The following is a 122,500-nucleotide window of genomic DNA, read 5'->3' on the forward strand; positions in this document are numbered from 1 at the left end:
CTGGGTAAGAATAATGAAAATAGAGATTACATGATCATGCCATTTTTGAGCATGTCACACAGGAGAAGGATCTGGGGTGTTTGTAGATATGGGAGGTGGGGAGGGGGGGGGATAAGCAGACAGGACAGTACCAGGCAGCTATAGCTAAAGCAAATCAAGTTTTAGGTTGTATTCCTAGGGGATACATTTATCCATTAAAAAAACACACACACACACACACACACACACACACACACACACACACACACACACACACACACACACACACACACACACACACACACACACACACACACACACACACACACAAGCATTTAAAGGCCATTTTCCCCGCTAAAGTGGGGGTTAGCCTTGCGGGCCCCATGACAATCTTCTGCACTTTACCCTATTTTCTGGATGTCCCCTTCTTAATCCCCTTGCCCACATTTCCTCTTCCACCACATTTAGCCAAGTTTTTCTCGGTCTTCCCCGTCCTCTACTTCCGACGACACTCATTTCCAACACTCCTCTCACCCAGTCACTTTCATCCTTCCTCAACACATGACCCAACCATCTCAACCTGTTTCTCTTCACAACCTCCATCACAGACTCTATTCCCATCATCTTCTGCAAGTAATCATTTGTCTTCCTCTCTCTCAACGATACTCCACACATCCACCGAACCATTCGCATTTCCACCCTTTCCAGCCTTTGTTGCTGCTCCCTGTTCAGTACCCATGTCTCACTCCCATAAATCATCGTACTCCTCACACATGTAGCAGACACCTTTCCCTTCAGCTTCAACGACACTCCCCTCTTCGTCAGCACGCCACTCAGTTCCCGAAACTTCTTCCATGCACATCTCACTCTAGCAACCGTCGAAGAGTCTGATCCACCTTCTCCATTCAGCATGTCTCCGAGATAGCAAAATGTTTTCACCCCTTCCAGCTTCACACCATCTCCAAGATCCAACTCAACAATTCCTTCATCTGCTGCTCCCTCCATGCACACCTTACACTTGAATGTAGCTGCCACACTGGTTAATGACCCTCTCACCCCACTACATTTTCGATGAACCCATTCAGCACACATTGTACACTGAATGGAGTTCACTCCGACACCCTTCATTATCCATTAAATGAGGTAGTGTTTATATTGTATTGTCTAGAATATTGTGCACAGTTTTGGTTACCACATCTGAAGCCAGAGCTACCACACAGAGTACATGCAGCATAGGACTACTATATGTGTTCCAGACCTAGCTTGACTCAGCTATGAGGAATGGATGAAGAAGACTTGACTTTGTACATGGGAAAGGAGGTGATGTGATAAAAGATGTGTACAAGATAGATAGGTGCAGTGGAGTTTTTTTTTTATTTTTTTTATTTTTTTATTTTAGCAGAACGCACCAGGGGCCATTGCTTGAGGGTAAAGACAATGAGAGGACAGTTTTTAGGTTGGGCTTTTTTCACTGGGGAGTGGTTAATGCATAGAATGGTCTCCCCAGAAAGATAGTGACAGTGGAGGGGATTGATAAGTTAGAATTGGATAGGGACTTGGATGCATCGGAGATAGAGGAGTATGGGGATATTTTCAGGACTTGTAAGTAGCTTGTGTGTGGATGGGTGATGATATTGGTGGTGGTGCAACACAGGCATGATGGGCTGAACGGCCTCCTCCTGCAAACATTTTTTGTGTGCACTGTATATCCTTCATCAAATGATGGGGTTCTGTGAAGAGTAACACAAATTAGACAAACCAGTTGATGACATTGAAGAACCCAAAGAATGAGAATGTTTCCAAAATCACATTGACAAGTGAAAGTCAAAAGATTCAATGAAGCAAAATAAAGAGCCAGGAGCAGGGAAAGAAAGGGGGGAGTGGAGCAGGGGCAGGGAACCTTCAGCAAATGGAAATTTTAATTTGTTCTCAGAGTATATCAGAAACAGATCTAGAACGACACTCGGTAGAGCGCATACCTCCGCCATGCTGACTAGTTTACATTTTGTAACCCACTGATCTGAATCCGGACCTTTACCAAAATCTAAAAGGCTTGTTCTTGTCACCTAACCAACTCATCCACATAGTATTGTTATAACTAGTCTACAATTTTTTGAGATAGTGTGCTATACATAGTTTTTGGCACTATCTCGAAATGGTGAAGAATCACTTGAAACATTCTAGTATCCAGATCTTCACCAAAATCTAACCAATTCTTCCTTGTCACACACCCAAGCTGTCCACCAAGTTTCGTCTGAACCAGTCCACAACTTTTTGAGATATTCTGCAACTAACAGATCACGGGGTGAAAACATAGCCTCTGTCCACCTTTAGTGACATCTGGAAGAATTACCCCAAAGTACAGAAATATTTCTTAATTTCAAGAAAGTGGACAACAAATTAAATTTTTTTAAACATTGACCACCCTGAGTGGTTAAATTCTGACCCCAGTCGAGGCATCCCAAATATATGATGTGCTGCTTCCTTGCTTTCCACTTAGCATTTAAAAGGAAAGAGCATGAATACTTCAGTCTTTCGAATGCAGCACAAGGCTGTGGGGTAGCATGTGGAAAATTTGGAATTTGTTCAGGGTGCTGGTGATAACTCACCTACTCTTTGCGATTAAGGACACCATGGGATATTTAACATCCTCCAAATAATACTGGCAGACGGGACGCCCAGTTTAACGCCCATCCAAGGGATTACACACACACACACACACACACACACACACACACACACACACACACACACACACACACACACACACACACACACACACACACACACACACACACACACACACACACACACACACACACACACACACACACACACACACACACACACACACACACACACACACACACACACACACACACACACACACACACACACGCGCGCGCACGCACACGAATCACGCTGCTTGTGAAACACCGGGATGACAGTTTATAGCTGGGTTGGGATTCAAACACGTTAAACAGCTTGGAGGTGAATGTGTGTCCTGGGAGGTCATCATGACAGCTCTGGAGCACAGATAAAGCCCAAGGGTTTGGCATTCCCTAAAAAGGGGGTTGTGTTGGGGGGGGGGGCAAAAAAACAATATATTGAAAATAAGGTAGCAACACTTGAGAAGTAAACTCAAACGGAAAAAAGATGGAAATAATAAATAATTAATTTTCTATACCTGGGTCGAGATGGCTGATGAGAGAACAGTCACATAACAGAGAAACAAGAAAAAGAGCATTAATGAGACATCATTAGAATTGCCACTTTATAACTGCTGGCAGTGATGACCGGGTACCAAGACATCCCACTTTGATGCACCCTGCTTTGATCGGACACCTGACCCTGACCCTGACCCATGACGTTTTGTTATTATTAAATTGAATTTAGAATGGGATTAAAATATATTCAATTCAAATCAAATGGAAGACCAAATCGGTACAGCCCTGTAATGAAGTCATCAGAAGGAACCCAAACAAGCAAAAAGCAAATATGAAGTGATCAGGAGGAACCTGGATAGGATTCACATTTAAGCTGCTACTCCTCTACCCTCAAGTACAGCTGAACTTTACTCAAAGAAAATTAAATAAATCTGGCTGCGAGACCATGTATCCGATCAAGTTGAAATTTAAAACGTTTATTCCCCATCATAACTCGATTATAAATGTGAAGTTTCACGTTGATTGATTAAGCGGTTCCAGAGAAAACATTATTTAACATTTTCTTCAATCCAATATGGCTGCCAAACCATGTGACCTATCAATTATTCCTCAATAAAATTATACACCCATGGCTTGGGGAACTTTGTGTGAAGTTTCCCCTCAATCTGCCCAGCCTTTCTGGAGAATAAGATTTTTTTTTATAGGTTTTAGGGTAAATCCAATATGGCTGCTAAATCATGTGACCTATGACATCATATGTGTGAACCTTTTGTTCCTCATGCATAGGCAATCACGTGCAAAGTTTCACCTCGATCTGTTCAGCCACTTCAGAAAAGAAGATTTTTGAAGATTTTTTTCACAATATGGCTGCTGAATCACGTGACCGATGATGTCATAAAAAATTTTATCTGGACCATTTTATCCCTAGATGACCCTCAAATATTTTCATACTAATCAGATGTAGCATTCAACATATGCAATTATGACATTATAATGAAGGCACCTGTGACATAAAAAAAAATCACACATTCCTCATGAGGAGTACTTGCTATGTGCCAAGTTTCAATTTTTTCCTTGGTGCGGTGTCAGAGATGGAGATCCAAAGTTTTTTCCAACATGGCTGCCACACCACGTGACCTTTGACATCAATTATGATTAAAATATTCTACATGAGTCGTCGCACCTATGGTGAAAATTTCGTCTCAATCCGACAAGTGGTTGCGGAGAAAAACACGAAAGTTCTGTGCGGACAAAGACAGACAGACAGACAACCGGACAAACAAACTGACCCAAACACAATACCTTCCCCTTCAGCGAAGGTAATAAGAAGATTCAAATAAAGATGTTTTTCGAATGGTAAATACAGTTTCCATATTGAAGAGTCGGCAAATAGAATAGCCTCAAGGTATGCACACTAACCTCTAAGCTATCTAGTCTGGGTTAGAATCCGGACTCAGCAATAAACTGTCATGTCGGTGTTTCACAGGCAGGGTAATTCATCATCGTGTGTGCTGTTTTTTGGATGGACATTTAACTGGACGGCCCATCTGCCGGCATTAGTTGGTGGATGTAAAAGATCACACAGTGTCCTTCTTGTGGTTTGGTGAGCTAAGTCAAACATCAGGCCTGGCCAGCTGGTTCTTGAAACACTTGGGCCAAATACTTTCCTCAGCTGACCCCATGAGGAGGTGGGAATATGGCCGTTCAAGGAAGAAGTGCTCAGCAAACTCGAGAGAGAGAGAGAGAGAGAGAGAAGGGTGTTAGGAATAATTTAAAAACGCTTAATGGAGAAATGATATAATAAGGGGAAAGACTGGAGTAAGAGATATAACGGAAAATAAGAAATGGCTGAAATGTCAACGGCTGGGAAGGCAATGTGATATAATAATGGAATGGACATGTCATGTAATGATAGAAGTGATATAAAGGATTGATATATTGGTTATGCAATGTGGAGAGAAGCCATCTGATGGATAATAAGAACAGAATGGACACTTCGAGATGGAAAACGAAACGAAGGCCAAGGAAGAAATGGAGAGAAGAGAGATGCCAGACAACCTCCTAGACTGTCCCAAACAATAGACCCAAGACAAGAAAAGTGTGGAACAATCACACTGAAGCTTTCATTCTGCTGTGGAAGAAAAGCTGTGAGATGATGATGATGATGAAAAAATAATCTGGTCTTGCAATGCATCCCACTGAAGATCGAGCATGACCGTCTCCATGATGGTGATGATCTTTGATGAACTGCAGGCAAGGTGTTGAAGGGCAGAGATGATTGTGGGTTTGGTAACTCGAGGCCAGGCAGCAGAGGGTGAGCAGGTGATTTCATTGTGACATAATCGTCAAGGATGATTTTAGGTGAGGGGGTGACCCAGTCAGCCTGACTCGTGTTGACAGGGTGCAGGATTTTATGACATTTCCTGACATAGCCAGCTCTTCACTCGTGGGTAGAGCTCCTTATAGTCATACAGCGCCTTTAAGAAGCCCTGGGCATATTCATCACCTTTACCTTCCATAATGACCAAGCACTTCCGAATTCTCGCAGATGTGCTACCGTGACAGACTTCCTGGTACTCCAGCCTCGAAAGTAGTTCCTTGGCCACGAGACTGTCGAACAGAGTCTCTGGATCATGTAGTACAGCATCCACGATATTCACTCGATTCTTCTTAAGGTACTGCACCGCCATGTTGCTGCTGTAACGAACAATTGCTCAGTGTTAGGGTCATGGCAAAACGATACCTGTACCGTAATATATATATATATATATATATATATATATATATATATATATATATATATATATACATACATACATACATACATACATACATACATACATACATACATACATACATACATACATACATACATACATACATCTTCTTCCGGCTGCTCCCGTTAGGGGTCGCCACAGCGGATCATCTGTTATGACCCACATAATGATTTGGCACAGGTTTTACGCCGGATGCCCTTCCTGACGTAACCCTGGTCGCCTCTTACGGCACAGGGATAGGGTACACCTATTTTAACCGGAGCATACATCGGGCCCAGTACACGGGTACTCACTTCGCCGACCTCGGAAGGATGACAGGCTGAGTCAACCTCCTGGTGTGTATTAATTCAAGCAGCCAACAGGGCTTGAACTCAGGACCTTTTGGATCCCAAGCCGCTACCCTAACCACTACGCCAACACCAGGCTATAAAATACATACATACATACATACATACATGTGTCACACTGTTAGTCTCAGCCCGAAGGGAATGCGAGACTATTGCAATGCCCCTGTGTGTATCTACGTCCATATGTTTTTGCTTTAAAAATGTTTTCTCTGCAACCGCTTGTCCGATCGATGCAAAAACTTTAAACATTGGAGGGACTCCCCATGGAGAATATTTTATTACCAACTCTGACGTCATAAGACACCGTATGGCAGCCATATTGGATTAAAGGGGGAAAAAATTGGACATGATTTTCTCCGAAACCGCTCAACGAAAAAAATTGAAACTTGGAATATGCCATCAACTCCCCATGGGATATATCAAGTGCTAACGATGACGTCATCAGTGAAGTATTCCAGCCCTAATTGGATGAATTGAAATCCTTATCCGAAAAATCTGAAACTTCATATAGTATCTGATATTTGACCCGATGTGAGTGAAGAATTAAATTTATGACGTCATAACCCATGCCAAGAAACTATGTGACTTAATAGTGTGCATTGATGATACGGCTATATGGGCTATAATAGCAGTGTGTTCAAGTAATGGTATTTTTGTTTAGAATGAACGTGAGACAAGAATATGTGAGTGCTGTTGTAGTGATTGGAGCATGCAAAGTGTGCAATCAACAAAAAATAATTAAGGGACATGTAATTATAGAGTTGGATTGGCAGGATGATCTCGAGGAACGAACACTCGCCTCTAAGTTCTCTAGCCTGGGTTCGAATCCCAACCCGGTGCTAAACTGTCATCCCGGTGTTTCACTGGTAGTGCGATTCATCAACGCACGTGCCGACCCTCGGATGGACGTTAATCTGGCGTCTCGTCAGCTGACGTTAGTTTGTGGACGTTAAAGATCCCACGGTGTCTTTCGTGAAGAGTAGGTGAGCTATCGCCGACGCTCTGAACAACTTACAAATTCCTGCACGAACTCGCATCACATCAGGGTACAGGAGGGTAGTGTAGTCAGTCCTGTGTCACATCATCCCGGTCGACACATCTGGGTTGTATTCCAACTTAACGACTGCAGTGCACAAATGCCAACTACTGCTGGGAAGTGCAACTATCGGAGATGCCTATTCCCGGTAGTTGTGCGGTTGTTCCTCCCAACGCCAAATCTTGCACGGCCTTCTCTGCCACCCAGATCCATCAGGGTGTCGATGTACCCGCAGCGAAAGCCTCTTTGTTGCATCGTATCGACTTCGGTATTACATAAGATGTTTGTCGATGTAATTTACATCGACAAACATCTTATGAGATTTGTCACATGAAACGCTGTGCGGTTCAGATGGGAACACCAAATAGCCAAGAAATCGAAACCTCTTCAGGTGGTTAATGTTACAGTTAATGAAGTAGAACAAGAGTTTGACATTCATTCAATCGACGTGAACGATTAAAATGGCAAAAAAATAAAGACAAGATGGCAATTCGAGCTAAAAGGTCATGGACACACCTGTAAGACACCTGTCAATTGTCCTGTGCTCGGCGTCCCGGGCGATGCACCGTGCACAGTGTACTCACTATACAGTGTACAAGGAAGAAACTTTCCGGAGTTTCTGAAACTCAAAACTTCCTCTCGGTAGGACAATTGGCAGGTATAAATAGGAGGAAATGACCTTTGAACTCGAGACGCCGAATTGCTGCCTAATATTTACGAGTTCGTGTTGAGTTTTTCTATTGTAATCACTCACGTAGAATTATGATTGTCAAACTTTTATTTGACTTAACTGCACTTCCTGCACTCCACGCACACTACTTCCTCGTTTTACCTTTTGACAGGTGGGTAGGTCCTATAGATGACATCACCACTCTATCAAAGACATTATTTCAGTCATTTAACAGCTGGGTATAAGCCGCGAACATCGTCACGACCCCGGTCTCCAAGACCATTTGCTTCATTAAACCTTCCCCAATGCTCCTTTAGCTTGGGGGAAGGCTTCTTGCTGTTGTAGGGTTTGTTTCTACAATTGGTGTCCCTAATTTTTAATAGTACTCCTAGGAGTACTAAACCACCATGTAGAAATGTTTTTTTTTTTCTTCGTTCACTCTCAACACTCCATTAGAACGATCAGAATGAAATTGCCCTCGAGATCGCTGAGAGCAAGGTGCATTTATGCTTAATTTACATCATACCCTTCCAGGTTAAAGGTCAATTGGTCTTCCACACCGAGGAGTACGAAACCACCATTTAGGTTTTTCTCCCTTTTTTCTGCCAATGGCCGAACGAAGTTGCATCTCAGAGCCGGCTGAGTCTGTCAGAATAAAAATTTGCATCAATAATGGGAATAAAAACGATGCGTGGTTGACAATATTTTGTCCTTGACCTAATTTTAAGGTCATGACCCAATTATAGCCATTTTAACATTTTTCACTATCACTCAACTAATGCTTGATCAGAACTAAATTGCTCTCCCAAGATAGCTGAAAGCAAGGTGCATTTACACTTCAATTTACACCATATCCCTCCAGGTTAAAGGTCAATTGGTCTTGCATCCCTTCAGAGTACTAAACCACCATTTAGGTTTTTCTCCCATTTTTTTTCTGCCTATGGCCGAAGCTGCATCTCGGAGCTGGCTGGAACTGTTGGAGTGAAATTTTGCATCAATAATGGGAATAAAAACGATGTGGGATTGACAATTTTTGTCTTTGACCTAATTTTAATGTCATGACCCAATAGTACATTTCAACATATCGGCTATTTCAGCCACAGCCATAACTCAACAAGCTTGATCAGAATGAAATTGCCCGACCAAGATAGCTGAGAGCAAGGTGCATTTACACTTAAATTTACACCATACCCCTCTGGGTTTAAGGAGTGTATCAGAACTCTCTATGTAGGGATGGCGCAGGAAAAAACATGTCGGCACCACCTGCTATATACAAAACTAAAGTTGGAGTATCTTTTCCGTAAAGTCGCTGAGACTACATCTAATAATCATCCTCAGACGACGTATCTCCGAGCTGCCTCTCTTAATGGCAATGACTGGTGCTACTTGGTGCAGCATCCTATGCTATCGCTTGTTCGTTTGTACAATTCATTCTACAGTTAAATACACGACATGGCCAAAAGTATGCAGACACCCCTTCTATGGATTCGACTATTTCAGCCACACCTATTGCTGACAGGTGTATAAATCAAGCACACAGCCATGCAATCTCCACAGACAAACACTGGCATTGGAATGGACCGTGCTGAAGAGCTCAGTGACTTTCAACGTGGTACCGTCATAGGATACCACCTTTCCAACAAATCAGTTCATCAAATTTCTGCCTTGCTAGAGCTGCCCCGGTCAACTGTAAGTGCTGTTATTGTGAAGTGGAAACGTCTCGGTGCAACGACATCTCAGCCGCGAAGTGGTAGGTCAAACAAGCTTACTGAATGGGACCGCCGAGTGCTGAAACGCGTAGCGCAGAAAAATCGTCTGTCGTCCATTGCAACACTCACTTCAGAGTTCCAAACTCCCTCTGTAAGCAACGTCAGCACAATGACTGTTCGTCGAGAGCTTCATGAAATGGGTTTCCATGGCCGAGCAGCTGCACACAAGATCACCATGTGCAATGCCAAGCGTCGGCTGGAGTGGTGTAAAGCTCACCGCCATTGGACTCCGGAGCACTGGAAACACGTTATCTGGAGTGATGAATCATGCTTCACCATCTAGCAGCCCGACAGATGGATGTGGGTTTGGCGGATGCCAGATGAACGTTACCTGCCTGAATGCATAGCACCAACTGTAAAGTTTGGTGGAGGAGGAATAATGGTCTGGGGCTGTTTTTCATGGTTCGGGCTAGGCCCCTCGGTTCCAGTGAAGGGAAATCTTAACACTACAGAATACAATGACAATCTAGATGATTCTGTGCTTCCAACTTTGTGGCAACAGTTTGGGGAAGGCCCTTTCCTGTTTCAGCATGACAATACCCTCGTGCACAAAGCGAGGTCCATACAGAAATGATTTGTCGAGATCGGGGTGGAAGAACTTGACTGGCCTGCACAGAGCCCTGACCTGAACCCCATCGACCACCTTTGGGATGAATTGGAATGCCGACTGCGAGTCTGACCTAATTGCCCAACATCACTCATGCTCTTGTGGCTGAATGGAAGCAAATCCCCACAGCAATGTTCCAACATCAAATGGAAAGCCTTCCCAGAAGAGTGGAGGCTGTTATAGCTAAGCAGCAAAGGGGAGACCAACTCCATATTAGTACCCATGATTTTGGAATGATATGTTGGATGAGCAGGTCTCCACATACTTTTGGCAATGTAGTGTATTTACAGATATTCTGAAATAGGAAGGCAACAGAGGGGCGGGTGGGACTATGACTGCCAATCAGCCTGATGAGGGTGGGGGCACTAGACATTTGCCCAAGGGCCAATCAGACCTATATGCGGTGGTTAATGGTGGAATATTATCAGGGATTTGTGTCCATAAAGTAAATATTATGAAAACATGTACTGGAAAGAATGTGTATGTCTATCTCTAAAGTACGTACTAATAATACACATGCATGAACTATCAGGGATGCCTCTTCATGATGGTTGTACCCCCCCAAACGGAAGTCGGGGGACCAAATCTTCTCCCCTGCTCGGATTCATCAGGGAAGCAGGGTCACCATCATAGCACCAATCTGTCCCCGTGAACCAGCCCATTCCCTCCAACCACCCCTCTTCATCCCCCCTGCTGCCCCCTCCACCACAACATCTTTGATGTGAGGAATCTCTGGTTCACTCTCAGGATGTTGATCAACTGTTTCTGTGCTGCTGCACTGTTCATGCAAGGCATACACAGGGAAAATCGACAGCAACAACACACACGTAGAGTATTTCTATAAAGTACTTACTATTTAGAATGTTAGATCATCCATAAAGTATGTGCAGTATCAATACAATGAGAGCACATCTAAAAGGATTGCACAACATTTATAAATTAGTAGTACTACATAGTGAACTAGAAGGGCACTCGCTAAAGCACATACCTCTTCCAAGCAATGCCTGATCTTGTAGAACATATCAGGCCCAATCAATATTTTGAAATATCATGCTATATATCGTGTTTGGCCCTATCTCTCGATGGTGAAGAATAAAAAAAAATTCTCGTCTCCAGATTAGGATCTTCACCAAAATTGAATCAATTCGTCATTGTCACACATCCAACCTGTCCACCAAGTTTTGGCCAAATCCATAAACAACGTTTTGCGATATCCTGCTCACAGACAAACAGACAGTGGGGCAGATAGACAGGGGTAAAAACATAACCTCCATCCACCTTTGGTTACAATACAGACAAGTCACCTTCAGTGACCTGCACACAAAGAAAGAAGGATGTTGTGCTAAGCACGATGCTTATGAAATCGATAAAACAAATTTGACCTTTAAAATGATTGTTGGTTGAATTCAATGACCAAATATGCAAATCCTCTTCAAATTTCAAGTTCATCGGATGAAAATTGCGGATTTTAGAAATCTCACCTACGCCATTGACCTTTGGCCTATGTTGACCTTTTGGCCAATGTTGAACTCAAAAATAATTGGTGGTTGAATTCAATAAACAAATATGAAACTCCTCTTCAAATTTCTAATCAATCGGATAAAAATTTAGGATTTTATAAATTCCACAAATCTGTTGACCTTTGGCCTATGTTGACCTTTTGACCTCAAAAACAATAGGCTTCGTGCTTATGATGAACTCTGCCATGTGTTGAAATTCCATGAAGATTGGTTTAAAATTGTGACCTGTAAGCAATTGACATACAAACAGATAGATAGACAGATGGACAGACAGACTAACTTACAAGACCAACCAATATACTTGAAAAATCTTTGATTTTCACAAGTAACAAACAGAGAGACAGGGATGAAAACATAACCTCCTACCTTCAGTGGCGAAGGTAATAAAGGCTCTCTTGTCACATACTCTTGGTAAAACACTTTAGAACCAGAAATTCCTGTTACATCAATTTAATCACTTAATTAGCTTCAGCAAAGATTGTACTCCACTTCAAATTCCCCTTCTGCACCCACAACTTTCCACCTGAAAGTGGGGGAGGGACTGCTCATGTTTAATGCAAGACAAATCAGCCACTTATGTCTTGCATGGTGAAGCTGCATAATACGCAAAGAACAACAGTGTGTCTGCCACTCTGATTATTGTTCCTGCTAATGCAAACCAAGAAAACAGAAGGCACATGCGACCGGCGGAGAAATTAACTTACGATTGGAGATCGGGGTCATGTTCCACACGTTAATTTCTCCGATTTAAAATCAAGGATGGCTTCGCCGTTGAAGTCATGGGAACTCACTCCTATGGAGAAGGGGCCCAATTGCATGAACATGAGTAGGGTGAATACACTGATTCTGGCTCACTTTTCCCCATGTAAGTGAATAGGGGATTTTCAGCGATTCATATTTTTTCCCTAAAAAGTGAACCCCTTTTTATCCCAAGGCATATTTATTTGTCTCCCCTTTTAACCTAGGGACACTCTTTTCAAATAACCAATGCAATAAGATAAAGATTTGCTTAAGTAGTAAAGTGGTAATGTGATTTGTTGAAGGTGATTCTGAAGAAATGTCTGAAACATGTAAGCCTTGGGACACTCTTTTTCAAATAACCAATGCATATTGTTTAGCTCACTCATAGAACCTAGAAAGATTTCTTCATTCTCAAATTCCTTCAAGAGTTAAATTTTCTTTGCACAATAATCTCCATCTAAAATATTTAAAAATAAAACATTTGAATCTTTATATTTTTGAAGATACCCCTTTTGTGCCATTACGAAATGATAAACTTCTCTTAATGCTCTTGTTTGACCACCTCCTGAGCCACATATCATTTTGAGATTATAGTAAATTGTTTTTTCATTGTTCAATTGATAACCATCAAAGTTTTCAGTCCATTCAAGGATATTATTTTTTTTTCTTTACATCCTCCAACTTACTAGTTTTCAAATTGATTCGCTTATTTGTTTTATTTACCTTTGTTTTAGTTATTTTTTCAATAAGACTTATTTGATATTTTTCACATTCATTATGTTTTCCATTTACATACCAAGACTGAGATTTTCTCCACTCTTTAGTTTGATTAATACTTGGTTTGACCATTTATATATTGTGAAAAAACACGGCGGAAGCCCTTAAAAACCCAAACCCATCTTCCCATTGTTAAAACACAATCTATTCTATACACTCTATCATACAATATCCAGATGGAACACAATCTATTCCATTATCTAAAATAAATCTCTTATCATCAAAGGCTCCAAATGCCTTTTTATTTACTTCTTCACTATATATCTTATGTTTATAACTTCTTATTGTATTCATTTTCCTATATTCTTCTTTCTTATTCATCAAACAATTATAATAATTTCTCAAAGTTATTGATTTCTTTATTACATATTTCTTTATTCCCTTTAACCTCTTATCAATCTTATCACCATACTTATAAGCATATGCCTTTGCTCTCAATCCAACAAACTCACTCATTACTTTTCCACCCAACTCATCCTTAAACTTACCAATAACCTTTTCATTCTTTTTGGAAAATAACTCACTCTTCTTACTAAAATGACTTGTATCATATACTCCAATATTTTTCTTCATATCTATATAAACATCATCAGTTTTTATATCGAGGATAAAACTATCAGTGTTCATATACAACAATGAAACATTTTCACCATACTCTTTCTTTAAGCCATTGTACAAATAATCATACATCAATATCTTTGATAAATCAAGAACTGCTGTTCCAATATAAATTGGTTTATCCATTAAAATACTTTCCATTTACATATGAATAGCAGAAAAGTTCTCTGAAAAAACCTCTTCTCTCTTAAAACTTGGTTTATTTATCAATCAAGAAGCTTCTTTCCAAGATGTTCCAAATCTAATGTTTTGCCTGTTTCTAACATTCTCCATTGTCATTCCAAAGACAGCATTATTCATCAATTTATAGAATTCCCCTTCAAATTTTACTTTTGTATTTGTTCTCATATTTCTATTGAATTTAATATACTTTTTCATCCAAGGACTTTGTTCAAATTTTAAAACTCTATGAATTTTAGCTACTCTCAATCCTTTTCTCAAAAACTGTTTCAAGCTTTTCTGATGCAAAACATATCCCTCTTTATCATAGAATGTTGTTAATAACTTTTCTGTTGATTTGCCTTTTATATTAAAACTTTTATGATAATCACTTTACCATTCTTTCTTTGGGGTTTCTTTCTCACATGCAAAATGAAGGTCTTTATGATTATTATGAAGATCACTCGGGTACCTCAAATCAACTTCAAAATAATTACCTTCTTCTTCCTCATTCAATTCCTCTTGAGAAGAAATAACAATATTCATCAAAGCGTTTTCATAATCCTTTTCTTCCACCCACTCTAATTTACCATAAGGCAGTGATTGAGACATTGCCCATCCATACAAATTATTAGCATCAAAATACATCAAATAATTACTATCTTTTTCACTATCATAATTTGGAAGATATTTATTATTTGCTTTAGCACATCTTTTTAAACATACTTGTGATATTCCACCTCTCTTCGACTTCTCAATCATCAAAAGCATATCGACATCGCTGATTAAATCTATATCTTGTTTTGTCATTTTCAACAATGCACTCCAAGCTAAACCAGGAGCTGTGAAATAGTGGACAGGATCTAATCCATAGCAATTTATATTACGACAGAGTGATCTAAAAGCTTCAAACACATCAGCTAACAATAAAACATCTGTTTTTAGATACAAATCATGATATTCTCCAAGGTTCTTTATCTTAAATATTTTCCAAATTTCTTGTGCGTGTTTATATTCCTTATCACTTATCTCTTTCTCATAAAGGTTATTATAGAAACTTTCTTTTGAAGGAAGTTGTGTTTCTTTAAATCTCATAAATGAATCCATATAATCATAAGGATAAATTCCCTTACTTGTAAGAATTTTCTCTTTACTTTGAATTTTATTCCTTGTTTGAATTTCCTCTCGAGTTAGAATTTCCTTTTTAATTATAATTTCATCTTTAATCAGAATTTCCTCTATAGTTAGAATTTCATTCATTGTTTGAATTTTCTTTATAATTAGAATTTCTTCATTAATTTCCTCATTAATTAATATTTCCTCTTAACTTTAAATTCTCCCTTTAATCTGAATTTCCTCTTTAGTTCGAATTTCGTCTTTTGGAAAGAATGAATTAAGATTTGGAAAAGACCTTGTGGAGCTTAGATTTGATGCGAGGTAGGATCGTGGTGTTCCCATAAACTTGTAAGAATCTAGAAACCTAATACGAGTTAAAGGTTTTGTGAATATCATTTTTGGAAATGAAATATACTTTTGACTTGTGTTTGTTATCGCAGAAATATTCCCTGGTGTTTTTGAAAGTTCATTTATAAATATATGTGTATCATAGTTGGCGCTGTTGTGAAGAAAGACTGGAATAAAAGAAGGAAATTTATAATTAAGATTACAACAGGAATGAGCGGGACCTCTATATTTACCAGTAAGATTACAATGATCCCTAACTTTAGACTCCTCAATTTCCTCCTCATAAATATGACACATATTATTCTTTCTAAATTCTAATTTTTCTTCTTCGGTTAATTTCATCGGTTCATTTGTTTCTTTCATTAATTTAGTTCGTCTTATACAATCCTTTTCTAATCGTTTTACAAACGCTTGTGAAGCTTTTTTTCCACTATAATGTTCAAGTTTATTATACTTTTCTCCAAAAGATGATTTGATATAATAACAGAAACCACAAGGAATATGTTTTTGATATTTATTTGAATGTGATTTTTTTGGATTAGGAGAAGCAGTATTTATCTTTTTGAGGATGCATTCAAAATCAGCATATATCACAAATGGGTGCATGATAGATTTATTATAATCTTCAAAAGAAATCTTTTCACCAGGTTTAGGCATTTTAATTACAGCTGATTTATGATTACTACAATATTTTGAATGTTGCTCTAATCATTCTTTTGTATGAAATGAATTAAGACATCGCTTACAAGGATATATTTTGTTTGCTGTTCTGAATACCTGAGAAGATATTAATGTTGATAAATTATTGATTTATGTATAATGTGAATTCTTTCCAACACTAAAATATAAAAGATCAATGTGTGTTTCTTCATTTTTATAGTTGTTTGAAATTTTTAATATTTGAACTTTGTTTGTATCCGTTAATCCATATACATTAATAGAAAGATTATTCTTTTTCTCAAATTTAGGAATATCTGTTAGTGGCATTGGGAATTTAAAATCTTTAATGTCCAAGGTATTCTCATATTTCATAAATTGTTTTACTCTTTCTGAATTACAATTTGGTGGATGTAAGTGAGCAAGAACAGACCAGAGAAAACATTTATCATTGTTCTTAATATTAACAACTGCCTTCATTAGTTTTATTTCTTTTGGTAATTCAATATCAGAAAGCTTTAAGAGGGTTTGATTTTAGAATGTGTATATCTAAAAAGATGATTTTTTAAAAATATTAAATCTACTTCCTAACACATTTTATCAACATCCTCCTCTTGTCTTGATATTTCTTCATAAACCCCACTATTCAAAAAATCTTGAAATGATGTTATAAAATGAAGATCTGTTCTCATATAAGGAGTTTGTTCTTCATCTTGTCTTTTCATATTCATTTTTAATCCCATATAAAACTTTTAAGTTTTCATTTCTTTTAATTTTTTTTTATAACTTTTTCAACATCAGGTTTCACTATTTCAATTGATTCAGCTATTGATGATGGACCGGGTTCTCCAAATTGAAAAATCCTTATTTTTATATGCCCTTTAAATGCCCCATCAGTGTTTTCAATATAATAGTCTCCCTTTAATTTAAACTCATTTTTCTTGTGTTTTTGTGATTGAAGGTGATTCTTATAACTACTCTTCAAAACATCCTTTGAGCAGATATCACAATGTTTTCTTTCCAACTCAAGAGGAGACATTTGATGAAATAGAATAAATGTATGTTTGTTGGTTTGAAGGTGTTTTTTATAATATTTATATTCATGATTACAAACATCGCAGTATGTTGTATTCACCATATTGATATAATAAAACTTTGCTTAAACTAAAATTTTCTTGATAAAAATTTCGTTTCATTTATAGGTGAATCTGTGCTTAAAACCATTTTATCCTCCAACTTTTTTCACTTAATAAATACAATGTTTCAAGACACAAAAGACAAGTTTCAATCAATCTCTTCATTTGTAAAAGATACTGAGAAATATGTCAAGGATGTAAAATTGATCAAAGATAAATATAACAACTATTGGATAAAAACAATTATGGTGGATAAGATGAGTTCTTCAATTTCCTTCAGTGGAAGGGCTTTTATTTTACCTGGAAGAACATCAATTAAAGTATCTCTAACAAAAGTTTCTCCTCTCCTTCTGGTAATGTATTTAAAACTAGAAAAAGCAATGAAACAAGAAAAAGTATCAAAAAATAAAAACCTTATGGATGAAGCTTAAGAAAGAAAAGATAAGACCATCTGCAATATGCAAGGACATATTTGTATTTTTTTCAACAACCCTAAATATGTAAATCCTGACGAAATAAAGGATGTTAATATATCAGGTGAAATGACATTTCGTTCAATAGTAGTTAAGTATCATTTTAAAATTACCTTTAATATAAAAAATGTTGTCGTTGAATCTGGTGATGAAAAAAGTATCGAGATATCGATGGTAATATTATTAAATATTGAGTCAATATGCAACTGAAAGTATAGATGAATTTCAGTTTAAGTAAAGTTTTCCTTCATAAATATGCGAGACTTCCCTGATTCTCCATATGACAAATTTGAGAATTGTTCTGCGTCTGAAAGATAGGGATTAAACCCAGAGTCAAAAGCCTATAAACAATGTATATTCTGTGATTATCTTCTAATTAATGATGATAAAAAAATATAAAAAGAAAAATAATTCTTTTAGATTTACACCTAAAATGAATTACTTTACAAGATTGATTAGAGAAATGAATGTAAAGTATGAGGGTGATAACACACCTTTCCTTACAAGGGAAGAAACTGAACGTATTCGAGAAATGTTCAAAGGATTGTTGTTATATATTATTCATGGATGTGATTTTCAGGAAAATATCAACACAAGATATTGCATAAATAAAATAATGGATTATCTTGAAATTAAACCTGAACTTAGGATAAAATATAGAGTTTCTAAAAAAGCCAACAATAAATTATATAACCTGTTTTCCAAATATATAAATGAATGATTTTTTTACCCATTTGGGAAAATAAAATAAAATTTAACAATCATAAAAATCTTCCAAATTCATTAAGATATCTCATAGATGGTTCAAGTGGATGTGGAAAAACCTTCTTACTTTTGAAGATGCTCCCGACTCCCAACTTTTTAGATTATGATAATTCAATAATTTTCACAAAGTCAAGTTTTCAACCAGAGTATCAACTACTCTCACAAGGTTTTAATGCTGGTCTTCAAAAAGAGGATATAATCGGTTTATTTAAACTTCAAAAAAACCTAAATGATTATAACATTGAAGATATAATTCAACTATTTTGTGATACACAGAGATGTAAAAAGCAATCAAAACGGATAACTTGTATTCTTAGTGATAATACGGATGATATACCGTCTCCCCAAGATTTGGATAAATTAAAAAAGAACCTCGTTATCTTTGATGATTGTGTTAATGAGAGAAACCAAATGGTAATGGACAGCTACTACACAAGAGGGAGACATTCTTCTTGTAATTGTATTTATCTTCGTCAATCATACTTTCAACTTCCTCGTCGTTCCATCAGAAACATTGTGAATACTTTTATTTTATTCAAGTTAAATTCAATAGATATAAACAATTTTTGGAGAGACAATTGTTCTACATTATGCAGTAAAAAAGAATTTGCGGATTACATGAAGCACGCGCCTGAAAAATATAAATATATTGTTGTGAAACAAGATGAGATATTAAATGATGTTTTCCAATAAATAAATGGATGCGAAAGAAAGAGCAAGAAGATTTAAGGTTTATCAAGAGTTGGTTTCAAAAGTTGTAAAACAACAGGAAGACATATAGAAGAAACGCAGACAGAAACTAACGGGTGAAGAAGCATTTGAAAGAAAACAAGAGAAATTTTTTGAACCACTTTTAAAGACTTCGAAAGAAAAAATTGTAGATGTTTCTACAGTTCCCACGGTAGAATATACTCCTAAAAAACTTCAAATGTTAAAAGATTTTGATCAAATGACGGAGGAAGAATTAGAGCAATTCGGGGAATTAGAATATGATGATGAAGGATTATTTCAACAACTGGAAGAGATTAATCACCCCCTGCTTACATTGTGAATGCTCTTCAAAACAATGAATATTCAGAGGAATCAAAAACCAAAGCAGGACTCATTCCAACAGAACAACCAGCAATATTTCATCTTGTTCAAGAAAAGGTATTGATATTTAATGATGAATTAAGGTTCTTGAGGTCTGCTCAACCCCCTGTTGAACTAACCCCCAGATTAATGTTTCTTCTCACAAAAGATGGAAGACAAGCTTCAACTGTGAGGAATGAATCAAAGTATTTTGATAAACCATTGGATATGAAAAATAATGATGATAGAGTATATATTGATCTGCTGAACTCTGTTGATTATAGCATTAGTCTTTCTGGTAAACGTAGCAAGAATGAGAAGGAGAAACACATTATTCAGGCTTTAAGTATCCTTAGTTCAGGTATTAGTTTTCTTCCAAATGACCCATCGCAATTAGTGTATAGACTGTTATTGTTGTTAGGTCGTAAGAAGGCTGGAAATAACAATTGTTTCAATGAAGCATCAGTCATTTTAGACCAGTTGATGAACATGAAAATAATTAATAAATCTCAATATAAAGACATTTTATCTCATATTAAATAAGATGAGAAGCACAATGCATAGTTTTAATTTCACAACAAGCGACCACACATCTTCATTCCCATACACACTACAACTTGACCCAACAAAAGAATATGAAGCATCTTTATTGTCCATGGAAACTTAGAATACCTTATTTAATATAACTGATAAAAATGACAAGTTTAGTTATAATCCCGGAAGTGGATACAAAACGATAACAGTCTCACCCGGAGCATATGAGATTTCTTTAATATCTTCCGAAATTGCTCGTCTTATGAAAGAACAGGGTGATGAACCAAAAATATTGTTATAGACATTCAAAAACATACTTCAAAGTCAACAATTAAACTTAAAAATAACTACAAGGTTGAGTTCACAATTGATAATTGATTTTGGAGAGTTATTGGGTTTCTCCTCAAAAAAGATTGAAACTCATGGGATGTTTTACAGTGATAATGTCATTCAAATATCCTCAGGAATAAATTCGGTATTAATTCACTGTGATTTGATTGATGGTGCTTATAATGATGGAATAAAAACAAATACAATATTTTCATTCAGCGCATACTCAACCCCAATTGGTTATAAATTCTATATGGAACACAAAAATTTGGTTTATTTCCCTGTGTCAGGAAAAAATATACACAGAGTAAATTTTAGGACAACCGACCAAGATAATCGTCTGACTTCTTTTAATGGAGAACTTATATCCATCAGAATTCACCTACGTGAAGTTTACCAAAAAATAAATACAAAAAATAAATAAAAAATCTGCCGTACCATCTGTCATCCCTCAGACCGGCAAGCAGCAGCTTCTTCGCTCACTGCAGATCTGGATAAAATCACAAACTGGTCCAACACGTGGAACATGTCTTTCGATTTAATAGTTAGGTAACGAACAATGGAGACATCCCTCCCCCTCTTCTGCAAAGAGGAAGAACCCTGCCAGCCCGTGACTCATGATGTCAACAACTCCCTCCCACCCGTGGTTGAGCGGGGGGGGGGGTGGATCACGAGGGCATGAGTCACGCGGGGCGTGTAGGAGGGGGAGAGGGCGGAGAAGGATAAGAGGAGATCTTTTTCTTTTGTTCGAGGGTCAAGTTGGAAGGGCAGAGTTGGGTTAGTTAACTTTTTGCTTCGGCAGAGGTTAATCGTTCAGCAGACCTTCGGGTCATGTTTGGCTTGGGTTAGGGTTGAGGCCTTCGGAAGCTTTTTGCTTCGGCTGGCTCAGTGAGCTTCAGCTGAGGCCTGGCTCGGGAGGAGGCTTTTTGGAGGCTCTTTTCTTTGACGGTTCCGTGAGCTTCGGCTTCTGCTTGGCTCGGGAGAGCTTTTTGCTTCAAGCTTCCCTGTTTGGAAGGAAGTTAAGCCGTCGCTCGGCTCGAGCTGCGAGTGGTGGCTTCTTCTTCTTCTTGGTTCGTGGAGCTCTTTGTTCTCCATTTTGGTTCCCGGCTTGGTGCGACTCATCGATCTCTTCATGGAAGTTGTTCCTTGGGGAAGCGATGCATCGACGGGAAGGTTCGGTGCCTCATTTCACCAGCGCGGGAGGTGTTTCCTCGGGGAAGTGACGCATCGACGGGAAGGATTGGCACCTCATCTCACCAGCACATGTTGAGAATTGCGGGAGGATTTGCGGGAGCTCGGGAAGGATCGCGGCTCGGCGATTGGATCCAGCTCTCTCTCGCTGGAGCTCGCGTCTGAACAACTTGAAGACCACATGAGGTTGGAGGTTCGAGATAGGCTCTGGGTTTCAGCTCACCTGTCCTCCGAGCTGGAGCTCATTATTAAAGGCCTCTGCCACCATTTCTTGGGTGTGTGTGTGCGTACGTGTGTCCGTGGGCCCGTCTAATAAGTAGGAACTGCTGTTAAGTGCAAGCGACTGTACATAATAAGTAGACGGTTGTAGTTCTTTTGTCATGCTTTTGTTGCTTGTATAATTGCATACGTGTTTTGCCTTGTTTAATTGCATACGTGCTTTATTATAATAAATGTCCTTGTGTGAATGTAAACCTGTTCGTTGTGTCCATTCCCTCATTGAACTGCCCCATCTTGCACTCGGAATATAGTTGGTTTTTAAAATAGCCGATAAATAGAATCAGGTCCGGCGAGGTCTGGCTATGATACCGCTCAGTTATCCCCGAACGGAATGGACCGCTTAAGCGGTTCGTGTCCAAGCAGGCCTTCGCCGAGGTATGGTCCCTCAGTAGGTTACCCGTGCGGGTACTTAGGTATATCGATATTCGGCGATTGACCCTATTTCATGCGGGTAGAATACGGACTGGGCCATGGTGGGATTAAAAACCCACCCGTGACTGGTTTCTGGCGTTGATCCAGAAAGTCATGACTGGATTGTCCGTTCGGTAGGCGAAACGACTGCTATTGGTTAGACGCGGTCGTTCGCATGCCGCCGGGTGGGAAATCTACAACAATATTATCAGGGGGTTGATTAATCTCTTCTATTTGTTGAAATAATCCTTCATCATCATATTCTAATTCTACTATATGCTCTAATTCTTCCTCTGTCATTTGACTGAAGTCTTTTAACATTTGAAGTTTTTTTAGGAGTATATTCTATTGTGGGAACTGTGGAAACATCTACAATTTTTCTTGGGAAGTTTTTAAAAGTGGTAGAAAAATTTCTCTTGTTTTCTTTCAAATGCTTCTTCGCCCGTTAGTTTATGTCTGTGTTTCTTCTTTATGTCTTACAACTTTTGAAACCAACTCTTGATGTTCCTTAAATCTTCTTGCTCTTTCTTTCGCATCCATTTTTTTTAATTGGAAAATATCATTTAATGAATTGTAAAGGTCAACAGGGAGATTTTCCTTTTCTTAATCATTAAAGTAGATGTGTTCAAATAAATCCTTTTCTTTAAATATTTCATCAAATTCTTTATTAACATCAATATGAGTTGTAATTTCTTCTTCACTAATACTTGTATCTCTGCTTTTCATTCGTCTGCATTGAGTTTCTTCATCAACATCAAAACTGAATGATAAAATATTAACCCCATTACCACTCAGATGTTTAATAATTTGTCTCATTCCTTCTGGATTAGTTTCTATATCCCAAGACCACCAGATTTTAGTTTATTTAACTCACTCTTACAATGTGAATATTTTGTTGTACCAAGAGAAACCTCCTCAAATATTTGACCTTCATTCCTCAATCGCATATGTTCCTCCACTGAAATATAGTGATAATCTTTACCTTTTACTTCTCCAGGTCTTATTGCTCTCGTTGTTGTTGATACAATGCATATCACAGGGTGTTTTTTAAAGTAAATTTACAATATTCTCATTTGTACTACACAAGAACCTTGATTGATGAAAGTTTTTTCCAGAAGCAGATTTACCCACAAGATTTATAATAATAGTTGTCATTTATATATGTCATTGTTTATAAAACAAAAAATATATCCCTTAATATCTCATCTTGTTTCACAATAAGATATTTATATTTTTCAGTCGTGTGCTTCATGTAATCCCCAAATTCCTTTTTACTACATAATGTAGAACATTTATCTCTGCAAAAATTGTTTATATCTATTGAATTTAACTTGAATAAAATAAAAGTATTAGCATTGTTTCTGATGGAATGACGAGGAAGTTTAAAGTATGATTGACTAAGATAAATACAATTACAAGAAGAATGTCTCCCTCTTGTGTCGTAGCTGTCCATTACCGTTTGGTTTCTCTCATTAACACAATCATCAAAGATAACGAGGTTCTTTTTTGATTTATCCAAATATTGGGGAGAAGGTTTATCATCCGTATTATCACTAAGAATACAAGTTATCAGTTTTGATTTCTTTTTATATCTCTGCATATCACAAATACTTGTATTGTATCTTCAATGTTATAATCATTTAGATTGTTTGGAAGTTTAAATAAACTGATTGTATCTTCTTTTTGAAGACCAGCATTAAAACCTTGTGAGAGTCGTTGATACTCAGGTTGAAAACTCGAATTTGTGAAAATTATTAAATTATCATAATCTAAAAAGTTGGGAGTCAGGAGCATCTTTAAAAGCAAGCAGGTTTTTCCACATCCGCTTGAACCAACTATGAGACATCTTAATGAATTTGGAAGATTTTTATGATTGTTAAATTTTATCTTATTTTCCCAAATGGGTAAAAAATCATTCATTACAGCTAAAATACTTTATCGTACATCGTGCACTTATTGTGGACTGCACAAAAAAAATCAATACCTCTGAAACTGGACCTCCGAGTGACCTGGTTTTTTTTGTGCCCAAGGAGAATGTCTGACAGCATCATATAAAAAAATAATATCTTTAGCGAATAGATAAATGGAATTACCAGGGCTGCCATTTGTTAGAGTCTCTTTGGAAACATGCCTGAAATTTCACAAGGCGGGTTTCTGGGCGCAAACTAAGAGGGCTGTGATAATCATATTTATTGTGCTAAATTGATTGATAGCATGTACATGAATATCGGCTCGTCGCGTCGGCCAGCTTTCCATCGAGAGCGAGCAGCCATGTCGCCTACCGGCTTGTATTTTTTATTATCATTAATTAGAAGATAATCACAGAATATACATTGTTTATAGGCTTTTGACTCTGTGTTTAATCCCACTCTATCACATGCAGGACAATTCTCAAATTTGTCATATGGAGAATCAGGGAATTCAAGAGGCTCAAAATCAAGTAAACGATTCATATTTATAAAGTAAAACTTCACTGAAATTAAAATTCATCTTCGGTACTTTCAGAATCACCGATAAAACTACTTTCATAACTATCGTTTGAACACAAACTCTCGGTATCATAACTATTGTTTGAATGCAAACTCTCAGTATCATAACTGTCATCACTCTCATAATCTTCAAAATCTTCAGTTGAATAAGGGCTCATATTTAATTAGTAGAAAAAAACATTACCATCTATATCTATATACTTTTTTTCATTAACAGATTCAACTACTACATTTTTAATATTGAAGGTAATTTTAAAATGATCCTGAACTACTATTGAACGAAATGTCATTTCACCTGATCTATTAACATCCTTTATTTCATCAGGATTTACATCTTTAGGGTTGTTGAAAAAAATCCAAATTTCTCCTTGCATATTATTATTACAGATGGTCTTATCTTTTCTTTCTTGAGCTTCATCCATGAGGTTTTTCTTTTTTAATAGTTTTTCTTGTTTCATTGCTTTTTCTAGTTTTGAATATATTGCCAGAAGGAGAGGAGAAACTTTTGTTTGAGATACTTTAATTGATGTTCTTCCAGATATACTAAAAGCCCTTCCACTGAAGGAAATTGAAGAACTCGTATTATTTACCATAATTGTTTTTATCCAATAATTGTTATATTTATCTTTATTCAATTTTACATCCTCGACATATTTCTCAGTATCTTTTGCAAATGAAGAGATTGATTGAAACTTGTCTTTTGTGTCTTGATACATTGTATTTATTAAGTGAAAAAAGTTGGAGAATTAATTGGTTCTAAGCACAGATTCACCTCTAAATGAAACGAAATTTTCATCAAGAAAATTTTAGTTTTAGTAAAGTTTTATTATATAAATATGGTGAATACAACGTACTGCGATGTTTGTAATCATGAATATAAATATTATAAAAAAACACCTTCAAATCAACAAACACACATTCAATCCCTTCAGACAAATATCTCCACTTGACCCAGAAACAAAACATTGTGATAGATGTGATAATGATATTCTTTAAAAAAAACAAAAAAAAAAAACAAACCTTCAATCTCGCAAACACAAGAACAATGAAGAAAGGGAGGGCACCACTAAATTCTCCACTGAAAACACTGATGAAGCATTTAAAGGACATATAAAAATATGATTGTTTCGCTTTCAAGACCCTGGACGATCTTCAATCATTGAAGCTGTTGATATGGTTAAACAAAGTATTGAAACTATATTAAAAAACACATTAAGTGAAATGAAAACTTTTAAGTTTTATATGGGAGTTGTTGGGGAAAATATTCCTTTTTTGACAAATGGCCCTTGCCTCAGTCTGACTCGGTCAAACTGGTTGCTTTTTTTACTCTCTACTCTTTTATTTAATTGTTGAGACCTAAGACCTACTTATAATCTTGTCTTTCTTTGCCACTTTGGACATTTGTTGAATTCTTTGCCAGTCAAGGTGAGCGGTCTGATAAAACTGTACTTTCGCCTATATGCTATCAAAAACCCTCTCCACTCCCAAAATGTGTATATATATATATATATGTATATATATGAGGGAGAGGTTCATTGAGGTGTGTGTACGAGGGTGTGAAGTGTACGGTGGATAGAATTAGAAATAAATTGTTCTCAAAGGAAAGGACTTGTCTGTGGACATTGGTTATCGGTGTCTGTGATTTTATAACAGGATTTTAAAACCGAATCGGCTAGACGTTTAAGCCCTGCGAGTTAAATAAGATTCCACAACAAGGAAAGAATCCCACAACGATCACTACGAGGTTGGGAGAAAGAAATCCACATTAGTTTGGTGCCCTGACTCGGATCGCTGGATTCAAAGTCCAGAGTGCTTACCATTACACCATGGGACCAAGTCGACGTGGAGATTCGTACAAGATTTGAGGGCAGTGAATGACACGGTGATTCCAGCTTATCCTGTAATTGCAAATCCAACTACCATTCCAGCAAGCATCCCAATTACTACTACCTATTTTAGTGTCGTGGAACTATGTTCAGCTTTTTTCAGTATACCGATAGCCCAAGAAGCACAATTTCTTTTTGCGTTCACATATAAGGGAAGGCAATACACTTGGACTGTGTTACCTCAAGGGTATTGTGAAAGTCCGACATTGTTCTCTCGAGCTCTGAAAGACGACTTGGATGATGTAGTTTTTCCCTGTGGATCCACACTGATTCAATATGTTGACCACCTGCTGATCTGTTCACCGTCGAAAGACACATGCGAGCGAGATACGTTGACACTGTTGGGAGCTTTAGCCAGAAAAGGTCAAAAAGCATCGAGAGCCAAATTGCAGTTTTGCCAAGAAGAGGTGAAATATTTGGGGCATTTTTTGAAGGGAGATACAAGACTCATCTCCCCTGAACGTATAGCTGCAATATTATAACTGCCCAAGCCAACTACTGCTAAACAGATGAGGTCTTTCCTCGGAACGACTGGCTATTGCAGGCAGTGGATACCAGATTATGCAGCCTTAGTGCACCCCCTGCTGGAAATTGGTTCGGCGAATGTGCCAGGTCCACTGGCGTGAACACAAAATGTAGACAAGGCTTTTGTAATGTTAAAGCAGGCTCTTTCATCTGCTCCTGCTCTTGGTATACCAGACTATGAAAAACCCTTTTATTTGTATGCAAGTGAGAGTAGGGGGTTTGCACAGTCGGTGCTGACACAGAAGCACGGAAATAAATTACGGCCTGTTGCATATTACATTACTAAATTGGATCTGGTTGCTCAAGGATTCCCATATTGTCTAAAGGCAGTAGCAGCCGCTTCGCTCACAGTGCAGGCGACAGAAGCACTCGTTGCGGGAAACACTTTGATTCTCATGGTTCCGCATGCAGTCACAGCTGTACTGTTAAAAATAAAAACACAGCATTTGTCGGCTTCAAGAGCAACGACATACGAACTCTCACTCACAGCACCCACGAACATTATGATTAGAAGATGTGCACCGCTGAACCCTGCTAGTTTGCTGCCAGGAGAACAAGATGGTGATCCTCACAATTGTGAGGAGATAATCGTACGCATGTGTCTCCCACGTCCTGATTTGAGAGACACCAATCCAAAATTCTGAATTGATTTTATATGTCGACAGTTCATCATCACGCACACCTGATGGATTCCTATTAACAGGCTACGCCGTTTGCTCTGATCACGAAGTAATCGAAGGCGGGAGATTGGCTAAGAGCTGCTCCACGCAGCAAGCAGAATTGTTTGCCCTCACTCGTGCATGCCATTTAGCCAAAGGCCAAATAGTGACAATTTACACTGACTCCGGCTATGCCTTTGGTGCTGTGCACGAATTTGGAGCCCTCTGGTGTGAAAGGGGTTTTATAACATCATCAGGTGCACGGGTGAAGAATGGAGCATGGATTGCGAATCTGCTGGAAGCGATACTTCTGCCTCACCAAATTGCAGTGGTTAAATGTGACGCCCACACCGGAGGATCTGATGACGTCTCATGGGGAAATGCAAGAGCAGATATAGCTGCAAAATCTGCTGCCAACACCGGAGCTCTTTTGATATCACAATGTGTATTGAGACAAGGGGTGATGCCGACCATTGACAATGTAAATACTTTGCAGACAGCTATTAGTGCTAAAGAACGACATTTGTGGATATTGGCTGGATGTGAATTTGAAAATGAATCCAAATTATGGAGATCATCTGATGGTCATGTGGTGGCACCAAAAGCTCTGTTACCCTGGCTGGCACGATTGGCACATGGGGCCGGGCATACCAGCAAGGGGGGCATGAGTGCTTCAATTGGGAAACAGTGGTTTACCCCAGGGTTTAGTCCAATTGCAGAACAGTATTGTAGGACCTGTCACATTTGCCAAAAACATAACCCAGTAAGGGGGTGCAGATGGCCCCAGGGGGTCATCCATTTCCATTCGGACCTTCTGTTCATATCCAGGTGGATTTTGTTCAGTTACCAAAATGCTGTGGCTTTGAATTTGCTTTAGTCATCGTCGATTTGTTCACCAAGTGGGTTGAAGCTTACCCTTGTAGGAAAGCAGATGCCATTACTGTGGTAAAACTGTTGATGAAGGATTTCATCTGTAGGTTTGGAATACCTTGTAGGATCTCCAATGACCAAGGTACTCATTTTGCAGCCGAAGTGATGAAAGAATTGTGTCGGCTATTGCAAATAAAACAACATTTTGACTGCTCGTTCCGTCCGCAATCTGCGGGGGCAGTAGAGAGGCAGATGGGATTTCTAAAGAATAAACTGGCCAAGATTTGTGAACAAACTGGATTAAAATGGCCAGATGCTCTGCCAATTGCTCTCATGACTATGAGATCTACCGCGAATTGGAAAACTGGCTTATCTCCACATGAGATTCTGATGGGAAGACCAATGAGATTACCGAACTCACCTCCTTTGACTATAAAAGACATGAAAAAGTGCAGCAAATGGAAGACACGTTGCTTACGTTCTGTGTCTCTCTGAATCATGCAGTAAGGACTTTTTATGCACAGGTGAAACAAGCTCTGCCAGAACTAGCCACGTCTGATCATCACAACTTCAAACCAGGAGACTGTTTATGTGAAGATTTACAAAAGGAAGAACTCTCTTCAAGCACATTGGTGTGGGCCGTTTCTTGGCACATACAGCTGTGAAGTGTAAAGGAAGAGCAACATGGGTCCATGCTACACACTGCAAACTGGCACACGGCCAAAAAGAACCCGAGGAGAACATTGCTTCCTGATAACTTTAATGATTCTTTCCATTGCAGGATTATTTGTACTCCTAAATGCAAGTTGTACAATGTGTACTTGGTCTGCTAAGCCAATAAGTACCGTCTGTGATCAACATTATTTGCATGTTCTTTGGAGATGGGCCTGTCAGACTGCCCACCAAACTAAGCCAATAAGTATGGCATTCAGAGACCGAAGAAGCTTAACGAGCAGAGTGGGTTCACCTCATGGAATAACCACTTATCTGGCCCTTTCTCTTAAACACGCAAAGGCTTTTAATAAAACCAATTGCTGGGTTTGTACTTATATACCTCATTCAGCAGTTACTGGAATACCTCTGTTGGCAATACCATTCAATATAAGTGAGTGGTGTGGATACTGTGCAAAATAAAATAACTGGGATAAACAAGATAATAACCTTGACAACCACATCGTTACCAATGGAAATGGAAATTGCCTCCGACAACGAAATTTCAGTAACTGGTTTTGGCCAAATTTTAATTTAAGTAAAATGCCTCCACATTTTATGGTTGAACGGGCGACAGAAAAACCCGAACTATGCTTGGTACAAGAGGCATGGGGAGAAAGAAGATTAGGGAATTCTGAATGCAGTAATTATGTTTTTGAAAATCACACGATGGGACCACAAGTCACTTTAAATAATACCTATTTCGTGTGTGGAAATCGAGCCTACCCATGGCTTCCAGTTGATTGAAGTGGATCTTGTTTCTTGTCATTAATTTTGCCGCATATGCGCCTGCTATCTAAGTCACCTTTTGAGCATTTGAAACGGGGTAAACGGAGTTTCACGTCAACTGAATTGTTTTTCATGATTCTAATCCTTCACTATGGAGTAGGACAAACGTCTGTGGGATTGGCAGAGTTAGCTGCTTCGCTTGGATCATTGGCAAATAAAACTGCTCTCGGCATGGTTGATATCAACTCGGAGGTCGTCGCCCTGCACGCAGTTTCAATGCAAAACCGGGTTGCGCTCGACCTCATCCTCGCGGCTCAAGGAGGAACTTGTGCTGTAATTAACTCTGAGTGTTATACTTATATCCCTGATAACTCGGAGAAAATCACAAACATAGCTGACAAGATTAAGCAAGAAGGAGCTAAGTTTCACAATTATTTTATGAAAGATGGGCTTTATTCCTGGTTTGAAGGGATTTTTGGAGGCTGGGGAACTACCCTATTGCACTGGATTTCCGTTGGGTTATTGTGGATGATCATTGTAGTGGTGCTTGTTAGATTTGCAACAATTACCCTGCGGCATTGATTGTTTCTTGTCTAAAGAGGAATACTGCTAAAAAGGTGATGGTGGCCCAAGCACCACCCTCCTATTTAGGTTTTGAAATTGAGTCCTACGACTCTTATGAGATAGAACCTGAACTTGGAAATCCATAAGTCAACGCAATGAATGTGTTCAATATTCACGGGAATTGTCATTCCACTTTTGCCCATCTGCTCTGTCCCCGAAATAGGTTGTTGAAAATCAGCCGTACAGCCCAATGGGTAGCCTTATCTTCTATTGGCCTACGGGCCTACTGGAACCTCAACCAGGTCCAAAGCTGCACAACCACATAAAGCCACCTGGCTTGCGGGACAGGAAAGGCTTAGGGACTGAGCTCTACGATGTGAGCGAGCGGGATGTGACTACCCAAGAAGATGAGCACACTCAAACGCAAGAGAAAATGTATTTCCAAGTGACAGAATCGTTAAATTTAAGTTGTGTTGCCTTTTTAGGCAACAAGGGGGGAGTGTTGGGGAAAATATTCCTTTTTTGACAAATGGCCCTTGCCTCAGTCTGACTAGGTCAAAGTGGTTGTTTTTTTTTACTCTCTATTGTTTCTTTTATTTAATTGTTGAGACCTAAGACCTACTGATAATCTTGTCTTTCTTTGCCACTTTGGACATTTCTTTAATTCTTTGCCAGTCAAGGTGACCAGTCTGATAAAACTGTACTTTCACCTATATGCTATCAAAACCCCTCTCCACTCTCAAAATGTAAAAAAAATATATATACATATATATATATATATATATATATATATATATATATATATATATATATATATATATATATATATATATATATATATATATATATATGAGGGACAGATTCTTTGAGGTGTGTGTACGAGGGTGTGAAGTGTACGGTGGATAGAATTAAAAATAAATTGTTCTCAAAGGAAAGGACTTGGCTCTAGACATTGGTTATCGGTGTCTTTGCTTTTATAACAGGATTTTAAAACCGAATCAGCTCGACGTTTAAACCCTGCGAGTTAAATAAGATTCCACAACAAGGCAAGAATCCTACAATGATCACTATGAGGTTGTGAGAAAGAAATCCACATCAGAGTAAAATTGAAAATGGTAAGACAAGACGATGAAACTACTCCCTATATGAGGACAAACCTCCACTTTATCTCATCATTTCAAGATTTTGTAAGATGTGATGTTTACGATGATCTCCAGAGACAAAAACAAGATGTTGATAACACTGTAGTAGGTCGTGGATTTACAATCACAAAAATAATCTTTTTAGTTATACACACCTTAAAATCAGATCCTCTTCAAGCTTCTTCTTATATTGATTTACCAAAAGAGATAAAACTTAAGAAAGCGGTTGTTAATATTCAAAACAAAGATAATAAATATTTTCTATGGTCTGTTCTTGCTCATTTATATCCTCCACAATGGAATCCTGAAAGGGTTAAACATTATAAGAAATACGAGAATACATTAAATGTTAAAGATTTAAAGTTTCCAATGTCATTGAGAGATATTCCTAAATTTGAGAAAATGAATAATCTATCTGTTAATGTATATGGATTAATGGATACAAACAAAGTTCAGATATTAAAATTTTCAAACAACTATAAAAATGATGAAACACACATTGACCTTCTCTACTTTACTTCAGAGGAAAAAAATCACATTATGCTTTCATCAAAATTTTCTCAAGATTAACCAATTCACAAATATATAAGAGAAAATGTAAAACGTATCCTTCGAAGACACATCTCAACTCCTTTCACACAAAAGAACGATTAAATCAACATTCGAAATATTGTAGTAATCATAAATCAACCGTAATCAATTTACCAAAAGCAGGTTCAAACATATCATTCAAAGATTTTAACAAATCTATAAAACATCCGTTTGTGATATATGCTGATTTTGAAAGTATCCTTGAAAAGATAGATGCTATTTCTCCAAATCCAAATAAATCATACACAAATAAATATCAAAAACATACTCCTTGTGGTTTCTGTTATTATATAAAATCAGCTGCTGGTCATGAATACAAGTTGGAACTTTACAGAGGAGAAGATGCCTCAGTGGAGCTTGTAATATGATTGGAAAAAGATTGTATTCGACGAAGAGAAAAATGATTAACTTAAATAAAAAAATAAGAGAAAACCTATAAAGCAATGTCATTAAAAAAGGAAGAGAAAAAGGAATTTAGAAAGAACAGTATCTGTCATATTTGTGATGAGGAAATTGAGGGAGAGGCCAAGGTTAGAGATCATTGTCATCTTACTGGTAAATATAGAGGTCCTGCTCATTCTTGGTGTAATATTAATTACAAACCTCCACACTTTATTCCCGTCTTTCTTCACAACAACGCTCACTATGACACACATCTATTTACAAGCCGGTAGACGACATGGCTGCTCGCTCGAGATGGAAAGCTGGCCGACGCGACGAGCCGATATTCATGTACATGCTATCAATCAATTTAGCACAATTAATACGATTATCACAGCCCTCAGAGTTTGCGCCCAGAAACCCGCCTTGTGAAATTTCAGGCATGTTTCCAAAGAGACTCAAACAAATGGCAGCCCTGGTGATTCCATTGAACTATTCGCTAAAGATTTTATTTTTTTATATGATGCTGTAAGACATTCACCTTGGGCACAAAAAAACAGGTCCCTCAGAGGTCCAGTTTCAGAGGTATTGATTTTTTTGTACAGTCCACAATAAGTGTACGATGTACGATAAAGTATTTTAGCTGTTGCTAAGCAACGGAGGTGTGCATAGCAACCATTCATTTTTGTGTACATGCGAGCCACATTGTACACATTTCACCCAAGTTTCATCAAAATCAGATTCTTTCTCTTAGAGATATTCACAATTAACCATTTCTGAAATGTTCGACATGTACTCACCCAAAACCTATCTCTTCCAACAAATATTTTTTGCTAGGGCTGCAAATTGGCATGAAGGGAGCGAGATAGATTGCGCACAGAACTCTAAGCTTCGATTTTTCGATTTTTTTTGATTTTTTTTCCATTTCTTGACCACTTTAAAGGGCCGTTGCTATGCCGTTGGTAAGGCCTGGGGTCCCATATTCGAAAGCACACGATTCCCAGAAATATTGGTCTCACCTACCAAATTTCATTGGAATCGGTTGAGTGGTTTAGCCCCGAGGCTTGAGGAAAGTTTTCGCGGACAGACAGACGGATGGAAATGTCCAGAATAAGGGTGCTCTAAGAGCAGCCAACGTCTATTTACAAGCTGGTAGGCGACATGGCTGCTCGCTCTGGATGGAAAGCTGGCCGACGTGACGAGCCGATATTTATGTACATGCTATCAATCAATTTAGCACAATAAATATGATTATCACAGCCCTCTTCGTTTGCGCCCAAAAACCCACCTTGTGAAATTTCAGGCATGTTTCCAAAGAGACTCGAACAAATGGCAGCCCTGGTAATTCCATTTATTTTTTCGCTAAAGATTTTATTTTTTTACAAGTCTGAAGACGACGATGGTTCACGAGCGGTATTTGACGATGTAGATTGTTTCAGAAGTCAAGGATGAGACAATGTGATAATGTTTGGCCAAGTTATAAAAATGATCAACATGATGTGGTACGAGTGGCAGGTTATTAGCTGCAAAATGTCAAAAACCCGGTTTCGTTCAACAACTTTCAAAATTTGACCTTTGCATAACCTTTAAAGGTCACAAAACAATGTTGTGGACATTAAAATAAGGAAACAGGATACGTGCTAGAGCTTATTGGAGTTAGTTCGTCGAAGAAGGTCGAAAACCCCGTTCGATTCCGACAACTTTGAAAATTTGACCTTTGTGACCTTTAAAGGTCAAAGGTCAAGGATTATGACCTTTGGTGCAAAACTTCCTCTGGAACATTCCAGAAACAATATAACGTCATAAAGGCTATACGGCATTTCGCACTCATCGGATTATCCATACTTTGATGGAATCAGCATAAAAACAAAATTGAAGGGGCGCCACGGGCAAGGTGTTCGAGATAGAGCAAAATGGTTTCAAGACTTCAGGTGCGGAATGACGTCAAGATTATGCATAAAAATATTGTAATCCCAGCTCTCAGTTTGGGCGGTCATATGATTTTTACATCAAAATTAAAATTTTTCTAAGTTCGTGACCTTGAGACCTTGACCTTGTGATGAAAATGAAAAATCGAGCTCCATGGGGCAATGCAGGTGCCATTGGACTAACCAAATACCGAAACCACTGCCAGATTCGACAAACCCCCTCGGAGAAGATGCAAATTAAAATGGGCTACTGCCTAAAAACACAATTTGTAATTTTCTAAGTTCGTGACCTGTGGCCTTGACCTTGGGATGAAAATGAAAAATCGAGCAACGTGGGGCTATGCAGGTGCCATTGGGCTATCCAAGCACTGAAACCGCTGCCAGTTTCCACAAACCTCCTCGGAGAAGATGCAAATGGAAATTGGCTACCCCCTAAAAACACGTGTTTTTGGGCGTGGCTCCACCCATAATCGGCGCACCACACCCATTTTCAGGAAAACACAGGTCAGGTCAGGTCAGGTATGGGAGCATGTGCCAGAACAGCGCGTCGCTGCGTCCACTTTCCGCCGGTACTCCAGGGGCCTCCGTCTGGCCATCCCCCAGGCAGATGCCAGGCCCATCCCCATCTCCTTGAGATGATGGTCAACCTGCTGCAACCATGAGGCACGTGGTCGGCCCACTGGCCTCCTCCACTCATGAGACTCCCTCGCTGAGAGAATCTGGTGAGCAGGATCAGCGTCAGGAAAACGAGCCACATGTCCATACAGCCGCAGCTGACGCTCACGGACTATGCAGGTAACAAATCTCATCCGAGTCTCTCTCAGCAACCGCTCGTTGGACACAAAATCCGACCAGCGATAGCCAAGGATTCTCCGAAGAGACCTGGTACCAAAGGAATTAAGTCTCCGTCTCAGATCCTTGGTCAAAGTCCAAGTCTCGCACCCATAGAGCAAGACTGGAAGTACCAAGGACCTGAAGACTCGACTTTCGTCCTCCCGCACAGGTACCGGCAGCGCCACACCCCATGATCCAGTGAATCCATGACTCCCAGGCCTGACCCAGACGTCTATTGACCTCCGGCTCACAACCTGCGGAGACATGAATATCACTGCCAAGGTAAGTGAATCTATCCACGACCTCAACATCCTCACCACAAACAGACACAGACAGGACAGCAGCATCCAAGATGTCACCGAAAGCCTGGATCTTTGTTTTGACCCAAGAAATCCGTAATCCCAACGGCTCCGACTCCTCATTCAGCACCTCGAGGGCCCCCAAGAGGATGTCTAAAGTCTCCGCAAAGATGACTGCATCATCTGCAAAATCAAGGTCCGAGATCTTGACATTGCCAAACGATGCACCGCAACTTGATCTCTCCGACATCCTCCCAAAAATCCAGTCCATACAAGTGCTGAAAAGTGTGGGGCAAGAACACATCCCTGACGAACTCCAGTAACAACTGGAAATAAGTCAGAGGCGGTACCACCACACTTCACAGCACTCTCAGTACCAGAGTAGAGTTCAGACATCAGATCGATCAGTGCTTCGGTGGCACCCCACGAAGACCAAGAATCCTCCAGAGGACATCCCGATTCACTGAATCGAACGCTTTACAGAGATCAACATAGGCTGCAAGCAGCCCCTGCCGAAACTCTCGTCTGAGTTCAGTGAGGACACGAAGAGCAAGGATACGGTCAATCGTTGACCTCTTTGGTGTAAAGCCTGACTGCTCTGGACGCTGGTGCTCAAGCAGATGGTGGCGAACCCTATCAAGAATTATCCGAGCAAAGACCTTGCCCGGCACTGAGAGCAGCGTCACCCCTCGGTAGTTGTTGCAGTCTTGGCGATCACCCTTCCTTTCCAGAGAGGGACAACAAGGCCCCTCTTCCAGTCAGTTGGGATGATGCCTGTGTTCCAGGCAGAGCACAAAACTGCATGCAACGACGCAGTGCAGCATTTCCACCAACCTTGAGAAGTTCGGCATGGATGCCACAGATCCCTGGAGCTTTTGCCCCGTTTCAACTGGTTCACCGCAGCCCGTGTTTCCACAAGCGATGGTGGACCACAGTTGATTCGAGGGTCGGCAACAGGGATTGTAACACCCTTGACGTCCAACTCGACAGCTGGGGGATCAGCCTGGTACAACCGCTCAAAGTAACCGGCCCAGCGGGCCTTCACTTCAGACTCCTCTGTCAAGAGCCTACCACTCTCTCCTCGAACTGCAGTGCTCCGAGGGATGGGCTTGGATGAACGTAATGCGCGAATTCCCTGTAAGCGGGACGAGAATCACCTGTCCACAGGTGATGCTCTACCCCCTCACAGATTCCTCGCACATAGGCCTCCTTGTCCACCCTCAGTGCACGTACAGTTTTACGCCTCAGCTCCCTGAACAGCTCAGCTCTGCCATTCAGCCTGGCCCTGCGACTCTGGTCAATGGTATCCAGTGTCCCTTGAGAGACAAAATTCTTCTTTGCCCTGCGGTGAACTCCAAGGCATCCACCGGCAACATCAAGGACGGTGGTCTTGAAGGTGCTCCACAACTCTTCAGGACCCCCCAAAGCACCCAGACCCCCCAAGTGTCCACTCAGCCTGTTCGCAAACTCCTCAGCTACTCTCTCATCCCTGAGCTTGCCAACATCCAGCCTAGGCTGGGATGGTACCATTCTCCAGGATTTAAGGTGCAGCTTTAGAGTTGCCACAACAAGCCTGTGGTCAGTATTGAGGAACTGAGCACTCTGGTAGACCCTGCAGTTCTGGATCATCCTCCAACGACCGTCAATGAGGACATGGTCAATCTCCTTTGCCACACCGCCAGCGTTGGAATACCAAGTCCAGCGATGAGCTTGCGGGTGCTGAAACCATGAACCAGCCACCCTAAGTCCATGACTTCTTGCAAAGTCAAGGAACTTAGTGCTATTCTGGTTCATAGTTCCTGACCCATGCGGACCAACACACACCTCATAACCATCCCTATCAGTTCCAGTCGATGCATTGAAATCCCCCAAGACTAGAAGTGTATCTCGTCTGGGGCACTGATCAACCACAGACTCGAGTGTGGCGTAGAATGCATCCTTCACGGTAAGATCACTCGCCTCAGTCGGAGCATAAATAGAGACTAGGGAAATGACACCTAAGGAGTGACGAATCCTTAATCTTAAAATATGCTCGTTGACCGGTGTTACCTCAATTATCATTGGGGTCAGCTTATTGGACACAGCTACAGCAACTCCTTGGGTATGGTAACCATCAGAGCGACCAGACCAATAGTAGGTGTAACCACCCACCATTATCTCGCCGCAATCCGGTCTCCGAACCTCAGAGAGAGCTGCAATCCCGATGTCCAAACGCTTGAGCTCAGATGATAACAGAGACAGGTGATCATCCTCTTAGGGGATAGGACATTCCAGGCACCCACCCGAAGGGACCGCCTCAGGTTAACCCAAGGAGACCGCCGTCTGGTGGACGACACCTCAGCACCACTCCGACACACTCTCCCGCAATCTGACCCAGGGATGTTACCCCGTGGTTTCCCTCCTATCAAAGATTGGGGGTCCCGAAGGCTTTGCCCCAATCCCATCATCCGGTGAGCTGCCCTGCGAAGGGAAGCTGCACAGGAGGTACTCCCACGGAGTGGGTTTTCAGATTTTTTTGCGTTTTTGCGTTTTGCGGAATGAAGCGTTTTACGGTGGCTGGAGTGCAAATCCTGCCACCAACCTCCTGATAAGAAGTAACCCAACTGCAGGAGGACGTCCGCAGACACAGTTGGGCACTAGATATGGATGGCCGTTGGCTCACAAGGAGCTCCTCCGCCCTTTGACAGGTTTTGTTTTTAATCCTGCTGGGTGTCCATATCCAAACACCCTCCTCACCAGAAAACCTGGTGGGGGAGACGGTTTAGTCGCCGACAACCCGACCATGGAACAGGTTAGTACAGGTTTACATGGTACCTGTAGCAGGTCACAGATCGAACCTGACCTGACAAATAGATGGAAATGATGGAAAACACAAATCGATCATAATATAAACCTCCCACCAAAATTTTGTCAGGATCTGATCAAAACCCACGGACGTATGCTCAGGACAGGCAGACAGACAGACAGACAAGCAGGTAGGCGATTATGGGTAGTCGACTACCCAATAGAACCTGACTCAATGGGCCCGTTCGATGGGGAATGACCTGAGGATTAAGCACAAGAAAATTCATGATTATAGCTTCAAGGGTTAATGCTGCAGATTGTTTTTTTCTTTAAAAAATACCCCCACATTTAGAGGTTTTTCGGCCGTTGCTAGGCAACGGAGGGGTCCATCGCAACGGTTCTTTCTCACACATAACTAGGACATACCATGAACCTACCATACCAGTTTCATGTATATCTGACTCATATTCTCTGAGATATAACGAACTTCGTTTTTTTTTTATTGTTTTCGACCAGGGTTCATTCAAAGTCTATCTTCTCCGACAGTTTTCATAGAATCCGGCTGGAAATTTTTGACAATATGGCTGAATGTACTGCCCACAGTCGCTCGTGGCCCGATTTTTGAATTTCGAAAAAAAATATTTTTTAATGATTTTTCAAAAATTTCAAAGTCCCGTACCTTGGCAACGGTGGTGTCCATAGCAACGGTTCTCATTTGCAAACAACTTGGTCATGGTATGAACCGAACAACCAAGATTCATCGAAATCGCCATTGTATTAACTGAAATCGCCACATTAAATACTGATAATAAGGGAAGAACAAATCTCCCAAATTTTTTTTTTTCGACGAGATCGATTACCCAAAAGCCAGAAGGCGGACATGGGTAGTCGACTACCGAATAGAACCTGATGCAATGGGCCCGTTCGATGGGGAATGACCTCAGGATAAAGCACAAGAAAATTCATGATTCCAGCTTCAAGGGTTAATGCTGCAGATTGTTTTTTCGTTAAAATACCCCCACATTTCGAGGTTTTTCAGCCGTTGCTAGGCAACAGAGGGGTCCATAGCAACGGTTCTTTCTCACACATAACTAGGACATACCATGAACCTACCATACCAGTTTCATGTATATCTCACTCATAGTCTCCGAGATATAACGAACATCGTTTTTTTATTGTTTTCGACCAGGGTTCATTCAAAGTCAATCTTCTCCGACAGTTTTCATAGGATCTGGCTTGAAATTTTTGACATTATGGCTGAATGTGCTGCCCACAGTCGCTCGTGGCCCCATTTTTGATTTTCGAAAAAATAATTTTTTTTATGATTTTTCAACAATTTCAAAGTCCCGTTGTTTGGCAACGGTGGTGTCCATAGCAACGGTTCTCATTTGCACATAACTAGGTCATGGTGTGAACCTGCCAACCAAGTTTCATCGAAATCGCCATTGTATTACCGGAGCACTGGACCGAACAGTGGGACAGACAGACAGACAGACAGACAGACAGACAAGCCGGTAGGCCGACATGGGTAGTCGACTACCCAATAGTACCTGATGCGATGGGCCCGTTCGATGGGGAATGACCTGAGGATTAAGCACAAGAAAATTCATGATTCCAGCTTCAAGGGTTAATGCTGCAGATTGTTTTTTCGTTAAAATACCCCCACATTTCGAGGTTTTTCAGCCGTTGCTAGGCAACAGAGGGGTCCATAGCAACGGTTCTTTCTCACACATAACTAGGACATACCATGAACCTACCATACCAGTTTCATGTATATCTCACTCATAGTCTCCGAGATATAACGAACATCGTTTTTTTATTGTTTTCGACCAGGGTTCATTCAAAGTCAATCTTCTCCGACAGTTTTCATAGGATCTGGCTTGAAATTTTTGACATTATGGCTGAATGTGCTGCCCACAGTCGCTCGTGGCCCCATTTTTGATTTTCGAAAAAATAATTTTTTTTATGATTTTTCAACAATTTCAAAGTCCCGTTGTTTGGCAACGGTGGTGTCCATAGCAACGGTTCTCATTTGCACATAACTAGGTCATGGTGTGAACCTGCCAACCAAGTTTCATCGAAATCGCCATTGTATTACCGGAGCACTGGACCGAACAGTGGGACAGACAGACAGACAGACAGACAGACAGACAAGCCGGTAGGCCGACATGGGTAGTCGACTACCCAATAGTACCTGATGCGATGGGCCCGTTCGATGGGGAATGACCTGAGGATTAAGCACAAGAAAATTCATGATTCCAGCTTCAAGGGTTAATGCTGCAGATTGTTCTTTCGTTAAAATACCCCCACATTTAGAGGTTTTTCGGCCGTTGCTAGGCAACAGAGGGGTCCACAGCAACGGTTCTTCTCACCCATAACTCGGACATACAATGAACCTACCATACCAGTTTCACGTATATCTGACTCAGTCTCTGCGATACAATGAACTTCGTTTTTTTTATTGTTTTCGACCAGGGTTCATTCAATGACTATCTTCTCCGACAGTTTTCATAGAATCCGGCTGCAAATTTTTGACAATATGGCTGAATGTACTGCCCATAGTCGCTCGTGGCCCGATTTTCGATTTTCGAAAAAATAAATTTTTTATGATTTTTCAAAAATTTCAAAGTCCCGTTGCTCGGCAACGGTGGTGTCCATAGCAATGGTTCTCATTTGCACATAACTCGGTCATGGTGTGAACCTACCAACCAAGTTTCATCGAAATCGCCACTGTACTAACTGAAATCGCCATTTTAAATACTGATAATAAGGGGAGAACAAATCTCCAAAATTTTTTTTTTTTCCCAACTCGATCGACTACCCAACAAACATATCGACGGAAATACTGATAATAAGGGTAGATCAAATTTTTTTTTTCGACTGGATCTACTACACAAAAGCCGCAGGCAGACATGGGGAGTCGACGACCCAATATAACCTGAGCCGATGGGCCCGTTCAATGGGGAATGACCAGAGGATTAAGCACAAGAAAATTCATGATTCCAGCTTCAAGGGTTAATGCTGCATATTGTTTTTTCGTCAATATATCCCCACATTTAAAGGTTTTTCGGCCGTTGCTAGGCAACGGAGGGGTCGTAAGCGACGGTTCTTATTTGCACACAACGAGGTCATGGGATGAACCTACCAACCAAGTTTCATCAAAATCACCATTGTATTAACGGAGAACTGGACCGAACAGAGGGAGAGACAGACAGACAGACAGACAAACATATCGACGGAGATACTGATAATAAGGGTAGAACAAAAAAAAAAAAAAGGTTTTTCAACGGAGGGGTCCATAGCAACGGTTTTCTCACCCATAACTCGGACATACAATGAACCTACCATACCAGTTTCACGTATATCTGACAGTCTCTGCGATATAATGAACTTCGTTTTTTTATTGTTTTCGACCAGGGTTCATTCAAAGACTATCTTCTCCGACAGTTTTCATAGAATCCGGCTGCAAATTTTTGACAATATGGCTGAATGTACTACCCACAGTCTCTCGTGGCCCGATTTTTGATTTTCGAAAAAATAAATTTTTTATGATTTTTAAAAAATTTCAAAGTCCCGTTGCTTGGCAACGGTGGTGTCCAGAGCAACGATTCTCATTTGCACACAACTAGGTCATGGTATGAACCTACCAACCAAGTTTCATAGAAATCGCCATTGTATTAACGGAGCACTGGACCGAACAGAGGGACAGACAGACAAATATATCGACGGAAATACTGACAAGTCTGAAGACGACGATGGTTCACGAGCGGTATGTGATGATGTAGATTGTTTCAGAAGTCAAGGATGAGACAATGTGATAATGTTTGACCAAGTTATAAAAATGATCAACATGATGTGGTACAAGTGACAGGTTATTTGCTGCAAAATCTCGAAAACCCAGCTTCGTTTTACAACTTTAAAAATTTGTCCTTTGCATAACCTTTAAAGGTCACAAAACAATGTTGTGGACATTAAAATAAGGAAGCAGGATACGTACTATAGCTGATTGGAGTTTGTTCGTCAAAGAAGGTCGAAAACCCGGTTCGATTCCCACAACTTTGAAAATTTGCCCTTTGTGAACTTTAAAGGTCAAAGGTCAAGGATTATGAGCTTTGGTGCAAAACTTCCTCTGGAACATTCCAGGAACAATATAATGTCATATGGGCTATATGGCATTTCACACTCCTCGGATTATGCATACTTTGATGAAATCAGCGTAAAAACAAAATTGAAGGGGGCGCCACGGGCAAGGTGTTCGAGATAGAGCAAAATGGTTTTAAGACTTTAGGTGGGGAATGACCTCAAGATTATGCATAAAAAATATTGTCATCCTAGCTCTCAAAGTTTGGACGGTTGTATGATTTTTATGTCAAAATGCGAAATTTTCGAAGTTCGTGACCTTGTGACCTTGACCTTGGGACGAAAATGAAAAATCGAAGTCCGTGGGGTTATGCAGGTGCCATTGGGCTAACCACATACCCAAACCACTGCCAGATTCGACAAACCCCTCGGAGAAGAATTTTTTACGTCAAAATCCGCAATTTTCTAAGTTCTTGACCTTGTGACCTTGACCTTGGGACGAAAATGAAAAATCGAGCTCTGTGGGGCTGTGCAGGTGCCATTGGTTAACCAAATACCAGAACCCCTGTCAGATTCGACAAACCCCCTCGGAGAAGATGCAAATTGAAATCAGCTACCCCCTAAAAACATGTTTTTTTGGGCGTGGCTCCGCCCATAATGGGCGCACCATGCCCATTTTCAGGAAAACACTTCTAGATCATGATATAAACTTCCCACCAAAATTTTCAGGATCGGATTAAAACCCACGGAGCTTTGCTCAGGAAAGACAGACAGACATACATACATACAGACAGACAGACACACAACAATAACAAATATCGTGGTCACTTATTTTTTTCGTGAAAATATTTTTTCGTGAACCAATAATAAGGGTAGAAAGAAAAAAAAAAATCTCAAAAAAAATTTTTTTTGAGATTTTTTTTTTCTCAATTAGATCGACTACCCAACAGACAGACAGGCTGACAAACATATCGACGGAAATACTGATAAGGGTAGATCAAATTTTTTTTCGACTGGATCGATGACCCAACAGACAGACATACAGACAGACACACAACAATAACGAATATAGTGGTCACTTATTTTTTTCGTGAAAATATTTTTTCGTGAACCAATATGATGCTGTGAGACTTTCTCCTTGGGCACAAAAAAGCAGGTCCCTCGGAGGTCCAGTTTCGGAGGTATTGATTTTTTTTCTACAGTCCACAATAAGTGTACAATATACGATAAAGTATTTTAGCTATTGCCAAGAAACGGAGGTGTGCATAGCAACCATTCATTTTTGTGTACATGCTAGCCACATTGTACACATTTCACCCAAGTTTCATCAAAATCAGACTCTTTCTCTTAGAGATACTGTATTCGCAATTAACCGTTTCTGAAATGTTCGACATGTACTCGCCCAAAACCTATCTCCTCCTACAAATATTTTTTGTTAGGGCTGCAAATTGGCATGAAGGGAGCGAGATAGATTGCGCACAGAACTCTAAGCTTCGATTTTTCGATTTTTTTCGATTTTTGTGACCGCTTTAAAGGGCCGTTGCTCTGCCGTTTCTAGGGCCCGGGGTCCCATATTCTAAAGCACACCATTCCCAGAAATATTGGTCCTACCTACCAAATTTCATTGGAATCGGTTGAGTGGTTTAGCCCCTTGGCTTGACCAAAGTTTCGCGGACAGACAGACACATGGAAATGTCCAGAATAAGGGTGCTCTCAGAGCAGCCAATAATTTAAAATTAAAGTCTAAGGATAATGTGTCATTGTTATATATGGATACAGATAGTTTTATATGAGAAATAAAGACTGGAGATGTATATGAGGAAATGATTGATAATATTGATATATATGATACAAGTAATTAAAAACCTGGCGATGTGTTGTTTTCATCAAATAACAAAAAGGTTATTGGTAAGTTTAAAGATGAATTGGGTGGGAAGGTTATGAGTGAATTTATAGGACTGAGATCAAAGGCTTATGCTTTTACATATATTGACAATAATATTGAAAGGTGTAAAAAGAAGTTAAAGGGAATAAAGAAAAAAAAATAAGATATGAAACAATAAACTTTAAACATTATTACAACTGCTTAATCTTAAAGAAGGAAGAGTCGAGAAAAAGGAATAAAATAAGAAGTTACTAACAGCTATGGAATAAGCAAAGCCCAGAAGCGAACGTAGAATTCTTCTTACATTCGCTTCTTCAATACATCAAATTAAACCATCTTTTTGCTATGAAAAAATAAATATACCTTAACATTACCTTCACAACAACAACTACACCGCCGAGAACAGGATCTCATCTGCAAAAATGAATATAACCTGAACATAACCTTCACAACAACTACACCGCTTAGAACAGGATCTCATCTGCAAAAATAAATATTACCTCAACATTACCTTCACAACAACAACTACACCGCCTAGAACAGGATCTCATCTGAAAAAAAAAAATCCTCAACATTACCTTCACAACGACAACTACACTGCCTAGAACAGGATCTCATCTAAAAAAAAATACTAGAAGTGAACGTAGTATTCTTCTTACATTCGCTTCTGACTTTACCTACAACTTGTTCACAACTGTATACGCAATTTCCGGTTACTTCGGCCTGGATTTGGAATCAGCGATCAAATAACGTAAATCAGGATTACAAATTATTTTTTGATGATGCGGGAGATATCTTTATTAAAATAAGTGGAGTAAATATACACCATGTCTGATATTATTTGGGTCTTTCATGTTTCCAACGATGCCTTTATCTCCCGGCATGCATCATTCCCCATGACAAAAGCCGGAAACAAAAAAAAAACCAGAAGCAAAAAAAAAAAAACGGAAGCAAAAGGGTCATAGCCAACGGCATGGATTCACAATTGCCAGGGTATTGTGTTGTTTTTGTTGTTTCCTATTCTCTCATGTGCACACGTTAAGTAATATTCACGAGATAGAAATAAAACCCAATCGTGTTTATACACCGCACAGCGTTTAAAAACAACCGGAAGCAAAAGGTCATAGTTAACGACACCGATTCCAAATAGCCAGGGGTATTGTGTTGTTGTTGTTGATGCTGTTGTTGTTGTTGTTGCTGTTGTTGTTTCCTATTCTCTCATGTGCACGCTTTAAGTATGAAGCTCACTGCGTTCGCTATAAACATCAATTATAAGCCGGTAGGTAAGATGGCCGCCGATCTAGATGGCAAGCTGGCTGACGCGACTACCGATATTCATGTACATGTTATCAATCAAGTTAGCACAATAAATATGATTATCACAGCCTTCTTAGTTTGCGCCCAGAAACCCACCTTGTGAAATTTCAGGCATGTTTCCAAAGAGACTCCAACAAATGGCAGCCCTGGTAATTCCATTTATCTATTCGCTAAAGATTTTTTTTTTTTATATGATGCTGTAAGACATTCTCCTTGGACACAAAAAAACAGGTCCCTCGGAGGTACAGTTTCAGAGGTATTGATTTTTTTACAGTCCACAATAAGTGTACGATGTATGATAAAGTATTTTAGCTGTTGCTAAGCAACGGAGGTACCTATAGCAACCATTCATTTTTGTACATGATAGCCATATTGTACACATTTCACCCAAGTTTCATAAAAATCAGACTCTTTCTCTGAGAGATATTCGCAATTAACCGTTTCTGAAATGTTCGACATGTACTCGCCCAAAACCGATCTCCTCCTACAAATATTTTTTGTTAGGGCTGCAAATTGGCATGAAGGGAGCTTGATAGATTGTGCACAGAACTCTAAGCTTCGATTTTTCGATTTTTTTGACCACTTTAAAGGGCCGTTGCTATACGGTTGCTCGAGCCCGGGGTCCCATATTCAAAGGCACACGATTCCCAGAAATATTGGTCCCACCTACCAAATTTCATTGGAATCGGTGGAGTGGTTTAGCCCCTAGGCTTGACCAAAATTTCGTGGACAGACAGACAGATGGAAATGTCCAGAATAAGGGTGCTCTAAGAGCAGCCAATATACAGAAGAAATGAATAAGAAAGCATTAGGAGCTTTTGATGATAAAAGATATATTTTAGAGAATGGAATTAATAGTCTCCCTTATGGTTATAAGTATAAGTGCTGACGGACTACTACTGTCTTTTACTGATTTATAAATGATAGAACCAAGCAATAACCAAACTAAAGAGTGGAGATGTAATCAACCTTGGTATTTAAATGGAAAACATAAAGAATGTGAGAAATATCAAATAAGTCTTATTGAAGAAATAACCAGGGTAAAAGTAGATAAAACAAATAAGCGGATAAATTTAATTACAAATAAGTTAGAGGATGTAAAGAAAAAAAATATCCTTGAATGGACTGAAAACTTTGATGGTTATCAAGTAAACAATGGGAAAATTTACTAGAATCTCAAAATGATATGTGGCTCAGGGGGTGGTCAAACAAGAGCATTGAGAGAAGTTTATCATTTTATTTCTGCTCAACAAAGACACATAAACCAAAAACTACGTTCTAAAATAATATTTGTGAATATACTTGATGGTGATGAATGTAATCGGAAAAATAATTTATTACCTCGAATAGAACATGGACAAGTATTGATTGGATCACTCCTTGAGTGGAATGAAAATATTAAAGGAAATCAGTAAGTCTCAGTTTAACATGTGCTCAATGGGGTTGAGATCGATATCTTCTTTTGACCCCATGGACTGAGTCAGAGTCAGAGGGGGGAGAGAAACTCATTCTTCTCTTTTGACCTGATGGGCCTTGAGTCAGAAAGCTTTCCCCATTCATTTGTATGGGGGTGGGGGGAGGAGGAATCAGTCTCCTGTTTTAGGCTTTTTCGGGGTTGATTCAGAGAGTTTTTCCCCATTAATTTGCATGGATGCCTCAGAAGCGCCATTATATATATATATATATATATATATATATATATATATATATATATATATATATATATATATATATATATATATATATATATATATATATATATATATAGTTCCCCAAATCATATATACGATAACTAAGGAGATTTTTAATATACCGAACTGTTGGACCCCGCTATTTGTGGACCCCGCATCTTCGCAGTTTATAAAATGCAACCTGCTTTGACATTTGTGACTTTGTGTATTCGTGGTATTTTGCAATTTTTCACGGGATTTTTGGTATTCCATCAAGAATCACAAACCGCTGGGAATCTACCCCGCCCCCCCCACTTTTCCATTGAAACAATGCCCTGACATACGTGGAATTTTTCAGGAACATATCCCCCACGAATAGCGGATTCCGAATACCAAACACGCAGTCCTGAGGTCGCCAACCACAGATAACTCGTTAACTCGTCCAATGGGCTGTTATTCTTACACAGCCGTAGCCACTTGACTTAGATTACCGGCCTAGCTGGGTTATGCTTCGATGTTTCCGCAATGTTATTCTATTGGTATGACGTATCTAGAAGCCACGTCCTCGATGCCACACCTGGTGTTCTTCTGTCGATCAGAACAGATAGGTGCAGCACTGGCTAACAGAGCAAACCAGGTGGGGTACAACTACGCTTGTACACTGTCGGACCAATGAAGGAAAGGACAACTGAGATAGATTGGAAATTAGAACAAACAATTATTTATTTACACATACAAGCAATCATTAAAAAGCGAGTATCGACAGGCAAGAAAGCAAAAGGCACATAATAGCACATTTAACTATACACATATTCTTTTTTATACAATCTTACTTACACAAGAGACTTGGCCATCATTCAATCAGGGGAGAAGACAACACAGAATAACTTGAGAAAACAAGTAAAGTATGGAGAAAAGAAAAGTAGTCTATTCTTTTTTCCCTCACCTTACACAGCCCAATGGGGCTCTGCCATACTCCAGATATACTAGAGAATGCAGGGGAAAAGATGGGCATTAGCGATGCGGTGCGATGGGACATGCATCCGCATCCCTGAGGAGTCCAGACCCAGCATGGAAGTCCTCTCTGGCATACAAGATATGCGACTCGCCCCCTTATGCCTCAGCTTCTTCCTCCTCAGGATGTTGATTTCTCTAGTCTTTGAGCCTTCTACTCCTCACAGGACAAGCTTTGAGCTCCTAGAACATGGCTTTTCCCCACAAAGACGATGACTAGCTCTGAGCTTCTTTCTCCCTGCAGGACATCACTTTTCTCTCGTATTGTCCCTTGTAATAACATCTTCTTCTCTCAGGATCTCGCTTTCTTCCCCTCTCTCGATCTGGCTTCTCTTCTAAGGACGAGGACCAACTACGAGCTCCTTTTCTCCTCACAGGATGTCGACTTTTTTTCGTCTTTTCTCATGCACTTCTGTCTTATTATTCATCTGGCTTTTCGCATCTCAGCTCCTGTGAGCCTCCTCATTGGTGTGCATCTGATGGGGGTAGATCCACGATGCAGCCTGTGGAAAATGCCGTGTCATTCTGAGGGAACTTTCAATGCAAGATCCCTCCCTTCATGCACACAAGGCCACGATGAGAGCCCCCGCTCCCTCCCTCGCGTGCAAGCGTTCATTGTACAGTCCTCACTGTATCACGACTGCAAGATGTGCCGCACCCAACCATGCATGGGGAAAGTTCCACACCTCATGTCATAAACATGCATGTGAGAATGGACACAGTCCCAGGCGTTGAAGGTAATCCGATCGGCCCGAAGGATTAATGACCACAGACGGACCAAATGTGCCCAACCAAACAACGTGCGAATGGAGTGAAAATGAAGAGGGACACCCGAACGGCCGTTGGATTGAAGAGAATACCGATGGGGTGAAGAAGGGATTTCTGAAATGATGTTTGGTGAAAGGGATTATTGGTGGACCATTGAAATGGGCCATAGGGTAAAGGAGGGAAGATTGAAAATAGCAGAGGATTTCAACGGACTGATGCTGTGAAGGAGAAATGATTGAAAGTAGCAGAGGGTTTGAATGGACCGATGGGGTGAAGGAGGGATTGTTGAAAGGAGGAGAGAAGGGGGGGGGGATGGATTATGCAGGGGAAACACGGATTAACCAACGCATGCTCCCGAACAACCTTGATAAAAGGGCTAAGGACTATCTACACAAAAACCAATTAAATAACTAATTCCTGGGTCACCTACGTGTCCATGTATGCTCTTTCCCTGTATCCCACTCCCCTCTCGACCCTAGATTCTTAACCTGGGGGTCGTTTGGGGGTTTTCCGGGGGTCATGAAGGGGTCATAAAGAACATATCAATTTGTTGAGCCCATTTTTAGGAACATAACAAAGGTACATTCCATACACAGTGTTTTGTTCGCGTATGTGCGTACTTATACGCACAGGAACTGTGTGTGGCCTGGATCATGTGCGATCGTGGTGCTTTCAGATGTGGTGAAGATTGTGAACCACATCTGAGGGAGCGCAACAAATTCAAGAATCTTCAAAGCAATGTGTGAAAAAATGGCTGCCGATTTCACTGTTCTGATAGCCAGCACAGATCTGTGTGGACTTTCACATGGTAAAGTTCTCAATCGTGTGATTCAACTTCGAGAGGAAATAGCGCTGTTCTTGGAGAGAGGGTGTGCCGAGAAGGAGAATCAGCTTCATGAAAAGATGCAGGATGAACTGTTGGTGATGAAGGTTGCTTACTTGGCTGATTTCTTCACCGAGGTGAATTCCTTGAACCTGTCACTTCAAGGAAACCTCCCAATGCTACACACGGCTCGTGACAAAGTGGCAGCTTTCAGGAGGAAGATTCACCTTCACCAGAGAAGAGTCCAGGACGGTGACACGACTATCTTCTCTGAGATGACGACCCTCCTGGATGCTACGCCAGATGCTGAATGCCACTTCCACGAGGAGACCTCAACCCACCTTCTGGCAATTAGTGAAACCATCGAACGTTACTTCCCCAGACTGGACGACTGCTCTCATGATGAGTGGATTGTCTGACCCTTTTCCATTGAAGATGGTGCCATCAGTGATACTGACGTGGCTGCGAACAATGAATTTTTTACCGAATTCGTGAAGATGTGCAGCTCAAGAGTGACTTCATGGAACAAGAGCTCGCCACGTTTTGGCTGAAAGTGAAGGACTGTCCTGTTCTTTCGAAGAGGGCCCTGGCCCTATTGGTCCAGTCCCCCTCAAACTATCGCTGTGAGGCTGGATTCTCAACCATGGTAACTCTGAAAACGAAGGCACGCAATAGGCTTGTGATCGACGCTGACATCAGGTGCAGCCTGTCGAGCATTCATCCTCATTTTGATCGCGTGATGGCTGCGAAGCAATTTCAGCCATCCCATTGACTGTGTATTGGCAGACATATTTTAATAAATCGGGCTGTTTTTTTTCAACTTTTGTTTCGGAGGTTACGGTACTGACCAAGAATGTCTGATGGGGTCGTGGGGCCAAAAAGGTTAAGAACCACTGCTCTAAACAATGGCAGAGGGCCTGTCTTGGCACACATATTAACGATATAACTGACTAAGGAACTCTACGCATCATGGATGTTCGTTCACCCGGGGGCCACTTTCATAACAGTCAAAATGTTATATCGTTTTGTATTGTGAGCAAAGTATATTTTTACTGCTTTGTTCATCATTGACAAAAGTCCAATTGCATGACCTTGATAAGAAAAAAAAAAACTGCATTCTGCAATAATCCTTCCCTCGTCTGTACTTTTTGGCATTACGAGTCATTGCTTCGTCTTTTTCAATTTCTTGAAATAATAACAATAATAATGTTCCAAAACAGCTCACTGCACCACAATGAACAAACAAAAATGCAAGATTATTAGATAAAGAAAACAATAACATATTACACCTCAAGATTTTTTTGACAGCGATTTATCTTAATGGATAAACTTTAAGAAACTTTAGCGTTTTCCATGCAGTCTGAAGTTGTTTTTAGCGACAGAAAACACACGTGCAAAGTGCACCTGTGAAGGTAATGCCCAATTAGATGCCCAGCAGTACTCGGGGGAGAGCACAAGTGTGGGTGGACGTTTTAATGCAAAATAGTGGTTCAAATGAGATTCCTCATTCCAGACGGCGATTATGCCACGAGAGGCATCATCCTGCAAGTTAGCCCAGCACTGGCGAAGCATTGCAATGACAGACTCGGGGTGTCCCCCGTAAAATGCACCACCGAAGTAGAATGTTCCCTGTGTTTGTGAAAGGTAGGCAAGTGAAGCTTGCCGTCGTTCATATGGGAAGTGGGAACGGGAAGTTCCAAAGTAACCTGGGTGCAGGAACGTCACAAGATCGGAGAGGATCTCTGGCCCAACTTCAGCCTGAAATTTGAGGTAAAAGGGAACATAGAAGGAAAATGAAGAGTGAAACAAGAGTGCAAGACACAAGATTCAATGCTGTTCAAATGAAATTTAAAATAATGGGAGAAAAAAAACAAAAAATATCTGCGATCACAAAACAATCATCAAAGAAAAGCATCCCCTGTGCCTGCGATCCAATGATAGCCTTCTTTTTTTCAGACCACCATACGATTTTGACCTTCAACATTTAGGGATAGAGTGTAAAATAAGAAAATGAGTCCCTATCTACAATATCTCCATAAAACTGAACAAAATGAAAACCAGAGGAAAATTCTTCAAGTTGTGATCAAAACGGTGTTTTTTTGTTAATTAGGTTACAATCCGAATAAATAGTCAACTGCGCATACTTCATTACGAAAATGAGCTGGCTCTGAGATACAGCTCAGACATTGGCAGTAGAAAAAATAAAATGTATAAAAAAACGTAAGTGATGATTTGGTACTCCAAGGTGGTATAAAACTATGAGGCACCATTAAAAATTGGGGGCACTCATGTAGAAACAAATCTGACAACAGGTTTAAATGGTGCGATTCTAATATCCGGATCAGTATCATACCTTATAGAGGAGGCGTAATTATGGATATTCAAAAGAGTGAAATTGATAACGATTTAGGAAGGGTAAATTATGGGGATATAAATGAGATTAGTCTAAATTGAAAGCATTTGAAGTACCGTAAAATTCGGAACTTTGAGCGCATTGTTATATAAGCCGCATCCCCTAAATTAAAAAAAATCTGGAATTTAAATACACACAAGCCGCACTGGTTTATAAGCCGCAAATGTTGCACAAAAAAACCAAGCGCAAAAACGTCCGAAAATTAGCCACAAAAAGTGAGAAACTCGACAGCCACAGAAAGTCAGACGTGCGCAAAGCACAAATTCAATCACAAATTCAGTGACAAAGCAACACAAAAATAAAAATACAGCTACACCAAAGATACACAATAATACACACAATCAAAAAATACCGGTTGTCACATTTATTCGTTGTCGTCATCATTTCCACTGAATCATTAACTGAATGTTTCGTGTGTGTAAAGGCCGTGTGTAAATTTGGAGGAAAAAAACCGTAAACAGTCATCATTAGCACACTTTTACAGTGAGTTTTGAAACCTAATGTGAATCTAAACATCGACTGGAGACTGACGACAACAACTTGATTTGGCCTGAACGCATCAACGGGAAAACCCGCAACATCGGAAAAATCCATAAACAAGCCGCATTGTTATTTTAGCCACAGAGGTCGAAGTTGAGGGAAACAGTTGCGGCTAATAGTCCAAATTTTATGGTAAGTAACTATCGTGTTGACACAAAGTACACTGTAATCAAATAAAAGGCAAAATATCTCAATTTAGATGCAGTTTGTTGAAATGCTGAATTCCTGGTGGAAGTTATGTATAAAAGGTGCCATCTTGGTGCTTTGTGGGTTGGAGCTTAAATAATAGACTATGCTTCAATTTTGGAAATAAACTGGTGAGCTCTCTTCAATACATTAAATATCCCACAATACTATTCATAAAGAGAGAGGATTATTGTGTACTGGTATTGTGACCAAGTTCTCAATTCCTGCATGGAAGTATTGATTGGAAGGAAATATGACATTTGGAATATTCTTTCCTCTGCAAACTTCTTCAGCAAACATCTCCTCTCCTTGTAGAAAATCAGATTAGATGTTGAATTGCAGCCCCAATTGTTCATCTGCTTTGATTCTGAAATCTTATAACATCATATTTTCTTCACTTATGGTCTTGGTCAAAATAAGTCATAGGAAGGAAGAACCCAATGTCATCATTGTACTGACATCAAGCCACACCATGCAGTGTCGTAATTGTCTGCCAATCTGTCGATCGTTTATCAACCAGTTCACCAAGTATAGCCTGCTGCTAAATGCAACACCTCTACTTCTACTACGTGAGAACAGTAGTGATTGCTGCATTCAAGTCTAATGGAGAGATGGGTCAAACTTTGCCTACATTTTCAGATCAGCCAGAATTGGATGGATTAAAGCCCTTCAGTCTTAAGTAAAATACATTGATGTAAAGTAACTGGGATATATCAGGAGTTGTGGAACACACCTTGAATAGCATATCGACGTCGATGGTGAAGAAGTAATCCGGTTTAAAGTGCAACTCATTGTCTTCAAGCATCCGCAGCAGCCGTGGCATACGCCGGAGAGCATTTTCATGCCATGCATCAAACTTCTCCGCCTGCATCATTTTCACTGTGCGGCCAGGGCCACCAAGGGATACCGTTGGTGCATTCTCACCCACACGTTCCGTAAGCACCACAATAGTCACATTATAGCCGGGCATGAAGTACTTCCCAGCACTTTCCAGAAACGGCTGCAGAAATGACCAATAGCTGCAGGTATTTAGGGAAAGTAACAAGAATCAATATTTAGCAATCCAAATGGCTATCGGATGAAGCAGAAAACTCAGGTTTTAATTTGCATCACATCTATACATCAAAATCTCCATTTTGAAGATTTGAAAAAAAAACAAAAAAAACCCCACCAAAAACATGACAAACAGGAATGGCTCTCAGTGGAGCAAAAACCTCCACCAGGCTTAACACTACGTTTTTCATCTCATTTATAGGCGGGATCGACATCTGGACCATAACCAAAATCTAATCGGCTTGGTCTCGTCACCTCCCATAATCGTCTAACAAGGTTTGTGATAATCCATCCACAACTTTTTGAGATATCGTGCTGTAGTGTTACGAATCTGGCAGCCATTTGCACACAACAGCCAGAGTCCCCGCAGTTCAGTTATTTTGATAAGTATGTGTTTATAGTTAGAACCCTCCCTATGTCTAAAGGGAATTACATGTGTGCGCTGCGAAGTTTCTTTCTAGTTAGATTTTTGCAATACCCAACGCCAACAAATCAATCCTTCGTTCTTCACACCATCGCCATCCATCGCCCACATGCAACGTATCTCGTACATGGGTGAGGTTCCCTCCGCCCACCGTGAGCTTGTCCAATCCACAGCGGCCGGCCCGACAGCCGACCTGAAATCCCCCCACCCCACTACAAGGGTGGATGGGGAATAGGGTGCTCCCCTGGTTGTTCCGTCTGGGTTCTCAGACACGCACGGGGGGAGGGTGGTCGTTGCCCCCTCCCACCGGACCTCCTCCAATCACGGATGGCCACCATTTTCCCCCACCGAACCAATCAGGAGGCTCATCACCTCAGGGCCGACTCTGCCCCAGCCAGATGGAGTGTTCGGCCCGTACAATAAGGGGAGGCCACTGATTGCCCGACAACCCCCTCATCTAATCCGGGAGCGAGTTACCTCAGAGTGGTTCCCCTCGACCTGCGGGGGGGGGGGGGGAGGACAAGAAAGGTGGCGAGCTGTCGTCAGTTGTCATCATTGTCTGGGCTTTTTGCTCTTTGCCCTTTGGTCTTTTGGTCTGCAGTCGTCGTCGCCTGTGGTCTTGGTCTGCGGTCTTTGTCGGGGTTCCTCGGTGGCCGTGCTGGTGCTCATGGTGGTGGTGGTCATGGCGGAAGTGTTCCGTGGTGCTCGACCGTCGATCGTGGCAGCCAGGATCATGGGATTCCGGGTCGTGGGTTCGAGTCCCACCGTGGTGGGTTGGAGTCGGTGTAACTGCACGAGGCGGCCAAGTACCCGGCAGGACTCTGACCCCCAGCTGAACTATCCTCCTTGGCTGGAGGACCGAATAAAGACCCGGTGGGGTCTATTTTCTTTTGGTGTGTGTGTGTTTGTGGTGGCACCATCCTATAACTAGAAATTGTTAAGTGCTTTTGCTCACTGTACATTGCCTGCATATTCGTGATTAAGTCTGCTCTGTGTCTCCCTTCCCGATTATTGCAAAATACACCCCCTGTTAAATGTTCCAGTTCGTTGTCCGTGTTTTCTTCCATTGGCCGAGCATGGTTCGGGTTTGAGTTATAGTGAGGCCGTTTGTGCCGTAAGTTGTTCATTTGGTCCGGCGCAGCTTTGGTAACTTCCGTTCGGTTATGCCGGATTCGAGTCGGTAACAGCGACTCGGTTCGGACAAAGTCGGCCGAGGGTGTGGCTTCCCCGGTAGTTAGACAGTGTGGGTACTTAGGTAAATTGTAATTAGACAAGTGGACCCTACCTCACACCATCAAAATATTGGCGACCACGGTCCTTTAAGCGACCCGTCGACTCCGGAGTTATCCGGGGTGGCGACCTTCCAATTCCGATGTTCGGTGGGAGACGGCCCAACTGCTCCATCTAGCAGTCATCCTCGCCACCAAACCCGGCATCACAACAATATATCATTTTGGCAACAATCTCTCAATGGTGAAGAATCACTTTAAAAAAATTATAGTATCCGGATCCAGATCTTCATCAAAATCATACTAACCATTTGTAATTGGTGACTGGCTTTGACAAGAATACAAATTTTATTATGGATCTTAGGTATCAAGAGCTACATATATCGAACAAACATTTTCCAATGGAGCACCTCACCACCATTAATAATAATAATAATAATAATAATAATAATAATATTACCATTACTTTCATGCCATAAAGGCACATAGGGCTGCTGAGGTAGTTTCATTGACAAGGAATACAGTCCTGGACGGGTCGCCACCCCAATGCAGGTTATCCTGAATGGTATTACGCCAGTACACTGGTACTCATTTCACCGACCTCAGAAGGATGACAGGCCGAGTCAACCTCACTGGTGTTAATTCAACGGTTGTCGGTGGCTCAAACTCAGGACCCTTTGGTCCCAAGCCAGCCACCTTAACCGCCAAGCCAATACAAGGCTCTTCACCACCACTAGAACATTTCAATAGCATCAGATGTGGCAATAAACATGAATTGTTGCTCCCAGATTGCTTGCCGTCTGCATCCCCATCCTGTTTGGTATCCCGTGTGGGCACAGGCAACTTGCTAGTCTAATTAATTCGTCCTTCTCACACACCCAACCTGTCCACCAAATTTTGCCCAAATTCATCCGTAACATTTTGAGATATCCTACTCACAGACAGACAAACAAATAATAAAGATGTCATGCACAGCATGGTAATTGTGAACTTAAAATAAACAACAGTTGCCATGGAAACAGCAATTTGGTAATTTTGAGAATTTGATCTATCAAATGATTGAAAGTTGGGCAAAACAAATTTGGTTGAAACATTTTAGAATTGCAGCTGAACACATGTTTTACATGTTTTGGATGGTATTGACCATGACCTTTGAGCAATTTTGACCAGATTTTAAACACGTACTTTACCGGTCATAGGTTTTACAACACCCCCATTTTTCCAGTTTTTACTGAAATTTAAGCAGTTTAATGTTTCAATGTACTCTGAAATTAAAGCATAGAACAAATAAACAATTGCAGATAAAAAAGAAATCATGGAATCGTTTTGTTGAACAAAATTTAATCTAAATTTTTGACTCATTAAAGTAGCCACCTTTTGCAGATATAACAGCCGAACATACTTGTCGCATTCTTTCTACAATGGAAATCAAATATTGTTCGGAAAGTTCTTCCCAACACTGTTGCAGAAGTTCCCACAAATGTGTTGCACTTGGAGGTTGCTTTGCTTTCACCCTTCTGTCCAGTTCATCCCAAACCAGCTCGATGGGGTTGAAGTCTGGAGACTGTGCTGGCCATTCCATGATTTGAAGCCTCCCGTCTTGTTCTTTTCTTCTAAGGTAGTTCTGACATAGCCCGGAGGTATGTTTTGGGTTGTTATCTTGCTGTAGGATGAACCCCTGACCAACTAGGCATAGACCAGAGGGTATTGCATTGCGCTGCAAAATGCTGTGGTATCCCTTTTGGTTCAGGGTGCCAGTCACTCTGTGCAAGTCGCTGACTCTGGATCCAGCAAAAGAGCCCCAGATTATCACATTTCCTCCTCCATGTTTGACAGTTGGTGTCACACAATGAGGAACCATCCTTTCACCAACTCGACGGCATAGAAAAACCCTGCATGTGCCTTTTGATAGTGTAGGAAACTGTACTCACTGACACATTGGCTTCTTTGCAATTCCTCCAAAGGAAAGACCTTCACTTTTCAGGGTTATAATTGTCTGTCTGTCTTCCTTTGTTAATTGTCTTTTTCTCACCATTGTGATAGCAATATACTATTCCTGCAGTGCAATATTGTCCAAATAATGCTTCAGAGGGTGCAGCAACACAGTCTGTTCCATCACTGCTTTTATACAGACATACGGTTTGTAACTAATCAACAAAAGTTTGGACACCTGTAGGAATTGTTTGCATCAACTTTCAAGGCTTGCTTTACTTCCATTGCTGCAGAACAGCTGCAGTTGCTAACCCATTACTTGTTCCCTGAAAAGGGCCTTTTTTAACAACTCTGAAATTTACATTATTTTTCAGATTTTGCGAACCTACACTTTTTCTTTTTAAACCTCAAGCAGTTTACCACTTTGCTTTGTACCATTTCAGGTTATTTACTGGACTTGAACTGCTTAAATTTCAGTAAAAACTGAAAAATTGGGGTGTTCTAAAACCTTTGAACGGTGGAATATACAGCACATCCAGACAAATAAGCTGAGTGAGTTTCAATCTGACAACTTGAAAAATTAGTGAAGTTTGGCAGTAATAAAATCACAAACAACCCATTTGATTATAATGGGGGTAATTTTTTGTCATGGACACCACTTCCTCTTTGCCATGTGGGACTTTTCTCTGTGCTACCAAGATGAACAGAACCTGAAAAAAACCAGAAAGAGAAAAATTAATTAATTATATTTTGAACCCCCTCGGCTTGGTACTGAGGAGGTTTACCAATGGGGGGGGGGGAGGGGGGGATTGGGGCCTTTTGATTGTGGCTTGTAACCCTAAAGTGTTTCTGCAGAAGGCCCTTGAACAGAAAGTCAAACGGGAATTTAGAGGGTCTTAGGTTTCTAAACGGTCTTAAGGGTCTACTCAAGGGTGTAAAGGTCTTCAGGAGTCTAAATGGTCTTGAAAGGGTCTAAAGGGTGAAAGGGTGAAAGGGCTCAAAAAGGTCTACATGTTAAGAAGGTATGTTCCAATTATCCGTAATTAATAGATGTAGTCAAGGTCCAATAATAAGCCATTAACAGACGTACTCACAACCGAACTCACGTTCAAACAGCACATAATTAATAAACATACTCATATGGTTCAACCAAGCTAGATTTCAACTCAACGAGGGTCACCATCCACTGATGTTATTCCGTTTTATATACTGTAGATATGAAGTGAATTGGATGAAAATTGATGATTTATGTGATCTGGACCTTTGACCTTTAAAACCTATTGACCTCAAAATCAATGGGCTTCCACCTTGTCACTCCCTCCACCAGTTGGTTAAGCTACGTGAAGATCAGAGTTAAATTGTGACCTGTAGGCGATTGATATACAAACAGACAAACCGACAGAATAAGATCAAGCAAAACCAAACCAGTGATTCTCAACCCTTATAATTATCCATAATTATCAAATGCAGATAATTATAGAATGCTGTTATTAGAGATGTCCATGCAGTTTGTAAGAAGTTGATCATGTACTGATATTATGACATTGTAGTCAGGCTGCTAATTTGTAAGAGTTTGTGGCAACACTGCAAGAGTAATCAAGGACTGTTGTCACCAGTGGAGTGTTTGTAGAAGCTTGAAGCAATAATTAATTGATGGTGTAAACGAGGCAGTGATGTAGGGATTGTTATGTAAAGGCAATACTGTGAGCTACTCTCTAAACCAACATCATCCCTATCTTGTTTCGGACCTTTTTTAGATTGTAGTTTGTTATCCCTGCATTGCCTTTTTAATTTAGCATAATTTTTTTATTCACTTGTATAAACATCATCAAGGTGGTAAAGTGAGTGATCGATAAATATTTCAACCTGATATACAAATCCTGTTCAAATTTCAAGACAATTGGATGAAAATTAAGGATTTTAGAAATCTCACAAAGATGATGACCTTTGACCAATGTTGACATTTTGATCTTTCGATCTCAAAAACAGGCTTCTTGTGTATGACAAATTCTACCATGTGGTGAACTTTCGTGAAGATTGGTTTAAAATTGTGACCAGTAGGTGATTGACAGATAGATGAACAGACAAACAAGATACACATTGTGATTAGCACAACACATGCAAAATCCACACCCACCCCCCCCCAAAAAAAAATAGAAGTTGCCATGGTTACATCAAATTGACTATCTTAATCAAAGCCCAGGTCAATCAGATGAAAATTGATGATTTTAGAAGTTTGATCTTGAGTTGACCTCAAAAATAGTAGGTTTCCCAGTTCAGTGACCCAATATGCAAATCCTGTTCAACTTTCAAGTCAATCGAATGAAAAATGATTTTAGTAATTTGACCTGAAGATGACCTATGACCTCAACATCAATAGGCTTCTCAGTTGTGACTACCTCTTCAACTTGGTAAAGTTTCATGATGATCGGTTTCGAATTGTGACCTGCAGGCGATTGACAGACAGACAAATAAGATAGACATTGTGCAGGGCATGATACTTGGAATATTCCCCAAACAAATTTGACCATAAAATAATTGGTGGTTGAATTCAGTGACCTGATATGCAAATCCTCTTCAAATTTCAAGACAATTGGATTAAAATTCAGGGTTTAAGAAATTTGACAGTTGTTGACCTTCGGCCTATGTTGACCTTTTGACCTCAAAAAAAACAATAGGCTTCTTCCTTATAAAGAACTCTACCAGGTGGTGAAGCTTCATGAAGATCGGTTAAAATTGTGACCTGTTGGTGGTTGACAGACCGACTGACAAACAAACAAGAAAGATTTCATTCATAGCATGATACTTGTGAAATTCATAAAACAAATTTGACCTTAAAAACAATTGGTGGTTGAATTAAATGACCAAATACACAAATCCTCTTCAAATTTCAAGGCAAAGGGATGGAAATTGAGGATTTTAGAAATCCCACCTTAGTTTTTGACCTTTGGCCTATGTTGACCGATTCACGATTCCACTGCCACCTGTGAGCCAAATACAGACAGAACTAGGAGGGCACTCAGTCGACAGCATACCTCCGCTCCACAATACCTGATCCACAAGAACATATCGGGCCAAATAATTTGAAATATCATGCCATATCGTTTTTGGGCCAACCTCTCAATGGTGAAGAATCACATAAAAAATTAAATATTTTTTTTGTATACAGATTTGGATCTTTACCAAAATGGAATCAATTCGTCCTTGTGAAACACCCAACCTGTCCACCAAGTTTCATCGGAATCCATCAACAACTTTTTGAGATATCGTGTTATATTAGTTAGCCCAATCTCTCAATGGTGAAGAATCACTTTAAAAATTCTCATGTCCGGAACAGGATCTTCACCAAAATTGAATCAGTTCGTCCTTGTCACATGCCCAATCTCTCTACCAAATTTCAACTGAATCCGTATAAAACTTTTTGAGATATTCTGCATGAAAACAGACAAACAAACAGACAGGGGTGAAAACATAACCCCCTTCACCTTCGGTGGTGGAGGAAATAAGCATATTATTTATATTGAAGGAGATAATTAGCCGGTGCCAAGTTCAGTTGCACTTGTAATCTTACTTTCCGACGACGAACACAGCAAGGATGATGGAGAGATTGTCCGGAGGGTGAAGGGCATGAACAACAGCGGGATCAAACGTGCCATCCCACACGATGGGTGCCATCCAAGGGGTCAGTGTAAGAACATCCACTCGACTGAAAGGAAAAACAAGAGAGACTTGAATAGCCATTTCCACGTGTGAGATGACAACCCAGAGTTTGCATTCCAACAGCACAATAAAGTGTGGTTTTAAACAAAAGCTTTTTAAACTTGGCAAGCATCACTTTGTAACCTGTGGACACTAGATGGGTTTATAAGTTACTATAAAGACATTTGCTTTGTAAACCTTATTGTCAGAAAGAAAAAAACACAAATGAATGAAACATTCCCTTAATTGTCAGGTTCCTTGTGTCCATAATTTAACGTTCGTTGGAATTTTTTGGAGAGTAGCTAACCCCAACATTTTTGGAAAGCTTAAACAATACCAAAACAGAAAATCCATGTTTCACATTTTTTCAATGCATATAATGTGGTCAAATAAGTCGTTTTGGGGTAACAATCCGTTTTTTTTAATGTCAGCTCTGAAAATTCAAAATTAATCGCAAGCAAGCAACTGATGATGCATAATTGTTAACTTGAGGACAGTTCTTAATATAGAATACATATATCTGTATTTTGAGCAATGGTTGCCATAGAAACGGCTATCATTTTGTCAAATTACCGTTTATTTAATGTATTGCTTTCAAATCTTGAAACAAGTAACGCATGAATATGGTGATCAGTGAAATGTACTTAATGTCAAATATGAGTTTGTAGCCAATTGGCATCACTGTCTCGAATGTCACTTATCATTGCCATCGTCATCATCACTATTGTGGTCATGCCGTTCAATGTTTGAGTCCTCGTCATTCTCACAAGAAGTGCTGCACATGCAAAAATCAGTGCACGTTAAGTTCTTGGCCCTGCAGGAACATCTCTGTGATGAACATTCTGTCTTGCACTGGCACCTTATCATCTCGATAATTGCCTTTGGTGCAAGGAGAATGTCTGTTGTTGTCGGTTTGAGTTGACCACTCGTGTCCTTGTGGAAGCCATTCTTGAATGGATCAAGAAATGTTTGCTGAGAAATTGCTGCTTGACCCCAAACGTATGCCTGGATATGTACCCGCATGATATGCTGCCTCAGAGCACTGACAGTTGGTGGTAACTTGTCATTCTCAGCCATGTTCTTACAGAAGAGATGCCACCGAAGTTCAGGGATGCTGGAAATATTGACACCACTTGGACAATAACCTGAACAGACAAATCTTGCTAAAGTTGTGTATAGGTCCTCTGACAGTTCAGCATCCTTACAGAGCATAGCAAAGGCATCTACCATGTCGTCATCGGCCTTCAAGTAGCACTGGAACCACTTTGCCTTACCATGTCGAGCGAACCGCCCAGTATTATCAGCACCTGTGAATGCGTGGAAGGCTGGCAATGCCTGGGATCTCCCCTCACCTAGGGCCTTCCAGATTGGCTCGATTTTGACAATGCTAGATGCCATTGAGATAGATGTGTGTCTTGGCAGGAGATGATAGTTTGCTATGGCAAGAACCAGAACATCCGTATCAGGTGAGAATATCGTCAGCTCAATATCTCCCGTGTGTTGCTGTGATGCAGCCATTGCTTGCTGGATCATCAACGTATCAGCCTCCTCATGGTTATTCGCCTCAAATTGGAGACCCCTGTTGCTCGACGTCCACCCAGATGCCAAAACGACGACCACCTTTGTTGAATCGCGGTTGTATTCTAAAGTTTTCTCTGCCAAGTACTCAGTCAGATCAGCTTTGGTTTGATCATGGGACAGAAATCGACTCATCGTGATGTGTTTGATACTGGTATCATCCTTGACCTGATATTGGACTGGTGCCTTTCCTTGATGTCGTTTGTCTCTGGTTGTGCTCTTGAGGGGATCTTGCTTGTATGTATCAAAAACAAGAATTACATGGTCGAAGCCTCTGGTCAGACTCATAACCCTATCATTGAAACATTCACTGATGTCCTTCACTGTCACGAACATTGCTGGTTTCTTGGTAATTTTCTGGACAACTACCATTCCATCCATGACTGCGACCTTCGTGCTAGTACTGCCATCAAGTACAGCATCAGTGGGTGCTGGTTCCATGTGTGTGGCATCAAGCTCATCTTCTCGTAAAGACGGTTCCTTGTTGGCAAACTTCTCCAAGTTGTGGATTAGCTTCGACTTGTCGGTGCATGACAGTAAGCTACCGTTTGGTGCAAACAGGGCCCTCGGTGTCACAGTGAATTCAAATTTGCCAATTGCATCCTTCTGGTCGACGTCCTTGCTGGATCTGGAGAGCACCATCAGTCTACCATACAAATCCTTGGTTTGAGGCCGTACATGATGGTTTGGCTTGCAGTTAATACTGATCTGTCCACAACATTTGTCCATGCTTCTGATTACATCTCTTCAACTGGGCCAAGCATTATCGAACGTACCATTGCCTTAAGCTCTCCGGGGACGTCCTGTTCACTGCTAGAAACTTGTATATATTCATCTTGTTGGTCCTTGGTGGAGAAGTTCTCTAGACTTTTGCGAACAAGTATAGCTGCTTTGTATATAGCATCCATATGGTCCATTGAATCGTCATTTGTAATGCTAGCATTGACCATATCTTCCTCGCATGTCTCAAGTGAATAGAGAATAGAAGATTTCCGTCTGTTCTTTTGGAGCACTGACCTTACATTGGGTAACGCCTGTAAGATTCTATTCTTCAGCCATTTTCTACTGAACGTGGGTACATGATGTTCTCAGGCATCTTTACCACCTAGAAGGTTAACATAAGTTGTCTCGATGTCCTCCATACGGAGTTGAGTTTGCTGCTTGGTTAGGACATCTACCAAGTCGATCAGTTCAATTAAACTCACAACTTGTGTCATTGATGCTTTATCCCTCTCTCATTTGGTATCGTGATTTCGCAAGACATGGAAGACATGTTTCGTCATGCAAGACCTGTGGTACACAACGTCAATTGCATTTGCATCACTTGGCGCTATAGCAGTGTTCAATCAAGTCATAAAAACGGGGTTCCGAGCAACATCAACAGCTTCTCTCAGCGATTTGCCCGCACTGTCACTCCGTACAAGGGAAATAGGTTGACCATCAGTCCTCTGGCAAAAGAAGCACAAAGCCTTGTCATAGGGGTCTGTGGATGACCGAGTGAATGGTGTGGAGGAGCTTGACGGCTCCAGACATACTTCGGGCATTTTTCTCTTTCGACCTGGCCCTTTGGCGATATGCGACCCTGATGATAGTGCCTGATCATAACGAACCCTGGCACAACGAATTTGGTCCTTGTTAGTTGCATTGGAATAACATGTTCGGTGGCAGACAGCCTTCTCCTTTTGCAACAGTTCTGCTGACATCCCCTCAAGTCGTTTATGAATCTGTACATAATGACCATCCTGTAAAGTGGCTCGCTCCTGTATTGTCTCTATCAAACGGCAGAACAACTCGACTTTTGGTTGCAACACCAAGGAGCCTTTCAGGGAAGAATTATCTTGGCACAGGACACATTTTGTCCAGTTTGCTGATCCTTTCGTTTGGCATGAATCCTTGCCACTCAGTGGTACTTCATCCATCATGTTGTTGGTCCTGCAAATATAAAAATAAATCGTCAGCTCATGAATGTCAAATCTATCATACATGATACAGCCTATAAAACTCGGGCTGTGCCAATGTCTAGGGCCATATCAAGGGCACAAATAACATTCATCACCATAAAAGGCAAAGAGATGAGAAAAACAACATCCTTATTTTCTTTGACTAATTTATTGACCTAAACTTATGTGATTTAAACAGAAGATGCGGGTAAATGTCGCAATGATAGAAATTTATTAGAATCCAAAATAAAAACCGCTACCAAGACATAAAATTACCTGAATAAAATAAAAGCAGAGATGAGTGGGAAATCAACAATACGCGCTAACCACATGCCAGTAAACTAAATAGAAACTCCAAAAAGACTCCCTCTGTAATTCCAACCCCTGGGCACAAAGCTAACCTAATCCTATCCTATTATACAGCAGTTAATCTCATGGAACAAAATACGTCAGTGACTGATTACATTGATGGTGACTTTCTTTCCGGATAAATGAAAGCACGAACCAGCACATAAGGACATATTTAAAGATCAACCCGAAATAATAGAAAAAGGACAAACACAAAGCTATAACATGACAACTGCCTGATTTCCAACTCCTAGCCTCACAGGAAACGCAATTAAAACCTCCAACCCCGTGGCCATTCAAACTATAATCCTACCCCATACAGAAGAACATAAAATGACAAAAAGGTACATACGCCTCAAAGGCAATCACAACTTACCGAAAAAAGGAAGAAAGGTGTTGAAAACCGAATATGATGAAACGAAGCTCCGAAGTAAACTGTCATGAATAAATCGAGAAAAAACGAAGCGAACTGAAAATGACGTCATAGTGCTGCACGTGCTTGGACGCGCGCCGCGCCACATCACGACGTCATGCCATGCCCAGCAACCGTAACCTGAGGCGATGGCATGACGTCGCGACGTGGCGTCACCTATGTTCCCTACAAGATCACACTTACAATACATCAAACTACAAAACTTAAAATCAAACGTTTTACTACTCAAGGTGCCGAAACCTTCTGATATTGAACAACAGACACACCAATGTTTCATTGCACAGATGGCCGTTTCCATGGCAACCAACTGTTCCATAACTTGAAAATAATAATACTTATGTGTAAGTTAGTCATGGTCACTTTATTTAACAATTATTTCGGCCATCCGATGGAAAATATAATTAAAAAAAATATATGTTAAAAAATGGCAATTCCACTCCAAAAATGCTGTTTCCATGGCAACAGAGTCAAAATGCAACATTTTATTAACTTATAAAATCCATTGTTAGCCATTTAACAGTAATCCATCATCAGTTGGTTATTTTGTATTGTTTCAGATTTTTTAAAATTGGAATTCAAAAAAAGCGTTTTTCATCCCCAAAACGACCTTTCCAAAAGTTGAAAAATGTGAAACATCATTTTTTTATTTAAATAGATTTTAAACTTCTCAAAAATCTATAGGTTTGCTACTCTCCAAAAAATTCCAACGAAATTACACAAGGAACCTGACTATAAACACAAACTGAAATTAATGTCACTCCTAGTAAAATTATTTGTGCAGCAAAGTAACCTTCACCTACGTTTGTTGAATTGCTGTAAATTCATCCATGTTGAATCTGCAGGAATAAAATGAAAAAAACTAAAGGATTTATCTTGATTGCACTCATAATTTTACTCTCACATGTAGATGCCCCTTCGGCAATCAATGAAATTGTGCTATTTTGCCACTTTTGAAATATGAAGTGTCCACTCCCCCCTTTGTGTTGTTTGAGGAAAGAAACACTGAAGTGCTTTTTTAAAACAGAATACACAATGATATCCACACTAAATATTATATAGCAGCAGTGTGGTGGTGTGTTGGTTTCCCACAGAGCAGGTATATGCATCTAGTGCAGTAGTAAAGGCCCGGTCACACCTTGACGTTTTAGCCAGCGATGGCAACGTATTAAAATGTATCTAAAACGCTGGCTTACGTTGAACTTTTGATGTTTTTTTTAAAGATTCGGACGTATTCATAGCGACTTGGTCTTATGTATAACGCATTGGTAACGGACACAGAACGTTTCGTTGTGTTATAGATAACTTATACCAACGAATGCTGAACCTGTTGTCGGCCTACACAACCGATGCCCAACGATAGTCTAACTTAGGCATAGCGTGTTGCACGCATCGCCGACAATGTCGTGACGTAGCCTATTAAAAGGCTGACGCACAACGATTCGAATCATAACTGCCGTAGAAATGGAAGTGTCAACATCGCGGTCACACCTTGGCGATCTTGCCAGCGTATGCCGACCTAAGAAAAATGTGTCTAAAACGTTGGGGCACGTCAAATACGGTATGAGTAAGTTTGGTATACGTGAGTACAATGCTAAAGTACGCTATCATACATCGTAGTAAGTAGAGTACGTCAAGAAATTTTAAACATGTTCAAAATTTTACGACGTACTCGGCGTATGACACACGTTCCGCATGCGATGGGGATAAGTTTTACACACGATATGCGGACGCTTACACACGTCCACAAAGGCTACTTATAAGCTACTCATAAGTCAAAACACGTCGCCGTAATGTCTTTTTTTACGCGAAACTTATTTCTAACTTATGTTTGACGTGCTTTGAACCAATTCTTTACGTAGTCCCAACACACATTGACGTATATAGACGTATTCCAATGACGTCTTCCGGTCGACAAAAAAAATAAATGAACGTGTTTCTAACTTACAACTGCCATATAAAGACGTGTTCCCAGCGATTTTGGGAATTGGTATATAAAAATGGTGTTCATAAAAGGGGAACCCAATAGTGTTTTCAAGTCCTTTTTGAGTCGATGTCCATGTCAGCAGTAACAGTATCAGTATCAGTATTAGTATTAGTATCAGTATTAGTATTAGTATTAGTAGTAGTTTGTTCATGTTGGCAGTAGTAGGTGAGTGTGAGGGGGAGGGTGTGGGTTATGATGGATCGTCCTTGCGTTTAACGATTTAAATGATAAACTCAACGATTTAAATGGCTGCATCTCCACTATTGAAAGTAGACGCTTGCGCTCAACAATTGGATTTTTTTTACACTCAACGACTTTTAAACGGTACCACTCAGCTATTTTCATTGTTTACAATGAACGATTTAAATTGCTGTCACTCGCCTTTGTTTTTTGACGCTGGGGTTTGGAAATTTGAAGCGTTTCTTCTGAACGTGTTAAAACGCGCAAACTTGACTATTTTAGATAGACACTGCCGATGGACAATTGGAATCATAGCCAAGCTCGACATCGAAGTGTGAACATCCTCGTCATGCCGAAGAAAAGTTTAAAGAATGCTGCAAATAAGTGTCCTGGCCGTGGCCGTGGACGCTGACGCAAGGACGATCCATTATAGCGACGTCTTTCAGCCTACGAGTAACTTAAAAGTAACGTCTGTCGATGTGTGGCAACGATCGCGTAATGTGCCAACAACACGTTAATCATAGGTTAGAAATAAGTTTCGGGTACGCTAAACATTACCTCGGCGTGTCTCAACTTATGAATAACTTACAAGTAGCATGTGTTGACGTCTGTCAACGATCGCAGACCGTGCATACAACTTGTGGCCAGCGTAGCGGAACGTGTGAGTCATACGCCGGCATACGTCATGAAATTTCAAGCATGAAAAACTTTGAGGACAACCAAAAAGTACAACGTTTAAAGCCAGCGTACAACGACGTATGGCAGTGTTTTTCAGTGTGCTCTCAATGTTATCAAAACTTACCCATAACGTATTCAACGTGTGCCAGCGTTTAGAAAAAAAATTCAAAAATCAGCATACGTTGGCTAAAACGTCAAGGTGTGACCGGGCCTTAAGGCAAGTTGTGGTTTACCATTTCTTGCTTTTAGCTACGGCCGCCGGATAGCTCTGTGAAGGTCTGTCTTGCTGATGGTCTGTCAACCAAAAGAAGGCCGAGTTAATATGTCCTTCCTTCCGGTATATGGCCTCTACCCTTGCCAAGACTTCGAGACTACCTCCTCATAGTACCCCTGGTAATAGTGCTCTTGAGGGCACTGGCTAAATATCTGGAGGATCTCGGAGTAAGTTGGTACCCTAGAGGTGTAGTGTGCATGGTCCTCCAGTGCGAGGACATGCTTTCGCACTCACCAACCCAACTAGGGCAGATGGAGCTCTTTAGCCTTGGTAGGCAGTCCACCTCGGAGAAGGAAACTCTGATTGCAAATCCTCCTGCTGCCTTATAGGGTGTGTCTCTTTAGACCAGGGTTTCCAAACCTTCTGAGTGTTGTTTCCCCCTTTGAAATTGCCGAATAATATCCCCCCACCACATTATCAACACTGAATTAATAAAAAAAAAAATTTATTTCAAAAATTGCAATAAATATTTTCATTAAAATATTAAAATATACCCCGGTTAAAATAGGTGTACCATATCCCTGTGTCGTAAGAGGCGACCAGGGTTGCGTCAGGAAGGGCATCCGGCGTAAAACATGTGCCAAATCACTATGCGGATCGGATGATCCGCTGTGGCGACCCCTAACGGGAGCAGCCGAAAGGAGAAGAAGAAGAAGAAGATTTTCATTAAAATATTGAAACACAATTTATCACATAACATTAACAGTCTTATATTATTTTAACATTAGCATTCCTAAAATCAGCATTAATTTTTGTTCCGCTAATTTTTAATCGCTTGGGAAGCATATTCGGACGACATATCAAACGCAATAAATAGTTTGAAAATTGTTCAACCTAAAAAATAATTTCTCCCCAGGAGGAAATTTCCCCCCAGGTTAAAGGTCCCCTGACATGCTAAAGTACATACATTTCATTTATACATGTCCTATAGGAGTTTGCCATCGTGATTTCAGATCTGACAATGTTTTTTCACAAAACTCATTCTGTAAAATGTAAAATTAAAAAAAGAAACGTCTTCGGGAACGCTCCTAAAAATTCTCCTGAAAGGGGCGTAACCCACATGACGTCAACTACAGGATTACAAAGGCTGCACGTTAATTACTCGGGTTGGTGGTCTACGTGATTCTATTGGCTTTCTGTGTGTTTCCACATTTGATTGGTCGACTCAATCGTTCATTTCTGCTTTAAAAAAAAAATCGAACATTTGGTTTTGAATAATGGATGGGATGGACTTTCACTTGTCTGGTAACAACAAATGTGAGTGTGAGAGAAATGAAGGATTTTGGTCTGAATCACATGGAGAATTGTCGGATAACGTAGTCGCGGGAGGTGAAGTTCAGGCACCTGGAAATGAAATACGCCTTACCAGTTCGAGCCCGAAGCAGGACAAGCAGAGAAAAATGGCGATGAAATTCCCGGAGTTCATGATGATCGGGAGGACATCGAAGGAAGACTCGGAAATAACAACTACTTAGACTAAATCCTATTCGTAATTCAATAATGTAAAATCGACTTCCATACTGCTCGATATCAGAAATATTTTAGTGAGGTGACGTGAACAGCGCAGCGGACATGTTTCTCCGCGGCGAATTAATCACAAACAAGGCCGCCCATGTCATCGGCCGTATCTCTCCGCGCATAAAACGAAGCAACCTCGCTGTGCGGATACGATGAAAACTTGTGTGCAGAACACACCTTGTGACACAATTGTCTAGAGTAGTCCGATAAATCTGACGTTCTGTTGCATTTTTATTTATTTTATTCCTACTGTCGTCATGTAGCTCCAGTAGAAAACAATGAAAAAAAGAGAATAATAAATAAAAGCTACAGCACATCAGATTTATCGGACTAGTCGGACGGACGACGGATTTATCGGACTAGTCTAGACCAGTGTTTCTCAACCGGGGTTCCCCGGAACCCGAGGGTTCCGCAAGAGGTCGCTTGGGGTTGCGCGAGAAACACTAATAAATAGGCTAATGTATTTTGAGTAGTTTTTGTTTGATTTAATGTTCGTAATTTTACTATACACATACAGCATATTGTTGGAAACTCCTTGGTTATTATAATAGAGGCTTCAACCTCATATTATTTACAATTATAACAACCATAGGGAATGTATTTAACGATGTCTATATGGCACCAGTGTGAAACCGCCTTCACTGGTTAGTGGACGTCCTGTACGCGGCGGATTCGTATATCATTGAGTGACTGACTCAAGTACGGGACGCACACACTGTGTCCATCTATCTTCTCTGTGCTTCCTAGTGCGAAGTCTGTGTCTGTGTCTGTCTCTCTCTATATCTCTCTCTCTATATCTATCTCTCTCTCTCTCTATCTCTCTATCTCTCTATCTCTCTATCTCTCTATCTCTCTCTCTCTCTCTCTCCCTCTCTCTCTCTCTCTCTCTCTCTCTCTCTCTCTCTCTCTCTCTCTCTCTCTCTCTCTCTCTATCTCTCTATCTCTCTATCTCTCTATCTCTCTATCTCTCTATCTCTCTATCTCTCTATCTCTCTATCTCTCTATCTCTCTCTCTCTCTCTCTCTCTCTCTCTCTCTCTCTCTGTTCTTCTGTTTACCTTTATTGCTTCAGCTTCATTTGTTTAAGTTTTGTTTATCAAGTTACATGAGGTGTTTTTTTTTTTGATTTAAAAAAGTTTTTTTTTTGTGTGAATTAAAACCTCGGTGTGAAGTCTCATAAACGAGCAGTATGTTTTTTTTCATTGCCAATAAATTTGACAAAAGGGGGTCATTTTTTCCTTAAACCAGGTATCCGAAAAAATATTATATTTACCACGTGAACTACGATAAAAATTAAAAAGAGCTAGATATTAATAATGGTATATAATAATTTTTATGCAGGGGTTCTCCAAGATATGAAAACGATTTCAAGGGTTCCACAAGGGTAAAAAGGTTGAGAAACGCTGGTTTAGACTCTAGAGATCTCGAATCAATCCACTCTGTGCGAGTTACTGTATGTGACGTCAACGCTGCGATTCGCTGAAGTCCATTTTTTTTAGGGGCGGGGCATAGCAAGTTGTGAATAGCTCCAGAAATGATCAAAATATTGCTGTAATTATCCCATTTTTGATAAAAAAAAAACCACGGGTGATTTCTTCACTCGGAAGGTCAAGTTAATATATATATATATATATATATATATATATATATATATATATATATATATATATATATAAACAAGTTTATTTTGCATGTCAGGGGACCTTTAAGAATTACTGCTTTAGATGAAGGCTCGCACCACAGCCACAAAATTAGGCCACACAAAATTAGGACAATTTTGTGGCCTAATGCCACAAAATTTTGTGGCATTCGGCCACAAAAACATGCCTCAAATATGCTTTTTGGCAAAATGGGCACCTGAGTTTGTGCTTCCCCATCTGAGTTAGGTGCCGTGGTGATACAGGGCAGTGTTGCTGCATTGTCCAGAGGGTACAGGGTGTCTGTGTCTTAACAGATTGGTACTTACCACCTGATAGTACAGCAGCCCGATACCCAGTTGAAGCATACTAGGATCCTGCTCTATCAGGAGGCGAATAATACCCCACCTGCTTTAGTGCCATTTTTCACATAGATGGGTGTTCCTGAAGCAGGCTGGGGTCAGTCACCCACGAGGCCACTGGACTGCTAATGTTATGGCATCAGGTCATGTAAGTGCATTGATGTCTGGGGTTTCTGCAGCATGTACATGGGGCTTTGACTTTTATACTCAGGTTCCCTCACTTTCTACTTCTTTGAAATATATGGCTGTACAAATTACAAATAAGAGCAAACCTATCATGCATAAAGCACCCACTCGGCATGACGAGATAGGTATTAGAGTTGCTCGCCTGAATGTTAGTACTATGCGTGGTAGAGCTGGCGAGATAGCGGAAACTTTGGGCCGCAGAAGAGTGGATGTATGCAAGAAACAAGGTGGAGGGGGGATGCTACGAGAATGATCACAAGTAGAAATAATAGGTGCAAATTATTTTGGATAGGTTGTGACTGGAACTGGTGGTGTTGGGATTATGGTGGCTGAGAAGTGGCTGGAGAGGGTGTTGGAGGTTAGAAGGGTAAATGTAAGAGTTTTAGTCCCAAAGTTGTGGTTTGATGAGTATATTAACAGTGGTATCAACATATGCCCCACATATATGATTACGTGAGAAGGATGAGTTTTGGGACACACTTGTGCATGTTGTTTCAGGGATTAGTGAGAGAAGTTATGATGGGAGGGATTTGAATGGACATGTTGGAGAGTTGGCAGAAGGATATGAGGGTGTGCAAGGTGGGCCAGGTTTCGGAGTTAGAAACACTGAAGGTGTGAGAATACTGGAGTTTAGGGATGCTTTGGCTTGTGATCCGAGGGTTTTGAGTTCAAATCCTGCTTGGCTGTTGAATCAATACGAGTGGGGTTGATTCAGCCTGTCATCCTTCTGAGGTCGGCAAAATGACAACCAGCTTGCTGGGATGATTGAGCCATTTGAGTATCCTGCGTCCGAGTGGCGACCCATCCAGGATTGTGCACAATAGCCCAGGAGACTGCTTAGGCAGCACAGAGTATGGTCCTGATGGATGGATGGATGGATGGGGATGCTTTAGATATGGTCGGCAAAACAATGTTTAAGAAGAAGCTGAGCAGACTGATCACTTATGAGTCAGGAAGTATAAAGAGCCAGATGGACCACTTTCTCATGAGCAGATGAGATAGGAAGTTGGCTAAGGATGTAAAAACAAAATGTGGAGAGGAATGTGCCTTACAACATCAGCTGCTAGTGTTTTGTAAAGCTAAGTTAGAGTCAGGAAAAGAGAAAACCTTATGTTCCAAGGAGATGAGTATGGAAACTAAGAGATCAGAATGTAAAGGAACATTTCTGTAGGGAACTTCTGGAAATGAATCTTGTAGTGGGGCGGCTTAGCTGATCAATTGTGCACTTTCTCTTAAAAGCATGAAACTTGGCACATGGTTTGAGTAATACAATACAATACAAAGATTTTTTAGTCCAGGGGCCACCGGAAATTGCACCCCGTATGGTGGCCATCTTGGATTTCAAAATGGCCGCCAGTGTGGACCTGTTGTGAACTGTGGATTTCGCAGGTTGTGAGCCTGGTAAGCTACCCAAGAAATGTTATCAGCATGAGAGGTTGTGGTCTTGTTTTCTATGTGCTCTCTTTCATGCTCGAGCCATCTATCATCACCGGACGTCCTCTCCCAGGCCAGAGACTTAAGGCATATTTTTGGAACTGGTGACCCCTTTACGCTTGCCTTAACAGGTGGTACACATTGGTGTAGTAATTTGGAAAAGTATCGAGTTTCTTCGTGCCAGCTGCACCATCAAGAATGATTCGACCACGATCAGTGCCGTCATCAGGTTGTCTTGGGTGCTGGAATAATGAGATGCTGGTTCCATGGAAAGAGTCTTTAGCTGTTGTAGAACTCGGGTTAACATCGATATTTTCAACAGCGGATGTAGTAAACAAGTTCTGCTTCAGGTTTGGTGGACATACAACTTGTTCCAATCTGTAGAGTAGGCACACACTATTTCCCATATCAGCAGAAATCTGAATAACTCTATCATACATGATGCTGATACCAAGCTGGGAGAGCTTCTCCACCAATTCTCTCTTCCTGGTTTCTGCATGTAGTTTCAACCCAATATAAATTGCCAGTGGGGTTTCCCGTTCCAGACTGTGTCTCAAATTAGTGGGTTTGTCCTTTTGCTTCTGGGCATGCTTGACTACATTGAACTTAAGAAGCTGTGCCAAGCTAAGTGCAGCTGGGTTAGAAGGTTGGTATGCCTGGTCCTTAATGCTAGGACCCTCCAGTATCATGTTGACTAATGATATAAGTGAACTAAGCACAGATTCCTCTTGACATGTTGCACTAAATGAACCATCAAATGGCTTGGATTTATCAAACAAATGTCCATGGACTATCTGAGCCGCCCGTGCAAGGTGCACTGCATCAATGTCACTGTCCTGTTGACACACCTTTGCTAAGGCATGTCCAATGTCCTCATCAAACATTAGCAAAATGTCTCTGCCCTTGTTAGTTGCTCTCATGTCAGGAAAATGGGCAAGAACTCGCTGCTTGAGCCTTGTAGATTGTTTGCGGCTTTCCTGCTTGATTCCTAGTTGGTCCAGCCTGGAGGAATACAGGTTTGAGAGATCAGCTAGCTTAAATACAGGAGCAATGGTGGCATCCTCCAAACGGGTTTCCTCAATATATGTCACAAGTTCTGCAAATGCTATGCTGCAGAGCATGTTATCGAGATTCTCGGTGCCTTCTTGCTCCTTTGTATGGTATTTTGTAAGCACTTTGTATGGTATTTTGCTTCAAGAGCAACCATATCTCCGCCACTGATAAGTCTCAGCAAGTCATCGTCTTCTAGAAGTGCAGCACACTCTCGAACACGTTTGTCTGTTTTGAAAGTAGAAACCTCATGAAGTTTCTCTTTTCCAGATGACCGCCCACAGAAAAAGCAGAGATCTTGAGAAAATGATGATGCAGAACTTGACCGAGTGCACTTAGAAACACCAGATGTACCTTCACCTGCATCATCAGCCGGTATATTTTAGAACGCTTCCTTGCACGTTCCAGTTTTGTATTGTTGTACGAAAGCCTGCACGACCTATGCAAACGTGCATTATGAGCAATGAAAGCTGCCTCGACACCATGACCTTCGTCCAATGTGTCAATATTTATCGTTCTCGGCAGCAGACTGAGGTTATTAAACTCGAAGAGATTATCAGCCAATGTTTTGCACCCTGCGAGTGTTGCTTCACCTTTTCGTTGACTGGGAAACTGAACCTTTTCAGTGGTGTTCTGTTGACAAAGAATGCAGAGTTCCCACTGAGTAACTTGACCCATTTCAGCATTTGGCTTAGATGGATCCACAAGTTTGATACGCTTTGCCATTTCCAGTTGCAGATGAATGGGCCTATGTAGAGTCGATCACTTGTGCAGTCACCATAACAATGGAGGATGTCCCTGAAATGAGTAGATGCATAACTACTACCAGTTTCATAGTTTGATCAATATTTTAAAGCATCAAAAATTTATTTGTCTCTGAAATGTGAGCATAGACCTTGAGAGCAAAAGAGCTGTGGATGGCAGGATTTCAAGATGGCAGCCACAATTTTCAAACATTTAATGTCACCATTGCATTTCTAAAGCCCTAAAATGTAGTTATAGGCGTATCAACTGTCTCGATATCTGTACTAGTTTAGGAGATATTTAACAAAACAGGTCCACAGTGGCGGCCATTTTGAAATCCAAGATGGCCGCCATACGGAGTGCAATTTCCGGTGGCCCCTGGACGAAAAATCATTGTATGGTGTTACTCTAACCATGTGCCAAGTTTCATGCTTTTAAGGAAAAGTGCACAATCGACCTATTTTTTGGAGCTAAGCCGCCCCACTATTGGAAACTCTGCGGTAAGAGAGGATGTAGATAGTTGTTGGAACTCTTTAAAAGATTGGCTGCTGCATGCTACTGATAAGACATGTGGCTGGTTGAAGGGCCCAGCTTGATATGAGGCTACATGGTGGTGGAATAATAAGGTGGATATGGCGATTCAAGAAAAAAAAGAAAACTGTTAAATATTTGGAAAAAGGGAGGGGATGAGGAGGAATACTTCTTGGTTAAATGTAGGGCAAGAAGGGAAGTTTACAAGGCTAAAAAATTAGTTCAGGATTCACTTTCAGATGTGATAAATAATGCAGATAGTAGAGGGGAGATATTTAGGATAGCAAAGCAAATGATCAGTCAAAATAAGGATCTCATAGGAGAACAATGTGTGAAGGATTATATGGGAAATGTACTGGTTGACGATGGGGAGATTAGAAATGCTTGGAGGAGTTACTATGAGCACCTGCTAAATGAGGAGTTCCCTTGGAACAGGGATATTCTGGAGGCAGTAGAGCTGGTGCAGGGCCCACCACCTGAGATAGAGAATGAATGGGTGAAGAAAGCCATCGATGAAATGAAGAATGGTAAAGCGGCGAGCAGCACTGGTATCGTCACAGAGATGCTGAAGGCATCTCGTGATATTGGAGTGAATTTAATTACGAAAAGGGGAAATGCAATTATAAGGGAGACATCTGTCCCAGATGACTAGTTGAAGAGTTATGGTGAATATTTATAAAGGGAAGGGTGATGCCTTGGTACAGGGAAACTCTGGGTGTTTGAAGTTGCTGGACCATGGAATTAAAGTGGTAGAGAGAGAGTCATGGATAAATTGATAAGACAGAGTGTTAATATACATGAAATGTAATTTGGTTTCATGCCAGGAAGGGGCATGATGGAGGCAATTTTTAGAGTTAGGTAATTACAGGAAAAATATCTGGGGTAGAATAAACAACTGCACTTTAAATTTGTGGATTTGGAGAAGGCATTCGATAGGGTGCTTCGGGAAGTGGTGCAATGGTTCATGAGAAAGTTATGTGTGGAGGATTGGTTAGTTAGGGTAGTTATGGCAATGTATGATGGCCCAAAAACCTCCGTGTGAGTAAATGGAGTACAGAGTGAGGATTCTGAAGTAAAAATGGGTGTTCATCAGGGTTCAGTCTTGACCCAATCCTGTTCATCATGGTTCTTGATAGTTCTTGAATTTAGAGGAGGCTCAATTTGGGAATTCCTGTATGCTGATGACCTGGTGATAGCCGACAGTGTTGAAGAAATAATGGGCAAATATACAGTATGGAGGCCAGAGGACTGAAACTGAATACAGGGAAAACTAGATGGGCACTCGGTAGAGCGTATACCTCTGCCACGTAATGCCAGATCTGCAAGAACATAGCAGGCCCAATGCACTTTTGAAATATGCTATATATCGTTTTTGGCCCTATCTCTCAATGGTGAAGAATCAGTTAGAAAAATTATAGGATCCAGACTTGGATCTTCATCAAAGTTGAATCAACTCTTCCTTGTCACACACCCAACATGTCCACCAAGTTTTGACCGAATCCATCAACTTTTTGAGATATCGTGCAAGATCGGTTTTTGCCCTGTCTCTCAATGGTTAAGGATCATAAAAAATTAAATAATTCTCAGATCCGTATATTCACAAAAATTAAGCGTTGCGTTCTTGGGCCGGTCACCGACACACAAAAATCGTGTGACAGACAGTGACAGACAGTGACAGACAGACAGAGACAGACAGACCAACATACTTGGTGAAAAAAATTTCACCAAGTAACAAAGAGACAATTAAGGGTGAAAACATAACCTCCTTCACCTTCGGTGGTGGAGGTAACAAAAGTACTGATTAGTGGTGTGGAAAAAGGAAGTGTGGAAAAAAAAAAGAAGGGAAAAAAAAAAAGAGGGAAGTTGCCCTGTGCTGTTTGTAAAAAAGGGGTAGGTAGCAATTCAATCTTGTATAAATCCTGCAACTGCTGGGTGTAGAAGAGGTGTAGTGGCATCGAGGGTAGACTGCAGGTGGTTCCGGACTTCAAATGTGCTGTTTGTACAGGGAAACAAGTGGCTCCAGTTAAAGCAGAAAGGTTAGTTTATGGGATATATTGTTGTGGTGCCGGGTTCGGTGAGGAGGACAACCGCTAGATGGAGCAGTTGGGCCATCTCCCACCGAACACCGGAATTGAAGGTCGTAACCTTCGGATAACTCTGAAGGTCACGGTTTCCGCAGTGGACCGTGGACGCCAATACTTTGACGGCGTGGGGTTGGGTTAATTTTCCAATACCAATTTACCTAAGTACCCACTCCATCTAGCTACTGGGGAAACCACACCCTCAGCCGGCTTTGTCCGAACCGAGTCACTGTTACCAACTCGGATCCGGTGTAACCAAGCAGAAATTACCAAAGCCGCACCGGTCCAAATGACAATTTACAGCACAAACGGCCTCACTATAACTCAAACCCGAACCATGACAGGCCAATGAAAGAAAACACGGACAACGAACTGGAACATTTAACAGGGGGTTTATTTACAATAATCGGGAAGGGAGACACAGAGCAGACTTGATCACAAACATGCAGAAAATGTACAATGGAATCACTTAAACAGTTCTACTTACAGACTGGCCACAGACAGACACACACACACACACCCAAAAAGAAATGGCCCTCGTGGGTCTTTATTCAGCCCTTCAGCTCGGGATGAAAGGCGAGCTGAGGGTCAGAATCTGGCCGGGTACCTGGCCGCCTCGTGTGGTTTCACCGATTCCAACCCACCACGGTGGGACTCGAGCCCACGACCCGGAATCCAACGAGTCCCCGATCCTGGTTGCCACAAACGATGATACGAGCACCATGGAACACCTCCCCCATGACCACCACCACCACGAGGAACCCAAAAAAAGACCTCAGACCAGACCAAAACAGCAGACGACGATGACTGCAGACCAAAGACCAAAAAGCGCAGAGAGTAAAGAGCCGTGACCCCCGACACGACCACCTTTCTTATACCTGCCCCCGGGCGGGTGGAGGGATCCGCTCTGAGGTAACTCGCCTCCGGATTGGTCGGGGGGCATTGGGCGATTTGTGTCTTCCCTCATTGGACGAGGCGAACATCCCATCTTGCTGGGGCGGAGTTGGCCCTGAGGTGATCTTACCCCCGATTGGACGAGGGGAACTTCCATCTGGCTGGGCGGAGTTGGCCCTGAGGGGAGGGGGCTCCACACACGTCCGTAGCCTGAACACGTGGGTTATGGCGCCGTGGTGTGGAGTGAATTGATGTAGAAAACTAACGAAACAAGTGGTGCCAGGCACAACAAATCCCACCCATTTAAGGCATAAAGTTATTTTGGGAATCAAATTTAAATTTGAACCATGTTTTAGTTTTCATGGAAAATTTGTAATTTTGGCCGATGACCATGACCCCCAAAACTTCGGACCCTACCGATCTTCACAAATATGCATCTTTCACGATAGGAATGGGAAGGATTATAAGTGACAAAGAGAAAAAGGTTCACTCCAAACTTAGTTTGAAGTAAATCAGATCATTTTTGATGAAGTTATGAGCGAAAAACGATTTTGATCTTTTCGTGACCTTGACCTTTGATCCAATTGGACCAAAAAGTTAATGGGGTCGTCCAAGGTTCATTGCCCACCTGTGGATTAAATTTGATATGTGCTTGCGAAAGCCGTTTTGCCGTATTGTTGCTAACAGACAGACAAACAAACAGTCATAGACTGGTACTTACGAAATGGACAACTTGACCTCTGACCTTTTCTAATAAAAGCTGTCTCTCGAGAAGGTAGCGACGCAAACCAGAAGTTTCTACGATGATTCTGTACAAAACCATCAAAAATCGAAAGTTTGACCTCACTCTGACCTTGACCTTTGACCGATTTTGACCAAAATGTAACCAGCGTAAGCCAGCACCCTCCTGAATCAGGTGGTGTAATTTGACATTGGTAGCTTCTTCCGTTCTCGAGTTATCGTGCCTACAAACACACACACACACACACACACACACACACACACACACACACACACACACACACACACACACACACACACACACACACACACACACACACACACACACACACACACAACAAGCAGTCATAGACTGGTACTTACAAAATCGTCAACTAGACCTCTGACTTTGTCTAATAAAAGCTGTCTATAGAGAAGGTAGCGAGGCAAACCAGAAGTTTCGACGATGATTCTGTACCAAACCATCAAAAATGAAATGTTTGACCTCACTGTGACCTTGACCTTTGATCGATTTTGACCAAAATCTAAACAGCGCCAGCCACCACCCTCCTGAATCGTGTGGCGTAATTTGACATTGGTAGCTTCTTCCGTTCTTGAGTTACAACTTTTTTTTGGATGTTTGATCTCACTGTGACATTGACCTTTGACCGATTTTGACCAAATCTAATCAGCGCTAGCCATCACCCTCCTGAATGACGTGGTGCAATTTGACATTGGTAGCTTCTTCCGTTCGCGAGTTATTTTTTTGATGTTTGACCTCACTGTGACCTTGACCTTTAACCAATTTTGACCAAAATCTAATCAGCGCTAGCCATCACCCTCCTGAATCACGTGGTGTAATTTGAGATTGGTCGCTTCTTCCGTTCGAGTTTTCTGTGCCAAACCATCAAAAATCGAATATTTGACCTCACTGTGACCTTGACCTTTGACTGACCAAAATCTAATCAGCACAAGCCATCAACCCCCTGAATCAACTGGTGTAATTTGACATTGGGAGCTTCTTCCGTTCTCGAGTTATAGTGCCTACAAACAAACAAACAAGCAGTCATAGACTGGTACTTACGAAATCGTCAACTTGACCTCTGACCTTGTCTAATAAAAGCTCTCTCGAGAGAAAGAAGCGACACAAACCAGAAGTTTCTACGATGATTATGTACCAAACCATCAAAAATCGTAACGTCGACCGAAGCAAAAATCTCCATTTCTCCACGCAATTATACCTTAACGTAACTCAACGACGCGTCTGCTCGAGCGCACTGCATCATGGGACGACCCATGACGCGTCAAGTGAAATATTTTTTCTGCAATCTTAAAACGTCTCCAAAACATCCGATTTTTACCAGAATTTCTACAACCGATTTTAAGCGTCCTAAGCGATCGAAAAACTGAAGACAAAATTAAAATCGAAGTTAAAATGAACTCGTAACGTCGAGCGAAGCAAAAATACTCCATTTCTCCACATTAATTTACGGAATTATGTTTGACCTCACTGTGACCTTGACCTGACCGATTTTGACCAAAATCTAATCAGCACGAGCCATCACCCTCCTGAATCACGTGGTGTAATTTGACATTGGTAGCTTCTTCCGTTCTTGAGTTATCGTGCCTACAAAGAAACAAACTAACAAACAAACAAACAAACAAACAAACAAACAAACAAACAAGCAGTCATAGACTGGTACTTACGAAATCGTCAACTTGACCTCTGACCTTGTCTAATAAAAGCTGTCTCGAGAGAAGGTAGCGACGCAAACCAGATGTTTCTACGATGATTCTGTACAAAACCATCAAAATCGAATATTTGACCTCACCGTGACCCTGAACTTTGACCGATTTTGACCAAAATCTAATCAGAACTCGCCATCACCCTCCTGAATCACTTGGTTTAATTTGACATTGGTAGCTTCTTCCGTTCTCGAGTTATCGTGCCTACAAACAAACAAACAAACAAACAAACAAACAAACAAACGGAAGGCATCAATTAACTTATGAAATCTTTAGATTTCGTAAGTAACAAACAAGCAGAAATAGACTGGTACTGACGAAATCGTCAACTTGACCTCTGACCTTGTCTCATCAAAGCTGTCTCTGGAGAAGGTCGCGACGCAAACCAGAAGTTTATACGATGATTCAGTACCAAACCATCAAAAATCGAATGTTTTGGATGTTTGACCTCACTGTGACCTTGAACTTTGACCGATTTTGACCAAAATCTAAGCATCACCAGTCACCACCCTCCTGAATCACGGGGTCTAATTTGACATTGGTAGCTTCTTCCCTTCTTGAGTTATCATTTTTTGGATGTTTGACCTCAGAGTGACCTTGACCTTTGACCGATTTTGACCAACATGTAAGTAACACTAGCCATCACCCTCCTGAACCACGTGGTGTAATTTGACATTGGTAGCTTCTTCCGTGCTCGAGTTATCTGTACCAAACCATCAAAAATCGAATATGTGACCTCACTGTGACTTTGACCTTTGACCGATTTCGACCAAAATCTAATCAGCTCTTGCCATCACCCTCCTGAATCACGTGTTGTAATTTGGCATTGGAAGCTTCTTCCGTTCTCGAGTTATCGTGCCTAAAAACAAACAAACAAGCAGTCATAGACTGGAACTAACGAAATCGTCAACTTGACCTCTGACCTTGTCTAATAAAAGCTCTCTCGAGAGAAAGAAGCGACACAAACCAGAAGTTTCTACGATGATTATGTACCAAACCATCAAAAATCGTAACATCGACCGAAGCAAAAATCTCCATTTCTCCACGCAATTATACCTTAACGTAATTCAACGACGCGTCTGCTCAAGCGCACTGCATCATGGGACGACCCGTGACGCGTCAAGTGAAATATTTTTTTCTGCAATCTTAAAACGTCTCCAAAACATCCGATTTTTACCAGAATTTCTACAACCGATTTTAAGCGTCCTAAGCGATCGAAAAACTGAAGACAAAATTAAAATCGAAGTTAAAATGAACTCGTAACGTCGAGCGAAGCAAAAATACTCCATTTCTCCACATTAATTTACGGAATTATGTTTGACCTCACTGTGACCTTGACCTGACCGATTTTGACCAAAATCTAATCAGCACGAGCCATCACCCTCCTGAATCACGTGGTGTAATTTGACATTGGTAGCTTCTTCCGTTCTTGAGTTATCGTGCCTACAAAGAAACAAACTAACAAACAAAGAAACAAACAAACAAGCAGTCATATACTGGCACTTACGAAATCGTCAACTTAACCTCTGACCTTGTCTAATAAAAGCTCTCTCGAGAGAAGGGAGCGACGCAAACCAGAACTTTCTACGACGATTCTGCATCAAACCATCAAAAATCGTAACGTCGACCGAAGCAAAAATCTCCATTTCTCCACGCAATTATACCTTAACGTAACTCAACGACGCGTCTTCTCAAGCGCACAGCATCATGGGACGACCCGTGACGCGTTGAGTGAAATATTTTTTATACAATCTTAAAACGTCTCCAAAACATCTGATTTTTACCAGAATTTCGACAAGCGAGTTTTAAGCATCCTGAGCAATCGCAAAAACCGGAGACAAAATCAAAATTGAAGTTAAAACGAACTCGTAACGTCGAGCGAAGCAAAAATACTCCATTTCTCCACATGAATTTACGGAATTATGTTTGACCTCACTGTGACCTTGACCTTTGACCGATTTTGACCAAAATCTATTCAGCACAAGTCATCATCCTCCTGAATCACGTGGTCTAATTTGACATTGGTAGCTTCTTCCGTTCTCGAGTTATCTGTAGCAAACCATCAAAAATCGAATATGTGACCTCACCGTGACCTTGACCTTTGACCGATTTTGACCAAAATCTAATCCGCAAAAGCCATCATCCTCCTGAATCACGTGGTGTAATTTGACATTCGTAGCTTCTTCCGTTCTCGAGTTGTCCTGCCTAAAAACAAACAAACAAACAAACATACAAACATACAAACAAACAAACAAGCAGTCACAGACTGGTACATACGAAAGTCAACTTGACCTCTGACCTTGTCAAATAAAAGCTGTCTCGAGAAGGTAGAGAAGCAAAGCAGAAGTTTCTACGATGATTCTGTAGCAAACCATCATAAATCGAATGTTTGGATGTTTGACCTCACTATGACCTTGACCTTTGACCGATTTTGACCAAAATCTAATCAGCCCGAGCCATCACCCTCCTGAATCACCTGGTGTAATTTGACATTGGTAGCTTCTTCCCTTCTCGAGTTATCATTTTTTGGATGTATTACCTCACTGTGACCTTGATCTTTGACCGATTTTGACCAAAATCTAAGCAACGCTAGCCATCATCCTCTTGAATCACGTCATGTAATATGACATTGGTAGTTTCTTCCATTCTCCAGTTATCTGTACCAAACCATCAAAAATAGAATATTTGACCTCACCGTGACCTTGACCTTTGACCGATTTTGGACAAAATCTAATCAGCATGAGCCATCACCCTCCTGAATCACGTGGTGTAATTTGACATTGGTAGCCTCTTCCGTTCTCGAGTTATCGTGCCTACAAACAAACAAACAGAAACGGAAGGCATCAATATACTTACGAAATCTTTCGATTTCGTAAGGAACAAACTAACAAACAAACAAACAACCAAACAAGCAGTCATAGACTGTTACTTACGAAATCATCAACTTGACCTCTGACCTTGTCAAATAAAAGCTGTCTCGAGAGAAGGTAGAGAAGCAAACCAGAAGTTTATACGATGATTCTGTACCAAACCATTAAAAATCGAATGTTTTGGATGTTTGACCTCACTGTGACCTTGACCTTTGACAACTTTTGACCAAAATCTAATCAGCGCGAGCCATCACGCTCCTGAATCACGTGGTGTAATTTGACATTGGTGGCTTCTTCCGATCTCGAGTTATCATTTTTTGGATGTTTGACCTCACTGTGACCTTGAACTTTGACCAATTTTGACCAAAATCTAAGCAGCGCTAGCAATCATCCTCATGAATCAGGTGATGTAATTTGATATTGGTAGCTTCTTCCGTTCGAGTTATCTGTACCAAACCATCAAAAATAGAATATTTGACCTCACCGTGACCTTGACCTTTGACCGATTTTGACCAAAATCTAAGTAGCACTAGCCATCAGCCTCCTGAATCACATCGTGTAATTTGACATTGGTAGCTTCTTCCGTTCTCGAGTTATCTGTAGCAGACCATCAAAAATCGAATATGTGACCTCACCGTGACCTTGACCTTTGACCGATTTTGACCAAAATCTAAGCAGCGCTAGCCATCATCCTCGGCAATCACGAGATGTAATTTGACATTGGTATCTTCTTCCGTTCTCGAGTTATCTGTACCAAACCATCAAAAGTAGAATATTTGACCTCACCGTGACCTTGACCTTTGACCGATTTTGACCAAAATCTAAATAGCACTAGCCATCACCCTCCTGAATCACTGGGTATAATTTGACATTGGCAGCTTCTTCCATTCTCGAGTTATCTGTACCAAACCATCAAGAATCGAATATGTGACCTCACCATGACCTTGACCTTTGACCGATTTTGACCAAAATCTAAATAGCACTAGCCATCACCCTCCTGAATCACTGGGTATAATTTGACATTGGTAGCCTCTTCCGTTCTCGAGTTATCGTGCCTACAAACAAACAAACAAACAAACAGAAACGGAAGGCATCGATATACTGACGAAATCTTTAGATTTCGTAAGTAACAAATGAACAAACAAACAAACAAACAAGCAGTCATAGAGTGGTACTTACGAAATTGTCAACTTGACCTCTGACATTGTCAAATAAAAGCTGTCTCGAGAGAAGGTAGAGAAGCAAACCAGAAGGTTCTACGATGATTCTGTACCAAACCATCAAAAATCGAATGTTTTGGATGTTTGACCTCACTGTGACCTTGACGTTTGACCAAAATCTAATCAGCGCGAGTCACCACCCTCCTGAATCACGTGGTGTAATTTGACATTGGTAGCTTCTTCCATTCTCGAGTTATCTGTACCAAACCATCTAAATTAGAATATTTGACCACACCGTGACCTTGACCTTTGACCGATTTCGGACAAAATATAATCAGCACGAGCCATCACCCTCCTGAATCAAGTTATGTAATTTGACATTGGTAGCCTCTTCCGTTCTCGAGTTATCGTGCCTACAAACAAACAAACAAGCAGTCATAGACTGGTACTTTCGAAATCGTCAACTTAACCTCTGACCTTGTCTAATAAAAGCTCTCGAGAGAGAAGGTAGCGACGCAAACCAGAAGTTTCTACGATGATTCTGCATCAAACCATCAAAAATCGTAACGTCGACCGAAGCAAAAATCTCCATTTCTCCACGCAATTATATCTTAACGTAACTCAACGACGGGTCTGCTCGAGCGCACAGCATCATGGGATGACCCGTGACGCGTCGAGTGAAATATATTTTATACAATCTTAAAAGGTCTCCAAAACATCCGATTTTTACCAGAATTTCGACAACCGAGGTTTAAGCATCCTGAGCAATCGCAAAAACCGAAGACAAAATTAAAATCGAAGTTAAAACGAACTCGTAACGTCGAGCGAAGCAAAAATACTCCATTTCTCCACAGGAATTTACGGAATTATGTTTGACTTCACTGTGACCTTGACCTTTGAGTGATTTTGACCAAAATCTAATTAGCACTAACAATCACCCTCTTGAATCACGTGGTGTAATTTGACATTGGTAGCTTCTTCTGTTCTCGAGTTATCTTGCCTACAAACAAACAAACAAACAAACAGAAACGGAAGGCATCAATATACTTCCGAAATCTTGAGATTTCGTAAGTAACAAACAAACAAGCAGTCATAGACTGGCACTTACGAAATCGTCAACTTAACCTCTGACCTTGTCTAATAAAAGCTCTCTCGAGAGAAGGGAGCGACGCAAACCAGAACTTTCTACGACGATTCTGCATCAAACCATCAAAAATCGTAACGTCGACCGAAGCAAAAATCTCCATTTCTCCATGCAATTATACCTCAACGTAACTCAACGACGCGTCTGCTCTAGCGCACAGCATCATGGGATGACCCGTGACGTGTTGAGTGAAATATTTTTTATACAATCTTAAAACGTCTCCAAAACATCTGATTTTTACCAGAATTTCGACAAGCGAGTTTTAAGCGTCCTGAGCAATCGCAAAAACCGGAGACAAAATCAAAATTGAAGTTAAAACGAACTCATAACGTCGAGCGAAGCAAAAATACTCCATTTCTCCACATTAATTTACGGAATTATGTTTGACCTCACTGTGACCTTGACCTTTGACCGATTTTGACCAAAATCTATTTAGCACTAGCCATCACCCTCGTGAATCACGTGGTGTTATTTGACATTGGTAGCTTCTTCCGTTCTCGAGTTATCTGTACCAAACCATCAAAAATCGAATATGTGACCTCACCGTGACCTTGACCTTTGACCGATTTTGACCAAAATCTAATCAGCAAAAGCCATCATCCTCCTGAATCACGTGGTGTAATTTGACATTCGTAGCTTCTTCCGTTCTCGAGTTGTCGTGCCTACAAACAAACAAACATACAAACATACAAACAAACAAACAAGCAGTCATAGACTGGTACTTACGAAAGTCAACTTGACCTCTGACCTTGTTGAATAAAAGCTGTCTCAAGAGAAGGTAGAGAAGCAAAGCAGAAGTTTCTACGATGATTCTGTACCAAACCATCAAAAATCGAATGTTTTGGATGTTTGACCTCACTATGACCTTGACCTTGGACCGATTTTGACCAAAATCTAATCAGCGCGAGCCATCATCCTCCTGAATCAGGTGATGTAATTTGACATTGGTAGCTTCTTCCGTTCTCGAGTTATCTGTACCAAACCATCAAAAATAGAATATTTGACCTCACCTTGACCTTGACCTTTGACCGATTTTGACCCAAATCTAAGCAGCGCTAGCCATCATCCTCCTCAATCAGGAGATGTAATTTGACGTTGGTAGCTTCTTCCGTTCTCGAGTTATCTGTACCAAACCATCAAAAGTAGAACATTTGACCTCACCGTGACCTTGACCTTTGACCGATTTTGACCAAAATCTAAATAGCACTAGCCATCACCCTCGTGAATCACTTGGTATAATTTGACATCACTGTGACCTTGACCTTTGACGGATTTTGACCAAAATCTAAGCAGCACTAGCCATCACCCTCTTGAATCACTTGGTATAACTTGACATTGGTAGCTTCTTCCGTTCGAGTTATCTGTACCAAACCATCAAAAATCGAATATGTGACCTCACCATGACCTTGACCTTTGACCGATTTTGACCAAAATCTAATCAGCACGAGCCATCCCGCTCCTGAATCACATGGTGTAATTTGACATTGGTAGCCTCTTCCGTTCTCGAGTTATCGTGCCTACAAACAAACAAACAAACAAACAGAAACGGAAGGCATCAATATACTGACGAAATCTTTAGATTTCGAAAGTAACAAACGAACAAACAAACAAACAAACAAGCAGTCATCGAGTGGTACTTACGAAATCATCAACTTGACCTCTGACCTTGTCAAATAAAAGCTGTCTCGAGAAAAGGTAGAGAAGCAAACCAGAAGGTTCTACGATGACTCTGTACCAAACCATCAAAAATCGAATGTTTTGGATGTTTGACCTCACTGTGACCTTGACCTTTGACCAAAATCTAATCAGCGCGAGCCATCACCCTCCTTAATCACGTGGTGTAACTTGACATTGGTAGCTTCTTCCGTTCTCGAGTTATCATCTTTTGGATGTTTTACCTCACTGTGACCTTGACCTTTAACCGATTTTGACCAAAATCTAAGCAACGCTAGCCATCATCCTCCTGAATCAGCTGATCTAATTTGACATTGGTAGCTTCGTCCGTTCTCGAGTTATCTGTACCAAACCATCAAAAATAGAATATTTGACCTCACCGTGACCTTGACCTTTGACCGATTTCGGACAAAATATAATCAGCACTAGGCATCAACCTCCTGAATCACGTGGTGTAATTTGGCATTGGTAGCTTCTTCCGTTCTCGAGTTATCATGCCTACAAACAAACAAACAAACAAACAGAAACGAAAGGCATCAATATACTTCCGAAATCTTGAGATTTCGTAAGTAACAAACAAACAAGCAGTCATAGACTGGCACTTACGAAATCGTCAACTTAACCTCTGACCTTGTCTAATAAAAGCTCTCTCGAGAGAAGGTTGCTACGCAAACCAGAACTTTCTACGACGATTCTGCATCAAACCATCAAAAATCGTAACGTCGACCGAAGCAAAAATCCCCATTTCTCCACGCAATTATACCTTAACGTAACTCAACGACGCGTCTGCTCTAGCGCACAGCATCATGGGACGACCCGTGATGCGTTGAGTGAAAATTTTTTTATACAATCTTAAAACGTCTCCAAAACATCTGATTTTTACCAGAATTTCGAAAAGCGAGTTTGAAGCGTCCTGAGCAATCGCAAAAACCGGAGACAAAATCAAAATTGAAGTTAAAACGAACTCATAACGTCGAGCGAAGCAAAAATACTCCATTTCTCCACATGAATTTACAGAATTATGTTTGACCTCACTGTGACCTTGACCTTTGACCGATTGTGACCAAAACCTAATCAGCACAAGTCTTTATCCTCCTGAATCACGTGGTGTAATTTGACATTGGTAGCTTCTTCCGTTCTCGAGTTATCTGTAGCAAACCATCAAAAATCGAATATGTGACCTCACCGTGACCTTGACCTTTGACCGATTTTGACCAAAATCAAATCCGCAAAAGCCATCATCCTCCTGAATCACGTGGTGTAATTTGACATTCGTAGCTTCTTCCGTTCTCGAGTTGTCGTGCCTAAAAACAAACAAACAAACTTACAAGCATACAAACAAACAAACAAGCAGTCATAGACTGGTACATACGAAAGTCAACTTGACCTCTGACCTTGTCAAATAAAAGCTGTCTCGAGAGAAGGTAGAGAAGCAAAGCAGAAGTTTCTACGATGATTCTGTACCAAACCATCAAAAATCGAATGTTTTGGATGTTTGACCTCACTATGACCTTGACCTTTGACCGATTTTGACCAAAATCTAAATAGCACTAGCCATCATCCTCCTGAATCAGGTGATGTAATTTGACATTGGTAGCTTCTTCCGTTCTCGAGTTATCTGTACCAAACCATCAAAAATAGAATATTTGACCTCACCTTGACCTTGACCTTTGACCGATTTTGACCAAAATCTAATCAGCACGAGCCATCACGCTCCTGAATCACGTGGTGTAATTTGACATTGGTACCCTCTTCCGTTCTCGAGTTATCGTGCCTACAAACAAACAAACAAACAAACAAACAGAAACGGAAGGCATCAATATACTGACGAAATCTTTAGATTTGGAAAGTAACAAACGAACAAACAAACAAACAAACAAGCAGTCATAGAGTGGTACTTACGAAATCGTCAACTTGACCTCTGACCTTGTCAAATAAAAGCTGTCTCGAGAAAAGGTAGAGAAGCAAACCAGAAGGTTCTACGATGATTCTGCATCAAACCATCAAAAATCGTAACGTCGACCGAAGCAAAAATCTCCATTTCTCCACGCAATTATATCTTAACGTAACTCAACGACGCGTCTGCTCCAGCGCACAGCATCATGGGACGACCCGTGACGCATCGAGTGAAATATTTTTTATACAATCTTAAAAGGTCTCCAAAACATCCGATTTTTACCAGAATTTCGACAACCGAGTTTTAAGCGTCCTGAGCAATCGCAAAAACCGAAGACAAAATTAAAATCGAAGTTAAAACGAACTCGTAACGTCGAGCGAAGCAAAAATACTCCATTTCTCCACATGAATTTACGGAATTATGTTTGACCTCACTGTGACCTTGACCTTTGACCGATTTTGACCAAAATCTATTCAGCACAAGTCATCATCCTCCTGAATCACGTGGTGTAATTTGACATTCGTAGCTTCTTCCGTTCGAGTTATCTGTAGCAAACCATCAAAAATCGAATATGTGACCTCACCGTGACCTTGACCTTTGACCGATTTTGACCAAAATCTAATCCGCAAAAGCCATCATCCTCCTGAATCACGTGGTGTAATTTGACATTCGTAGCTTCTTCCGTTCTCGAGTTGTCGTGCCTAAAAACAAACAAACAAACAAACATACAAACATACAAGCAAACAAACAAGCAGTCATAGACTGGTACATACGAAAGTCAACTTGACCTCTGACCTTGTCAAATAAAAGCTGTCTCGAGAGAAGGTAGAGAAGCAAAGCAGAAGTTTCTACGATGATTCTGTACCAAACCATCAAAAATCGAATGTTTTGGATGTTTGACCTCACTATGACCTTGACCTTTGACCGATTTTGACCAAAATCTAATCAGCGCGAGCCATCACCCTCCTGAATCACCTGGTGTAATTTGAATTGGTAGCATCTTCCCTTCTCGAGTTATCATTTTTTGGATGTATTACCTCACTCTGACCTTGACCTTTGACCGATTTTGACCAAAATATAAGAAGCGCTAGCCATCATCCTCTTGAATCACGTGATGTAATATGACATTGGTAGTTTCTTCCATTCTCGAGTTTTCTGTATCAAACCATCAAAAATAGAATATTTGACCTCACCGTGACCTTGACCTTTGACCGATTTTGGACAAAATCTAATCAGCACGAGCCATCACCCTCCTGAATCACGTGGTGTAATTTGACATTGGTCGCCTCTTCCGTTCTTGAGTTATCGTGCCTACAAACAAACAAACAGAAACGGAAGGCATCAATATATTTCCGAAATCTTGAGATTTCGTAAGTAACAAACAAACAAGCAGTCATAGACTGTTACTTACGAAATCGTCAACTTGACCTCTGACCTTGTCAAATAAAAGCTGTCTCGAGAGAAGGTAGAGAAGCAAACCAGAAGTTTATACGATGATTCTGTACCAAACCATTAAAAATCGAATGTTTTGGATGTTTGACCTCACTGTGACCTTGACCTTTGACAACTTTTGACCAAAATCTAATCAGCGCGAGCCACCACGCTCCTGAATCACGTGGTGTAATTTGACATTGGTGGCTTCTTCTGATCTCGAGTTATCATTTTTTGGATGTTTGACCTCACTGTGACCTTGAACTTTGACTGATTTTGACCAAAATCTAAGGAGCGCTAGCGATCATCCTCATGAATCAGGTGATGTAATTTGACATTGGTAGCTTCTTCCGTTCTCCAGTTATCTGTACCAAACCATCAAAAATAGAATATTTGACCTCACCGTGACCTTGACCTTTGACCGATTTTGACCAAAATCTAAGTAGCACTAGCCATCAGCCTCCTGAATCACGTCGTTTAATTTGACATTGGTAGCTTCTTCCGTTCTCGAGTTATCTGTACCAGACCATCAAAAATCGAATATGTGACTTCACCGTGACCTTGACCTTTGACCGATTTTGACCAAAATCTAAGCAGCACTAGCCATCATCCTCGTCAATCACGAGATGTAATTTGACATTGGTAGCTTCTTCCGTTCTCGAGTTATCTGTACCAAACCATCAAAAGTAGAATATTTGACCTCACCGTGACCTTGACCTTTGACCGATTTTGACCAAAATCTAAACAGCACTAGCCATTACCTTCCTGAATCACTTGGTATAATTTGACATTGGTAGCTTCTTCCGTTCTCGAGTTATCTGTACCAAACCATCAAAAATCGAATATGTGTCCTCACCATGACCTTGACCTTTGACCGATTTTGACCAAAATCTAAACAGCACGAGCATCACGCTCCTGAATCACGTGGTGTAATTTGACATTGGTAGCCTCTTCCGTTCGAGTTATCGTGCCTACAAACAAACAAACAAACAAACAAACAAACGGAAGGCATCAATATACTGACGAAATCTTTAGATTTCGTAAGTAACAAACGAACAAACAAACAAACAAACAAGCAATCATAGAGTGGTACTTACGAAATCGTCAACTTGACCTCTGACCTTGTCAAATAAAAGCTGTCTCGAGAGAAGGTAGAGAAGCAAACCAGAAGGTTCTACGATGATTCTGTACCAAACCATCAAAAATCGAATGTTTTGGATGTTTGACCTCACTGTGACCTTGACCTTTGACCGATTTTGACCAAAATATAATCAGCGCTAGCCACCACGCTCCTGAATCACGTGTTGTAATTTGACATTGGTAGCTTCTTCCGTTCTCGAGTTATCTGTACCAAACCATCAAAAATCTAATATTTGACCTCACCGTGACCTTGACCTTTGACCGATTTTGACCAAAATCTAATCAGCACTAGCCATCACCCTCCTGAATCAGCTGGAGTAATTTGACACTGGTAGCATCTTCCGTTCTCGAGTTATCGTGCCTACAAACAAACAAACAAACAGAAACGGAAGGCATCAATATACTTGCGAAATCTTTAGATTTCATAAGGGACAAACAAGCAGTCATTGACTGGTACTTACGAAATCGTCAACTTGACCTCTGACGTTGTCTAATAAAAGCTGTCTCTCGAGAAGGTTGCGACGCAAACCAGAAGTTTCTACGATGATTCTGTACCAAACCATCAAAAATCGAATGTTTGACCTCACTGTGACCTTGACCTTTGACTGATTTTGACCAAAATCTAATCAGTGCTAGCCATCACCCTCTTGAATCACTTGGTGTAATTTGACCTTGGAAGCTTCTTCCGTTCTCGAGTTATCTGTACCAAACCATCAAAAATCGAATATTTGTCCTCACCGTGACCTTGACCTTTGACCGATTTTGACCAAAGTCTAATCAGCACTAGCCATCACCCTCCTGAATCACGTGTTCTAATTTGACATTCGTAGCTTCTTCCGTTCTCGAGTTGTCGTGCGTAAAAACAAACAAACAAACATACAAACATACAAACAAACAAACAAGCAGTCATAGAGTGGTACATACGAAAGTCAACTTGACCTCTGACCTTGTCAAATAAAAGCTGTCTCGAGAGAAGGTAGAGAAGCAAAGCAGAAGTTTCTCCGATGATTCTGTACCAAACCATCAAAAATCGAATGTTTTGGATGTTTGACCTCACTATGACCTTGACCTTTCACCGATTTCGACCAAAATCTAATCAGCGCGAGCCATCACCCTCCTGAATCACCTGGTGTAATTTGACATTGGTAGCTTCTTCCGTTCTCGAGTTATCATTTTTGGATGTTTTACCTCACTGTGACCTTGACCTTTGACCGATTTTGACCAAAATCTAAGCAGCACTAGCCATCCTCCTCTTGAATCACGTGATGTAATATGACATTGGTAGTTTCTTCCATTCTCGAGTTATCTGTACCAAACCATCAAAAATAGAATATTTGACCTCACCGTGACCTTGAACTTTGACCGATTTTGGACAAAATCTAATCAGCACGAGCCATCACCCTCCTGCATCATGTGGTGTAATTTGACATTGGTAGCCTCTTCCGTTCTCGAGTTATCGTGCCTACAAACAAACAAACAAACAGAAACGGAAGGCATCAATATACTTTCGAAATCGAAAGATTTCGTAAGTAACAAACTAACAAACAAACAAACAACCAAACAAGCAGTCATAGACTGGTACTTACGAAATCATCAACTTGACCTCTGACCTTGTCAAATAAAAGCTGTCTCGAGAGAAGGTAGAGAAGCAAACCAGAAGTTTATACGATGATTCTGTACCAAACCATTAAAAATCGAATGTTTTGGATGTTTGACCTCACTGTGACCTTGACCTTTGACAACTTTTGAGCAAAATCTAATCAGCGCGAGCCACCACGCTCCTGAATCACGTGGTGTAATTTGACATTGGTGGCTTCTTCCGATCTCGAGTTATCATTTTTGGATGTTTGACCTCACTGTCACCTTGACCTTTGACCGATTTTGACCAAAATATAATCAGCGCTAGCCATCATCCTCCTGAATCACGTGTTTTAATTTGACATTGGTAGCTTCTTCCGTTCTCGAGTTATCTGTACCAAACCATCAAAAATCGAATATTTGACCTCACCGTGACCTTGACCTTTGACCGATTTTGACCAAAATCTAATCAGCACTAGCTATCACCCTCCTGAATCAGCTGGTGTAATTTGACACTGGTAGCATCTTCCCTTCTCGAGTTATCGTGCCTACAAACAAACAAACAAACAGAAATGGAAGGCATCAATATACTTACGAAATCTTTAGATTTCGTAAGTAACAAACAAGCATTCATTGACTGGTACTTACGAAATCGTCAACTTGACCTCTGACGTTGTCTAATAAAAGCTGTCTCTCGAGAAGGTTGCGACGCAAACCAGAAGTTTCTACGATGATTCTGTACCAAACCATCAAAAATCGAATATTTGACCTCACCGTGACCTTGACCTTTGACCGATTTTGACCAACGTCTAATCAGCACTAGCCATTACCCTCCTGAATCACGTGTTGTAATTTGACATTCGTAGCTTCTTTCGTTCTCGAGTTGTCGTGCCTAAAAACAAACAAACAAACATACAAACATACAAACAAACAAACAAGCAGTCATAGACTGGTACATACGAAAGTCAACTTGACCTCTGACCTTGTCAAATAAAAGCTGTCTTGAGAGAAGGTAGAGAAGCAAAGCAGAAGTTTCTACGATGATTCTGTACCAAACCATCAAAAATCGAATGTTTTAGATGTTTGACCTCACTATGACCTTGACCTTTGACCGATTTTGACCAAAATCTAATCAGCGTGAGCCATCACCTTCCTGAATCACCTGGTGTAATTTGACATTGGTAGCTTCTTCCGTTCTCGAGTTATCATTTTTGGATGTTTTACCTCACTGTGACCTTGACCTTTGACCGATTTTGACCAAAATCTAAGCAGCACTAGCCATCCTCCTCTTGAATCACGTGATGTAATATGACATTGGTAGTTTCTTCCATTCTCGAGTTATCTGTACCAAACCATCAAAAATAGAATATTTGACCTCACCGTGACCTTGAACTTTGACCGATTTTGGACAAAATCTAATCAGCACGAGCCATCACCCTCCTGCATCATGTGGTGTAATTTGACATTGGTAGCCTCTTCCGTTCTCGAGTTATCGTGCCTACAAACAAACAAACAAACAGAAACGGAAGGCATCAATATACTTTCGAAATCGAAAGATTTCGTAAGTAACAAACTAACAAACAAACAAACAACCAAACAAGCAGTCATAGACTGGTACTTACGAAATCATCAACTTGACCTCTGACCTTGTCAAATAAAAGCTGTCTCGAGAGAAGGTAGAGAAGCAAACCAGAAGTTTATACGATGATTCTGTACCAAACCATTAAAAATCGAATGTTTTGGATGTTTGACCTCACTGTGACCTTGACCTTTGACAACTTTTGAGCAAAATCTAATCAGCGCGAGCCACCACGCTCCTGAATCACGTGGTGTAATTTGACATTGGTGGCTTCTTCCGATCTCGAGTTATCATTTTTTGGATGTTTGACCTCACTGTCACCTTGACCTTTGACCGATTTTGACCAAAATATAATCAGCGCTAGCCATCATCCTCCTGAATCACGTGTTTTAATTTGACATTGGTAGCTTCTTCCGTTCTCGAGTTATCTGTACCAAACCATCAAAAATCGAATATTTGACCTCACCGTGACCTTGACCTTTGACCGATTTTGACCAAAATCTAATCAGCACTAGCTATCACCCTCCTGAATCAGCTGGTGTAATTTGACACTGGTAGCATCTTCCCTTCTCGAGTTATCGTGCCTACAAACAAACAAACAAACAGAAATGGAAGGCATCAATATACTTACGAAATCTTTAGATTTCGTAAGTAACAAACAAGCATTCATTGACTGGTACTTACGAAATCGTCAACTTGACCTCTGACGTTGTCTAATAAAAGCTGTCTCTCGAGAAGGTTGCGACGCAAACCAGAAGTTTCTACGATGATTCTGTACCAAACCATCAAAAATCGAATATTTGACCTCACCGTGACCTTGACCTTTGACCGATTTTGACCAACGTCTAATCAGCACTAGCCATTACCCTCCTGAATCACGTGTTGTAATTTGACATTCGTAGCTTCTTTCGTTCTCGAGTTGTCGTGCCTAAAAACAAACAAACAAACATACAAACATACAAACAAACAAACAAGCAGTCATAGACTGGTACATACGAAAGTCAACTTGACCTCTGACCTTGTCAAATAAAAGCTGTCTTGAGAGAAGGTAGAGAAGCAAAGCAGAAGTTTCTACGATGATTCTGTACCAAACCATCAAAAATCGAATGTTTTAGATGTTTGACCTCACTATGACCTTGACCTTTGACCGATTTTGACCAAAATCTAATCAGCGTGAGCCATCACCTTCCTGAATCACCTGGTGTAATTTGACATTGGTAGCTTCTTCCGTTCTTGAGTTATCATTTTTGGATGTTTTACCTCACTGTGACCTTGACCTTTGACCGATTTTGACCAAAATCTAAGCAGCACTAGCCATCATCCTCTTGAATCACGTGATGTAATATGACATTGGTAGTTTCTTCCATTCTCGAGTTATCTGTACCAAACCATCAAAAATAGAATATTTGACCTCACCGTGACCTTGACCTTTGACCGATTTTGGACAAAATCTAATCAGCACGAGCCATCACCCTCCTGAATCACGTGGTGTAATTTGACATTGGTAGCCTCTTCCGTTCTCAAGTTATCGTCCCTACAAACAAACAAACAAACAGAAACGGAAGGCATCAATATACTTACGAAATCTTTCGATTTCGTAAGTAACAAACTAACAAACAAACAAACAACCAAACAAGCAGTCATAGACTGGTACTTACGAAATCGTCAACTTGACCTCTGACCTTGTCAAATAAAAGCTGTCTCGAGAGAAGGTGGAGAAGCAAACCAGAAGTTTATACGATGATTCTGTACCAAACCATTAAAAATCGAATGTTTTGGATGTTTGACCTCACTGTGACCTTGACCTTTGACAGCTTTTGACCAAAATCTAATCAGCGCGAGCCACCACGCTCCTGAATCACGTGGTGTAATTTGACATTGGTGGCTTCTTCCGATCTCGAGTTATCATTTTTTGGATGTTTGACCTCACTGTGACCTTGACCTTTGACCGATTTTGACCAAAATATAATCAGCGCTCGCCATCATCCTCCTGAATCACGTGTTGTAATTTGACATTGGTAGCTTCTTCCGTTCGAGTTATCTGTACCAAACCATCAAAAATCGAATATTTGACCTCACCGTGACCTTGACCTTTGACCGATTTTGACCAAAATCTAATCAGCACTAGCCATCACCCTCCTGAATCAGCTGGTGTAATTTGACACTGGTAGCATCTTCCCTTCTCGAGTTATCGTGCCTACAAACAAACAAACAAACAAACAGAAACGGAAGGCATCAATATACTTACGAAATCTTTAGATTTCGTAAGTAACAAACAAGCAGTCATTGACTGGTACTTACGAAATCGTCAACTTGACCTCTGACGTTGTCTAATAAAAGCTGTCTCTCGAGAAGGTTGCGACGCAAACCAGAAGTTTCTACGATGATTCTGTACCAAACCATCAAAAATCGAATGTTTGACCTCACTGTGACCTTGACCTTTGACTGATTTTGACCAAAATCTAATCAGCGCTAGCCATCAACCTCTTGAATCACGTGGTGTAATTTGACCTTGGAAGCTTCTTCCGTTCTCGCGTTCTCTGTACCAAACCATCAAAAATCGAATATTTGACCTCACCGTGACCTTGACCTTTGACCGATTTTGACCAAAGTCTAATCAGCACTAGCCATCACCCTCCTGAATCACGTGGTGTAATTTGACATTGGTAGCTCCTTCCGTTCTCGAGTTTTCGTGCCTACAAACAAACAAACAAACAAACAAACAAACAAACAGAAACGGAAGTCATCAATATACTTACGAAATCTTTAGATTTCGTAAGTAACAAACGGACGATTACAATATCCCGCTCCCTCCCTCTGGGGGGCGGGATAAAAATAATTTGCCGCACACATTCGCTTAATAGTCCATGGGCCAATCACCCAAAATGGACTTCTCATTATCATCTCGGGTGGCAAAGGTTGACTGTACTTTTTGGAAAGATCTTTGTCTGGGCCAACTTTTTGGTTTTGATTGCTACTCCAAACCGGTAGCTTTATTGTAGTTTTTTGGGAAAATAGGCATTTTTGGGGTAAAATCGTGTTTTTTGAAATTTCAACTGTAGAAAAAATATCTGCAACAAAACAACATATTTGAGACTATGCATAAATAACTATGTAAAGTACAACCATTTTGGTGTGCTTTGTGTTGGGTTTCAATCGCCGGTTACCATGGCAATAACCATTTTGGCAACAAACAAACATGGTTTTTGATAGTGAAACTTTTAAAATTCATATCTCAGAAATGAAAAATGATTTTTGAACCATTTAAACGATAAACACATACTGATGCATCAGGGCAGTTTTTAAATTCCATCGTATGAGGGTAGGTTTAAGATAAATATATCGTTTTAGGGTAAAAACATCACATTTTGAATTGCATTTCTCGGTAAATGGAGAGAAAACCCAATTTTTTGAGCATTTCAAATATTTCTCAATTTTATAAAGTACCAAAAGTCCATTTATCACTGTAGATGTATTTGTATACTTGGTTGGATGAGATACCTAGTTCAAATAGATTGACGTTGCCACGGAAATGACCAATTTTGGGATAAAACATTTTTTGATGGTGAAAGTTTAAAAATCCATAACTTGGTACAAATGTAAGATTTTCGAACAATTTGAACGCGAGCTACCACCCTGACACCCTAAGGCTGTTTGTTTGTTCAATAGGTCGAATAACTTGCAGGCAGCTGTCTTGTAAGTGTCTTAGATTTACATTCCCTGATCGCTATCATCATCATCACTTTCATCATCTGCATATACGGTTACGTCTGTGTCTGCTTAGTCATCCTCATATTGGTTGTCATACATCTGGCTTTTACACATCTTAGTGCATTTCAGTCCGTTTCGGATGCACGTACAGTCCTTTGCATCACAGTGGCGTACACAGCTGCAGCTTATGAGCTCAAAACAGCTGATGGAGCTGGTGGACCAGTCATCCAGAGAATCTCAAGGTCACCGCTGTCATCTGTAGACCATCCACAATCTGTTGGTGGGATTACATCAGGAGTGCATTCAAAGGATCTACGCCATATGGCTGCTTGGTAATTTGCCCGCTTGGCATGCTGGAACAGGCAATCTCTGCATGGTGGAAATTGTGCTGAAATAATGTTTCCCCTCTTTGATGTGAAGAGCTGATAACGACACTGGTTGACTTCAACTATATTTCCGTTAGGAACATAGAGATGGCAGGTGAATGCTTCAAGCTTTGCAAACAGTTCATTGGACATTTTCCATGACCGTCCAAGCTCACCGAAGCACTGCTGATAGTCCACAGTCTTCTTGGTAAGTTTTAGTGCATTCAGTTTTCCCTTTCCGGCAATTCCACTGTCCGAGGTAGTCGATGCCTTTGTATAGTGCCGGTAGCAGGACCTATGGTAATGTGCTTCAGCTGCAACAATCTCTCGACTGACTATGCTAAGAATGTTATTGTCCATTTTTCGCACAGCAGCTTGTCTGACAGCTGTGTCCGCTCGCAGCTGTTGACATTGCACAAGGGTTTCCTTAGAACGCTGTTCTTTCAAATATTTTGCAACTTTATTACAAAATATGCACTTTGCCTCGTACACGCGAGATGAGACAGCCCCTTGCCTAGGTGTCCCATGTCGGCTGGGTTGCTCATGTATGTCTGTTTTCTCACGTGTTAGTCTATTGAGGTCCTTTTTGTTGGTAAACACAGAACTGCACCTGCGATGATATTTCACTGGCGCAATCTCTCCTTCGGATAAACCTTTTGCAGCAGATAATGTTTGTCCATGACCTCGAATTTCTGTAGCCTTTAACAGAGTTGTCCATGAACCGAAATCTATTGGTGACACAAGATCAGTGTCGTCATCAGCACAGTGGATAACACAGTCGGTAAGTGGCCGCTTTAGGGGAGGCAATGACTCTTCCATGATCAGTCACCTGAAAAGAAAAAAATATGTAAAAACAGTAATATTTAAATACACTTCACAATGGTTTCTCCACAAAATTACCGTTGCCATGGAAATGTCAGTCGCGTTCAACTTATTGATTTGCCATAAGAGAGAATTGATATAAATTATTAGCCAAAATGGACTTTTGATATATAGTACGATTGAAAAATCTTTAAAACCAGACAATTTGCTTTGACAATTCTATCGAGGAATGCTGTTGAATAGTTGATGGTTTCACCCTAAAACGAGATCGTTTGTTGACAACCTGCCCTATACATTGAAATAAACAACTTTCTGTGTGCATCGGGGTGGTTTTAGCCTTCAGATCTCTGAAAAATATTATTTCACTTGCAAACTATGAATATTTCAACTTTTACCATCAAAAAAATGTTTACCCACAAAATTGATCGTTTCCGTGGCAACGCCAATCGATTTGAACGAGGTAACTCATACAACCTATACTAGTACATGTAAAGTGATATATAAATACATGTAGACTTTGGATACTTTGTGAAGTTGATAAAATAAAAACAGTCCTCTTATTTCAAAAAACGGGGTTTTCTGTCAGATTAGCAAGAAATGCAATTCAAAATGTGATGTTTTTACCCTAAAACGATTTATTTATCTTGAACCTACCCTCATACGATGGAATTTAAAAACTGCCCTGATGCATCGGGATGTGTTTATCATTTAAATGGTTCAAAAATAATTTTTCATTTCTGAGATATGAATTTTTAAATTTCACTATAAAAAAAACCATGTTTTTTACCCTAAAATGGTTGTTGCCATGGTAACCGGCGATTGAAACCCAACACAAAGCACACCAAAATGGTTGTATTTTACATAGCTATTTATTCCAAGTCTCAAATATGTTGTTTTGTCACAGATATTTTTTCTACAGTTGAAATTTCAAAAAACACGATTTTACCCCAAAAATGCCTATTTTCCCCAAAAAACTACAATAAAGCTACCGATTTGGAGTGGCAATCATACCCAAAATGTTGGCCCAGACAAAGATCTTTCCAAAAAGTACAGTCAACCTTTGCTAACCGAGATGGTAATGATCACCCATCTGGGCCATGGCCTATAATCACCCATTAAACATAGGGACAGGACCCTAACTATAAACACATACTTATCGAAATAACTGAACTGCGGGGACTCTGGCTGTTGTGTGCAAATGGCTGCCAGATTCGTAACAATATCCCTGGAATGTGTCGATAAATTCTGTTATCTTTGTGATATGATTGGTACAGGTGGTGGTGCAGAAGCAGTGGTGATTGCAAGAATTAAAAGTGGCTGGAGGAAGTTAAGGGAGTTGTTATCCGCCATGTGCTGTACAGGAAAGATATTTCAGTGGTTGTGCGATGAGGACAGCAAAAGTTTTACTCACTTGTGCTGCAGTAAAATGGAGTTTGTGAAACTTTTGTGACGAGTAAACATCCTGAGAAAAAAAAACCAAAAACAACAACATGTAACACAAGAACGAGGAATTACTACAATTAAAAAAAATTTATATACAATGTCAAGGCTCCTATAGGAGCTATCCACAGAACATATAACAAGGGGAAGCAGGAGACAGGAGGGACGGGAGAGGGAAACAGAAAACTGGGGAATAGACGCAAGAGATCTGTGGAAGGGAGAGGGATGGGGTGGGGCACACGGGGTAAACAAGAGGGACACGACAGGGACTTTCAGGAAGGAAAGCAGGGAATTTGAAGGAGGTGGGTTTGAGATGGATTAACGGTGGTAGAAAAGATCATGATTTTGGATTGGTAAAGAGAAGAGATGGTGGTGAACAGCTGCTTTGAAGACCTGGAGGGAAGAGTGGGATTGAAGAGTGTGTGGGAGTTTGTTCCAAAGGCAGGGAAAAAAAACAAAAGAGAATGAAGGTGAGCAGTGATTCCCAATTTTGCTAGTTTTACCAGAAGGGGGCTGCTGGCGGACCTTGAGCGCCCTGCGGAAATATGGGCGGAACAGATAGCAGACTGAACGGAGGTTGGGGGGGGGGAGGGGGCGAGGTCATAGAGGAGACGGTAGAAGAAAGAAAGATCACCAACCTACCTGCAGGGAGAGGGTGAGAGACCCAAAGACTCAACCTCATCGGGGGAGGTACCAATGATCCTAAATGCCTTGGTTCCCACAGCGTAAAGACGAGAAAGGTGAGAGGTGGGAGCACGAGTACTCCATCAAGCTGTGGATGAAAGCTTTGTATGTGGTCAGGAGCTCAGGTGTACCAAGGAAGGACTTTGCACGATGGAGGATGCCCAATTGGTGACTGGCTTTGGAGGCCAGCTTGGAGATATGGCTCTCCAAGGAAAGATCATGGCAGATAGTGAGGCCCAAAAGTTTGAATGAAAGGACATTCTCAAGAGGATTGTTGATAAAGTAGATGGGGGGGAGGGGGTGGGTTCCAAATGGTCCTTTCGGAGAGACATAGTGAAAGTGTGAGATTCATCAGGATTGAAAGACATGTTCCACATATAGTAGGCCAGGAGCAAGACCCAGGGGAAAAAGGTCTTTCTCAACGCACACCACATACAATGTCTGTTTGCATATTCTGTTACACCAACCTCTCTGGAGCATTTCTACGGTGGGTGTCACTTCCAATTGTGGTATACGTTTTTTTCTTCAGGCCATTTTGTATAGTGGGGGTCAAATCAAGTTTTCACACCAATATGAGAACAAGGTTGAGAGGTGGGTTGATTTAAACGACTATTTTCCTAACTAGTAGCTCAAATTTGACATGATATACATGGATGGAATGAGAATGGATTATACTACATTGAGATTTGAGTTGCGATGGGTGGGGTAATATTCAGAATGTGTACATGGAATCCAAATAATGTGGAGAGAAGCATTCTGAGTAATTCTCGAATGAAAATTTGACACCAAAGTATCAAAATATCTGTTGCACAAATACACAATAAACCAACGACCACTGTGTCGTATTTATATTCTTCCAGTATACATATGTGATTCAATTCCAGAAGAAAGTGGCTTCATGAGGAGTGGGGGGGGGGCGAGGGGGGCATGGGGAGGGGGGGGTGGGTGGCCCTTTGGGCAAATGCAATCAATACTGCAACATTATTGATATGCCCTAGCCCTTCTGATATACGAGATAATACTACGTACCTCAATTTTTACAATTCTAGCAAGTTTAGTCACCATATCCGATTTACTCGAGATTGTGACTCAAGTGATAAATGTACAGTGGACAGATATACATATGCGGACTTTACATTGTTCTCCTGAGAGCACACACACAGCATTTCACTGATTAATGACACTCAATCAGTGCAAATCTAAATGTGTCCAACATGGCATAATTAGGAAGTCTACTCCTCAGCTTCATCATCATCGTCATCCTCCAACATGTTTGAAGGGTTCTCAAAGTTTTCAGACATGCACGAACAGGCCTCGGTACACGAAAGTCCATTCACCCGACACATGCAAACAGACCGACAACAGGCACTCTTGGCGCAATGGCAAGTGCTAAGCTCTACAAGACCTTTTGGTGCTGGGTGTTTCTCCATCCATAAAGGTTGAATTATCTCCTGGTCATCGTCTGTCACTTCCCATCCGTTGCCAACTGGGTCTCGCAGATCTTGTTTTGCATACAGAGTCCGGCGCCACACCAGCGTTTGATAGTTAGCCCATTTAATGTGTAGTGACATACTGTCGGATGTAGGTGGGAGTCCCTCGTTTCTCTGCTTCTTTTGACAGAAGAGCCATTATCGACCCATGTCACATGTAGTACCAGTGCGCTGGACACTAGTATACAGATTGCATATAAACTTCTCACAGTCACTATTTGTCGTTTCGGTAACAGACGGTGTCTGTCCGAGAATTTGCAGTCCTTTCTGGTGCTCAGGGCTTTTGCGGAGTATTCCGAATGAGGACTTCTTGCCTATACCAGAAAGAGAACTAGTGGTATCGCAACCAGTCAGTGCATGGTATGCTGGAAGTGTGGTGCACAGCTCTGGACCCAGGCTGTTTACAATGGAGTGAACCTGAATATATCTGAGTTTGTTCTTTAACCCAGTCCAGAACCAGAGCTCATTGTACCCTAGCTCCTGGAAATTGGTGACGCCATCTTGATGAAGACACCAGAACAGATGTTCGATGGAATGACAACTCCCATTTCTTCTGTTTTAGCCAGAATCTCCTCTGCCAGTCTGGTGTCAATAGCCTCTATCTCATCGTAGGACAAACAGTGGCCCATTCGGTTAAGCAATGTTATCAGTTCCTTTGAACCAGTTTTGTGACAAACTGCCATGGCGAGACTGGTGTGCTTCGGAGTCTTAACTCGTGCATGTGACGAGCAATGAAGTAGATCTTGCGCCACCATGATGAGCTTCCTCTCGTCTGATTGATTTTCGCATTCTGCCGGAAAGTTCCCAGCATTGTCACCATCATCAGCCGAAATTACCCAGCGTAAGAACCAATATAGACTGTCTGGTATAAGTGATTTCGCTGTGATGAGACTCAGATCGTCCGTGTTCAAAGGCTTGTCAGGAATACCATTGCACTCAGCAATATCCCCTCTGATCAGCATTGCAGTACGATACAGAAGTTTAGTGCATTCTGTCTGATGCAAAACTTGTTCATCAGCGGAAGAATCTTCGTCTTCATGGGGCTCAAATGTTTTTTTGAAGGCTGCATTCAGAACATCTTGGAGTGATATTGAGCTTGTATACATCAGTTCTGATTGCTCTCGAATTCGGGGCTGGTGGAATACCACCTCATCGCCAAAATGCGCATCAATCTGAGCTTCAAATGCTGCTTTGTGTATTTGATGGCCTTTTCGTGGTCAACACCGTGTGTTACTAGAAGACGTTGATATTTTTCGAGAAGATTGCGCATATCATATGCCTTGCTTCAAATATGTTTTAAGGCCATCAATTAAGTCCCGGAAAGCGCTGGTGTATTGATCTTCATTTTCGCTGGCCTTAAAAGTGCGATGTTTGACTTACTGATGTACTTTGAAAAGCATACTTTGTGATATTTTGCTTCAGCTGCCACAAGGTCACCGTTTACTCCACGGATTACAGTATATGCAACATATCTTCATCGCCTAAAGCTTCAGCAGAATCCTTGATAGATTGACACACTTCAAATGTGCTCGCATTCAGCATTTCTGTCACTTTTTTGTGGGAGCTATTCTTGCAGAACATGCACTTTAACCAGTCTACAAGACTCGACTGTGATCTGGACCGTCTCCCTAGCTGATCTGCGTGCATCGTATCCGATCCCGAAACTTCAGACGGCGACAGAGATGGTCCTCTTCTCTTCGCAGCAATATCGAGATTGTGTTTGCTCGTGCAAGACTTGTAGCAATTTGAATGCCAGAATATATCCATGGTCTGTAGTCTCTGTAAATCTGGAAGCAGTCACTCATAAAGCTCATCTTGCCTGCACTGCAGTGCAGAAACGAGCCTCTCTATGGAAGTGCTCTGTCCCTTTCGAAGAACATCCTGTGAATCTTCTTGACAGAGTACACATTTGTCATAGTTTGTTCTCTTTATCCGTTTTCGTGGTGGCAAAACAGGAAGCACGCAAGCACTGCTGGTATCTCACCCATGTCTCCATCAAATCGACAAAATCATACGAGATTTAATCCCTCACAGAGTGCAGTCTGTAGCCCAGAAGACAAATTAGTAACAGGTCAAGATACTTCAAGATGAACGTCCAGGTACTTTTGGAACTGTTCAACTACCTGAAACGAAAAGAAATGTTATTATAACAATCAGCAGAAAGTCATTACTCTTCAAAATGGTACATGTGCAAACCATGGATGATTTAGGATACGTTCTTTGCCAACGCGGTCTCGCTACGTATATTTAACAGGCAAACTGTCTCAAGATCACAAATAATACATTTTGTACAGAGAACGGCACAAAAATTATGCATTCAACAGACATTCAGCAAACAGAGAAATACAAAACCACAAACACACTTTTTCGATTTGCCAGGTGAATTCTACTACATGTTTGTTGCGTTATGGGATTCTACATATTAATTTCGACTAATAATTCACTGACAGTAATTTATATGTATGCACCAATCTCTTCTCTTTATATCCATGCATTGTATAATAATTGGAATGAACCAGTTCAAAAGATACAATCGACTAAAGCAACCCACCATGGATCACATTCTCCCATTGATGGGAAAAAACTTGATTTGACCCCCACCATACAAAATGGCCTGTAGAAAAAATGCTTTACCACAATTTAAAGTGGCACCCACCCTAAAACTGCTCAGGAGAGGTTGCCCTAACATAATATGCATAGAGACCTTGTATGTGGTGTGGGTTGAGCAAGACCTTATTTTAAGGCCTATATGGGAAATAGCTCCTTGACTATTTCCTCCCGTCTGCGGGATCGGCAACATCCACCGCTGGCGTTTCCGGACCGGGTTTCACTCCCGCAAGCGCGCACGTGGCGGCCTCGTGCGCTGCACGACACGAACCTCGCGCTCGCTGCCATGTAAACCTGGCGCGGTCCCCAATAAATCTACGGCCGCTACCCGGCCTTTGTCTCTCTGTCGCCGTCGTCGTCGCCATTCAACCCACACACACCTGCGTGTCACGACACTTACATACCTCACAATTACATTCACACCGGGAGACGCGGCTGCGTGCTCCCGCATGCCGACCGTCATCTCCCTTACATACCGCTCTCTCACACACACGGTCTCTGTTGCACTCGGCCGTTCACTCACGCATGCCATTTCCCTTGTACACGTGGTTCGATTCACACACGGCCGTTCACTTGCACACGTGGCTCCTTCCACACACGGTGCCTCATCCACACACGCGTGCTGGGAGGCACGCACTTCGGTACACTTGCCAACACACCACTCACACACGGGGGCGCACTCACACCTTTCATCACACACACCGGGACAATCACACTGGGGAATCGTGTCACCCCGAGGGTTTCCGGGGCCTCCATATCCCCCCAAGCTCTCCATGCACCCGTCCACAGCACTCGCCCCCTCGAACTCGCTCGACACGACCGAACCCACCTTGTCATGACTCGCTTCAAGGGAGAATAGTGTCTCCCTCCGTTCCCGAAGGAGACCATCCAGCTGCTCGCACCGGGTCACAAAACAGTCCGCCAGCTCCCCCTCATGGTCCTCCACTACCTTAATATGTGTGTGTGCTCGTCCTTAACCCCGTCTTTATCATGCAGTCTCTCCTCATCCGTTTCTACCTCCCGTGTCTCTGTTATTTCTTTTATTCTTACCGTCGTCACCTCGTGTCTCGTCTCACATGTCGCAGTCACCCCATTTAATTTTTCCCTCTGTGTCACCGTCACTGTTGCTTTCTCTGTCACAACCCTCGCCCAACACATCCCCCGAATTAATTTGCCCTCCCCCGCTTCCATCGTGGGCCGGACAGCCGTTGCACTCCCCCCCAGCAGGCATCGCCCCACGCGCTGCATTTCACCCCGCAGTATTTGCGTATTTCCATCCATCTTTTTATTCAAGCCTTCCATTTCGTTTTTCATTCCGTTTATTGCCTGCAAAATCATGTTGAGTGGACTCGGCTGAGCCGATTCGGCAAGGATCGGGGGGTTTTGGCGGAGAGGGGGAGGGGAGGTGTCATACACCACGGCCGCTGCCGTGCCCATTTCGAACTCTGGGTCCGGTTGGGTAGAAATTGCTCCTGCACAACAAGCATTTCCTGCTTGGGGCTCTCATCCTGGGCCATGGATTCTACATTACTACACATATCTACCCCCGGCACCCGTTTGCCTTGAGACTCCATCTTATTTCTCGTAAGAGATTAAAATTTTGCCTGCTCGTAATTTGGGGGGGAACGGGGGGGGGGGGTTGCTTCACACACCCCTGATCGGATCCCCGTAAATTTAGCTGGAGACCGAGGTGGATTTTAAATGTTACGAATTTCGCCCGTCCGGCGTGTGATCGGCCACCTAACTCGAATTGCGACGTGTCGGCCACCGGAATGGACAATTCAGTCGTGACCCTCTTGGAACTATCACCAAGGAGCTAGTCACAGGTGTGGGTTTAACCTCATCACAACCCAGTCCGCATTCTACCCGCACGAAATAGGGTGAATCGCCGAAAGTCGATATACCTAAGTACTCACACGGGTCACCTACCGAGGGGCTGTACCACGCCACAGGTCGACTCCGGACACGAACCGCTAAAACCGCTCGTTCCGTGCTACAGGGATAACCGAGCGGAGTTATTGTCGACCTTGACGGTTCAGATTAGTTACCGGGTGTTTTAAACCCACTATCAATCCCTTACGTGATGCAAGATGGAGATTTAACAAAGGAAAGGATGAAGCGAAATGGGGGAACAATTGGACAAGCACACTTTTATTTCACACACACAAGGCAAGCACGTATTTACAGCCATACAAAAATGCACATACAACAGTTAAAACAATAGAAGCAACACAGAGCTACAACCGAATAAAAGGCAATTATTTACAGCACAGTCACTTATACAGGTTTTACTTTGCAAGACTGGCACCACAAACACACATACAAAAGCCCGAAAAGAAAAGAAAAGAAGTGACTTCCCTCATGGACCGTCGACTCCTCCTCTCCCACTACCGTCAGCGCAGTCACGCCTGGTTCCGGCCTCCCCTGCGGCCGGTGAACCCTCTCCGGCACCCCTCGTCCGGACGCGCAGGTCCACCACAGGCCGCAATGCGGCGCCTCCCGTCCGCGTCTCCACCAACAGGCCGCGCCGGGCCACGAGCGCGGGAACGAGAGAGAGGAGGAAGGGAGCACTTTGGAGAGAGAGACCCAAGGAGAGAGACCGAGCCTTTTTGGAGAGAGAGTGAGAGAGATCGAGCCTTTTTGGAGAGAGAGCTGGTGCCTTTTTCGGAGAGAGCTACAGCCAACATGAGCCACGATCAGAGAGAGTGAGCCTCGCATCCGTTTGCCTTTTGTAAGGCGGGGCTCCGTCCTTCGCCGCGCGGGGCTCCGCCCTGTTCGCGGCTCCACCTCCCTTCGAGGCGTTTCCAGAAGGCTCTCGAAGGGGGGTGTGCCCCCACTCTGACCGCCTCACGCCAGGCCTACACCAATGGTGAGGGAGCTGCCCTGCCCCCCTTCCCATGCCAGCCTTGGCACCGCAGAGGGGTGCGCAAACTTGCGCACGAGCGCAGGTTTCTTTTTGCCGTTGTCGGATCCAAAATAACGATAGGGAAAAGAAAAATGGCTAACTCAAAGCGTCGCAGCCCAGATGAATCGCACATATTCCCCCTGAACAACAGGTGTCGACTAACTACACATGAACTTAGCGTCATAACTGATCTAAGCACCCTTTATGGTGTATTGCGAATTTCCACAGCCGTAACAATATATATATATATATATATATATATATATATATATATATATATATATATATATATATATATATATATATATATATATATATATATATATATATATATATATATATATATATATATATATATATTTATATATATATATACACATGTGGCAGTAGCAGTAGCAAGGCAGTAGCATGTGGTAGGAGACACTGTTGCGGGGCCGGGTATCGGTGGCGATAAACGGCCACTATGTGGAGCAGTGGAATCGTCTCCCACCGAACACCCGGAATTTAGGTCATGACCCTCGGATAAGTCCGAAAGGCACGGGTCCCTTACTGGACCATGAATCGCCAATAATTTGACCGCGTGGGGTAGGGTCAATTGCCAAACTTCAATATACCTAATTACCCACACGGCAAAGCTACCGGGGAATTCACACCCTCGACGGACCTCGAGCGGAACGAGCCATTACCATGCCCGAACCGTGTGTAACCCGAGCGGAGGTTACAAAGGCGCGTCGGTCCAAATGAACAATTTTACAGCGCAAACGGCCTTGCTGTTTCTCAACATACACCGTGCTAAGCCAATGAAAGAAACACAGAAACGAGCTGGAACATTTAACAAAAGGGATATTTATTTATAATGGGGCAGGGGAGCATGCAAGAAGGCAGAGTTAACCGAATAAAAGAAATGCAATTTACACACACAGCACTTCAACGTTTCAACTTAAAAGACGGGCCCACACACAGACACACACCCCCCAAAAATAAATGGTGGCCGCGGCCTTTATTGTTACCCCCAGCTCGGAGGGAAGGTGAGCTGGAGGTAAAGCCAAAAAAAAAAAAATTTGCATTGGCGTAACGGGTCACTGAAAAATAGGGTAGGTCGGTCGGGATCTTTTTTATTTTTATTTTTTATTTTTCCTAATAAATCCCTCCCAAAATCTCCCCCGGCTCGAGTACCACCCTTTTTGTCGGCGGGTTCTGTCCGAAACACTTCCGGGTTTTTGCGATCGCGATCAACAAGATACTTGAAAACGATAGCAAAACAACAAAAATAGCAATAAAATAGGGTCGGCAAAATTTTTCGATAGCAAAAAAAAAAAAAAAAAAAAAAAAAAAACGTAGGGTCGGCGGAATTTTTAGGGTCGGGCGGGTTACGCCAATGCAACATTTTTTTTTTTTGGCCTAAGAGACTGGCTTGGACCTTCCCGCTTCGTGCGGTTCTCGACGATCTGGCCTGGCAGGACTCAAACCCGCAACATGATGCTGCTCCAAGCACCAGGTACGGAGGGTAGCGTCGGGCGCTGGCGAGCTCCACCGGCAAAACAGGCGACGAGGCAGGCAAAGCAGGTCAGCTAGGCAGGCAGGCAAGCGATTCTCCTCCGGCTTGCAGCCGGGCGATTCACGGCGGGAAGACTCTCTCACTGGGTCGCCCCCACATAATTATCCCTTTTTCTTGACAGGTGGGAGGGATCCATCTCGTGTCATTCCCCTCTTCATTGGACAGGCGGATCGGGCGATCTCCCAGCCGTCCAAGATTGGTCGGGTGGGGGGGGGGGTGCTCATGTCTCCATCCCTCGACCAGGAAGTCGAACAGCAGTATGTTGCGTTGGCTTCCTATTGGCCGAGGCGGCAGACATGCCTGCACCCCTCTGATTGGCTGAGAGGGGCGCCATGCCCGTATTTGGAGCGTAAGATGCCAACATCCGAAGAAACCCCGCCTGGCACATTGGACTCTGCGCATGGCTGTGCTTGACACGCATGCACGTGGGAAAGGCCAATGCGAAGCGAAGATGGGCATTGTTGTTGTTGAAGTTTAAAATGTAAAAATCCTAACTATAAAATAACCCACAGCGCACGTACAATTAATCACCCATTAAACATAGGACGGGACCCTAACTAGAAACACATACTTACCGATATAGCTGATCTATAGGACCTGGCTGTTGTGTGCAGTAAGCTTCCAAATTCACAACACAACTGATCCAGCTATAAACTGTCTTCCCAAAGTTTCACAGGCAGGGTGATTCAATAATGTGTGTGCCATCCCTTGGATGGATGTTAAACTGGGCGTCCCATCGCCAGCATTCTTTGGTGGATGCTAAAGATGCCATGGTGTCCTTCATAAAGAGTAGGCGAGCTATCGCCGGCACCTTGAGCCGGCGATTACAAATTCCTATCCTAACCAGGAGAGGGCATTCCATCAGCAGCACGGCTTTACGCTCAACCAATGATGCTACCCGTCATATCAGTATTGTGCAGCATATGAATAAATAATGGGGCCAGTACGAACACCAAACACACCAAGAAAGCAAGATCGAGTCCTATCTCAACAATTGATGCGCTACTGCTACAAAAGGTAAGCTCACCTTAGCTGGTAGTGGAAACTGCAACTACATTTGGCTGAGAAATGCATCTCACACCAATTAATTTCTTTTTAATGAATAACACCATTATTAAAAAATAAACAATAAAAAAACAACAACCAAACACGGCCATTTAACAAAGTAACTCGCTACTGTAATAAACCACCATCAAATCAAAGGATATCATCACCGTCTGCTCTCCTGTCGTTGCGTTACCCGTTATGTAATGCAAGTATAATCCCATCATCTCGAAAGTAGTTAAGAAAATCCAGGTACGAAAAAAGAAAGAAGATAAAACCACGAACTTTGGTAAGAAATACACTGGAAGTAGAACCAAGGTGAGAACAAGCACGATCAGTAAATACTTCTTCTTCCTCTCCCTCTCCATTGCTCTTCTTTGGTCTTCACACACCTGGTATACACAAATGGATACCTGCGAGGAAAAACGCATGAAGGCACCGCATAGTATCTCCCGAATTTGGGGAAAAGATTTGGAATATGCTTCACGATGTTTAATACTTCAAAACCGCATCCTGATTGAAATACGCATCGTAAATCAACACACCGTCACACACCTGTACACGGAGACAGCAAGGAGCCAGGTCCAGACGAGAAACCGAAGCACTCACGAAATAAGACTTACAGTACATAAAGGAAACGTCATGCACACAGGAGGGGGGCGTGTCCGTAAGTGAGAAGCGAACTCTCGATGGAGGTAGGCGTGGTCAAACTGAAGATCACGTGCTGACAATTGGCGTGAACATGCATGTGACACACATGTGAAGTGGACACCCGAAACCCAATCCTGACCATTTTGGTGTCAGCAACCCGTATCCAAGGAAATTTGCTCCGCATCATCATCATCATCGTGATCCTCGTATGCCACCACGTCCTGTATATTTACAGTCGGTGATTTCATCGAGCGTGTGGGATTGGCGAACCGTTTTTTCCTGAACCATCTACCCAGACCTGGGGGGGGGGGTGTGTTCAGTGACCAATTGTTTCTTGTGGAGCACTAGCCAAGTGGCTCAAGCACTCAAGCAAACACTCCATTCAAAACCTTTGATTAGGAACGAGCTGCTTGACAACTGAAAAATCCCTGACTTTCGAAATCAGTGGTTCTTAACCTTTTTAGAGACGCCGAACCCGAACAAAAACATCCGTACAGTGCCGAACCACTCAAATTTGACCAAAAATTTCAATTTTAATCGATACAAAAATGAAAAATAAAAATTGCATCAAAATTCAAGAGTATATTTGAATAATAAGAAGAATGAATTCAATTTTAATTAATACAAAAATGAAAAATAAAAATTGCATCAAAATTCAAGAGTATATTTGAATAATAAGAAGAATGAATTCAATTTTAATTAATACAAAAATAAAAATCAAATTGCATCAAAATTCAACAAAAGTATATTTGGATAATAAGGAGAATTGGATCTTAATGCGATTTTGTTCTTGTTTTTTTGAGGCGATCTGGGAAATGCGTGGCTTTGTTTTGGCAAGGGCCACCCTCATATTGTTGTGGTGCCAGGTTCGGCTGCGAGGACGACCGCAAGACGGATCAGTTGGGCCATCTCCCACCGAACACCGGAATGGAAGGTCGTCACCCCAGATAACTCCGGAGTCAGCGGGTCGCTTAAAGGACCGTGGTCGCCAATATTTTGACGGTGTGAGGTAGGGTCCACTTGTCTATTCTAATTTACCTAAGTACTCACACCATCTAACTACCGGGGAAGCCACACCCTTGGCCGGCTTTGTCCGAACCGAGTCGCTGTCACCGACTCAGATCCGGCGTAACCGATCGGAAATTAACAAAGCCGCGCCAGTCCAAATAACAATTTACGGGACAATCGGCCTCCCTAATTCTCAAGCCCGAACCATACTGGGCCAATGAAAGAAAGCACAAACAACGAACTGTAACATTTAACACAGGGTATATTTATAATAGGGTGGGAGACACAGAGCAGAGTTATCACGACTATAATATGCAGGCAATGTACAGTGAGCAAAAGCACTTAACAATTCTACTTAAAGACGGGCCACAGACAGACACACACACCCAAAATGAAATGGGGCCGGTTGGCCTTTATTTGGCCCTTCAGCTTGGAGGGAAGGCGAGCTGAGGGTCAGAGTCTGGCAGATAACTGGCCGCCTCGTGCGGTTTGGCCAAGACGAGCGAACCAGGATGAGACCAGCCGCGTCGAGCTAATCAGGATGAGACCAGCAGCGTCGGGCGAACCAGGATGAGACCAGCTGCATCGAGCGAACCACCAAGCACAGGACCACGGATCCACCGAAAAGAAGACCACCGCAAGAACCCCCGAACCAGACACTCCACCAACGAAGTGAGGACCCCGGAGACAGCTCGCGATCTTCCTTATCCATTCTCCCGTGCGGGGTGGAGGGATCCGCTCTGCGGCGATGAGCCTCCGGATTGGACGAGGGGTTGTCGGGCGATCAGTGGCCTCCCCTCATTGGACGGGAGGAACATTCCACCTTGTGGAGCGGAGCCGGCACTGAGGTGATGAGCCTCCTGATTTGTTCAGTGGGGGAAAATGGTGGCCATCCGTGATTGGAGGAGGTCCGGTGGGAGGGTGCAACGACCACCGTCTGCCATGCGTGTCTGAGAACCCAGATGGAACAACCAGGGGAGCACCCTATTCTCCATCCACCCTTGTAGCGGGGCAGGGGGATCTCGGGTCGGCTGTCGTGTCGGTCGCTGTCGTTTGGATGAGCTCACGGTGGGCGGAGGGAACCTCACCCCTGTACGTGACACGTTGCACGTCGGCGATGGATGGTGATGGTGCGAGAACGAAGTGTTTATGGTTTGGGAGGAAGATTTAAAGATGTAGAAAAAAAATCAAGCTAGAAACAAACCCACAGCGCACGGACACTTATCAACCCATTAAACATAGGGGAGGGTTCTAACTTTAAACACATACTTATCGAAATAACTGAACTGCGGGGATTCTGGCTATTGTGTGCAAATGGCTGCCAGATTCGTAACAATATCACCTTCGCATGCAAGTCTGCTCCTTTTCTTTATTTTGATGTCCAGCAGTTTCAAAAATACATGCTCACATAGATACGTTGTAATGAACAGCGTGAGGATCTCAAGAGCAATTTTAGCGATGAGAGGATACCCTTACATTTGGCGGCACCAAAACGTTGAGAGCGTTGTTGTGCCAAAGAGTTGTTGTTGAGTCTTTATCTGCTGAAGTTCGATGAGGTCATCGAGGTATTGATCGTTGACATCTGCCGTTGCGCGAAAGTAATTGGCTGTCTCACCTATGCTGGGTGTTATGCTTGGTCAGGGAAATATCCATCGAATGACTTTCCCAGCTCATCCAAGTGCGTGGCAATCACTTGCTTCAGTTCTCTTGGTGAAGCAGTGCCTCCAACTTCAGAATCATCTTCAATTCCGCTCACGCGCTCGTCCAGTCCTTCTCTGTCCTTCTCCTTCTCTGTTCGAAGAGAAGTTGTCAGAAGTTGTCCTCTGTTTGCCGCCTCCACAACGGTAACTTCTTTCGAAAAGTGCTCAGCTTTTCTTCAGCTTCGATGACATTCACTCCACCGCCCTGCATCTGGCAATTGAGATGGTTGAGTGCGTCAAAGATATCAGCCAAGGCTAGGATGAACTTTGATTCTTCGAAATGAGTTGCATGGCGATGCTGGTGCTCTTGCAGAAACAGGGCTAATTCTACACCCAAGGCAAAAACACGCCTCAGTACCTTCCCTCGTGATAACCACCGAACATCAGAGTGGTATAGAAGGACTTCAAATTCAGAGCCGATTTCATTGCACAGCTCTTTGAAGATGCGATGATTCAGAGCACTGCTTCACACGTAATTCAGTTTCGACGACGATTTTCAAAACATCGGCCAGTTCTGGAGGCAGAGTTTTTGATGCCAGCACGTGTCTGTGCAGACACAGTGCGTGACTATGACGTGTGGTGCATCGGCCTTCACCAGCGCTCCAAAACCAGAGTTGTGCCCCAGCATGGCTGGAGCCCCGTCCGAGCAAACGGCAGACACCATGTTACACGAAAGACCGTTGCTTCTGAAGAAGTCGTCCACAAGTTTCTTCAGATTAGCTGCTTTCGTCGTTGTTGTGAGAGGCTTGCAGAACAGAAACTCTTCCGTGTTCTCGTCTCCCTTGACATAACACACAAATAGAATGAGCTGGCTAAAATTAGAAGCGTCGCTGGTCTCTTTGAGTTGAAGTCTGAATTTCGTTGGACTCGCGACTAAATTTGCAACTACCTGGGCGAAGATATCATTGCTCATGTCGTGGATTCTGCTGCTGATGGTGTCATTTGAGAGTGGAACAAGAGACAACTTTTCTTCAGCAGCTTTTCCAAGCATGATGTTGGCCATCTTCAATGCGGCCGGTTTGATGGGTGTTTCGCCAACGGTGTGTGGTTTGCCCTGTTTTGCGATTACATACGCAATCATATGAGGCGCTGAGGATCGGTTTGTCAATTGGAATGAAGTTGTGAGCGGGCAAAGTTGCCCTTGTGTCGAATCGAGCTCTTTGGAATTTGAATTTATCTTGCGTTGCATCCTTGTACTGTCCCTCGCCATGCAATTTTATGAAGTGTTCCCGTAATTTCGCTGGTACAAGGCTGGAATTGCTCAGCTTCACATCGCAAAGCATGCATTGAGGATGCAGAGTTCTGTCCTGCTCCGTGGTATACGTGAACCCACACCGCACGTAATCCTCCAACCATTTCCTTTACTTACTTGACATCCTGATCCTGAAAAAAAGAAAGAAAGAAATTTAAGTTAGACTGAAAACAAATTATAGCAAAATTGTAATGTGTTTCAGAGGGCTTTCACCGAACCCCTGAGACTGGCTCACCGAACCCCTGGGGTTCAGTAAAACCCAGGTTAAGAACCAGTTCTAAATGAAACTGGGTTCTGGGTTTGGAGCATTGGCAGGTCTCCTTCAGGGCTCTCTGCTGTCGATCTCAAAGTTAAGTTTCCGGTCATTATCTGTCCCGTTTTAACTGTTTATTTTCTTACCTGCATGTTACTGTGTGTTCCTAATTCGGTTTTGTTTCAAAAAATCGTGCTATATTGTGAGTTTTCGTCGACCTTGTCTTACCGAGTGCTAAAGGCCTACCCATCCTTACCCTCGGTGTACGATCGGGTTTATTTGTATATTCTCCCCCTTACCTTCAATTTCTATCTTCCCCACTTTCCCAACGTCCCCCATCCCTCCCAACTAAACACTCTATTTCCTGTCTTAAATTTTTTTAAAAAACTACCTTTCTCCAAGCACACTCACAAGTTTCGATTCTTCTTCTTCTTCTTCTTCATCTTCCTCTTCTTCTTAATCCTCTTCTTCCTCCTGCCGGCACACCATCTTTATTCTACTGAGCTGACCCTCTCTCGCCATTACCTTCATGATTTCTTCCGATCTATAACCTTCCATTCCCGAATCTTTCCTGTTTTTCAAAAATACATCAAAAAATAATAATCTTCCTTGTATCTTTCAATCTCAACACCTCCTGAAACCACGTTTGTTTCTACTCTTCCTGGTACTTTTCATCGACCCAGCAGCTTCACACTGCATTTACCATCCAAATTCACCACACACTTCCACGATTTTACTTCAACCTTCCCTTTTCCAAATGTTATGCAATCCTTATTTAAAAGAAATAATTTCACTTTTGACGGCACATCTCCCAGAGCCAAGTGCTTCTCCCATAACCACGTGATCTGTTCAGATCCCCTGCGTTTATCGATCCAATTTCACCATTCACCTCACGATTTTTTCTTCAACACTTACATGACCTAATCTGATGAAAACTCTCTCAAACAATAATAATCTATTTATAATTCCAGCAATCTGTGTGTGTGTGTATCTGTCTGTGACCGCTGTTTCTCGACTACTGGTCCGATCTAATTGAAACTTGCCAGGTATATTGCTGGTTACCTGAGTATGTGCCTTTTCAAGGTTTGATATTAATCGGACAAGTGATTCCCAAGTTATGGCCATTTATTTACCAAACCAATGACAAGACACGTTGCTGCGGCCATTTATTTACCAAACCAATGACAAGACACGTTGCTGCGTAGGCGCGGCCAATGGGGAAAGGGCGCCATTTAGTTACCATGGCGTCGGAGTGGCAATGGTCAATGGCAGTGAATGTCATGGCAAGCAAAGACAGGGAGGTAAACTTGATTTTAATTTGGATTTTAATTAACTCTGTGTGTGTAAGTATCACAGCAGTTTGATACTTCAATGCAAGCGATCATTCGTGGAATGCATGTGAACAATCCGTACGGGTACGCAACACTTCTGGATAGTGATGACTTACTGTATTCTAATAATTTCTCGATTTCTTATGCACATTTATAGGTAAACACAATGCCCCAATCCAGTCGGCGTTTACGAGAGCGAAGGAACGGCCTGTGTGGTTGTTTGAAAGTTTTTTTTTTTTTGGGGGGGGGGGGTTGCACGTACGGCCACACACGTATGGGCATGCACATATGGCTACGCGAGAGCAAAGAAAGTGCCTGTGTGGTTGTTTCTGGGACGAGGTTTGAAAGTTTTTTTTTGTTTTGCACGTACGGGAACGCACGCACGGGCAGGTACTAGTAATAATAATAATAATAATAATAATAATAATAATAATAATAATAATAATAACAAAAACGATCTCTTATAATAATTCATCTTCCTCTTTCACATATGTGGTACTCTTAACTGTATCACAATGCACTACTTTTCTACTATTTAAACAGACTGCTCCCAATTCGACCTCTCCTTCATACCTTGCCTAAAAAATCCAACTGTTACAGCGTTTCTTCTCTCCATTCTCTGAATTCGCCTTATTGCATCCATCAAGAAACGTGTTTAATTGCATCTCTGACGTAAAACTTTTTAAAACCCCAGTTTGCTATGAATGTTCACTTTCCATCAACCATTCGTTTTTTCCAATTTCAGTGCCAACTCACCCCTCTCACCCCTCACTCTCAAAGCAACCATCCCACTCTTCTCCCTCCAAGCCTCCCTCTCACCTCTCTCGAAAACTGCCCCCCTCACCGTTCTCCCACCATTCACCCCCCTCACTCATCCTTCTCAAAGTTTCCCCCCCTCTCATCCACAAAGCTGCCTCTTTCCAGTGCCGTCTCACCTCCATCTCTTCACGCCACCTCCTCAAATCCTCAACTAACTTATTCTCCCTCTCTTGTCCCCTCCCCTCTCCCCCAATCCGCTCCCTTGTCCCCCCCTCTCCTCCACAGAGCCTTTTCTCCTCCTCATCCGGCCCCTCACCTCACTATTTTGCAATCCCCCACACTCTTTCAACAACCCTCCTTACCTCCCCCCTCATCCCTTGTCCTACCTTCTCCCTCCCCACCCATCCCCTGCACCCATAGCCTCCTCCCCTCCCTCTTCATTAACAGTATGGACCTCAAATATCCCGGGCCTTCGCTCAAACCTTTCAGATCTTTCCATACAGGTTGCCAGTGACAAACCAGACATAATCTGCCGAACAGAAACTTTCCTCCACCAAGACGTGTCTGACTCCCAAGTATCTCTCTCTGGTTACTCCCTCCTCCGGTATGACAGACCTGAGCCTCGTCCTGGTGGAGAAGTTGCTCTCTTCATCAAAGACTTTATTCCTCACTCTCCATGCACTGCCCTCACTCCCCCACACTCCCAGGAATACCTCCTGCTATGGCTTCCCCTCCACTCCCACCTGATGCTTATATGTGTACTGTACCGTCCACCTAACAGTGATGACTCCATCTACATCTCACTATCTGAAAACATGGACCAACTTCTATCTTCTCATCCAAACTCTCTCTTCCTCATATGTGGCAACTTCATTTGTCATCATGCCAGTTGGCTCGGTGTGGGTACCTCTCTCACCTGTCCTGGCACTTCAGCAAAAGCTTTCTGCGACTCATTGGGACTGACTCAATCGGTCAACTTCCCGACCCGGATCTCAACCAATGGTACTCCATCTCCTCTGGATCTGATTTTGACAAATTTCCCTGACAATATCTGCTGCTCTTCCTCCAATCCAATCGGTTCTTCTGACCACGTCCTTGTCAAAGTGGACATCTCTCTGGCTATTATCAAAGAACCACCTCACCACCGTCGAGTCTGGCATTTCACTCAAGCCGACTGGCAGGGTCTGCAAGCAGCCATCAAACATTTTCGACTGGTCTCCTCCTTTCGCTACTTTCGACATCAACTCATCCTGGGAATTCTTTCAAAGAAACTTGCTCTCCCTCATGTAGAGATTTATCCCCTCTCATCTTTAATTGTCTGACCCTTCCTCCCACCCTTGGTTCACTGAAGCTTGTGGCGATGCAGTTGTCCTGAAACAACTTGCCTTTGCCTCATGGAAAGCAAACCCAACTGAGGGTAATCTCAGTTCCATCCATAAAGCTCGGAACAAGTGTATCTACCCTCAGGAGAGCCAGAAAACAACATCTTTCTAATCTCAAGTCTGAACTTTCAAACCTCTCTGTCTCCTCAAAATCCTGGGAGCATCTAATCAAATCTGTTTCTGGTGTATGTTCCCCCTCCATCCCCTTCGTAACCTCAAATGGCCGCACTGCTGATACCGCACGTGAAAAAGCTGAAGGCCTAAACTTGGTGTTTGCAGCCAAATCTTGTGTCCAAAACCCATCGCTTTCTCGACCCACCTTACAACGTCGCACCCAATTGCCCCGAGACTGTGTCCTTTTCTCCTGACAAGGTGGAGAGCTTGCTGTCAAACCTCGACTCAGATTCTGCAACCGTTCCAGATGGCATCAGCCCACGTGTCCTAAAAACCTGCTCTTCTGCTCTTGCTCACCCTCTCTCTGTTCTATTCACCCTTTCATCTGCACAAGTTCATCTTCCATCTGCTTGGAAATCAGCAAACATTACTTCCCTGCATAAAAAAGGTGCAAAAACAGATCCCTGCAGCTGCAGACAAATCAGCCTTCTCACAATCATCAGCAAGGTTATGGAATCCATCATCGCTTCAGACATTAAATCCTTCCTCTTCTCCAATAGCTTGATTTCCGATCATCAATTTGGTTTCAGACCAGGTCACTCTGGCATGGATATGTTGCTTCTGCTCTCCCAACAATGGATGGAGGTCCTCAATGCCAGACAGGACATCCGAGCCATATCCCTGGACATATCATGTGCTTTTGACGCGGTCTGGCACCCTGCCCTGCTCCC

General features: G+C 41.6%; 1 protein-coding gene and 1 long non-coding RNA gene across 10 annotated transcripts in view; both read right to left on the minus strand.

Annotated features, from left to right (window-relative positions):
- The window catches only part of LOC147013199 (uncharacterized), a 10,058-nt gene extending 1,940 nt beyond the window's left edge, over positions 1-8,118 (minus strand). The window contains exons 1-3 of the long non-coding RNA XR_015051423.1: positions 7,823-8,118; positions 2,892-5,843; positions 1-1,709 (exon numbers count right to left, since the gene is read on the minus strand). The exon at positions 1-1,709 is cut by the window's left edge and continues 1,940 nt beyond it. This is a non-coding gene — a long non-coding RNA (uncharacterized LOC147013199). The remainder of the gene's footprint in view (positions 1,710-2,891; positions 5,844-7,822) is intronic.
- Positions 8,119-48,520: 40,402 nt separating this feature from the next.
- Positions 48,521-118,506, minus strand: LOC147013200 (globoside alpha-1,3-N-acetylgalactosaminyltransferase 1-like). Of its 9 annotated transcripts, none has more exons than XM_085855792.1 (7): positions 116,455-118,506; positions 113,605-113,732; positions 103,003-103,053; positions 67,003-67,038; positions 61,776-61,910; positions 54,300-54,585; positions 48,521-52,185 (listed from the first exon to the last, which is right to left on the minus strand). In XM_085855792.1, the coding sequence occupies exons 2-7, from the start codon at positions 113,685-113,687 to the stop codon at positions 51,769-51,771; spliced, it is 1,008 nt and encodes a 335-aa protein (XP_085711918.1). In that variant the 5' UTR covers positions 113,688-113,732; positions 116,455-118,506; the 3' UTR covers positions 48,521-51,768. The 9 variants fall into 9 exon arrangements, with proteins under 9 accessions (XP_085711918.1, XP_085711914.1, XP_085711923.1 ...); XM_085855788.1 differs by lacking the exon at positions 116,455-118,506 and adding an exon at positions 113,875-116,430; XM_085855797.1 differs by lacking the exon at positions 116,455-118,506 and adding an exon at positions 107,190-107,328 and having other exon boundaries at positions 113,605-113,723.
- Between the last annotated feature and the right edge of the window lie 3,994 nt (positions 118,507-122,500).

The sequence above is a fragment of the Eptatretus burgeri genome, chromosome 14 (genome assembly GCF_056783735.1).
Source record: "Eptatretus burgeri isolate ZD-2024b chromosome 14, Ebu_testis_v1, whole genome shotgun sequence".
Taxonomy (NCBI): domain Eukaryota; kingdom Metazoa; phylum Chordata; class Myxini; order Myxiniformes; family Myxinidae; genus Eptatretus; species Eptatretus burgeri.

What these genes read in the sequence shown, in the direction of transcription:
- LOC147013200 (XM_085855788.1), bottom strand. Translation starts at nt 113,949, where the DNA reads ATGTACTGTAAGTCTTATTTCGTGAGTGCTTCGGTTTCTCGTCTGGAC. An exon ending in TTTACAGCAATTCAACAAAC is followed by an intron (nt 61,911 to 67,002) that starts GTAGGTGAAGGT and finishes TTTTCCTTTCAG; the next exon opens with TCGAGTGGATGTTCTTACAC. An exon ending in ACGTCGATATGCTATTCAAG is followed by an intron (nt 52,186 to 54,299) that starts GTGTGTTCCACA and finishes CTCAAATTTCAG; the next exon opens with GCTGAAGTTGGGCCAGAGAT.